Here is a 121,627-nt window from a genome sequence, read left to right as displayed (position 1 = left end):
CTCTCTATCTCTCCCTTTTTTTTTTTTACATTTTTTTTTTTATCAAAGTGAATCATTTTTTTTTTTTTTAAGTATTTATTGTTTAGTTATTGGCAGACACAACATCTTCATTTGTATGTGGTGCTGAGGATCGAACCCGGGCCGCACACATGCCAGTTGAGCGCGCTACCGCTTGAGCCACATCCCCAGCCCTCTCTCTCTCTCTTAAAAAAATTATAAGAATTAAAAAAATACCCTTCCACTATTATTTTCTAGGCTCTTATTAGGTATTCTTTTCTCTTCGATTCTCCTTTAGATTATTCGTTAATCTTGGAATGATAGATTGTCTTTGGAAACTCAGACAGGCAAATACTCTGGCACTGATCAATCTAGCAAAGTTTCCAGATGAAAAGTGGAAAAGTGAGAATGCCTTAGCCTGTATTCTAGAAAGAAAAATTCAGAAGCCTCTCATGCAATTTTGAACAAGCCTCTTGTTCCAAATTTGGGCAGAAATTGACAGGTGGATAACCCAGATATGTCAAACATGTGTTAGCAAATCATATAGAAAAGATTATGATAGAGATGTGAAGAGAATACTCTTATTTATGTAACTATTGATTTATCCTCCATCTATCTCCTTTTTATTATGGGGAATTTCAAGCATATACAAAGGTAAAGCCAACACAGAATTAGATTACTGTCCCATGTAACCATCATCTAAATCAGCATTTTTTAGTTTATGGCCATTTTAATTTCATCTGTAATGTTCCCATCCCAATTTATCACCTTCCATCAGGTGTCTATGAAGCTAATCCAAGACATATTATTTCTATTATAATTACAATCAATCTCTGTACTTGTGCGTTGCAAAAACTGCATCCGTACTGAACATGTACAGACTTTTTTCTTGTCATTATTTCCTAAATAGCATAGTATAACAATTATTTTCATAGCGTTGACATTATTTTGGGTATTATAAGTCCTTTAGAGATAACTTAAAGTATATTGAAAGATGTGCATGGTTTACATGAAATCCAGTGCCCTGCTTTTTTTTTTTTTTGGAAGTACTGGAGATTGAACCCAGGGTCTTGTGCATGCAAGGCAAGCACTCTACCAATGGAACTATATCCCTAGCCTTCCAGTGCCCTTTTATAAAAGGAAGTTGAACATCCTCAGATTTTTGTCTTTTGGGAGTCCTGTGACCAATTTTTCCTGTGGATATTACAGGATTAAGGTACTTCAGTATCTCTAAAATATAAGAACTCATTTTAAAATAAAAGTGCAATTACAGAACTACTAGCAAACCTCAAAAATTGCCAATCTTTCCATAATAATTACCAAATATCTATCCAGTATTTAAATATCCCCAATGGTCTAATTTTAATAAACTATTTATTTGATTGATCCAATATGTAAATAAAGTCCTTTCATTATCTTTGATTGATGTGTCTTTTGACTCTCTAGAATCTGTAGATCTTTCTTCCATGTTTTTTTTTTTTTTTTACTGTGAATTGAACTCAGGGCCTCACACATGCTAAGCATGCATTCTACCACCCAACTTCTCCCCAACTTCTGTGTTTTTAATTATCATTACAATTAAATTGTTAAATAAGTCAGGTGGTTTGTGCTGTAGAATTTTCCTGCAACTTGGATTTTGTTGGTTACCTAGTGTTGGTCGATATGCACCTCTGTCCCCTGTATTTCCTGTGTCTTGGCAGTTAGAAAGTAGAGGCTTGAGTGTATTCAGTTTTTGCTTTTTCCCCAAGAATACTGCAGAGGTGATGTTGTGGACTCCTGTCAGAGGCTCACATGACTGGCTGCTGCCCTTTTTGTGATATTAAGGTTGATCAGTGAATCTGAACTCAAGCTTGATTCCTTTGTTGTAAAACTGCCCGTCAGCTTTGCTCTTTATGTTCCGGTTAGCCATGAGTGATGGTAGCTTGTGCCCATTATTCTAAAAGAAGTTGCAAGGCAGTGATAATCTCATTCTTTCACCCCTTCTTCTTTTGTAACTTGGAATATTTACATAAAGAAAAGCTTTTACTTCTCAAGTTTTTGTTTCTTGGAAATGCAATGCTACAGCTTGGATGTGACACCCCCCAAGGGTTCATGTGTCGGAGGCTTGGGCCTCAGTGAGGTGTTGTGAGAGGTGGTGGGACCTAGTGGGAAGAAGTGGGGCCTAATGGGAAGTCATTAGATTATTGGGGGTTCTGCCCTTGGAAGGGATTAAGATAGGTTTCATGAGACCCTGATTAGTTCTTATAAGAGTGGTTGATCCCTGACTTCCTGTCTGGCTTCCTGTCTTATCATGTGATGTCACCTTCTGCACATATTCTTGCCATGGTGCCATCGGCCATGAGGTCTTCACCAGAGCCAAGCTAATGCTGATGTCATGCCCTTGAATCTCCAGAACTGTGAGCTAAATAAACCTCTTTTCTTTATAAAGTACTCACCCTCAGGTATTTCATTATAGTCAAAGAAAGTGGACTAATACATATATTTTGTGCTGAAAAATGTGTGACTCCTTTTATTGGTCTGTTTTCAGATAATTTGGTAGTTCTCCTAAATCTTCCAAAGGACACATACATGTGCACACAGAAATGTACCCATACCACACTCATGTAAGTATCATAATGAACTAATAGCATTTAATAAAGCTGGTGTATTTAAATTTATTCACAGCTTCCTTGGTTTCTAGTGTGACAACATTTTCCAGACTAATTTTATATTTTCTACCTCAGACCTGGAATTATCTATTTATCCAAGGGCTTCTTGTTCTTTGTAGTCTGAAATAGTCTCAAGAGACTAAAATCCAGGCTGTAAGAGTGTTCATTACTCATTGTTTCTAGAGGTTTACAATGGACTGTGTGCTAGGAAGCAAAATTTTTGTTAGAGAATGTACATGATATTTTCAGTTCAACTATATGTTTACAAAGTGAAACTTTTTTTGATTTTATTTGGGGCTATCAATTCCAATTTTATTTCGTGATATAGGGGCACTTAATCACTGTGTCATATCCCCAGCTATTTTATATATACATATATGTATATATAAAATTTAGAGACAGGGTCTTGCTAAGTTGCTTAGGGCCTCACTAAGTTGCTGAGGCTGGCTTTGAGCTCACAATCCTCCTGCCTCAGCCTCCCAAACTGCTGGGATTACAGGCACATGGCACTGTGCCTGCCTTCAATTTTATTTCTAACAATATGATAACTGAAAAACAGTTTGATATTCATTTTCTTGGCTTTGCTTTTATTTTACTTATTTATTATTACCTTTAGGGCATTTATCTCCCTGGCTACATAGTCAAATTACCAAAATCTAAAGTAATTTGAGATAATTAGTCTCTAGCGATGAAGCCATCAAGCTGATATTCAATTAGCATTACCTGGTACCTTTAGCCTTTTATTTCCTCCATTTGTTTTTAGTTTGTTCCATAATTATTTAATACTGGACTGGTTTTAAAGTCAAAGCTATAATATGAGGCACATTCAGAGGAATTTAGTTTTTTTGGTTGTAGGGATTGCCTTGTGCATGCTAGAAGTTTAGTTTTCATTCTTGTTTCTTTTACATGAGAGGATTTGATAAGGTTTAAATTACCCTCTCTATTAGTTTTCTAGGACTGCCCTGTGAAATACCACAGTCTGAGTGGCTTAAACAATAGAAATTTGTTTTCTTGCATCCTGTAGGCGGAAGCCCAAGATCAAGGTGTCTAGGGTCGGTTTATCCTGATGCCTGTACCCTGCACACATGACCATCTTCTCCCTGGGTCAGCATGTGGTCTTTCCTCTGTGTGTGCCTGTGTCCTGATCTCCTCTTTTTATAAGGAGACCAGTTATGTTGAACCAGAACCCACCCTAATGTCCTCGTTTTTAATTTAATCACTTATTTAAAGACCCCATTCCAGTATAGTCACATTCTGAGGTATTGGGGGTTAGGACTTCATCATATATGTTTTGGGGGGCATAATTCACAATTCTGATTAAAATAACCAAGCCAACATATACACGTTCATATTTCCTTTCACATAAATGGTATTAAAATATTATCTGCAGTTCTCTTGACTTTACCTAAACAAACTATCATGGGGATTGCTCCATGGCATTCAATAGGCGCATTCCTATTTGAAACACAATGTTTTGACTGTCAGTTGAACTCAGAATTTTCTGACACTGAAGGAAATGTATTGATTTGTTTCAACTTTATGACTTCAAAACTGGGAGGGGAGATTTTGGAACCATAAAAATGGACAACCATGTGTGGTTGAGACCTTGAGGTCTTCATGTATGCCGTCCTCTGACTCCTGACCCTTCTTGTTTTACAACCTATTTTGTCACAGAAGATAGAAGCTTCATTTAATTTGCAAATGTATCATGGAGACTGGGCCTCAGCCAGGTTGAATTTCTATATTCTGCAAATGTAACTATTATTTCTACCTTAGTACTTGTTCCCAACATACCAATTACAGTGATAAATTGTGGCTTCCATAAAAAAGTGGGATGTTTTTAAACTTGATCAAGGAAGAATTGACTAATTTTTACCAGCTGAAAGGAGACCAGCCTGAATGATTTCAACCCATATGTTACTTTTCAAGTTTATGCCTTGTTATGGTTATTAGGTGTTCCCCAAAAGCTCATGTGTGAGAAAATACAAGAAGGTTTAGAGGAGAAATGATTGGGTTATGAGAACCTTAACCCAATCAGTGACTTGATCCCTTGATTGGATTAATTGATGGTGACTGAAGGTATGTGAGGTGTGGCCAGAGGAGGTGAGCATTGAGGCATGCCTTTGGGGTGTATATTTTGCATTGGGCAATTGGAATCTCTCTCTCTCTCTCTCTCTCTCTCTCTCTCTCTCTCTCTCTCTCTCTCCTTCCTGATCATCATGTGAGCCACTGAGCCACTTCCCTCCACCACACTCTTCCACCATTAAGTTCTGTCTCACCTCAAGCCCCAAGGAATGGAGCCTGCTGTCTAGGGACTGAGACCTCTGAAACTATGAGCCTCCCAAATAAACTTTTTCTCTTCTAAAATTGTTCTGATTGGGTCTTTTGGTCACAACAGTGAAAAAGCTGACTAAAGCATGCCTCTATCTAAAACTGGGGTCAAGTGGTACTGCCAGGAAAGATATCACCCTCAGGTCTCCTTAAATGAGACAAGAATAGCTTTTTCTATCATTCTTTGAACAAGGATGCTTCTGTAATGCTTAAGATTATGCAAAAGTTAAAGATTTGTCGAAGTACAGTCAACTCTTCACACACAGGTTCTGCATCTGTAGATTCAACCAACTGTGGATCAAAATATTGGAGAAAAAATGTGTACAAAACATATACAGATTTTTTGGTGATTATTTCTTAAATAATAACAACTATTTATGTAGAATTTACATTATATGAGGCAATATAAGTCATCTAGAGATGAAGTTCATGGGAGGATGTGAGTAAGTTATAGACGAATACAGCTCCATTTTATATATGGGACTTGAGCATCCTCAAATTTTTTGCATATTTGTTATATTCAAGTCCATCCAATGCTTTCTAGATTTCTGGTCCAACAATGTACTCCAGGTTCATTTTACATTTCTTGCTTCAGATCTGTCTGTAATTATCTATTTATTCAAGGAACCCTTGTGCTTAATAGTCAGAAATAGTCTTGAGGATAAAATCCAGGCTCTGGGGCGTTCATTACTCCTAGGTTGATTATTGTTGCTAGGGCTTTATAGTGTGGACAGTGCTAGGAAGGAAATTTTTTCTTAAAGAAAGTACATGATATTTCCAATTCAACTTTTGGTCCATGGGGGTCTTAGAACAAAGACATTTTCAGGCATCCTCCTGAGAGCGGTTCTGAACTAGGCAGGCTGTCTGTCTGGTTCTTCATACTAATCTGTAGATAACCCTTGTTCTTCTGGCATGCTCCCAAGATCTTTTGTACATTTTGTAAAGCACAATATAAGTTTCTCAAGCTCTATGGTTTTTATGTTTGGAGTATTGTGGCATTAGTATTCTTTCCTCCACCACACACCAGGTACACCTCAGAGGGTAATCTTCTCTCTTAAGTTAAAATATTTGTTTAGTGTGGGGATTTTTGTTCTCAACTTTCTGGAAACTATGTTTCAAAGCTACTTCAGTCATCCAAATTCAGGTGTGGTGACAACCTCTCAGCATTGATGTGGCCAGAACTTGGCTTATGGCCAAACAAGACCTGCTCTTCTGCGTTTCTTTGTCTTGCTTTCCGGAGGGAAGTGAAGCTAAATGTTATATTCACTGTTCCTGAAGAGGTACAGCAGCCACACATCCTGTATTTAGGGAATAAACCTATTTCGAATTTTCTATGCAAACCAACGAGAGGCTTGGGAGTTCTGTACATTTCAACATTTTGTCTACATATCTCCCAGGATCCTGAAAGCAGAATGCCACAGAGACATCTTTTATAAGCTTTCATGTTCTACCTGATGATTTTAAAACTATGGTCACTGAATCTTACTGTAGGAAATGACTTGTCTTTATCCGAGTTCCACTGATGCAGAATCCGAAAGATGGGCTTTATGAAGGTTGCTTATTTGGGAAATGTCACCAGGGAGCAGGAGTGAGGAGCAGGGAGAGGGAGACAGGGAAGGAGGCTCCTAGAGATTTTGTCAGTTAGAGGGGACTGTAGCCAAGAGTTGTCCTAAAGAACCCTAAGAAATATATTTGGGAACTGCCTGCTTTTTCACAGAAGGGTGGGACATTTATCCTTGACTGTCTCTCATCAGTCAAGCACGGCCATGTGGGTGTTAAGCCCCATGTGTTAGTCACCTTTTCCTTGCTGTGACCAAAATACATGACAAAACCAACTTAGGTTAGGAAAAGTTTATTTGGAGCTCATATTTTCAGAGGTTCAATCCACCTCCATTGCTTTAAGCCCAAAGTGAGGCAGCACAGAAGGGTGGCCATGCAGAATAACTGCTCACCTCATGGTGGCCAGGAAGCAGAGAGAGAGGAAAAAAGAGAGGGACAAAATATATAATCTACCTACCTCCTCCAACCATGCCCTACCTGCCTACAGTCACCACCCAGTTAGTCCACTGAAACTGGATGGACTGATTAGGTTCCAGCTCTCAGAGGCTGATCACTGCATTAACACAGGATATTTTGGGGGACACTTCATATCCAAATCATAACACCCCTGGACTTCCAGATCACTGCTGTGTAAGTGCTCACAGGTCCTGGGAGACACGTAAGAAGCTTGGGGCAGGGTGCTGTTTGGCCACATCTTCACAAAACTGGTCACAGCAGAGGCTGAAATGAGAGATGGGCTAAGGTGATAAGGAGGTGAGGAAGACTAGACCAAGGAAGGCTAAGGCTAGAATAGGTGGGCTAATGATAGAACAGAGAGAGCTAAGGGAGTTTCAGTGGTGCCCATAGGAGGGGTCAGTTATTTGGTAGGAGAGGGGAATACAAATGTCAGCATATGTAAGCTTCATTACTGTTTTTTAAATTTTAGCAGATTTTAGTTCATACTGAGGCTGAGTAAAGAAGAGCATCTGTGTATACAGTGCTGCCTCCAAGTGTCCCATTTACATGGGCACATTTCCAGTGTGGATCTGGCTCTGACACTGGGAAGAAGCACTGGAGTCCCTGGTGGGTGGACAGGTAAACAGTAACAGTTCTGAGGGGCTGCATGCTTTACCCTGAGAACAAAGTCAATTCCACTGAATTGTAGGACCTTTTCAATATTCTCCTTATCATTTTAATGACCATGCAAGGATTATCAGAATTGTATGGTTGGGACTTGTACATTTTAAACTGTTTTCAGTTGATTGTGCCCAAGTACTTAATGATCAAAGCTATGTCAACATGCAAAACCAAAAACAAAAAGCATGGAGGGCATTCTTATCCACATAGAAGTCCATTTTTACTTTGCATCGGAAAACCAGCTGTTCTTCTCTAGAACTGAGAGGATATGAGTGGAGTGCTGAGAGCTATATCCTGTTTTCTCTAACATCTGACTGAGGGGCTAAGTTGGCCCAGGCAGAAAACAAACACAACACTCATTGAGAGAAATCACCTTTTATTGAGCAGTTACTGTGTGCAATTCAGCATGTTAAATTCTTCACATATTTTAACACAGTCAATCCTCATAAATAATCTGTGAGGACAATATTATCCCTCAGTTTACAAAGGAGGAGAGAAAGCTTAAAGTTTGTTTAGGGTGGTTCAGTGAGTGAGTGGCAAGACAGCATTTGGAGTAGGTCTGCCTGGTGCCAAGTGGGGGTTCTGTCTTTTTCCATCAGGGTGATCTTGTCAAGTTGCTTACTCTCCTGGAAGCTACTCCCTCACTGAGAAAATAGAATTATAACAAGGATTAGGTTAAATATGATAGTATTCTTGAAACATTCACCTTAGGACCATTGCTCAACAAATGATGAAGATTTTAGATCAAGAGAGTAATTTGTGAGAGCCATATATTGTCAGGCACTGAAATCCTTCACAAGTCTTTATATACTTTCCTGCAGAGAGTTTCAGTGACTCAGTGAGGGGTGACATGCTCATAGCAAGGGCCTCATGCAAGGTTGGTCCACTTCCATGATGTTTCTAACTTGAGCTTGATGATGCTCAGGGTGGACCAAATATGAGCGTAGATATTTCATACCAGCAAAAGGTGTGTGTATGTGTGTGTGGGAACAGGGAATAGAAGAATGGAGTAAGGACCATCTCTGGTTAATTCCTCCAACCAGAGCTCATTCTTCTATCGTGCATCATTCTTGCTTCTAATATTTTCAGACTTGAGGACTGACCAGAGATGAGCTTCTTCACCAGACATGTGAGGACCCCCTGCTCCCCAGAAGCTCTGTCCTGACACCAGGCCATTCTGCAAAGTTCCTGTCTTCTGGTGGAATCTGGTCTTATGCTCTTGGCTCCTGAAGAAGAACCCCTGTCTAGAATGTGTGAAGAGACGGGTAATTAGTGATCATCCTGTACCTTTTCCCAGACCAATAAACACACCAAATTGAGTTTCTGAGAAGCAGTGACTTCAGCAGAATCTCCTAAAAGATGTCCAGGCTTTTGCCTCTAGAGTTAGCTAGCACAGAAGGAAAGATATTCTGGAAATAGGCACTTGAATACCTATTACATTCTCTCAGCTGACATTGGCTAATTATTGCCTTCTAGGGTATCATGACCAAATTGGGGAGAGCAAATCTGGATGAAATGGCTTGAGAATGTTGTGAAAGCATCTTAGGAACAAGTAGAAAGGAATATTGTAGTAACCAGGGGCTGAGGCTCTACCAGGAAAGGACACATTCATTCAGAATCCCTTGGCAAAAGCATCCTGGCTAGGTGAGTTTTGAAAAATTTTTGGAGTTTCCCTTCTAAGCCAGTAGATTGAGTACTGACTCCATGCCACACCCAATGCTGTAGTGCTCAGGATTGCAAAACTCACCCTCCAGAAGGAAATCATAGACCTGATTTTAGAAAGGAAGAGGCAGGCTGGTGCATTTCTCCACCACATTCCATCACAGCCCTGGTTGCCTGTTTGCAATCAACTTTTAGTACTTACTATGGGTCGGCACTAAGGCAGTTAACATGCATCATCTTATTTATTCCTGATAACAACCTATGCTGGCATGGATGCGAGAGCTGAGGGAGGTAGGCAACCTGCTCAAAGTCAAGGGGATGGGTATCTTGGCCCAGGGTTGTTGGACCACCAAGTCCCTGCCCTTTACACTGGAATCTTTCCCTGCCTGGTAAAAAATGACAAACCCATCTAGGATATGGGGAAAGTCCACTGGGTGCCAAACACCACGTGGGGTCCTTGGTGACTGTTTTCCCATTCTGTCATTTAAGAGCCCTATAGAATAATCCTGTTACTGGCTTGGCTCTTAATGGGTTAAAAGATGTTCAGTCAATACAAAGCTGAAAGTAAATATAGTTCCTTTTTGGTGCAAAATGTTCCTCTTTATAAGCTGCAAGATCAGCAATGGAACTTGGATTTATTTTTTATTTTATTTTTGGTACTGAGAATTGAACATAGGGGTGCTTAACCACTAAGCCACATCCCCAGCCCTTTTTATTTTGAGACAGGGTCTCCTCAGTTTGCTTAGGGCCTTGCTAAGTTGCTGAGGCTGGCTTTGAATTTCTGATCCTCCTGCCTCAGACTCCAGAGTTGCTGGGATTACAGGCGTATACCACCGCACTGAGCAGGAGTTGGAATCTTGCATGAATGTCCAAAGGGCTTGATGAGGATACAGTGTTCAGTTTGAGGCACAGAATGAAGAGACAGCGTGTAGATGTGCATATGCATGTATGTGTGCATGTGTAATTGTGTACTTGTGTGCATGTGTAACACCTATACACATGCACACACTTTCATATGTGTGTAGGTATGTACAATGTGTATGTGCATGCACGTGTATTTGTGTGCACTTGTATACAAACACACGTAGCACTGGAAAGAATAGTAGGAGAATTAGAGGGAAGTCGATTTGAGTGCTTGAAAATGTGGATGAGGATATTATTGGGCCTTGCCACCTGCTTCTGAATATTTTTCTGTGATTGATCAGCTATTTATATGTGAGAAAATCACTAAATTTGTCTGGACATTAGTTTTATCAACTGTTACATAAAAGGAATTGGACTGGATTATCCCAAAGATCCCTTTCAGCTTGAAGAGTCTATGATTTCAGTGTGCATGCTTGTGATACCTCCCTGGAAGCAGCTTACATGGCTGCAAGCTGGACATTCTGATATATTCTCTCCTAGATGAGCTCCTTCCCATCCTTACTCATGCTCTTGAATAACGCAGGGTAAATGTGTATTGTCCCAGCTATTCTTGTTATTTTATTCTAATCCTTTATTCATTCAAGATTTGTTTTGACCACTTTTCTATTTGAGAGCTGTACTTGGTTTTTTTCTCTTGCAATGTGGCCCTCAGAGACTGGTTGTATCGATAAACTTTTACAAGTAAACCTAGCTGCCTCAGTGATCTCTAGGGGAGGCTGAAGGCCCTGAAAATCTGGTACCTTCTTGCTGAAGTCAAAGTGATTACCTTGGGGAGGAAAGTTGGGGGTCCAGGATTCCTTAGTGACTTGGTCAATTAAGGCTTCCATCTCCTTGAAATATCTGAAAAAAAATCAATCAATCAATCAATCTGTCTATCTATTTATCTATATCTTGGTTCCAGGGATTGAACCCAGGTTTGCTCAGCCACTCTCTGAGCCTGTTTTATTTTTTACTTTGAGATTTTGAGAAACAGGGCCTCACTAAGTGGCTGAGGCTGGCTTTGGAACTTGCAATCCTCCTTCCTCAGCCTCCCAAGCCTCTGGGATTACAGGCATGCACCAAAAGCCCAGCTCCAGAAGTATTTTTAAGTTGAATATTTTGGGTCACCAAAACAATGTAGGTATTTTTGTCTTCCTTCCACTAACGAGGACTTTGGGTCTCAAGTGCCTTTTTTTTCCACTAATGAGGACTTTGGGGCTGTCAACACTGGAGTGGGCTGAGGACCATTTTCTAAGCCCAAATTTCCCGGACTGGTTGTGGGAGGCTAGTTAGTGGGAGTCAGTCCTTGCTGGCGTCCTGGTTCCAGACCCACCACTTTTGGTGGTGTGGAAATGCATTCTGCAGCCTCCTTTGGCCTCGTATCAGCAAATGGGAACATCAGGAGCTGTGCTGCTTTGAAGGATCTGGGGAAAGATCAAGGAGAAAATGCCTGAGGAAGCACTTTGTCAAGTGTAAAGGGCTTGATGGGGTGATTGAAAGGGGCCTCTCAGGCCGCACAGCTGGGTTTCAACTGCACTTTGGTCATTGTCCAGTTATGTGGCTTTGGGAACTGCTCAATCCTCCAAATCTGTTTCCTCCTTTGTTAAGTAGGTGGATCTCATTAAGTTGCCGGGAGGATAAGACGTGTGTCTACAGGGCTCTGCTAAGGGTAGGGCTCAAGATGGGGTAAGTCCATTTCCTCCGAGTCTGAAAAGCTTTGCAAGGGAACAGTATTACTGTAATCAACACAGGCTGAAGCCAAGGGAGGGGCTTGGTGGAGGGATGCCTGGGAACTGATAAGTAGGTATCAGCAAAGGCGGGGTCCTTTTCATCTTACTAGCAAAGAGGATGTTCTTTCTTATCTATCACTAGCAAGGAGTTCTTTTTTTTTTCTGGGTATTTACTTGGAATGAACCCTGGTATTATTTAATTTAAAATATAACTCTGCTATCCTGTATCATCAAAGTCAAAGACAGAGCTTCTGGGACCATGCAGAGCACAGAAGTAGCCACTGAGGCAAACAACGTGGATGCCCTTGAAGGCTCGAGGTACCTCTGTGCAGATAGGATGGAAGAAGACTGGACTAGATCATGCCCTGCTGTCTTGTTTGGCTCTGGCAGGGTCTTTTGAGGCAATTTTAGAGATACCTAAACTAAAGTTCTAGTTTGGTACTGAGGCAGATAAAACAATTCTGTACCTTTCTCCAATAAAAGCCCCTGAGGACTTTGGTGTGCATAATATCCAAGAACCCTGGTATGGAATGAGAATCATCTTCTAAGCCCTCAGGGACATACAAAGCACTGGGACTTCATAAACATTTTGTTATTTAATGTCCAAGCCGTCTTGTGACACTGTTGTTATCATCTCTATTTTGCAAATGAGGAAACCAAGACTGAGAGATTGAAAAACAACTTGAATATGGCCTTATAGAAGGATGTTGGTGCCTGGTGGGACCCAAGTTGGGGCCCCTAACCCCATGTCCCCTTCTTGGTTGGCACATGCTTACTCTCTGAAAAAATGGCTCAGGCAAAAGATTAGTCTTTACTTTGAAAAAGGGAGTTTTAAGTTTGGGAGTCAAGAGATTTTTTTTTTTTTTTTTTTTTTTTGGTGCTGGGGATTGAACCCAGGACCTTGTGCTTACAAGATAAGCACTCTCCCAACTGAGCTATATCTTACTGCAGCCTGTAGAGAAATTTTGAGACCTATAAACTGTACTGTTTGAAAAATCTTCAGTTTCCTGGAGATGATAGCAGAAGTAGGGAGGAAGGTCAGAGTTCTGAAAGAGGAGAAAAAATCCTCAGAAAGAAACTGCTTTTCCCTATATAAACTTACCGAAGGGGAAATCACTGCTGTAGGAATCAAGTTGCCCCTTTGCTGTTATTTCTTCACTTTCTCCCATTGCAGTATATTCCATTATACAAACCTCTTGTGTCTGTGGTTAGGTTACTAGCAAAATATAACATCAGTGACCAACCTTTTTTGTGTGTGTGTCAAGAAGGTACTGGGGATTGAACTCAGGAGCACTCAACCACTGAGCCACATCCCCAGCCCTATTTTGTATTTTATTTAGAGACAGAGTCTCACTGAGTTGCTTAGTGTCTTGTTTCTGCTGAGGCTGGCTTTGAACTTGTTATCATCCTACAACCTCCTGAGCTGCTGGGATTACAGATGTGCGCCACTCCTCCTGGCTTGACTAACCTTCTTGTTCACATCTGTACTTCTAGGGACTACATCAGGGTTGAGAGCATAATAGTCATTACATCATTACACTAATCATAAGTATAAAGTGAAAACAAATTGGGTATAAGTATATTCTATGGAGGAAAAAGTTGGTTGCAAAAATAGCAAAGTGAATATCCTTAATATACAAAGAGTTATTGCTGATTAACAAGAGAAAGATGAACATGCCAATTGAAAAAAAAATGGGCAAATGACAAAGACACATAAAACTAATGTGAAAACATATGGGAAAGAAACATAGATCTGGCATACTATGTGTGGAAATAATTGGAAGTATAATGTTTTATTATATAACTTGAGCTTTTGGAGGCAGAGCTATCTGGACTGATTTCTGGGTTCCCTAGATACTAGCTCAATAACCTTCAGCAAATTAACCTCAGCCTTTATTTTTATCTGTAAAACAGAGATATCCATTTTACTGCCTTGTGAGGTTTTTATGCCGATTAAAATGCTTAGCCCAGGGACCTGGCACATAGAAAGTTTTCTACACAAATTAGTTATTGTCACTGCTAATAGTAAATGTGCATTGATAACGATTATTATAAGAATTTGACATTAAAGTCAAAGAAATGCAATGAAAACAACAGGGAAATACTTGCCACCTAAAGTTGAACAAACAGACAAAACCCACTGTTGGTTGGATGTGGAGAAACAGGCTCTCTTGTACATTGGTAGGGTGGTAGGAATCGGCACACCATTTCTGTAGGTCAATTTGTCAAAATGCATTAACATTAAAGATGCAGCCGGTTTTCGATTCAGTCATTCTTCTCTTAGAAATTTATTCCAAGAAGATAACTGAACGAACACAGGTTGATAAATACATATGGGCAATCTATCCTGGCAGTATTTATAGAAGCAAAAGTTCGGAAGCAACTTAAATGTCCTCCGTCCAGCTATTAATAACAGTGTTCTAGACCTTTATTCACTATCATGGATAAAGATCCATGGCCTTCAGCAACTGAATCTCTTTAAGCCTTTGTTTCTAACCTGTAAAATAGGGATACTAAACAAAAGTTTTGTTGGATATTGATGGATAACCAAAGTGAGATAACATCTCAACTATGTCTTTATTTATAAAGTGCATTCAAGGTTTAGTTCAGGAAAACAAACATGTTTGGAAAGATGTGTTTTAAAATGATGGTATTGTTGTCTTCTTGGGAACTAATTTTGATTTTCATGTGAGTATCTATTATCTTTTTAATAAAAACAATGGAAAGGAATGACTTTTTTTTTTTTTGGTCCTTTAACAGCACACCCTACACAGAGATCCACATGTTGATTTTGCTCATGTAAACTTGACTTGAGGTTGTGTTCCAAGAACCCATCATTAGGCCTTTCTTCCTTTTCTTTTTTTCCTTGTTTGCTACTCAGAAGTGTTTCTTCATTCCTGAGTCTATGACTCATGCAAGAAGACATTAGAACCGATGTTTTGCAATACCTTTCCATGAAATAAAAAAGCACATCAATGTTCACTCCAGTAAGAGGCGTGTACTTAAAGTCCCCTTGCTTCATCAATAATGATGAGGTTGCAGGGATTCTCAAGGCTCTGCTGGGGTGGGTGGGGTAAACCAGAAAGAACTGGTCAGCTCTAGACATTCAGGTGCTATCAAATACTAGCTTTAGGGCCAATGACTCTTCAAAACAAAACAAACTTGAAACTTCCTTTGCTTGTTTTGCTTAGAATCTTAGCAGTAGGAGGATTCTTGTTGCATTACTTGGACAACCTCTTCTGGCTGGATGCCTGGGGGAACTGGCAGGTTGACACTTGGAATGACATGAGGGGTCTATTATACTTTCTGTGCTCCCAGTACCTCCTGAACAACCCCATTATCTATCACATCCCTTCCTGGTTTGAATTTCCCACTGTAAATAAAAATTTCAAAATAGTTTCCATCCACATTTGTCCTTTGATGCATGCAACATTTAGCAAATATGGCTCCATTCGAATCACATTACAATCCTTCAGGTAGGTAGAGCAAGATTCATGATCTTCATTTTACAAATGAGGGAAAAGGGTCAACAGTATGATGGGATTTGGCTGGTGTATTAGCTTTTCATCTGTATAACAAAACACCTGATACAACTAACTTATTGAGAGAAAAGGTTTATTTTGGTCCATAGTTTCAGCGGGTCGGTGATCCGTTGACCCTGTTGTTTTGGGCCTGCAGTGAGGCAGCACATGAGGTAGTGAGCATGTAGTGGAGCAAACAGAGTGCATGGAGAATCAAAACCACTCATTTTATTGCTGGAAAGTAAAAAAGAGCAAGCGACTAGTATCCCACAATCCCCTTCAAGGGCATACCCCAGTGACTTCTCACGAGGCCCTGTCTCTTAAGGGTTCTACCACCTTCCTGTGGCTCTATGAGCTAGGGACCAAGCCTTTCCTACACGAGCTTTTGGAGGACATTCAAGATCCAGCTGGGGACACACAGCACATCTAGGATCTGAATTCAGGTCCTCAGTCTCCTGGTTTTGGTTTCGTTTTCCCTGTGACTTTAGAACTCTTCAGAAGGCCATTGGCAACATATCTGAACTCCTACATGGCCCTAGATTGATCTTCCCAAGTTGTTTTCTAATGAAGACACACCATTTTAAATTTCAGTCTCTCAGGGTCTCTCTTCTGTGTCTCTCAGTCCCCGTCCGCCCACCGCTCTCTCTCACATACATTTACCCAGAGAGAGACTGAAATAAGAATTTCCAGAAGTCATTATGCACAATAACTCAGATCTGCTCCAATCATATCTATTGCACTCTATTCTGTTCTCTTTCAAAAAGAAAGGGAATTTAAAAAAAGGAAAAGAAATCTGCTTATGACTCAGTAAGTTGATTTCAAGATACTGGGGAGGGATTGCTGCCCGCTGCATGGGGCATCCGCATTTTGATTCCTCTGAGTACCTTTGGAAAGATAGGATAGCTGGCCCAATGTGGAGAAAGAAATAGTAGAGGTGACTGAGATGTTCTGTAAGTAATCTCTGCAGAAAGAAGAGGGTGGTTGGAACAGAGGGGTACAGATGAGGATGACCAGATGTGGATAACACATTTCAAGGCTCTGGGCCAAAAGACCCATTTCACTTTATGTTTTCCTGTCTTTCTTTTGCATTGAGGATTCACCACCAATGTGGGAACAAAAGACGGTGTTGGAAAGCCCAGAGTCTGACTTTTACCTCCTCCATGTTTTCTCATAAATCTTACCTAAGTTTTCCTGTCTGTCTTTGGAGAGGACTTCCAGAGGGAAGGCAGCTTCTCCATCTCACTGCCTGGGCAAGGGGCATTGCATCTGCTGCAACCCACAGTCAAGGATCCACCCTTCAGGCTGTGCTGTGGTTCCAAGTAACTAGCCTTAGGGCTCCCTGGGGGTGGAGGAGGCTTCAGTCAGGATCCAAGAGGGGCTGCCTCCCTGGGGAGATACCACCTGGATCTCAGCAGGGGAGGTCTGGAGCAGGGTTCTTGAACCTTTATAGCTCACAGATCACTTTGGAACCTGATAATCTCTTGAAACACTCTTTTTTTTTCTCATTTAATAAAAAGTACAAATGCATAATATAATAAGAAAAATGCATATATATTTTTTTTTTTTTGGTTTTGACAGATGCTAAAGTGAATGGCTTCAGTGCAGCTTGGTGCTGACCCAGAGGATCCTAAAACTTGAAACCCAAAGAAGGTGGCACTAGACAATGAATTCACTTGGAAAAATCCTCCTCAAATCACTTTTATCTAAATTACCTAATGTATCTCACTATCTGTTTGCTTTGGCTTCCCGGAATTGGTCCTCTTCCTTTCCTTTCTCTTTCCCAGACACTTTGCAAGTTCCCCCTCTTATCTCATGCTGTTTATAATTAATGCTGTCTGACACTTGATTATGTGAAGGAAGGACTCAAACTGTGTAAAGTACCTGCTGCCAGTCACCCTGCAGGAAGGGCCACTGGCTGACTATGAAGCTCCATTCATGGTCCAAGGGCTGCGTCTTTCTGCCTTCTAGACCCAAGGACTCTGAATTTTTACCAACCTTTGGCTACACCTACCATGTGTTCTAGATCAGTGTCCAGATCTGTAAAATGAGGATGATAACACCTTCCCATTAATTTACTGTGAGGAGTAAATAGAATCATTTATGTAAAGTATCTAGCACAATGTCCAGCCCTAAGTATCGAATAAACATTAACCATTATTGTCATCATCAGGATTGGGTTTGTTATCAACTTTATTTTGAAACTTTTTCATAAGTATATTATTTAGTCTACATTCAGTGTCAGGACGTGTTCCTTGATTTAAATTCCTAGGGAATATGGCTATTGATGAATTTTTTTTTCACTACCTACATATACAGTTCAAATGGTAGAGTTAGACTCAGAATCATCCAATATTACTAGAGCAGGCTGTCCCATGTTGGGCATTAGTGCAGTCTCACTTTGTGCTTAGAGCAGCCCCTTGAGAGAAGCATTATTAATGCCATTTCTGCTGTGCAATGTTTAGAAAGTGAATGACTTGACCAGGACTATTGACTAATTAACTGGTGAAGTTGAAATTTGTCTCTACATCTTTATTTCAGGTCTAGTTCCTTTTCTACTGAACCACGGAACTGCCTCGACTTCAACTTCTAGAAAAAGTACAATTTAATATATTTGGTGCTAGGGATTGAACCCAGGGAAGATGTACTACTTAGCTGAATCCCCAGAATTTTTTTTTTTTTAAAGACACGGTCTCGCCAAGTTGCTGAGACTGACCTCAAATTTGTGATCCTCTTGCCTCAGCCTCCTGAGTCATGGGGATTACAGGCATGCACCACTGAGGCCAGCACTAGAAAAAGTACAATTTAATACATATAAACCTAACAGTTTAGACAAGTCTTAGTGGGCACTCACAGGAGATCTGGGCTGTTTCTGCACATACTGTTCACTTACAACCAGACTGTCTGTAGTAATAAAGAGAAAAGGTCCTTTGATATACATGGCATGGTTATACAGACAATTATTATTATTATATTTAAATTTACACTAAACATATTTATAACATCTGGTTCTAACTCTTGGCTTAGTACCCAGTAAAAATTCATATTTTAAGCAGCAATTATGTGTTTTTTATAAGGTTACAAGGAAATCCACCTGGCTATTGTCCGAGAGCAGGGTCACTTTGTAGTTTCTTTCAGTGTCTTCTGAGACCTTAGGCCATTTTGGAGCACAAAGTATATTCTCATTACCAAGGGCATTTGCAAAAATCATCAATTCTCAGTTTATACAAAGTAGTAGCTACAGGAAACAAGAGCACAGCGTGGTCCAGGAGGGCCAACTTCAGGACAGATTAAGTCACAGTTCAAAGGGCAAAGTAGTGCTCCACCCACCACTGATCTTCTTCCCAGAAGACCACTTTTCTTTTGGTCTGCTCTGGGGACAATCAACAGGGAGGAAACAACAACAAACCTAATAAATGTAATCAATGCATTAAATGAAAGAAGATTCTAGATCACTACTACGGACTCCTCATTGAAGGCAACATATTTGAGATGCAAAGATGTCTATTGCTTTGATGGGCAGATAGAAGTCATGTCGGGTAATGGCTTATGGACTGTCTATAGGCCAGAAGACCAGTGAAATTTTGACTAGTATTTAATGATGCAGAACAAGTCATAAATGGGCTATGAGAAAATAACACAATTGATTGGGGGTATTGGATAGTTTGCTTATTCAGCAGTAAATGAACTGTTTTCTATTCTGGTCGTTATCTCTCCCAAGACATAGCAGAGTATGGTATGGAGAAGAACATAAATATCAATGTCCCCCAATGCACGGGCAGCCTTTTCTGCTGTTCAGCATGAATCTCTCAGCAGGTGACAACTGTTTAATTAGAGAAAATAGGAGAAACAGAAATAACTCCCCCACATCATTTTTTGCCTGTATTAGGTAGGAATAAGATTAGTTATTCCTACTAGAAAAAAACAAATTAACAATGGGTCAAACACAAAATGTGTGAGGGAAGGGGGTTAGTCCAGGCTGGGCATGATTGTTTCACTAAAGTCCTCAAAGACTCGGCTTTCTGTTTTGCCTTTGCCAATACTTCATAATCCATACTGGATGCATAAACCCCAGCCATCACATCTAGTCCAGTCAACAGAAAGGAGGAAGGGACAAGGCAGGAGGCTTTCTCTTCTTTGTATGCAGCATTGCCTGACTCCCGTTGCCCATGGTCATATCTAGGCAAATGGAAGATGGAGTCTTTATTCTGGTCAGCAGGGGAGCAATTATGGAGAAATAGGGAGGAATTGATATCAGGAAACCAACCTTAGTTTTTGCCCCCATTCCTGGGATTTGATTATCCCAGCTAGAAATGGGGCTTGGAGGGTGGATGCCCAGTGAAGCCCTGATAGGGTAGATTTTAGTGACTTGGACTCTGTTCCACAGAGTCAAAAAACTGTGCATGACAATAATAAGGTCAATAAGCTGGACACCTGCCCTTTAGAGCCTTCTGCTGGCCACATAGTGTCCAAGGGGGTGATCATGGCAGCACCTGTCATTGATGTGTTCTGTCACTTGCTCAACTCTGGGCGCTTACCACGGAAGGTTCCAGATGTGTCACAGTCCTCCTTGGCTCACTGCCTCCCATCCTTCCCTACCACAACCCTTCCTCATGGTACTGCCCTTGAGAATTATAGGCATGTTTGTCCTTGATAAATAAAAGCACAAGAGACAACAGGGTGTGGAATGGAAAGAATAATCATGAGGTGCCTTGGCAAAAATCAGTGATTTCCTGAGGAACCAGTGGGCAGTGGCTAGGGTGTCAGAGAGGTAAGAGAGTTCCATAGTCAGGAATTTGGAAAGAATTCATCTTGATCTGAAGTTTAAATTCTCATCAAGCTCAAGATAATTCTCTTGGAGGACCTACAGTTTGGAAGTGACTAAATTCTAGGATGAGAAAAAAAAAATGTATAGAGGAATTCATGGCTCCCAGCCCTCTCCTGAGATCACATAGCCTGCCACCTCCAATGGGAACTTCAAGCCTGGCAGGTCCAGACTTAGCCCATCATCTCCCATATTAACTTCTCCTGCCCTTTGTCTTAATGAAGGCATCTCCACCCATTCAACCAATCAGCCAGAGAACTGGGAGTTATCTTAGCCTCATCTCTCCCTCTGTCATTCCCATCCAAGCCAACAGTCCTTTAATGTGTACTTAAAAAACCCAACCCATTCTCTACTTGTCCACGACAATGGTCTCAATTCAGACCTTCATTATTTCCCTAGGAATTATTTCATCTCCTTGGAGTACTGACCTCCTCCTCGGCCACTTGCCACTTCACCACCACAGCTATCTTCCTGAATCACAAGCCACTGACCTGGCCACCTGTCCATGGCTCCCCATCATTTCCAGGAACGATCTAACTCTGCTGTTCTCTTTCCATGTTCTGTGACCTCTCCTCTCCCTGCTTGTCCCCAACTCATCTGCTGCTTTGGACAAATCGAATGCTTCCAGCTTTGTAGAAGGTTCCTGTCCTGGGTGACTCATCCAAGTCCTTGTTCAAACCATTTTCCACTGGGAGACCCTCCCTGGGTTCAGCAGAGCTAGGTGTGGGTTCCTGTATCATCTCCTATCACCATACAGAGTCCCTCCTTGACCAAACCCTATCCAGGGGCCTCTGAGCCTTTCTCCATTTGGCCTCAGTCTTGATCTGTGAAGACTTGAACAACAACAACAACAACAACAACAACAACAATTCATGTGGTTTCTACATGCTACAAGCTCAAGGTCATACTGCTAGGATGACCTCACCACCACCACTACCACCTTAAAGTGCCTGTGTGGGAAAACTCAAGATTTCCAAAAGAATCTACTATTTACTCCAGCCAACATAAAGATAGGGCCCCTCTCCTCTGGCCTCGGTGGGAGGGTAGGATCCCTACTTCTGTGAGTGCCAGTCAGCAAATTCAGGTGGCTATCATGTGAACCAACCTCTGCTTCTGTCATTTTTGTACTTCTCTTACTCTCCTGAGCCTCCACTCACTCTTTCCTCCTCCTTTATTCTTTTTCTAAAACATCTAGTCATTACCAGACCCACCCAAGGTGAATTCAGTCTAGGCTGGACACTTTTCTATTGTAATAGTATAATAGTGATTAAAATCTGTCCTTATCACTCTCCAGCCAGTGTCTGGCTCTGTTTATCTTTGACATGCTTTGGGCCAACTGTCTTATAGTTTTTGTCATTGTTTGCCTATGATGTCACTTCTCTGTGGATTCATCCATTCCACTGATTTTTTGAATGAATTTCCTTCTTTGTGTTAGCTGCAAAAGGTGTGAAATAGATATATTTTCTGTCTTAGTTCAGACTGCTACAACACAGTATCATGGACTAGGTGGTTTGTAAATAGCAGAACCTTATTTCTCAAAGCTCTGAGGCTGGAACTCTTGACATCAGGCTTCCAGTATGGCTTTGGTCTGGTGAGGGCCTGCATCTTGTTTGCAGGCTGCTGTCTTGTATCTTCACATGGTGAAAGAGGGCAAGAGAGCTCCCTGGGGTACCTTTTGTGATGGCATTAATTCCATTCATGAATGCTCCACACTCATGACTTAATTACCCCCAATGATCTCACCTCCTATTACCATAACAACAGGGGAACATAATTTCATCATATGGACTCTCAGGGGCCAGGGACTTTCATAGCACCCTCCCTGGGAAGCTGGTTCTGGTCTGAATTCCATGTCTCTCTTCTACACTCCTAAAGGACTTGGGCTCACAGTTTATATTTATTACATTATATCCCCAGACATTCATCTGTCCTCCTTACCATACACTGATCTCTTTAAGGACAAACTGGAGCACCTCCCGACCCCATGTCTCAACCAAATAAATAAATGGACACAAGGTGTTACGGTTGTTCTATTCAAAATAACTTAGCAAGATACCTGGAGAGCAATTCTCTTTGCATTTTTATGACCTGTAATGCAGTCATTTGGGAACATTCTTAAAGGCACAACCCATTATTTAGTTGCTGGGAGGTCTAAGGGGTGAGGGTTCCTACAGAAGAGCTATATTTAGCACGTCTGTCCCTGTGTTGTTGAAGGGTCATGTTTCCCTGTGGTAATGAAAGTGCACAGAGCAGTAGCTGTCTTATGTTGAGAGCAGCCATGTAATGATTAAAATGAATAACCTTCATGCTTCTGGACACTGTGCTAAACCAGTTCTGTCAAGATCCAGCCAGTGAGTTCTGGTGGTTATATTTAGAGTTAAGCTGGAGGGATAGGGAAGGGGGAGAGGGAAATTTCTCTGAATTAATTGTTGAAGATGACTTCTGGGTGAGCTTAAACGGGGGCCATATTTTGCTTAGAAGGTCTCATGTTAAAGGGTCCATTTCTCACCTAGTCATTGGGAGATTCAAATAGCGACAGCAAGAGGAGGCCTAGCTGTGTGGAGGATGTGAGGCTTGGTGGACATGCTGTCCTCCTAATGGGCTGGCCAGGCAAGCTGATTCTGAGTCAGGGCAGTGAGGTTTTTTTTTTTGTTGTTTTTTTTTTTTGGGTAGTGATCTAATATGATTACTTACATCATTCTATAAAGCACAAAACAGGGTTCAATGTGCAGTCATGGGGAGCAGGAAGTGGGGGGTCCTAACTGTGGGGAGAAAGGGACTTGTGAATTGTATTTTGAAGCATTTTAAGGAACTTTTCTTGACCTATGGTGGAGGAGGCAGTCCTGAAAAGAAGGATTGGGGTAAATATTCTAGTCTAGAGTAGGAATATTCTAGGAGGTGATATTGTAGGACTGACTCAGGCAATCAGTCATGGTGATTCAGAGCTTGGGTTTTACACTAAAAGGAAGGGAGCAGGAGGATGTTTGATGGCTCAATGCAAATTTTATAATTTCAATTTTAAAATTAAATTGTGGAAAGAACAATGAAAACTCCTGTTTCTCTCTGTCATTTTGTGATGTCCTGCTCCCTCACTGGTAGCTCAGGGACGGGAGGCAGGAAATGTCCTCCAGGCACAGCTGCATAAAGAAGTCATTGGCTTCTGATATTCAAGGTTCCTTCAAGTTCCAAAATTCTGTGAGTCACCCATTTACTGCTGGTCAGCCCGATAATGTGGCACAAGTTAGGTATTTGGTGCTTAAACAACTTAGCTATTTTGAAAACAGTTTTCATAAGCAGAGAGAACACAAACCACTTTTTAAAACATGAATACTGGCAAATGCTCTCAGAAAAATTTTGGTGATAGAATCAACCATGTGTGTAACTACACATTAACTCTGTTAAAAGGACTATGAACACAATTGTCATGCCTTCCAAAGTCGAATGACAGGAGACTAGTGTAAGGAGTGGAGACCTGGAGAGGCCTGTGATGGATGCTCCTCACTTAGGACTCCAGTGACTTTCAGAAGAAAATTGCCTTAGAAATGTCAACAAAATATTTCTAAGAGCAATTTTTTTTAAAATGAAAAGAATCATTTTTTTTATTAATACAGATGCTCCTCAATCTATGATGGAGTCATGTTCCAATGAATCCATTGTAAGATGAAACTATCATGAGTCAAAAATGCATTTATTACACCTAACCTACCGAACATCCTAGCTCTGCAACACAACACATTGTACACACAGCATTGGTTGTTTCTCCTTGTGGTGGGTGGATGGGGACTGTCTGGGAGCTGAAACTTGGTCTCCTTGCTGCTGCCCAGCCTGAAGAGAAGTTGTACTATGTATCAATAGCCTGTGAAAAGATTCAAATTCAAAATTCAAAGTAAGGTTTCTACTGTATGCATGTCAGTTTCACAAGTCTTGGTAAAGCCAAAAAAAAAAAAAAATCCTAAATTAGTCCATTGTTAAGTTGGAGACTATACACATTCAATTCAATGGGAACTCTGACATAGTGTCAATGTCTATACCCCTCCTCCAGGATTGTGATTCTGTTGATTTAGGAGAAAGCTCAGACATCTCAGTGTTGAGAACCACTGGAGTACATCATCAGGGCACCACCTCCCTCACCCCAGGTTACAGAGGGTCAGTTGCTGAATGAGTCCCAACAATGTTCCCACTGTTGCAGAGTAGCTGTAGAGCTACTCTGAATCCTATTCTCTGAATCCTTCTATGTATTAGGACTTCAACTTGAAAGAATTTCTCAGAGAGAATCCCCTTTGCCCCTACCTTGCTATGGTCATGCCGTTCGTCCCCAGGAAGGAATGCTCAGGAACTTTTGTTCTGCTGAGCCATTACAACCTTCCTTGAGGAGTGGTAGATATGAGAAGGGGCCATCTAAGAAAAGCCTGTAATATCTTCTTGCACTGTCCCAAAAAGCAAAAGGCAAGACAGAGCCCATTTTTTTTTTTTTTTTTTGGTGATGGTACTGGGGATTGAAGTCAGGCCAAGGGTCCTTTAGCATCAAGCAACACTCTCAACCCTTTTAATTTTTTATTTTGAGGCAGGGTATCATTAGCTATTGTTGCTGAAGCTGGCCTGGAACTTGCGATTCTCCTGCCTCAGTCTCCTGAGTAACTTGGATTATTGGTGTGCAGCACCATGGCCAACTTGGAATGCATTTTGTTCCATGAACTTGTTTTCTTTCTTGGTGTTTGTTCCTTGAAGGATGACCTTGGGGAATGTGGGAGAGAGAGGTAATAGTCTCCAATGACAAGTCTAGGTTTTGGACATTTTTGTAGGAAATGGAGAAATGGCTAATGTTTTTGAAGTTAGTCCAGGGAACTTTAAAGGTGGTGGGGAGACCGTTGGAAGTGGTGGAGGTGACCCAAGTGAGTGGTGAGGGGAAAAGAGGAGATGATGCATACAGAAGGAATCTAGGAGGTAATGGGTATTGTGCTTTGTGGTCTGTCTGCTGCTGTGAGGAGCAGGCAAAGATTTATACTGGCTTGGGCCATTGGGTCGGTGGGGATACTTTGAATCAAGAGAGGAAACTTCCAAATGCAAAATCATTTTGTAGAAAGAATATCCAGCCACATTTGTATAGAAATATTACATTTAATTGGAAGATATTTTATCACCATAGGTTGAGACAACATAGGCAGCATGAGGAGGCCTTCTATCTTTGCTCTGCTCAGATGGTGTGGGAGGGCTCCTCTTGTCTGTCTCAGAGGAAGGGTCTGCCCTGAAGGCTCATACTCTGAGCCTGGGCAACAAGACCAACATTCAGGTCCACCCCACACCTTCTTCAGACCCCAGTCTCTAATTGCATGCAATCTGTGATCTCTCCAGCTGCTCCCATATCTCAGTCAAAGGGGCCTGAATTAATTACCTTGCTAGGACAGATCATCTTCATTTTGCCAACTTGTAGGGTGTTTTGAGCACATAGCTTGTTCCCAGAGACAGAAGAAGGTAAGGAAGAGTGAGAAAGAATTTCTATGATGGATAAGCTCAAGTCTAATTGAAAGACAGGCACACAAGGAATGACTCAGTTATCAATATAGTGCATGAGACAACTTTATCTTGGAGGGCCAGAATTGCAGTGACTGGCTTCACTTGGGGGCACTCAGACTGTTCAGAGTGGTGACAGCCGAACTCGGGTAAGTGGATATCTTCTTCTTCTTCTTTTTTTAATGGCACATTATGATCATACACAATAGTGTGATTCATTGGCATCTATTTGTACATGCACACGGAAAATTTAGGACTATTTCATTCCCAGTTACCTTTCTTATTTCTCCCCTCTTATCTCCTCTGATCCCCCTTCACTACATGACTGGTCTATTTTCATGAGGTCCTGTCTCTTGCCTTTTTTCTCTATAGCCTCTACATATGAGAGAAAATATCCAACACTTCACTCTCTGAGTCTGGCTTATCTCACTTAGTGTGATGTTCTCTAGTTCCATCCATTTTCCTGCAAATGACATAATTTTGTTCTTCTTTATGGCTGAGTAAAACTCCACTGTGTATATTTACCAGATGGACACTTAGGTTGGTTCCATAATTTGGCTATTGTGAACCGTGCTGCTATAAAAATGGATATACACACATCACTTCAGCACGCCGACTTAAGAATTAGATGTATTCCAAATGAGGATGAAGGAGGGCATCTGGCAGACAACTACCTGCAAAACTTGGTGGTAACTTTGAGTAGTTGCATACAGGGAGTAGTGTAGAGTTCTGTGGCTAGAGCCCAAGGTGTTTCCAGGAAGGTGGTGGGGGATGTTGGTGAGATAGGTGAAGTAGGTTGGGCTGATAGGGAGGAACTGGCGGGTCTTGCTAAAGCGCTGGGGCCTTTTCCAGTGCTCATGGGGAATATTGTTGGCTTTAAACCCAGAAGCAATAGGGGGCTATTTGTAGGTTTGAGGTTAGACAATTTACTCCATCATCTGGTGGCAGTTAAAGATCATAAGCTGAGAGCCTCTGCTTTGGCTGCATGCTCTGTCTGCTTGATTTACCATCTGTAAAATGGGGGAAGAGTAACTATACTATGCCTATAACCTACTTGAAGAACTGTAAGTGCTATCTAAAAATGATCATTGTTCATAGTAAAGGAATTACAACAGCAAATTGCCTAATTGCAAGCATGGCTGGATCCTTGCCCCTTCAATTAGCTGACTGCAGGTGCAATTAGTTTGTAAGAACAATTTTGTACCCAGGTGCAAATTTTCTGAATGTGCAGAACAGAGTAGAAAAAACGAGGCCAAACTGAGTTTCTTGAAAGTCTGTATTAAATATTTGATAATGCCCAGCCTGAGGGAATGTTATTTTCCTTCCTGTTATCTATATATAACTTGTTTAATACATAGTCTATTTATTTCATAGTTTCAGAGGCACCTCACTGTTGGAAAATTCTCAAACTCCAAAGCATGTTAGCAGAGAAGGCGGGAGTCAGTGCTGCCTGTGAGAGGAGATCTTTAGTGTTCGGTTTGCATCTTGAAATAACTAGTTGAAGGAGAGATCTTTATTCGTGTTTTCATTGTATCTATTTATGGGGGTACAGTGTGATATTTGCTACACTGTATAAAAGTCTACAATTTGTGCTTGTGTAAGTAATGATCAAATCAGGGTAGTTAACAATTTTATTTCTTAAACTTTTTTTTAAAAGTTTTGCTTAACACACAATAATCTTCGTATACAGAAATAATGTGATATTTCAATACATGCACACAATGTATATTGGTCAAATCAATATAATTGGTGTTTTCATCTCCTTATCATTACTTTGAGTTTGGAAACTTCTGGCTTCTCTCTTCTATTTCTTCATAAAATATATAACAGGTTATGGTGAACTATAGTACCACCATTGTGCTGTAGAACACTAGGAACTTGTTACTTCTATCTAACTACATTTCAATACTTGTTATCCAACTTTCCTCTACCTCCCATCTCCCCAATCCTTCCAAGCCTCTAGTAATCACTATTTTACATATAGATCAACTTTTATTTTTAGCATGCATGTGTGAGAGAGAACATGTTGTGTCTTTCTTTATCTGACTTTATTTCACTTAACAGTGTCCTTCCATTCCATCCATTTTTGTTGCCAGTGATAGGATATTATTCTTTTTTATGACTAAATAATATTCTATTCTGTATTTATACCACTTTTGCCTTACTCATTTGTCCATTGATGGGAATCCAAGTTGGTTCAGTATCTTGAGTAGTGCAGCCAACAAACATGGGTGTGCAGATATCTCTTTGATATGCTGATATCACTTTAAAGAGTAGATCTTCAAGATGGCTAGGGGCAGGATCTGAAGCCAGGGCAAGTGTCAGATATCTGGACATGCAGGCCCTATAGAAATGAAGTGGCCAAATATACCATCCCTCCACAAGGAATATTGTATTGGTGATGGGAGGTAGCAGAGGCAGTGATCTGCTGGTAAGTAATTACCAGTGATCTTCTGGCAAGTAATTACCAGTCGGCTTTCAGAACGTGGTTCCAGTATGCATGTTGCTGTTTTTGCTTACCATTAGCAAGTAAGATGAAAGTCAAATAATGAAGACATGATATGAGTCACTTGTTTGCTGAATGAGACAGTAGTTTTTAAATTCTGGAGAAATATTTCCTCAATTAGTTTAGCTTATTCCCAATATAAATCTGTAGATAAGACACATTTTTTTAAAGTTTAATCTGCCAATTTATTAATGGTTGAACAGTCTAATCTATTGACATTTTTTCTAGTATGTTCTAAGTATAGACAATTGATCAAATAACTAATCAAGCCCTGATTTATAGCATATGCCAATTCCACGGGGGGTAAATACTCCCACACATGGGTGATTTCAAATTACTAATTGTTTCACAAGCAGTTTACAGGTTTTTTAAGAAAAATTTGGCTCTCAGAGGACCCCTGGTGCTGGTATAACGTAAACAAAACTTTTTGGAAACTATTGTGGAGTACATCCTGTTGGTTTTCGTGATTTGAAAGAATCATGGAGATTCAGAACAAAAGAGAAGTATGGTGGGTAGCAGAGGGGAAGAAAATATCTGCATACATGATGGTGTTTGGAGGGTCCACCATTCCTTTCTGTAAGGGAGAACTGAAAATATGTGAAAATAGGAAAGAGGAAAATCCAGAATGGCAAAGACCTCAGGGGTAGCAAGATGCGGAGAGCTTCAGCCACTCCAGTATTTTGGTTTTGGATAAAATACTAGCTACAGTTCTTCTAGGGCTTTGGTCCCATGGTTTTCAGTATGTCCAAAGGATGCTAATTCTCCTAATACCCTACTATTAGGTACTGGCATCACCTATACTTTGAAGATGAGAATAGTGAGGGGCAGAAGATCTATTATTTGAGCTGAAATTATACGGTCAAATGAAGTGAGAGGTGAGAAGCTGTTATCTTAACTTATTTTAGGAACTTGTTGTTAATAAGAACAAAACACAAACCTGCTCAGTAATCCAAGCACTACAGAAGATTTAGTGAGGATGAAAAACATTTAATTTGGGGGATCTCCCATGATACATGCTGGTGTGCTGGGTAGGAACTTGATAGGCTTGGGCAGGTTATTGCAGCCATCTAAGAATGAAGCGATGAGGGTCTGGACCAGAACAGTCGGCTTCAGCTCCTTTTTCCCAGTGGGGCAAGGTGAATCCTCCTAGGACTCTCCACGTTTTTTCCTACTTCATGTTTAAATTCATGCCAGTTTTCTAAACCCTTTATACTCAGGCTTACCATCATGCCGCTGGAGACCCCCACTCAAACTGCTCATCTCACTCTCCCATGAGCATTCCCGGCTCATTCCCTCATGGTGCATGGTAACGGCTGATATCAAAGAGAGCCATGCATGGCCTCATGGTTAGGGCTTCACATGCATCGTTCCGTGTAAACCTTGCACAAACGATTTGAGGTTGTTACTATCATTTTCCTGTTTTTTAGAGAAAATGGAAGCAGAGGTCATCAAAGGAACTTAACAAAGCTCACAGTTAATAAAGGGAAGCAGCAAGTGCTTTAAGGTGGAGCTGGATGCTCAAAATTTAGACTCACAACTTGCTGTAGTTTGGATGTGGGGGGTTCCCTGAAGGATTATGTGATAAAAGCTTGCCCCATGGTGTGTGGCAATGTTGGGGACCTCCAAGTGTGGGAGGCACTACCTTTGAAGTAGATTAGTGCTGGTCGTGTGTGGCAGTTGGCTCAGCTTGAAGTACGTGTTGTGAAACTCGATACCCTGGTGTTTTTTCCTTGTCTTCTTCTCTTTGACCTCAACTAGCATATTCCAAATTACATGGAATACACACCTTAGTTTCTTTATAGTCTATTCATTGAAGTGTGGAATCTGTTTACTCAATGGTGAGGTCAATAGTGATGTGGGGAAGACACAGGTGCCCAGCTGCTGGCTCTCACAGGAGAGGGGATGGTTATAGCTGCTCTAAAGTGAGAAGGGAAAGGTTCAGGGAGTCTATTGTGGAGCCTGTGAGGCCCAACCTTTCTCTTATTGTCATGCAATCTCCTATCTCTTATCCATAGATGTGGGTAGAGGTCATTGTCCCTCTTTCTACACTTCCTATTCATGGCAAAGGACTGGAAGGAAGAGCAAAATCTTCTTGGATCTGGCCCTACACTGAGATTACTTTGCAATGTGCTTCTGTAACACTGGTAAAGGGACTTGCAGGTGATGCTCCTCTTTAAGGAGCTGGGAAATTCTGATTTCTTCTGGTTAGTTTTGTCCTACCTAGGTCCTTGGTTGTCCATTAACTACCAAAACTACCACTAACTGTATAGAGGAAGCCATGGTGGATGACAGATAGCTATACCTGTATTTTTTTACTTGCATGAGACCAACTTAACTAGGAAATTCCTGTCCCCCTTCTGTTTCTTTGAAAAATATATTGTGTTCATCCACCTCCTGCCCATGGGGACACACACACACACACACACACACACACATGGAGAAAGGAAGAAGAGCTGCTCAATTTTTTAAAAACTTAATGCCATTTAATTAATTAACTTCACTCACCTAACTTACTTCTTTAAGGAAGAAGAGCAGCCTTGGGAGCTAGCAGAGCTCTAAGGTATTGAAGCCATCCTATTATATCTCTGTCCATTTGAGATTTAGACTGTGGGCTCATGTAGCTCATCAAATTCTAGAATGGGGTCACTAAGTCTGCACTGGCCCCATGCATAGGTCCATGTCCCGCATCAGAGTTGCCAGCAGAACATTCCTAGCTCGTGTCCACCTGGTTAATGGCACCAGGGGTAATGCCAACATGAAATAATAAGTGGCTGGAAAAATCAGGTCAACATTTAAGAAGACATACAACTCATCCTTCACATTAAAACAAATTTTGCTCTTAAGATATGCATAAATGAATTACATCCCATAAATGTGAAATTAATTTGTGCTTGATTCAACATTTTAAGCTTTCTGGATTCAAGAATGAAGGTGCACAGGGTAGGGAGGGCACACAGCTTTAGGTTTAAGTGACAACTCAGCTAGGTGGGCAGGTCCTGTCTGTAGGGCTGAGGGGCAAGTCTGGACTTGGAGCGAAAGAGGGGTGTCATAGTCAGTGACAACATCTGTCCTAGTTTCTGGGAATGTATTCCTAGGATTGTGAAGCTAAGTGTGTACATTTGAATGGTTGTATAAACTGTATGAGCTTGTGAGCATGTGTGTATATTTGTGAGTGTATATGAGTATGTGTGTGACTGTGCCAGTCTGTGCGAATATATTTGTATACTAGGTAAATGATGATGCCATCTCCCAAAGCTTTCTTGGGTCTCCCAGTGGAACTATACTTAGTGAAGTTCAGTTTTTCCCATCTTGCATACAAATAAACCTATATCGCAAGTTGAAAATACTCTAAAGTGCATTTAATGCACCTAACCTATGGACTTACCTTAAATGTACTCAGAAAACTTACATTCACCTACAGTTGGGCAAAATCATCTAACACAAAGTTTATTTTGTAATAAAGTATTGAATATCTCATGTAATTTCCTGGTTACTATTCTGAAAGTGCAAATCAGAATGGTAAACAAACAAACAAATGAAACAATCCAGAATGGTTGTATGGGTATGCTTTCACATCACCAAAATGTCAAAAAAAAAAAAAAATCACTAGTTGAACTCTTATAAGTCAGGGACCAGGTGTATATGGAAAAGAAATTGAGTAATTCTACCTTAGGTATGAAAGCAACATTAATTTTTCTCCCTACACCTTGTAAGCAAAGAACAGTTCCTATATTTTGTATATGTTCTGAGAAGAGAACACAGGTCTTTCTGGGGAGCCTCTTTCCCTGCAGGACAGGACTGGGGACAGCCATCTTTTTCTGTGAAAATGAGGTGGGGACCACCAAGGTCAAGCTAGCAGAGGGAGCTAGATGGTTGAATTCTCTGCTCTACCTATGGAGTCTGACTGCCTTTTTTCTTGTGTAAAGGTGACCTCAGCTGAGAGACTTCAGCATGTGCCTCTAGTGCTCATATAGCTCATTTTTATCCCTGTGTAATTAAAAAAAAAACAACCAAAAACAAACAAACAAACAAACAAAAATCAACCAGAAAACAACAATGTCCAGGATAGACTTGGGGAAATCCTGTTTGATATTTCCTCCTGAATGACTTCAAAACAAATCTGCTCTTACCTTTTAAAAGTTCCTTTTAGCTAAACTTGTTTTGGAACTCTTTATTGCTTAGTCTATTTACAACGGTAGTTTTTATAGAGGCCTTATTTTCAAAGAAATGCATGCTGCTTATTTACCTAATGGGCCAGACAATGACTAAGGAGCAAATTACATAAAGATTATTACATGGGCTTAGCATGTGTTCAGGTCTTATGACTCACAGGGCAACTTGTTTGTGTTGCATTTATGGGTAGAAGTGTTTAAAAAAAAACACTTTGTAGAGTAATAATCGTGAAAGAATGCCAGTCATGGAAAACATCTGCCAATATGTGATGGTTTTACAGCTGGAGATGATGCTGAAAGCAACGTGAAAGTCAGAAGGTATGCAGAGAAATGCCAAGGGGCTGTCCACAACAGAACCACCTCAACATGGCCCTCAGCCCCTTAAGAGAACTAATTCCAGGTGTAAACAGAAACCACCACTTTAGAAAACTCTCATCTTCTCACAGAGCACCAGCAATTCCAGGTCAGGTGAGGACTGGCAATGTTTATAATGGTTGTTCTTGGTTGGGAGGCTTGGATGGGAGGGAACCATGCTTTGTGATGCAGAGGGAAGAATGTATGTGTCCCTGACTTCTATGGGGGAATTGAAAAAACAACTCTAGTTATTTTTTAATCCTAGTAAAATACATCATAAATTTACCATTTAGTCATTTTCAGTGTACCGTCTGGTGGCACCAAGCAGTTCACGTGGCTGTGTGGCAATTACCACAATCCATCTCCAGAACATTTTCATTTTGCAAAACTGAAACTCTTAACCCATTAAATACTAATTCCCCATTTACCCTTCCCAGGCTCTGAGCACCGTCTCCCTGTTTTTTGTATCTATGAATTTGACTTCTTCAGCTACTGCATAAAAGTAGAATCATGTGCTATTTGTATTTTTGTCTCTGGCTTCTGTCTCTTAGCATAATATCCACCAAGTTCGTCCATATTATAGTGTGTGTTAGAATTTCCTTCCTTTTTATTATATAGATAGACCATGTTTTCTTTGTATCCATTGATGGAAAGTTGGACTGTCGGGAGAGCATTTTTATTTTTTATTTTTTCTCAAAGATTTAATGCAGTTCTTGGGCTAAGAGTCTCGGGTGTGGCAGCATGCATTTTCCCCCAAATCCTTGTTGCTGAGCCTCAGCTTTTTGGACAGTTCTACCTTCAGACTAACATTCACGGTTTATCTTGATTTCTTTCAATTCCTGACTCTTTCAGAATTGTAAGATGATTTGCATTGCAAATGTTTTCTGGTAATGCTGATTTCAGCATAAGGTTAGTGGTTTCTGATGGAAAGAAGCTCTTTCCACTTCATCTTTGATGTGTGAGGCTAGTGTTATGTTCTTCAGCTGTGCTCTGTGGTGAGGAAGATTCAAGGTCATAACCCCAGGGACCATTGCCTTATGGGACCAGTGCCCCACTCTCCTTCATCCATTCGGGGTCACTTTCCTCTGCAAGGATCACATTTACGAAGATTTCTGTGCAAAGAGAATGATTTCATCTGGATTTTTCTTTTGTGATTATATAAGTTCTATTCACTTTATTTCCTCCTAGTAAAAAATTTAAATACTGTTTTAACTCGGGCTGATGATTGGGAGCTGGATTCAGTCAAACCAGTAACTGCTAAATAGTTAGGATTTTAAATGTCCCCCAAAGACTTATGTGTTAAAAGCTTGGTCCTCAGCTTGGTGCTATTGAAAGGTGATGGAATATTTAAGAGGTGGAGTCTAGAGGGAGGTCTTTGGTCATTGGAACTGTGCCCATGAAGGGGACTCTGAGACTCCCATGGTTTCTTTTCTCTCTTTCACTTCTCAGCTGCCATGAGGTGAAGAGCTTGCTCTACCACGTGCTCCCACCATCATTTACTGACTCACCACAGGCCTCAAGGCAACAGGACCCACTGACTATGGATTGAAACCTCCAAAACTGCATGCCAGATAAACCTTTCATTTTTTTAAGTGGATTATCTCAGGTAGTTGTTACTGTAATGAAAAGCTGAGGAACACAATGTCTATAACAGAAAATTCTTATTGACTGGAAAATACATTGTATATTTGCATTGTTCTATTCTTCCTAGTCATTTTTTTTACTTATACAATAAGAGTGACATAGCATTTGCATTTTTGAAGTAAATTGGTGGATGATAAAAGGCGGTCATCTTCGTCTTTTATGAATGGAAAAATTGATGTGAGTTTCTTGTAAAATTGGCAGTTACTGCAATGGAGGCCCCATTGGATTCTACCTCATTTCAGTTCCTTTGTTGCAGATTCCCCACCACAGAAAGGGGCTGTAAATGCACCTGCTTCTCTAGAACAGCACATGCCATGTAGCTTTTAGAGAAGGATGGGCACATACTACAAGTTTTGGAAATGTTGATTTCCACAAAGTTAAATAAGCATGTTTCTTTCCTGAAGCAGGACTCCTCATGAATCTCATATTTTTTACTTTCTCTTTATGATTTTCAGTAGGTTCTGACCATGTGCCGGACTTCAGTGAGTTCCTGCCTTCATGGGGATTAAAATCTGGTGGGGCTTATAAGGTTTTAATTTCAAATAGGGTGATAAAATAGGCAAGAGCCCAGAACTTGCTTAATGATGAGACCCTCTTGGGAGAACAGTTCCCAACACACATTTTTTGAGGTGCACTTTGGAAAACACTGTTGTGCAGTGAGGAAGACTAACTCTCCCTCCCATCCTGACCCTCAAATTCTTTCATTTTCCATTTCAACAAAATAGATAGAATGCAGAGCACTTGAAGGACTAGCCTGGGGCCACCTGTTTGGAAATAAAAGGTAGGACTGGCACACAAGTCTCTTTGGGTCCAGTCTCATAGTTTTTCTATCTTCCTTGCCTCTCTCCTTAAAAAGATCTATGTCTTCCATCAGAGAAATGAGAGTTCTAGTTTTGACCTTTCTGATAAATTGAGCTTAGCACTCCTCAGTCCCTTAACTTCTGAGAATTTGAGTCTTTGAACAGTTAAGACGAGTTAACATCTGAGTTTACCCTAGATTGTTAGGACAGATCAAGTGCTTTGAAAAGTACACAGTATGTATAGTGTTGTCTGCATTCCAGGTATCAATTATTACTTGCTGGAATAGAGTAGAATTGACTGTATTCCATTCCACTGGCTTCAATTTACTGACCTTGTGTTTTGTCTTCTCAAGAGCAACCATGTTCATGCATGTCCCAGAGCTGCTAAATGGGACCGTGTTTCTTTAAGAATCCCCTACAGCAGAACCTTCCCTAATAGCTGTCTCTGAAAATGACCTCAGTCCTCATAACTACTTGTTAAAGGATTTTTTTTTTAAGGGCAGCAACACCTGGAGGCTCGTTTATCACTGTCTCTTCCTCCTGGCGATGATCCCACATACATGCTGAAGAATGATGGCAAAAATAATATTTATGCAATAAACCACTGAAAAAATGTGAAAGGACCCCCTTTGTGTGGAAGGTGGAGATTAAAGGGCTATTTGTAATGATTTTAAATGGCATTCTGATCAGGAAGATTTGTGGCTTTGTAAACACAGAGGGCTCGTACATCACTATTAGGGAGGATAAGTACTTTCCTTTGGAAACCAGACTCATGAGTGGCACATTAGTTGGTCTAAGGTGGGATCACAGGCTTCATAAATGTTTTTCTTTGGTTGGGTTGGAAGGCTCTCCTGGATTGAAATTAACAGATTGGAATTCTGTTACTATGTGGGGGTCATTTTGCAACACAAGTTCATAAAGCTGACCCAGAGACACCCAAGAGTGAACGCTTCCTGTTGGCATTGTGGAAACTGAGAGAGGCAGGAGCAGGTTTGCAGGGAGACAGGAGGTAAGCCAGTCAAACAAAGCCAGGATTCTGAGGAACAGAGTGGGCAAGTTACCTGATGCCCAGTTTCCTTTGGAACTGAGGAGCAGCCCTGGAGTGCTCCCTTTGGTCCTCTGTCTTCCATGGACCCCTGAAGGAAAGGGCTGGTTTGCTTCAGGGCAACACACCCGGCTGAGCTCTGGGGAAGTTGGAGCATTGAGACCAACATTGTATTTAGGGACAGCCTCCACCTTTAAATCAACTAAATGCTCTTCAGACTTTTATGTGGCAGAGTTGACAGGCAGGGCAGGATCCTGTCAGTCAATATTTGCTAGAAGCTGGGTAGTAGTGGCACATGCTCACATCATGGTTCCCAGGCACGAATCACATTAAAGCAAATTCCTTGTTTCTTTGTACAAGGCCACTAGACTGGTAGGTCAAGAAAATGTTGTGACCATGGTGTGTTCAACGAGACACTTGGCACAATCTCCTGTGATGATATCCTTGTGTACAAAATGAAGGCATGTGGGCTAGAGGTTAGTAGGATGGCAGTTACCTAAGAGGTTCAGTGGAGACACCGGACAAAGCAGGTCTAAGCAATGACTGGCAGAAACTTGGTGCTCAACTGCTTGAGCTGAGCCATGAGACATAGCTCTGTCCTGCTCAAAGATAAAGCATACTTTGGAAGGACAGTCAGGATCAAGATCCAAAAAGCCCTTCACTGTACAAGTTAGAAGGAAAGGCTAAGAGTGAATCTCACCAAAGTGTATATCCACAAGAAGTTAATTAAAAAAAATAACTATGGGTAAATGTTAGAAAGATCAGTAGAATGAATGAAGAAGGGCATGGGGAGAGGGAAGGAGAAGGAGAGGTACTAGGGACTGAATTAGAACAAGATATATTCCATGCTGGTATAATTATGTCAGAATGGATTCCTGTTACGTAAAACTAAAAAGAACCAATACAAAATTTAAAGAAAGGCAAAGATAGAGTGACATTTCACTTTTTATTTAATTTAAAATTTTACTGGTTTGTGTGCTTGTGTGTTAGAGATTGAACCCAGGGCCTCATGTACACTAAGCACATAAGCACATGCCCTACCACTGAGCTACACCCCAGCCTTTATCACACAAGCATGTGTGTGTGTGTGTGTGTGTGTGTGCACATGTGTATATATTTATCTCTGAGCATTACACATGCATGTATATATGTGTACACACACATGCACAGATGGTGACGTTGGGGTTTAAACCCAGGGCCTTAAGTATGCTAGGCAGCTCTCAACCACTGAGTTCTTACAGCCAGTCCCTTATTGTATATTTTTAGAGTGTAAAAACATGGTGCTTTGACGTAAAGTTAATCAAGTGATTACTATAATTAAGTACATTGACATATCTAGTAAACCATCCTTCCTTCCTCCCTTCTCTCTCCTTATCTTCTTTCTTGTTTTGTGGCAAGAGTACCTAAAATCTAATCTTTTGGCAAATTTACAGTACACAATACAGTATTATTACTTACAATCCTCACGTTGTGTAAGAATGGCATTTTAAGAACTTAAATATAAATCTCTTCATTTGTGTTCAAATAATTAACTTCACTAGTAACAAGGGTGCCATGTGGCTTAGCAGCAGCAACTACAGCAGAACTTGGGGTTTATGGTGGGAGGTGACCCTCATGTGTATTCCATCCATTCACATCATGGAGGGTATCTCCTATAACCCTGAGCTTCCTTTCTCCTCTCTGGGTTAGTCTAACCACTTTTGATATGGTAGCCACCTTTACTCACTGTTTTCCTTTCTGTGACTTTGGTTACCTAAGGTCAACCAAAATCTGAAAATAGCAAATGGAAAATTCCAAAATTTGGAGAGAGATGACATTAACATAATTTTATTGCACTATATTTTTATAATTGTTCTATTTTATTATTAGTTATTATTGCTGATCTCTTACTGTGCCTAATTTATAAATTAAACTTTAGGTCTATAAATAGAGAATGAATCATAATGTGTATAGAGTTTGATACTATCTAAGGTTTCAGGCATCGACTGTGGGCCTTGGGACATAGCCCTTGAGGATAAGGGATAGTACTGCATTAGGCATTTGGCTTGGGGTACTGCATTTAAGAGGACCAGGACAGAATATACCCAAAGCATAGGGATCAGATTGCAAAGCTGACTGACCCTGAGCCTTGAAGAGGAAGACAGAGAAACTAGAGGAAACTCAGCTACTTCCAACTCTGAAGGTGTGGCATGTGGAGGCACAGAAAGTTTGTGTTGTAAGGCTCAGATATCAAAAGCAGGACTGGGGTAGAAACTAAGCATTCAGAGATGTCCAAAAAGGCAAACAAGCTGTCCTGGAAGCTATGAGATCTGATCCCCAGAAATTTAGACACAGCAAGTCAGATCCATGCTGGTGTATATGCAACAGGCCTTCAAACACTGCAGAACTGGCTGGACTGGGGAATTCCTCAGAACCCTGGGATTCTGCAGACCATGACAAGGAGCCAGGAAACCAAGGATCTAACCCTAGCTTTGCCACAAATTAGCTATGACTTAAGCAAAACATTTCAATTCCTTGCATCTGATTTTTCTCCTCTACTGACATGGGGAGTTGGATAGGATTCCCTCCAAGGTTTCATCAATTCATTGATTCTGCTACCTTTATTACCCTATGCCAGGATGTTCACAAAGTGCTGATATCCTTCTTTCATAGAAACCAAGAAAAGAATCTAGGAAATTGATATGTTCACTGTTGAGGCAGAAGTGAACCTTTGTTCTTGCTATTTTCTCTAAACCTTAGTCAGATTGCTCTTGTTCTGTATTTTGAGATCAATTGTATTACATCAGTAGAACTCAATTCTCAATTGAGTCAGAAATGGAAGTTCAGAAAAAAGTAATCAATTTTAATATCTGAGTGATTTAAAATCCAGTGGGGTCCAAAGAATAAACATAAAATGGAACGAAGAAGATCCCATGAGGATGGGCAAACGGGAAGCAGTCTGGATGTATTTTTCTGTTTGTGCACATGCACACATCCCTCCTGGGTGGGGGATGTTCCTGCGGTAGTTATTATGCATGCCCAGAGTAACATTTAGGTGGTGTGCATCTATGAAAGAGGTTGGTTGGGTTCAACCCTGAGCTGGTGTTGGTTTATTTGATGAAGGTGTGATTTGTGTTAGGCTGAAACCACAGCACTGCACTGATTCTGCCATATATTTATTGCCAATCTGCTTCCTTCTAAGAATGCCAGCTACAAGCAAGTTAGAAGTGAAATAAATAAGCATGAAAGGTGTTTTATATCCTATTTTCCAGGCCACCAAAACAACTCAGCACCAACTCGGACAGGTGGTAGAACAGGAAGGTCCTCTTTGAATAAATACAAAAACATTACAAAAGCTGATGAAAGTGGTAACAAAACTGGAATTTTCTTAATCTGGAAGAAGTAAAATGTACTATTTTTTTTTTTTTTGATTGCTGACCTTAGCACCAAATATGATAAAGAATGTCTTAAAAGAGACCCTTCTGGGTAAGGGAAGAGAAGGCTATCCAGCCATCTAGGTTTGCATTCTTTCCCTGCTCATATGCCCTCCCTCCTGGTACAGAATACTCCATGAAAGCCATCTTTCAAAGCCTGTCATTCCAACAGAAGAGCTAATCTGAGAGGATACCAGCTTTCAGCAGCTCCCTGGATGCTATTGAGGGGATTCGTAAAGAAAGCCAGCAGCTTCTACTCAGCATGAAAAGCAGACGCTAAGGGATTCGCATATGGTGTCTCAACTGTTAGTGTTTTTTGTATTCCACGATTCCTGCTTAGAAAGGAAAAAAATAACTCACTCCCCTTCTCCTGAGGCATCTGTGATTGGCAACTCTTCTTAGGACCTGGAAGTGGGGGCTTTATGGGAAGATGGACGTGCATCTGATAAGCAGAGGCTGTGACTCTTTTATTGTTTCCTGCAGCCTGTGATAATGTCTTCATAGCTGAATTCATTTGCGGAGGTCTTTGTCTTGTCCAATGTACCAGTCGTTAATTCAGGCTTGGCTTGATCAGAGTTCTTTTGGATGTTTCTAAACAGAATGTGCCCAATGGCTAGGAATCTTCAGCAACAATCAAAATCCAGAATGGCAGGAATGGGCATTCCTAAACATCAGATTTCCTACTGCATCCCACATGAATATATTCAACTGATCATAGCAGGGCTGGCCCTTTCCTGAACATTTATTCACAAGTAGGAATAGCACAATACATTGAAAGGTCCACATAGTAAATCTTGTCATTGATGTACATAATTTGGCCCATCTCATGGGTCTTACAGGGGTAGACTGTAAATGAATCAATAGATATGATAGGGGCACACTAAGATCACATTACCTTCCCTATATCATCTTTATTCATAAAACTTGCCATACTGAGTATGTCTAAACGAGATAATGTGTGTCTGTCTGCTTTGTAAATGATGATGCACCATGCCATATCAGCTGGTATTGTTATCCTTAGAGAGGAAAATTAACCTTGGGGAGAAGGTGCAACAGACCTTTGAGAATGATTAGTTCTTTGCCCAGATGTAGCATTGGCTCTCTGGTTACAGAGAGCAAGACTATCCTGGCCTTTGGAATGTAATCCATGAGATTTTGTTACTGTAAAGAGAGCAGGTATCTCAAAAGAAAGAAGACCCAAGTGTAGTTGTAGAGGCTGAAAGTAGTGGGAGAGATGCAGCTCTGGGAAAGCAAAAGGGATCTCCAACTATGGACAGGTTCTTGGGAGAAGGGAATTCATCTGCCTCTCAAGGTTTAGCTCATTTTTCTGAACAAATATCTATTATGTACCTACCAGATTTTTAGTCTCACAATGGAAAGTTAAAAGTAATTCCACTGCCTTTCTTCTGACTTTGACTCAGCAGGCCGTCCACCACATAGCAGTTTAGTTCCCACTCTGGTCCCCAGCGCTGTGAAGGTAGTCCCTGGGCATGAGAGCCCCTCTGAGTGTCAGGGGACCCCAGATAAAGGACCCACATGTGTACAGCAGTTTTCCTGAATTCTTCCAAGTGTTCTCCTGTACCTTAACTTTATATGGCCACTAAAATGATTGATTGATAAGTGTGTGAGCTGGCTAAGGCTACCATAACAAGGTACACAGATAACAGTCAAAGACAGGAATTAGACCAGAAATCTTGGGTCAACACTCCAGCATATAGGTGCAGCCACTGACTTCTCATGAAGACCCCTAAAACTCAAGGAATAAAACCAAGAATCAATAAGATGGATGTCATCAAATTAAAAAAAGCTTCTGCTCAGCAAAAGGTTTTTGACTGGGGGTGTAGGTCAGTGGTAGAAAGTGTACTCAGCATGCTCTTGGCCCCAGTACCAAAAGAAGAAAAGAAAACACCAAGAAAAGAAAAGAAAAATACTACTTTAATCTTGGTACTCTAATACAGCATTGCAGTACTTTTAAAGAAAAGCAAAACAACACACACCTCATCAACTTCAAACATTGTTTTGACAATCACTGAAAAGAGAATCTATGCCTCCCAAAATAAAATTTCATGACCAGATTACTCAAGAAGCCAGATTTTCCAGTTTATGCACAGGATTTTCCACAGAAATCAAACTCTACCTCTGTGCACTAAATAAACAGCAAATGATAAAGAATATACAACGAGTTCCTCTTTCCTTGTTGGGCGACCAAGCAACACAGAAGTAATCATTTTTGTTTATAAAGAAAATAAAAGAAAGTGACGTTTCACAGACAGGGAAAGATGTTGCCACCAAACAGAAGGTCTCTCTGATTCTAACACGATCCCACATTTCAGCTTCAGATCCAACTGGCCTTGACATTGGGGGTTGGGTTTCTCCGAGCCTCTGTTTGTCAAGCCATCCCATTGTCAAGGCCAGAGAACCTGACTCCGCATGTAAACCCTTCAGCAAACCACAAGTTTCTGTGGGGCCACACCCAGAGACCAGCTAGATTTGGCAGCCCAACAGGGAGTGTGGAGCCCCAGCAATGCCATAACATAAAGCACTGTATAATTAAGCAATTACTATGATCTCAAATGAAGGGTGTTTTGTTATTGTTTTGACCTTCCTTACCTATGTGTCGGCTGGAAAGCTGGTCATGGGTGTCCCAAAGCTGAAATCTACATAAACAATCGACTCCTACCCTTAGCTCACCTGCCTCATAAAGAGCCAGGCCCTGAGCAAACATTCTGTTGGCCAGTCTGGGTCATGAGATCAAGCTTTGGCTTTTCCAGTGACATCACAAGGTAGTGACCAGGCCTGTCATTAGAGGGGTGCAAAGGCTTGTCCTGGATGGAAGGACCAGAATCATGGAAGGTTTCTAAAGACCCTGTGTCTGAGAGTCAGAGCAGGAGGGCCCTTTCTTTCCTCTGTGACTCCCTGTTCTGCTATTTTATGCAAAAATCTCATGATCCATAAGATGTCACCTCCAGTTCAACTGACACCTCCAGTTCCTATTGTCTTGGATTCTGTTCCATGTAGAGAGGCAGAGCAATGGGGAATGGGGGTGGGCGGGTGGTGCAGACTCTAGAGTGGATCCCTGGATTCACATCTTAGCTCTACCACTCAGTTTCTGTGGGATCTGTTCAGGTTTTTTTAACCTCTCTGAACCTCAGTTTCCTGGCAGGTAAAAAGGAGTTGATAATAGTGCTTACCATCACTACAGGAGTGAGTGAAACAACAATATGTAAAGGGTTGAACACTGTTAAATAGGGACCATTATGTGTGCAGAGCCCCCTCCTGAGAACACTGGCTTCCAATTCTACCACGTAACTGGTTTAGGCTCTAAGTAGAACAGAATTTACTAGACAGACCGATTTGAATCATGAAGTTCTGGCTGCATATCATAGAAGGCCAGGTTTGTGTGGCCTGGGGGAATTGAATGCTTGGTGAAGTTTGTTTAAATTCAGAGGGGAACACTGGCATCTAAAGTTCCACAATTTCCTCTCTGTAAGGGCATTTGAACACTGACAGACTGAACCCTTAGATATTCTGTGAGAGTCTGCTCAGTTCTATGAGTACAGCTGTTTCTCAGTATCCATGGGAGGCCAGTTCCAGGATCCTCTTGGGCACCAAAATTCACAGATGCTCATGTCCCTTCACTAAAATGGTATAATATTTGTATATAACTTATGTGCATCCTCCTGAATACTTTCAATCATCTCTAGATTACTTATAATACCTGCTAATGTAAATGATACATAAATGGTCGCTTTGCTGTATTATTTAGGGAACACTAGCAAGAAAAAAATCTGTACATGTTCAGGACAGACACAATATTTTCTTTTGAATATTTTCAATCTGTGGTTTGTTGAATCCTTGGATGTGGAACTGACTGATGCAAAGGAATGACTCTATTTATTCTTACTGTCGTTGCTTGCTAACTTGGAAAGGCAACAGAGCACCAATGTTTAGGGTAGGGCTTTGGGTTTTTGCATTTGAATCCAGCTTTGCCAAATGTTTGCAGTGCGGTCTTCAGTGAGCCAATTTACCTCTCCATCGGCCTTGGTTAGAAGGACCTCACTCCTGGAGTTGAGAGGATTCCTTAAGGTTGTAGGTTAAATGCTTAGAACAATGTGGACATACTAATGTGCAATTATTCCCCAGGGTGACAATTATTCCTCAGGGTGACAATTATTCCCCAGGGTGAGTTAGATCCTGGAGGTGTGATCTAGGTACAGGCCCCTCCCACCATGCCTCATTAATCCCTTTGGATCCATACAGGACTTATGAATCCTAGTGCTGGTTTCTAACTGAACACATCCCAACTTGTGACATGTGGAAGGGGCAGAGTTTGCATCTTGAGTGACAAGTTCTGCCTCTTGCATTGGGAGATCTGAGCAGTTATTATTCATGCAATACAGAGAAGGATCCAGATTCCCAGGAGCTCAAAGCTCATACCATTTAGACAGCCCTTCTTAAGGAAAAAAAAAATAGAATTTTCAGTGCCAAAAGGCAATTGCCCTTTCTCAGGTGAGGGGACTGACTGGCAGCAGGCCACCTAGCAATGCTGGCTTTGAGATTGGAACCCTGGTGAGCCAGGCAGCCAGATCTGGCCTCTAAGCTATTTTCTCTCATTTAAACAGACATCAGTTTTTGTGGGTGTTTCCAGCACCAGGTTCCCCCTGACCCATCTAATTTTATTTCTTGATCTAACCTAATAACAGTCACCCTCTGCTAACAAGTGGTCTCCAATTGACTATGTCTGTGCTTAACAGTTAAACTTTTACAGCAATGTAAAAGCAACATGCATTAAGTGGATTTTGCATTTAAAGTTTTAAATTCCGATCTTTTCCCCTAGCTGGGACATGGGGTCAGAGCCTCTCCCTCAATGTTGGGCAGCAGTGGTGAGCCCCATCTCCTAGCAGCTGCATGATCACAAGGGGGGGAATGACTGATGATCTACAGTGAACCATCACTCAGGGGTGATGTTTGGTAGGTGAAGTGTATTAAATGCATTTTCACCTTTTAAATGTTTCATCAGGATGTGGCTCCATCCTCAGTTGGGAGCACCTGTGTAGGGCTCCCCTGGTCCTGGTGGTCCCCATCTCCACTCCAGTGTGGTGTGTTTTTGCAGGGCTTGCCTCTTGCCTGGAAAATGGAGAGGAGGAGGACCCACCCTCTAGCCCCATCCCATCACTTTTCAACCCCAAAATCCCATCTTCTTCTATAACCTAGGGATCATGTTAAGCCCTGTTCATCTCACAAGTACTTTTATGAGAGCCAAGAGAAAACATCTGGAAGCTCTTAGAAAACTGTAAGATGCTGTGTAATATAAGTAAGCCTTGTCATTAGGCCCTAGTCCTGCTCACTCCTGATCATTCCACTCTCTATTGAGGTTTTCTGTCCTATAGAAATCGGAATCACCACGACTCTATCACCGGTTAGCATTTCAAGGTTCCCTCATTGTTTTGTAAGATTTTATTTCTCTTCTATTATTTCTCTGCAAAGGGAATCAGACATTTTGCTTCCTCTGGATTGGTACTCTTCAAAGTCTTTGTATTCGTTATTTAAATTTTTTTATTCACAAACTTAGATTTCTGATAACTTGAGTTTTATAGGTTACCTCAAATAAATTTATCTCTATGAAAACTTGGCATTATGCTCATTTTAAAATTATGTTTGACTTTTACATGGAAAGAAATGTGTTTCAATTCAAACTCAGCACATCTTGTGTATCCTCATGTATTTCTACTCTGTGAAAGATGGGTTGTGATGTTTCTAAGACTGAGTTTGAGCAGGTGTGAGTTGGTCTGTTCTTGGTGAGCATGCTTGCCAGGGTTACTGGGCAGTCCCTAGGGTATAGATGCCCAGCTTGGGGTCCAGAATGACTGTTTCTGTTTCAGACCCTGGAAGATGTGCTGAGGAAAGGAGAAAGAAGAAACTAACCGCTGTGTGGAGTTTGAAGTTACATGATGTAGTTATTAGGAAAACATGGCCCGGGAGAAGTTTTCTCTCAGTGTGTCATAAAAATCTTAAACACACAGCAAAATTGAATCGATGTCACAGTGAAGATTCCCAATTCATCACAGACTAAATCAGGCAAACTTACTCTACTCGCCAGACAACATAACTGTCATCTATCTCTTCCTCTATTCATCTACAACCCATCTTAGTTTTTAATGCATTAAGAATATTCTTTTTCAAAATACTTCATCCTGAAGAGAGTTTGGTATCATTGACAGCATTTCCAGTTTTTCAATGTTGTACTTTTGAGATATAACTTACATGAAATGAAATGAAAGCCTTAATTGTACCATTCACTGGATTTTTACAAAAGTATATATATATATATATGTCAAACCTAATCAAGATATCGAACATCACAGTCATCCTAAATACCCCTCCATAGTCATCAAGCTCTGCTTCCATCATACTCAAATTAACTTTTTTTTTTTTTTGTTGTGGAATTTCTGTGTTTATAATCATGCTGTCAGTTCTCTTGTTTAGATCTTTTTTCTCTTAGCAAAATTCTTTTAACATTTATGTGGATTATTGAGCAAACAGTAGTTTATTTCTTTTTATTTCAAAGTGGCTTTCCACTGGATTCATAAGCCACAGTTTTTTTTTTTTTAATTCTTTCTCGTATAGATGACACCTGAGTTGTTCTTGTTTTGGCTATTATAAATCATTGTAAGCATTCATGTACAGATATTTATAAAAATATGCTGTCATTTTTCGTGGGCAAAATACAACTAAACATACAACTCACTTGGGAGATCTGAGCAGTTACTATTCATGCAGTACAGCGAAAGATACAACAGATTCCCAGGAGCTCAAAGCTCATACCATTTAGACAGCCCTTCTTAAGGAAAAAAAAATATGAATTTTCAGTGCCAAAAGGCAATTGCCCTTTCTCAGGTGAGGGGACTGACTGGCAGCAGGCCACCTAGCAATGCTGGCTTTGAGATTGGAACCCTGGTGAGCCAGGCAGCCAGATCTGGCCTCTAGCTGTTTTCTAAACTAAACATACAACTCACTCTTTGACCCAGAATTGCTGGGTCAAAGAGTGAGTTGTATGTTTAGTTTTTAAACAACTGTATGATTTCCAAAGTGGTCGTACCATTTTATATCCCCAGCTAACACACATGAGAGAGATGGTTGCTTCAAATCCTCACCACATTCATTGCTATCCTATTTCTTAACTTTAGTTCTTCTGATTGGTACATCGTTAGTATCTTGCTGTAGTATTAATTAGAATTTCTTTAATGACTTGTGACGTTGACATTTTTTCCATTGTGTATTTCTGTTTTAATGAAGATTTGAAATACCTTGCTTGTTTTTACTTTTTTATTGCATTTTAGGAGGTCCTTGTGTAATCTGAATATGAGTTCTTTATCAGATGTATGTTTTGCAAATGTTTACTTCAAATCTGTCTTGCCTTTTCATTTTCTGAGTGATATCTTTTGATGAGAGAAATTTTAAATGTTGGTGAAGTCTAGAATTTTAAAAAAATGATTTTTATTGAAAAAAAATCTTTGCTTGCTCAAAGTCATAAAGGTACTCTTATGCTCTCCTTTAAGAGCTTCATAGTTTCAATTTTACATTTTGGTCTAGGATCCATCTCAAGTTAATTTTCGTGGATGGTGTAAGAAATAGGTTCTGGTGTCCCCCCACCCCAAAGACAGCCAGCTACTACAACACAATTTGTTAAAAAGATTGTTCTTTCTCCATTGGGTTCTTTAGCTCCTGTAGAGAAAAAAAAATTAAAAATATATTATAAATTCTTATGCCAATACCATGTTCTCCTGGTTACTGTTTATCTTGAAGTCAGATAATATAAAGCCTTCAATTTTGTTCCTTTTTGAGATTGGTTTCATTATTCTAGATCATTTGAATTTCTATAGAAAATTTAGATTAACCCTGTTAATTTCTATAGAAAACCTGATGGGATTATTGTATTGTATCAAAACTCAGTTTGGGGAGAACTGGCATCTTAAAAACATTGTGACTTCAAATCCATAGTATCTATTTCTTTATGTATTTAATTTTTTCTCAGTAATATTTTATAGTTTTCACAGGAGAGAGCTTACACCATTTTTGTTGAATTATTTCTTAATATTATATGTCTTTTGGTGTTTTTGTAAAATAAATTTAAAATAACTACTTTTTTCAATTACTTGTTGCAGTATTAAAATTACATTTGACTTTTTATATTAATTTTGTTTCTTAAGACCTTGATGAATCCTCATATAAGCTTTAGTGGTTGTACACACTTTATTAGATTTTCTACGTAAGTCATGACATCATTTATAAGCAGAGACCATTTTGTTTATTCTTTTCTGATCTTTTGCCTTTTATTTCTTCCCCTCACCTTACTGCTAGGATTTCTAGTACAACTTTTAATAGAATTGTGAGGATAGAATTCTTTGCGTTATTCTCCATTTTAGGGGGGAAACAAAGCATTAAATATTTCACTTTGGATTTTGCTTATATTCCCTTTATCAGTTTGAGGAAGTTCCCTTTATTCCTAGTTTGCTAACAGGTTGTTGGTTCTTTTAAAAATCATAATGTGTTTTGTTTTCTACATACATTTAAATGGTCACATGCTTTTAGTGGCTTTAGTTTCAACTTGTTTGACTTTCTAGCCTTTGAAATGTTTCTAAAAGTTTTTATCTTCATTGGATCCTGAGGATTCAAGTATGAATTAAGAAGAAACTGAGATTTCAGGAAATTTCCAAGTACTGTTCAAGCCAACTGAAAAAAAGACAGATTGCAGAAAGTTTTTCAAAATGCAGTTATTCAGTACTGATTTGCTAACATTTGAGCTGGGTTGGTTTGTCTATTTATTTCAGAAAAGTTCAATGCCACATTTCTTCACATCCAGTTGTCCTTCTTCTTGTAGATCCATGGGTAGACCTTCCACTTTCCAAATAGTATAATGATTAAGATTTTCATTATGTAATAGAATGAAGTCCAGAGTAAAACATGACCAACTTATTTTAAAACAGTGTTAACAACTCAAATTGTAGATCATCTCTCCAAAATTACATTCGTTAGGGTAGAACTACATATCTAGTTTTTGTCTTCATTTCCTATACTCATCATGCTTCTAATCTTATTACTATTAGTATTTAGTATTACTAAGCATCACTATTAGTAATTAGTATTATTAGTATTTAGAACACTGTGTTTCACCACAGCATCACCCAGTTATGAGATTTTATAGTTTAACTCTGAAATAAGGTTTTATTTTATGAATCATCTTAAATAAACAAACAAATCATTTTGTTGACCAGGAATGTTTCATCTCATGATGATGGCAAGGAATTTGGGGATTAACTAAATGATGGATGCAGAACATAATAGGTCATGGCAGATCTGAGACATGATTTTTTAAATCTTTTATGAATGTACTTATATAGTGTATGTTGCATAAATACTGAGTAGCCATTATCTTGGGATATTTATGAAATCTCCCAGTTGTTTAAAAGCATGCTAGTTAATATATGTGTAAATAATCCACCTATTTTTGCTCTTTGATTGATTCTTTTTTTTTAAATTTTTTATTGTTGGTTATTCAAAACATTACATAGTTCTTGATATATCATATTTCACCCTTTGATTCAAGTGGGTTATGAGCTCCCATTTTTACCCCAAATACAGATTGCAGAATCACATCAGTTACACATCCATTGATTTACATATTGCCATACTAGTGTCTGTTGTGTTCTGCTGCCTTTCCTATCCTCTACTNGATGCATGGTATTATCTCTACTCCTTTATATTGTCTAAGAGTTGCCCTGTGACATAATATATGATCTATTTTTGAGAAGGATCCATGTGCTGCTGAGAAAAAAGTGTAACTGCTTGATGTTGGGTAGTATATTCTATATATGTCAATTAAGTCTAGGTTATTAATTGTGTTATTGAGTTCTATAGTTTCCTTATTCAACTTTTGTTTGGAAGATCTGTCCATTGGTGAGAGAGGTGTGTTGAAGTCTCCCATGATTATTGTATGGTGGTCTATTAGACTCTTGAACTTGAGAAGAGTTTGTTTGATGAACATAGCTGCACCATTGTTAGGGCATATATATTTATGATTGTTATGTCTTGTTGGTGTATGGTTTGATTGATTCATTTTGAATAACAGTATTATAAATGCCTCAGAAGAGCCTCTTTAACACACAATGCAGCAAGCACTTATTCATTTCTTACCATATAATAAGCACCCTGCTGGGCAGATTTTCCACAGGTCTTCAATTTTAGTTCTCCTTCTGTCCCATAGGATGACTCCAATGATACCTTTTCTGCTTAGAAAGAGAAAATACTTTCATTTGCATTTATCCTTTCTTCATAAAGATATGAAAGTAAAGAAGGTTTCTTTTCCTCTATGTAGAATACACTGATATACAATGGAATTTGATGTGAGATGAGTATGTCCTGGGCATCAGACTTAGTCTTTTGGCTGAAGGATAAAGGATAAAGGACATCATGACAGTATGGATCCTCTGTGTGGACAACTTTGGGGCAGGACTCCAGAATGCATCATATTTATCAGGTTGAAATAATTTCCAAGAGATTTCTAAATGAATGTGTGTGCCCATGTATTGTGTGATTGTGTGTGTTCATCAGGAAATGTATCAATTGCTTACTGCTGAGTAATAAATTACCCCAGATGTATCAACTTATTATAACAAATACTTTCATCACAGTTTTGATGAGCTAAGAATCCATGAACACTTAGTTTGGTGGTTCTAGCTCAGGTTCTTTTATTAGACTCCAGTCAAGCTGTCAGTCATAAGTGGACTGTCTTCACAGAAGACTCAACTGAACTGGAGTTCACTTCATGTGGCTGCTGCAGGCCTTGGTTCCTGGGTGGTTGTTGGCTGACAGCTCAGTTCCTCACCACATGGATACCATCAAAGGTTGCCTGAGTATCCTCAGGACAGCAGCCTGTTTCTTCCCCAGAGTGAGTGATTCAAGGCAGAAAGAGAGACCCAGGCAGACATGAGGCCTTTTACTCTCATACAAATGAACTCTGGTACAGTGTGGGAGAGGGCTAGACAAGGGTATGTCTGGTAGGTGGAGGTCCTGGGTGAGCATCTTGGAGGCTGCTACCACAGGAAAGTTTCTGCAAAGTAATTGGGGGTTTTGGCCATTTTACCCAATATAGAAATATATGTGCCTCTATTTCATTAGCTTTATTTTTGTTTACTTGTTTTCCCTTTTGAGACAGTCTCTATCTTGCCAAGACTGGTCTTTAACTTTTGGGTCCAAGTCATCTTCCCACTTCGGACTCTTGAGGAGTACCCTACCATGCCCAGCTTATTTTTTAAAATTTTAACTCATAATATTTTTGTCTTTTTAAAAATTTATTTTTTAAAATTAACAAATAAAAATTTTATATGTTTATGAAGAAGATGGTTTAAAATATACATGCATTATGGAATAGCTACACTGAACAAATTAACATTATGATGATAACATTTAAAATCTCCCATTTATTTTCAAGTTCATTATCTTTAAATAGCAATTTTTTTTATAAGACATGGTTGCTATAACAATGTTAAAACTTAAGTAGGTAGTTTTAGATAGAATAATAAGTTTTTTTTTTTTTTAAACCCACCTGCTTCCATGTAAGTCCTATGCTGAGAAGATAAACATTTATAGACTATAGAACAATCTTACACAATGTGTCTTCACAGCAGTTCTGGGAATAGCATGGCAACAGTTGTTACTTCTAATCATTAAAAAAAAAAAAAGAAAAGTTTAAAAAGAACCAGTGGCCCATCTGAGTTTTGTGTAAGGGTGTGGGAGGAAACTCACATTCACCATGTGTCACTGTATATATAAATGCTTACAATGACCATGTGAGGCTGGTACACTGGGGTTACCCACATTTCTCGGTGAGTACTGAAGCTGAGTAACTTGCCCAGGGTCATAAAGTTAGTGTGAGCAGAGCTAAGAATGCAGCTTGAGACTTCACACCCCAAAGCCCATTAACAGAGCCGAATCACCTGCCCGCCACCCCCACACAGACCCTGACCCACAGGTTGGAGCACTCGATTCTTCAGGCAATAACCCAGCTTGTGTGATTTACTATTAGATCTTTATAATATGACGAGGTTATGTTTTGTAGCCTGGAGTAGTGTTTCATGTTTGATGCTGAATAAAAGTCAATAATGAACTCCCTGGCACTATGTTAAAACCAGGACGATCTGTCCCCACTGAGTTCTCATGGCTGTGTTTGGTGCCAATACAGTTGCTCTTGGGTCTTTTGGCTATTGGAGTTTTTGTAGTGAAGGAACTGACTCTTGAGTTGGAAGCTGGAGAACAGGGTTATACCAGTGCATCTTCCATCCCACATGCATCTCAAAGATTCCTGAGACCCTTGCCATGTCACTGACAGCCCTCATCCCCCATTCCCATCTCCACTCCCACCTCATTTCCCCCTGTGGCTCCCCCACTGCCTACCATATTGGTCATTTCACTTTCTGAGGTTTCAATTACCTCTGATCTAAAAGGTCCAAAAATATTAAATAGAACATTCTAGAAATGATGTAAATTTTTGACTTATTGTTAGAAAGTCAATAGTAGCCAAATGCTGCATTACAGTGCCAGGTTTATTCACCTCACTACTTCTCATCATGGGAGCACTACATCATCTTCCATCATTACAAGAAGGGTGACAAAGATATGGAGAGAGAGAGAGAGAGAGAGAGAGAGAGAGAGAGAGAGAGGATATTCATATAACTTTATTACAGAACATTGTTATAATTAACCATTTTATTATTAGTTATTATTGTTAATCTCTTATTGCACCCAATTTATAAATGAAACTTTATAGTAAACATATATGTTTGGGAAACAACCAGTACATATAGAGGTTTGGTTTTCTCTGAGGTCCAGGCATCCTTGGGGATCTGGGCCTGTGTCCCCTGTGGATAGGGGAGGACTGCTGTATACTGAAGTGAAAGACGTTGTGAATCAACGGTCATTGCAGCTGTGGGGTGAACAAGACAGTGGCAGACCCTGTATCAGCACCCCTGCTGGACATTGGGGATTTCCTCAGAAGCCTCTTTCATTTTCTTTCCCCCAGTCTGCCTCCAGATTTATTCTTTAGTTAGTGGAATTGTAATTCTGTGGACACTTAAAAATGTATATCATGAGATGACAAAGGAGTCTTTTATTCTGACTAGACTTTTTCTGTTGCATAATTCCTAATTTGAATTTCCTTAATAAACATATATTACCTACCATTAAACTTCTATTATCTGTTTTATGTATTCTTTTAAGTGTGCCCTTGTGTCCTATTCATTATATACATTGCCATTCTCCAGAACAGCTCCATGTATCAACGATGACAACAGAACTAGGGAGAGAAGGAGGGAGAGGGACTCTCTGAAGAGGTGGATGAGCTAACCTGGTTGTGCTGTGCTGATGTTACCTCAAAATTTTAAGTTGTGGGCAGATAAGCAACTCAGGCTAATTATCGAAGAAAAATGATGTATTCAAAAGTGCAAGTTAACACACAGATGTGGTGAGGGCTGGAGAGGTAGCCTTATAGATGGCACAGCTGGGAACCATCTGTAAAATGATATTGCAGATTTTGAACAAAGTCACAAAACCACATAACCGTGCCTGTGGCCCTGACATCACCAAGGCTGGCTGCCCCTGTGGCAGCCACTAGAATGCCACCTCTGCAGACCAGAGGGAACTGTTGTCAAGGGGATGCCAGGCTTCATCTTCTCCTCTGCTTCGTCAACCCTTGAGTCAGAGTCAGCTGCTCAGTCTTGAACTTCCCTGCCTCCAGAACTGTGAGCTACATAAACTTCTTTTCTTTATACATTATTCCAGGCTCAGTTATTTTGTTATGACAATGGAAAATGGATTAAGACAAAGGTCTAGGCTATTCCTGCTTTTGTTCACATTGTTTTTTCTGCCTAGATTCTTGTCTTCCCATCTGCTGGACCCAATATTTCCCATAGCTCATCTGCTGGACCCAATCTTTCTCATAGCTCAGCACCTTTTCTGAGCTAAGAAAGGCTAATCTTCCCTTGTGTCAAGATGAAAACAACCCTCATTGCTTTGGACATACTTGTAGTTCCTTAAGAGCAGCAACATATCCCATTCACTTCTCTAAAACATCAGTACTTGCCTGAAGGAAACCCTGAACACATGGGAGTCTAGATAAAGCTTTTCCATGTCAACTTTGATGTTCTTCAGTGATGGCTCAGAGGAGGTGACAATCTAAGACATAAATTTTAGGGAAAATAGGAGTTAGCTAGACTAAGAGTCAAGTACATGCACTTTCCTCAGTTTATCTGCTTTCCCTTAATATACACTCATTGACTCTACTAAAAAGCTTCTGAAATAGATGAACTCAGGCAAACATTTGTGAATAAACACATCAAATGCAGAAAGCACTTTGAAAGCAAACATTTGTGTGTGTGTGTGTATGTGTGTGTGTGTATGTCCAGAGCAGTTTTTTTTTTTTTTTAACAAGCAAATGTCTATCAAATTAATAGAAACATCAGCCTTAGAGTATTGTGGAGTCAAATTGCTTCATGAGATTTTTAAGAAGAATTAGCAATGCATATGAATAGGACCAGGTACTGTAATTATTCTTGCAACAGTCTCTCAATGGGTAATTAGAGGATTAACCATACAATTTGATCAAATGTTCAGGCCATTTACATACTGTACTTAACAGGCCTAGGAATAGATCCATTTGTCTTGATATAACAGTCATCCTTAAAAGAATCACTCAGCTAAGCGATTTACCACCATTAATTAAACTGAAAGCACTACCACTTTGGAATAACACGGCAAAACATAATGATTTTTCTGTCTCCAACATCAGAGCATTTCAGCCCTCCTTAGCATTTCACAATCGTATGTTATTAGTCCTGTGTGGATGGGAGCTCCAGATCAAAGACCTTGCATATATACACAAGTTTTATGTACCATCTAGATAAGTCTTATGTAAGAAAAATGGTATGACTAAAGGTTAATTGTAGAACTGCAAGGAATAATACTGTGGATACTTAAGTCAGTGAGTGATGAATAGATAGATGTTCTCATCTTAAGGACAAGCTTCCTGCTTCTTAATAAATGAATCACTTGCATTAAGGTAATAGCTTTCTTTATATGTGAATTCAGATTTTCCTAATCAAGATTCCAGCTTGGAGCTCAGCATCTGCTATTTCCTTTACACGAAATGTTTGCTTTGAACATCTTTACAGTGACTATATATTTGTATATTCTTTCCCCTGAGGGACTTTATTTAAAACAGTTGTTACCTCTTACATTTTAGTATAAAGTTATGGAAGCTGCAGTTATTTATGTGGCTTGTTCACATCTGTGGCCTCTTCCTCATTTGGAAGATGTGCCATGCAGGGATTTAGGGGTGTGGCATGGACTCTATGTGGCTATTTCTGGCATTGTTTATAGTATCTTTATTTTATGGATGATGTTGGGATCACATCCACTCATAAAACATAGGTTACATATGACATGTGATGGAGTGAGAGGTGGTACCAGAAGGCCCCCAGAGATTTTACTCTGTTTCTGCTAACATATCCCCGTGGAGCATGCACTAGAGAAGATCACCCTCTCTCAGAGATCCCTACCCTCACCCTCTCTCACAGATCCCTGCTCTCACTGGACTCCACTGTGGTTTTGATTTCTTCTCAGTGGGTTGATTAGCACAGCTTTTGGAGCAGTACCATCCAATTTTATCATTACAAATGCAAACTCTTCCCTTTAAAAAGGAGGAGGAACCTCACACAGCTACCTGCACCTCTGTCTCAGGGTCTGTGTCTTGACATATTTGTGGTTGTGTGTGCTTGGCACCTAGCAAAACACCCCAGTACGGCTCCCTAGGCACATCTGAAGAAGTTGAAATTCAGTGTTTCCAAAAAAATTTAAATTCAGCAAATACTTATTAGTTATCTGATTAAATATAACTCAGTAGATTCCATTGTCTTATTTATATTATTTATTTATTTGGTTTTTTAATGTATTTTTTTGAATTGACACATAATACCTACTTATTACCTCTATATTTATTATGCCTATTTATGGAATATAGTGTGATAACGCTATATACATAGAGAATGTGTAACAATCAAATTATAGATCCCTGCCCTCACCCTCTCTCATTTCTATTTCCTTATACATTTATAATTGTTTTTGTTTAGAGCTTATGACTATCTCTCTTCTAGTTCTTCATAAAGTACATATTGGGAATTGTAAGCTATAACCATCCTACTAGGCAGTGGGACACTAGAACTTACTCTTCCTGTCTAACTGTATTTTGGTACCTGTTATCAAACTCCCCTCCAACTCCCTTCCTCTTTCCTTCCCAATCTCTAGTAGTTATTCTAGTTTCTTCTTTGATTCAACCTTTTTTAGTTTCCACAGACAAGTAAGAACATGCAGTATTTGTCTTTCTGTGCCTGGCTTATTTCACTTAACATAATGTCCTCCAAGTCATTCCGTGTGCTGAAAAATACAGGCTTTTGTTCTTTTTTAAGGTCAAATAATATCTCATTGCATATACACACACACCTCAGTTTCTTTATCCTCTCATCCTTCAGTGGGTACCTTGGTTAATTTCATATCTTGCTTATTGTGAACAGAGATGTAATATACACAGGGTGCAGATAGCTCTTCAACTTGCTGATTTCATTGCCTTTGGATTTATACCTAGTAGTGAGATTGCTGGATTGTATTGTAGCTTTATTTTTGTTTTTCTCTTTTTCCTGTCAGGAGAGGGCTTTTCTTCCTTGACCCTCCAGGATGGTTGTGCCTCTCTTGTGTGGCCCTGGAAGCCTCTGGTTCTTTATCTTCAATGCCACCTGGTTCTGCCTTCTTCCTAATGACTTGGCTTGATTCCCTGTCTGGATGGAGAACTCATAGGCAAGATGTGTCATTCCTCCTCATAGTCCCTGGGGCATATCCCTTCCAAAACACAGGGGTCATCATGCCATGAGGAATGAATGAAGGGTAGGTCAAGATGGAGCGTGTGAGGATAGCATCCAACTTATTAGGGTAAAAAGCATATGGTGAAGAGTAAATTTGGGGACAGAATATTTAGAGAATGGAGCCATTGAAGGAAATGTGCATGTGAGTGTGTAAGGAGAGGGTTTAGCACAGGGGTAAAGTGTGCAATGGGTCTCACCGAAGAAAAAAGAAGACTCAGATTCCAGTTAGAGTTAGCATCCTGTGTCCTTAGAGATTTGTACCCTCAGGAGGGCAACCAGCCCAGAAGAAGGTGAAGTGAAACCAGAGGAATGCCTTGGGGTGACTCTTCCCAGACTGTATCCCAGCTGAGATCATAGGTGTGGACCCCTGTGCTGAGCTGACTTGTTCATCCTTACAACTTTGATCAACATCTCCTGTTCTGATGGGAGGGGCAGAGGGATGATGAAAGGGGTAGAGCTGAATAAAAAGGGATTTTCCTACAGCTTCTGAGAAGCATGAGGATGGGCGGGGTCTTGCTTGGGGCAGATGGCACGATGCTCACAGGGGATAAGGAGAGCCGGTTGCTCAGCTCTGTGCTCTCTGTAGGGGAGGGCTATCGTCACACCCAACAGAGAGAACCATGTGATTAAGAGGTAACCAAAGCCTAGTTCAGTAAGGAGTAAGAGAGCCCCAAGTGGCTTTGAGTGAGTGTGTAACAGGAGTCCTGACACATGGCTTGCATTGTGGTGCTGAAAGAGGCAAACATGATCCCAGAGCCATTGTCAGGCCTTGGAACAAAGATTGAGAATCAGGAGTACTTAAAAGAAACAGGCAAAGGTCCCCGCTGTTGGAGAAACACCAGGCAGGTGAGGTTCCCATGTCCTCTACAGACACCTCTGGGTCTTTTGCTGCATGCGCACCAGCTGAGCTGGAATCCTGAGCTTGCAGGGTGTGGAGTGTTCATCATTCTTACACCCTCATCAGGACATCTCTACTGGGAGTCTCTTTCCCAGTCTTATCCTGGCTGTGCATTGCTTCTACAATCAGACCTTTTAATTAAAACATTTAAGACCCAGAGCTCAGACAAGACCTAATTTTACATACTGCTTTCTATGTGAAGAAACAACCCACCCATATATGTAATTGCTGCCTTTTATTTTATCTTTATTATCAACTCTTTGGTCATAAGGAAGTTTAGTATGCCCCTTTCTGAATTTAAAATATCCTTTAGAGTTTTATAAGATCACAGGGAGATGTCCATTTACAACAGTACTCTTTTATCTTTGAGAGATGATTTCCAGTATTCCAAGGGGATACCTGAAACTGTGACTAGGACCACACCCTATAGAAACTCTGTGATTTTTCCTATATATGCATACAAATGGCGAAGTTTAATTCATACATTAGGCACAGTAAGAGATTTTTCCAACTGCAGTTGGTCACAGGTAACTGAAGCTGTGGAAAGCAAAACTGCAGATAACAGGGACTATTGTATCTATAGTCTCCTCATTTGCATTGTCAATCATCATCTTTCCTAAAAGAAAGGCTAATGTCAAGCTCCCTGGAGAAGCCTACCCTGACTTTTATTGCAATAAAATCCAATAACCCAGAACCATCGAGGCCCTCCGTAGACTGCTGGGTGAGCTCAACCTGCTCTTGTCCTTTCATTTATAAAACAGAAGAAACTCTTGGGAACACCAAAAGGCAGAGACTCTGGCTTATGGAAACTATGTGTTCCAGAGATGTGGACAGCTTTGTAACTAGTGTTGAGTTGCAAGGTCTGCTGTGTACTAGGAACCAAACGATAGTGCTTTGAGAAATCTCTCTGAAATCAACAGTAAGCAGATCCTTAAGATTTCCTAGCTGGGTCTTGGATACAGCTTTATAAATGGAATCCATTCTCACCCAGGGGGTCCAGGCTCTCCTTATCAATGAATATAAGTTCCAGTGGGTATTATTTGCTGTTTCAGGGTTTAGTCAGGTGCTATGCATTCCCTTTCCTTCAGCATCTTTTGGATCTCTGGAGCGACTCTGGCTTTGGTGTTAAGTGCTTCCCTTGGACTTGGCGGGTGTGTGCCCTGCTGGTTCTGCAGTCCTGCTGGCTCAGTGTGTTCCAAGATGGGACAGTATTGCCAAATATCCCACCTTAGTTTGGTTTCGTGAATGCTTCATTTTTAATTGAGCAGTAAAAGGAAGTGATCACTTTAGTTCTCTTCTGCATCTAGCCCTTTGTAACTTTGAGTTTTTAGATGTAGAGACTACTGTACATCTGCTTGTAAGAGGTGATGAATTACTCAAATTAATTTACGTCCACGTCTTCCCAGTGTTTGTGGGGTGTTTGCTATAGAAAAAAAATACTCTTTGAGTAACTGCTACTCTTCAAGACATCAAGGAAACCTTTATCTGCAATAGAAATCAGCCAATCATGGTCCTCTGGCCAAATCCAGTGTGATTCCTGTTTTTATAAATAAAGTTTTATTAGAACATGGCCAGACTCACTCATTTAGACATAGCTTGTGGCTACATTTTCACTAAAAGGGCCAAACTAAATAATTAGGATAGCAATGGCCAAATCTGCAAAATCAAAAATATTTGCTCTCTGTTCAAGAATTATTTGTTTTCTGTTTCTTTACAGTATTGTATCAATCCCTAATGTGGAACATCATTTATTCAATAATACCAAGGCTCTGAATATGCCAGATTCTCTGCTAGGTGTTGGGATATAAAGAGCCAGATACCAGGCTCTGACTTGGAAAAATTCATAGCTTGGTGGGTTCACATGAAATAATCAGAAGCTATTATATTAAAAGCAAATGCAAGAACACTAATAGTGGAATTGTATTATTCATGAGGATGGTCCATTTTTAAAAACACACAAATAATGACAACACTATGCAATTGCTTTTTTTGCATCTGCAAAAAATGTGGCTATATGTTCAGTGACATTTCCTGTGTTTGTTTTTTTTTTCTGGGCTAGATTGCTATTTTCCTTAGAGCAATGACAATGTTACTTAGTGGAATCAAAATATTTAAAGATTATTCATGTCATGTCCCTCTACACAGCTGTTTTTTTACAGATGAGAGGAAGCTGAATTCTACAGAGTTCTAAGCTCCCAGTGATCTGGCTGTTTGCTTTCTTGCCAGATCACTGTCTCTCACTGTGTCTCATCCTCTATGGTCTGCTCTTGTTCAACTGCTTGTAGTTTCTTGCAGGTTGTGGTGTTCTTGTGTTTTAATGCACATAATTTTTCTGCCTGGATGGCACATCTCACCCACCAAATTCCTACTTTCTTTATGAGGTCCTATTCAAGCATCATCTCCTCTGAGTCTTTTCCTAGGGAGAGATGGTGTAGATTTTCTTTCGTGTGATGACCATAATTTATATATATTACTCCATTGGTAAGTTTATTATACTCTGTTGTAAATATTTGTCTATGCCAGTGGTTCTTTATGAGGAGGGGACAGAAGCAACAATTTTGTTCTCCAGAAAATATTTGGCAATATCTAGAGACGTTTTTCTTGTTATTGTCACAACTTGGAGATGGGGGCAATATGCACTATACTCTATGGGTAAAGGTCAGGGATGCTGTAAAACGCCTTGCCATACACAGAATGGCCCCACAAGGTAGGACAACCTTGCTCCAAATGCCAATAATCCTGGGAGCGAGAAAGCCAGTCTACATAAATGCCTTTCCTATTAGATTGAGTGCCTCATCAGCAAGGATCCAGTCTGATTCATCCTTGAACGTTTAGGGCCTGACACATAGTAGGCACTTAAACCTTGTTGGACGAATGTCTCCCATTTATTTTGTCTCCTATCTGAAATCCATAGTGCAAAAATAGATTCATAGCATGTGCCAATATTCACTTGTTGATATATTATCCAATCAAAAAAATGAGTGATAGAAAAATGATTGAAATGATAAAAAATGATTAAAATGATAAAAGTAATTAATTTGGTGACAAACTTCCCTCAGGGAGTCTATTGCTGTCTGATTAAGTGAACTTCCTTTAGTTTAATCACAGTTTTGTATCAAAAATTCCTCTTTCTGCTTCCTATGTTTGTAGAGAAAATGTTTTCTTCTTTTCAACTCCCAGCTTTCAGAAAAGAAAAGAGAGTAAGCAAGGACAGAGATGCTCAGGCTGCTAAGAAAAGGGAAACAGCCCATCCCCTGCCCCCCAGGCCCTGTGAGGGAACAGAGAGGACAAGCATCATCACAGATTCATCTGGAAAGTATGCCCCTTGAAACTTCAGTGGGAGACAGTGCAGAAAGCTCTGCTCAGAGTCTTGCAATTGTCACCTCTAGGGCTCTGCTTTCCTTGACAAAGGCAGGGAATTCTAGGCTGGAAATGTTTAGAAAACCATTAGCCAGCTGTAATCTCAGAGGGCTGGAAAGCAAACTATGTAAAGGCCACAGATCATCTCGGGCATTGCTTCAGCTTAGGATTTCACCTCCCACACACCTCTTTGAAGAGTGGTTTTTTTAACAATGCACGAGACCTCTTTGCCTTCACAGCTTTGTTTTCTATGGCCCAACCTCAGAAAAAGTTGGATTCCAATGACCATCCAATTACCCGGCAGATAAAGGTGCGAGACAGGGAAAGGATGAAACTGCTGAATACCTATGTTCACTTGATAATGGTCTTTGCAGGTTTTGACCTTCAGTGTCAGAAGTTCGAGTTCAAATGACATCCTGAGGCTGAAATAAACTCTGGGCATTCAAGAAAGGGCAAAGTATGGATCCTACATCAATGGAGGTCACCCACCCATAAAAGTACCTTGATTGTCTGTAGCACTTTGGGAAAGCAGGTCTTTCTGGACAACTCTCAAGGAGGAGAAGTATCACCTACATGAATTATTGATGGGATTTCAACTCTTAGCTTGGATTGCTGGCATCCGGTGTGTGAAAGGATCACGCCAGCTCATCAATGGTTAACTATGGTGAAATGAACCTTCCCCAAAGGAGGCTATTTGTTCTACATGTTGCCATGCTGGTGACTTCAAGGAAATGGTGTCGGATCATGTTTGTATGTGTGTGGCTTCTCCTTTCTTAGACACACAGATTACAGGGTGATTACATTGTTATTTGGAAATCGGTGATTCTGGCTGGAACTAGTGTGCTGACAGAGGGAGGGTCGGATTACACAGTGATGATATTCTAAGTGGTGTAATCATCCGGCGCTCTGCCAGCCTGTGGGCCCAGGTGCGTGCTCTTTGCAAAGATCTGTGTGTTTGTCCTCTTGTGAATTCACACAAGTCTCCTGAATGTGATAGTCATACCACCCCAGATGGAGTCTGCAGAGTAGCTTTTGGGAGGAGAGTGTGTCTGGTTTTCATAGAGATGTGTATATTAATTTCTGTGGCTTCAATTTTGCATCCTAAAAATTTTGGCTGTAGGTATTGGATTGATAGGTGAGGTCTATAGTAAGCCAGCTCTCTCAATGTTTAGCTGGTAGACAAATAGTGATTTTTCCCTTGTTCAGGTCATGGATGAATCAGGAATAATCCTGGATGATAGGACAACTTGATGTATGTTCCTAGAAAAAGCTGGTCAGGTTAGCTGCTTTATAGGGTGAAAGTGGAACTGCATCAGAGCTATTAGGATAGGTGTGAGATTCCCAACTGGGTGATTTTGCCTCCAGGGGACCCTTGGCAATGTTTAGAGATAGTTTTGGTGGTCACAATCAGGATGGTGGGGCTAGGAACATTAGTGGGTACACAGGCCTGGGATGCTGCTAACATCCTACAGTGCACAGAACAGACCTTACGACATAGAATTATTTGGTCCCAAATGCTAATAGTGCCCAGGTGGAGAAACCCTGAGATACGTGGACATGAAACACTGCCCCCTGCTTTGCTTTAAAACCACTGGTTCCATTACATTTCTGTTTTCTTCCAAATCCCTAGTGTTTTACACTAGATCGGAAACCAGAGTTCAGTGTCGACCTTGCGCCTTCTGGCTGCTTCTTCACCACCTCTCTCCTTTGTCACGAAAAGTCCCATCTCCTTTGAATTATATACCCGCATTGCTACCCTTCTTGGAATTTCTTTGGACAGTCTTTTAGTGAACTCCCAATTCCTATCAATGAGTTCCATGACTGGCTGATTCTTTTCTTCACCTCTACTCTGGCATCACACCTGGAAGTTACAAATTCGCCTGGTTCTCGAACACTCTGGCCTTTCCACATGTGAATAGTTGGACTCCCATGGGCCCTTCCACCCTCTTGAACTCACTCCTTTGTTGGCATGGTAATTCCTTAGGCTGGGAAACCCCGATAACTTTACCCTGTCCCTCTCTGGTCCCTTCCACCTGCCCTGGCAGCCTGTTCACTCTGTTGCTCTCCCCAGTCACCTTCCCTCCTGCCTCTTGGACACTGACATCCAGGTCCCAACTCCCACCCACCTGGCTTAGCAGAGCATCCCTCTCAGCCCTTCTTTGCGTACATCCTCAGCACTATACCCCCAATTCTGCTTAACCCCAAGCTTGCCTTACACTACTCCTGGAAGACAACAACTTTGCTTCAGTGATGCCAAATCTCTCAAATAAGCACTTGATTTCCTGTTTCTGAGATGTCTGCTTCATGGTTTCTCTCTCCTCTAAATCATAAGGTCCCTCCTCATCCTCATTCCCAGCGGTGATCTGGTTCCTTACTTGACTGAGAAAATAGAAATAATCAAAATACAGCTAGCTCGTTGCCTGCTTCTGCATGTAGATACTGCACTTTCCTTCTGATTATGATGGGTGAACCATCTCTTCTACTCTCAGGAGGAATCCCTTACTGTGTGCTCGCTCCCATCTACCCTCACTCACAAGGAGTTCATACCCTTGATCAAGCCATCCTTCTTCATTATCAGTTTTTCCTCCTGCTATGGATCTTCACAAACCCCCTACAAACGTCCTGGACTCTCTCCCACTTAGCAAAATTCCTCCCTTGACCCAGAACTTACAGGGTCTACTGCCTTATGTCTTTTCTTTTTCACAGTAAAACTCTTTAAAAACAGTTCTCTTGTACCATTTCTAATTTTGCTCTTTTGTAGTCATCGGTGAATCCTGTATTGAATAATCAAATGGTTGATTCCCAATCCTAAGCATAAGCTCTCACTCAATAGCAGCTGATAAAATGGACATGGATCACTCTCCTTCTTCCTTGGCTTCTAGATCATGTGAATTTAGTTTGTTGTTGTTTGTTTATATTTTTGTTTGCTGCATGAGTAGCCTCCTGACAGTCTCATTGACTGATTCCCCTTCTTTTTCCTCTTCAAGTGCTCAAGGACGCAGGCTTAAGTTCTCTTCTCGGCCCTAACTTCCTCTTCTCCAAAGCCTCACTTGTAACTCCAAACCCTATGGACTAAATGCCTTTCTCCCATGAGTCCTAGACTTGGGTACCAAATTTTCTACATGATCTATCTACTTAGGCATTACTGGAGGCACATCAAATCTAAATGACCATCTTAGAACTCTCGACTCCTACCACTTGTTCCCCAGCCTCTGCTCCCTGATCCTCCTTCATCTTAAGGATTAGTACCAGTTGCTCCTAAAATATGACTTATCTTGGTATTTTAAAAATTTCCTCATCCTCTATGTCCAGTGTTTACTCAGTCCTATTTTGAAAACATCTCTGAAATTCAGCCTTCCTCTTCTTTACTCTTCTCTCTTCTTCAAGGAGGGACCAACAAGACTTCTGAACTACTGCAATAGTCCACTCACTTACCTTGATACTTCCATTCTGTTACCACCACACCCATTCTGAATTTCCTACCTCACAGTGTGTCCTTTTAACATGTGCATTCAAATCAGGTCACTCTCTGGACCATGACTTCTTACCATGGCCCACAATCCTGTTTGCCGTAGTCCTGTCTGGTGCTCCCGTCCCCTGAATCTTCAGGAAGTTTATTTATCTGGTTACATAGTTGACCCTCACTATTCCCTTTGCCCAGGAGCCTCTTTCTCTGAGTCTTTCTATGTGATTCTTTGTAGAATCCAGGACTTTTTTTATGTTTCACCTTCTCAGGCTTTGCAGACCACTGCATCTAAGAGTGTTCTCCATTGCTTCCTCTCTCCTGTTTCATTTCTGCATAGAATTGATAATCACCTGCCATTAAACTGTACATATGTTTGTTTGCTTGTTGATCTGTCTTCTTCTCCAGAATAGCAGGTCCATGCAGCAGGGATTTCACCCCTTTTATCCATAACATCTTTCTGGTGTCAGGGATATAAACAGGCAAAGAAAGGGAGCTTGTTTGATACCCACAGGGTCTAGAATTTCTGTCTTGTCCCTTTAATTGCACAAAGAGGAAAACTGAGGCAAGGACTTTGATTATGATTATCCAGAGGTTGACACTCTCATCTTTTGGTGTCAGCATTAAAAGCAGGTGGGAGTAGGTGACTTTCATAAATTCCTCTTTCCTCTAAAATCCTTAGAAGGAGAGTGACTGGGAGTCTGGTAAATTGGCCTGAAATTTTATAGATCTTGATACTATTGTTATTTGGGTACTGGTCCTTGGTATTATTTAGGGTCATATTAGATCATTACTAAAATCTCTTTGGCTAAAAATATCTCTATTCTTTACCAATTGACATTTTTTTTTGTATTTTTAATTTTTATTTAATTGATTTTATTTTTTTAAATACATGACAGTGGAATGCATTACAATTCTTATTACACATATAGAGCACAACCAGTTGACATTTGTTCCTAGTAGAATGCAAATACCTTAGGACAGATAAAATTTAAAACTTCACTGGACAATTGAGTCATGGTGAGATTTTTAATGTTAGATTCTTTTCAAAGAAAGATTTGACAAGAAAACAACCCAGCAATGACCCAGCTAGTGTTCCAAGTGGGAGAAGGAAATGTTGTGAAGGCATTCACAGGAGGGAGGAGCCAATAAGAGGATAGAACACGCAGGCAAGTTTCAGAAGTTTCAAAGTCTTGCCCTTGACTGGATGCAGATGTTTTGCTGTTTCTTGGTCAGGGTAGGCAGAGAAGAAAAGTTGTGAAGTGTGTTTAGTAGGAAGTGTGCCAGGTTAAGTGCACCAGTCATGGGTGTGGGGATTCCCTACCATATCTGCATTGGATTATTTATGTCATTAAATCTTCCTTGGTGGAGACCTTGCTCCCTTTGACCTTCTGATGTTTCAAATAAGAGTTGGGTAGGAGTTTGCTTTAGGATTATCTATAAGGAAAAGCTTAACCCAGCAAACTATTAGTGAAAACAAATCCCAAGTGGATACTTTCAACTACTTGAATGAGTGAACTATTCTAGAGAATGAAGTCTAGACTGAAGTCTCTAGACTGAATAACACATCACAAATAGTGTCCGGGGAATTCAAGACCCACTGGACTCTTATTGAAATTTCAGGGAAATAGAGTCCTGTGCTAAAATGGACTCTTAATATAGAATTACTCCATAGATGTCTCAAAGAAGAGCACACAGAATGTGTGTTCTGACTATGGAGACCTTGTTTTCTTCCAAACATCACTAGTTTCCCTGTGACACAATAGGGGAGATGCTGCTTTGGAAGTAACCATTTGCATCATGTCTATTTATGATGTGATCAGATCAGTTATTAAAATGTCTTCACTGCATTAGTCTATTACTAAAGAGCTATCTGGAATGTCCCCTAATGGACCGTGTGTTAAGACCTTGGTCTTCAGCATGGACTTCTTGCGAATTGGCAGAAGAACATTTAAGATGTGGGGCCTCAACGGTAGCTCTTTCAGTCACTGAGGACCTGCCCTTGAAGGGGATTGTGGGACCCCTAACCCCCTCCTCTTCCTTTCTTTTCCTTCCCAGCCATGAGATGAGCAGTATTCCTACCATGGATGCTAGCTCCCCAGAGACCCAAAAACTGGGTGTGGGGTTGGGGGGCAACAACTGTAGACTGAGACCTCTAAAACTGTGAACCGAAATAAACCTTTTCTCTCATCAGTTGAGCACCTCACAATCATTGTTGGTATTTGCTGTTACAGCAGCAGAAAGCTAACACAGAAGGAAAGCACTGACAGAATTGGTGTAGTTCATTGCTTTTTCTGAAAACTAGAAAGCAGTTTTATCATTAAATGTAAATGATATCTGAGAACGCCCCTCCCTCTTTCCTCTCCAATAATGCCTTTTCTTTAACAAATGATTGGTCTACATTAAGACAGATTGATCAAATCAATTGATGAGGAGAGTTAGATAGGAAAATCATACTCTTTTCTATGTTAATAAATATCAGAAGTTTAAAAAGTTAAATTCAGTGTTATTCACATATTTTGTGTCTTTCCTTCTCCTTCCTTTGCTTTGTAAAGACCAGCCATTCAGCACCATTTTCTGCATTACAGATTCTTACTGAACACCCAGCATCAGCATAATCACAGGACAGAAGGCAAGCTTAGAGCACTCTTTAGTGATCACATTAACAAAAGTTATTTCAGATAGAGCACTAATCTCTAGGATATACAAAAAACTCAAAAAACTTAACACCAAAGAAACAACCAACCCAATCAGTAAATGGACCAAGGAACTGAACAGATACTTCTCAGAAGATGATATACAATCAATCAACAAATATAAGAAAAAATGTTCTCAATATCTCTAGCAATTAGAGAAATGCAAATCAAAATTACTTTTAAGATTTCATCTCACTCCAGTCAGAATGGCAGCTATTAAAATAATAGCTAAGTGTTGGCAAGAATGTGCGGAAAAGATACATTCATACATTGCTGATGGGACTGCAAATTGGTGAAGCCAATCTGGAAAGCAGTAAGGAGATTCCTTGGAAAACTTGGAATGAAACCACCATTTGACCTAGCTATCCCACTCTTCCGTTTATACCCAAAGGACTTAAAAACAGCATACTACAGTGACACAGCCACATCAATGTTTATAGCAGCACAATTCACAATAAATTGTGGAACCAACCTACAAGCCCTTCAGTAGGTGAATGGATGGTATATATATCATAACTGTGATATATATATATATATATATATATATATATATATATATTCAATGGAATATTACTTACCATTAAAAGAGAATAAAATCATGGCATTTGCAGGTAAATGGATGGAGTTGGAGAATATTATGCTAAGTGAAGTAAGCCAATCTCCCAAATCCAAAGGCCGAATGTTTTCTTTGATATGTGGATGCTGATCCATAGTGAATATGGCGGGGCATGGGAGGAATGGAGGAACATTAGATAAGGCAAAGGGTAGGGAGAGAAAAGGAGGGGTCATAGGGGTAGGAAAGATGGTGGATTGAGATGGACATCATTATCCTAAGTACATGTATGAAGACACAAATGGTATAACTCTACTTTGTGAACAACCAGAGACATGAAAAATTGTGCTCTATATGTGTACTATGAATTGAAATGCATTCTGTTGTCATGCATAACAAATTTGAGTAAGTAAATAAATTGAAAAAGTTATTTCATAATTTTTCTAAATGTTAAGATGATAATTTGAATATGGTGAACACCATTTATCTTTTCATTACTTGACTGAAGAGGAGGTCATTCTATTTGTTTGAAGCCACTGTTCTTTGATATCCAAACTCCAAAGAGGATAAATGTGGGTGAAAGGAAATAAAAATGCCTGGCTTTATGGGGGTTCTTCAGTGGTGATGTCCTCTGTTACACTGATTATATTCAAAAATCTGATGTTTTTGGTGTCCTGTTGGTGCTCCTTCAAAGTTTGTTGGGTAACTGATTCTAGTAAGGCCATTTTGCAAGGAACCTATGTTCTTCGATGGCTCACCCACAGTGAAGTGGAAAACTACTAGATCTCCTTAAGGGAAAGGTGTGACATAAGGCTGTCCCTCCCTTTGCCCTGAGACCTTCTTCCTGAGGTCCTCCCTGAGTTCCTAGATGTCTGAAGACTCCCTTCTTACAATTCTTTCTTGAGATTGCAGCCAAATCTAATCCCATCACACTGTATTCCCACTGTGCTTTGCAGACTAGACATTGGGAAGGAAATTGACAGTGTGCTGCTTCTCTCACCTCTAACCTGGCCTCCACCAGAAAGCTCTTTCCTTCATCTCGTTTAAAGGCAGCTGAATGAGGACAGGAGATCATTCTTACTCTGGTGAAGTGATGAGAAAAATCAAGAGTTTTGAAAATTACTACTTGCTTCCAGAAAAATCATTTGAGACAAGCAACTATAAAACAAGATTAATACTTAATAGTATTATTACTTATGAAATCTATGCAACCTGTACTAAGCTAATATGTTTTACTCTTACTTTTAAAATCTAAACATAGATTGCCAAGTTTGTGGCAAACTTTTGTATAAGCTTCTCTCGGGAATGAAAAGAAAATTACATTGAAGGTGAAGATAATTATAACTTTTATCTGTTTAATACCATTCTATGAAGAGAGCTATTGATTTTTGCACATTTACCTCACCAAAATCTTTGATTAATGTTAAAGTCTTTCCCATCTCAAAGTGTCTAGAATTTTATATGTATTGCATTGCATCAATGGAGTTGTTCTTTCTAAAATCAGAGTTAAATGAATGTTTAAGGTAATTCATTTCACTGATCTTGGTCTCATATGGCTGATCTTGTATATATTGGGGGTAGAGATTGAAATAAATGACCACCATAGTTTGCTCTCAAGTATGGATTCTGACTTCTGTAGATGCTTCTTTCCACAAGAGACTGCTTTGAAAATTTAATCATTCTTTACTTGTGTCATGTGTGTTCATGTTTCAGTCATACATCATACCATGAGGTTTAAGACAGGATACATATTTATAAACAAAATAAATTTAACATTTAATCCTTTTTGGACCAAGGTGGGTATAAATAAATAGATAGATTCACAGTTTTATTTCAAGCATACAGAATGAATTGGGATGATGATTATGCTTGACCTAGATTTCTGGATTTGGTTAAGAATGTGGAAAATACTTTTGCCATTACAGTGGTTGGATTTTTGGTTTCCTGACTGCAAAGCAAGTTTTACAAAGGATGTTTATGTAATTGAACTCAGAGCCAAGCCTTTCCAAAGTAGCAAACAAGTTCCTCTGCTATTCTTATCACCAATAGTCATTATTACTCCAAATCACATCACTTTTGTTTTATATAGATTATCGGCCACTGGAACCATTTCAGGTCAGTGTTGCCATTTTCCTCCTTGGCATCAGAACAAATTTGCTAAGCTAATATTCTTGCTTTTAAAACATAAGCATTGATTGTCAAGTTCATGCCAAACATCTTGCGTAAGTTTCTCCTGGAAGCCATGAAATCTAATCTGAATAGGAAAGTGGAACAGTCTCTACAGGTGTTGGTGCAGTGCCCACGGAGCTCCCTTTCTTTGGTGCCACCCGGTTATCTTCATAGCACTTTTTCTTTTTTTTTTTTTTTTCAAATGGAGAAAGACCCAATAGGTTCTGGTTGTTTCAGACAGATTAGGAAAGAAATTTATGTATTGCTCCTTCTTAGCTAGTGGACATTGGTAAAGTAAAAATTACCTTGTAATTTTAACATTTCCAATGGTTATAACTACTTTTTATATTTCCATTCTATTCATAAAGGAAGACTAATATTCTTGAAATCACTTTCTTTATCAACTACTCCCCAGGCCTTATCTTTTTTTTTTTTAAAGAACGTATTTAAGTACCTCTCATTTTAGGGAATTTTTTTTTCTTTTCTTTAATGCTAACCAGTCCGTCCATGCCTAGATATCTTCCATACTTGCTTCCCTATTTGTTAACTATTGACATAAAGTGTCTTCAGTTTTTTCTAAATCTAGTTCTTAATTCTCTTTTGTTGAACATCTACAGGCAGTTTGACATTTTTAACACCCTGGTGATAATTTGTCTGGATTTCCTGGTAGGGCTTGCTTTGATCACCATAACCTGTTCTTTAAACTCTCTCATTCCTGAGCCTGGGTGACATTTGTGGTCCTTCCTCTTCTGTCTCCTTTGTGCCTCACTTTCTCCTGGATTTTTTCTGGAGGTGCATCCCACAACCCAGTGACCCGTCAGTGTTTCGACTCAATCACTCTAGCAAATAATTCTTGTTTTATGAATCAAGTAACAAATTCCTAAACACTCGTCTCTAGATGTGTTCGGTTTCTAGGTCTGTATTGGTCCATTTTCTGTTACTAATGGAATATCTGAAGCTGAAAGTCCCGAGATCAGGCAGCTCTCTTTATTGATTTGGCTTCTGATGAGGGCTTCCTTAGCTGTGTCACATTATGGCAGATGACATCGCATGGGAGCATGTGTGACAAAGAGAAAAAACATGGCAACACAGGAGCCAGACAGGGAGAGGGGCTGCTCTCTTATAGCAATCGTCAGGAGACCTAATGAGGTCTCACGGACTATGCTAATTCCTTAATGACCCAATGACCCCACCTCTTAAGGGTTCCACCACTTCCCACCTCACCACACAGGGGACTAAGTACCCAACACATGGTCCCTTGGGGACACAATCAAACTGTTTCCAAACCAGAGCAAATCCCACATTTTTGAGTGCTTTACAAGTATCTTCTTGGCTGTATTATGGCTGCCTCAAACTCAACATGTCCAAAGATCCAATGATATTATTGATTTCTAATTCTTTTGTTTTTCTAATTTAATCATTTTAGAGTCTTGAATGAATCTTTCATATTTTTAAAAATTTCTCCATGGGGCTGGGGATGTGGCTCAAGCGGTAGCGTGCTCGCCTGGCATGCGTGTGGCCCGGGTTCGATCCTCAGCACTACATAAAAACAAAGATGTTGTGTCCACGGAAAACTAATAAATAAATAAATAAATATTTAAAAAAAAATTTCTCCATTACATCTGGGATGATGACCATAACTTGCGGTTGCTGTGAGATTCCATATAAGTCCTCAGTGTTACTGACAGGGACCTCCTAAGTATAATTGATAACGCTTACCTTCTTAGAAAGGCTGATAGGTTTGAATGATAGCCCAGAAGCCACATGATAGCCCACCAAGACTGAAAGAATAACCACAGTACTCTGAATCAGCCCTTTGACTTAAAAGTACCTTCTAGGGCACATTCTTGTTCACTTGTGCATCTATCTTTCCATCCATCCATCCATCCATGGATCCTCCTTTCTACAGTTCTATGAATGGACCCACCTGTCTCGGTCTCTCTCAGAGCTTCTCAATCTCAGCATTATTGTCATTTTAGATTTGATAACCCCTTACTTGGGGGATTGTTCTGTGCATTGCAGGAAGTTGAGCAGAATCCCTGACCTCTACCCACTAGATGCCAGTAGCACCCCCATCCTTAGTTGTGGTAATCAAAGTAAGTTCAGATTTTGCCTGATATCTCCTGGGGAGTTAATCTTCCCCCTACCTTGAAAACTACTGCTCTATCCTATGCCAAACATTTCTCCAGAAATGTATCCTGTTTTGAACCTTGCTCCACAAATTCCATGAGTGTTGAAAATATATATCTTTTCATTCAAAAATGTTACTAATGTCTTCCAAAATGAACACAGGAAATATATGTAGTAATATTCAGCATTTAGTTGTTACTTGTGGTTTTTTTTTTTTTTTTTTGTAAAGAAGACTATTAGAGAAATTATTTGGATAAGGACATGTCTGTGATTTCTGGTTAAAAGATTTCACATAATAAGGTATTATGTGACATCAAAGAATTTTGCCCAGTGGAGACTGAAAGACATTTTAATGTATAAATGTCTCAATTTCAAAGTCCAGGACCACTTTTTCATGTGTTCTGAGAAGCACATTTCAAAAGTTCTCTAATATTTAACTTTGCCATTTTAAAACCTGTCTCACAGTATAAGTGCTAAGTGAAGTACCCTTCCATATAAGATGCAATGTTGCTCTCTGTGATGTTAACATATAAGTAAAAGAAAGATGTGCCCTGCTCAAGAATAGTGAAGTTGGGAGTCTGTCATGTCATAAACACACACACACACACACACAAATTAGATAAAATCAGAGTGAATCTCAGCTCTGCCACTTTCTAGTTCTTTATTCAAGTACCAACATTTCTATGTTTGCAGGGAATGGTTAAAGCTACATTACAAACCATCCAGCACAAGGAACACTTGTACATCATAAATCATGTCAATAAAATTAATTATTTTTCTCTGTTACTGTATCATGCAAACATAGCTGGGCAGATTTTCACTGCATATGATGGGTAGATTTGGAATGCCTGACTTAAAATCCAGGTGAGCCCAACATCCTGTGACTTAAAGTCATGATCCCATAGAAGGTGGCAGATGTGACCTCAGATGCCTGCTCTCATGGGCAGACTGATTCTTGGGCCTGCCTGTAGACCTGGGTTCTAATGGCAGGATTCACAATTGGCCCCTGTGTCTGAGTCCACCTTCAGACACTTCCTAGGAGCCAAATTATTTTAGGAGTAGGATCTTACTCTTGGTAGTTGCCCTTGCAGGTTAGGAGCTCTGGGTCTGAAGCCCACCCCATAACCTGCCAATGGGACAGGTGGTTGCCTGCTTGAGGCAGCGTGTGTCTCTCCCTGGCCCCCTGACCCCAAACCCCTGCAATAGGCTTGCTCTAAATCTTGGCTCTAAATCTTTCCCACCCAGCCTAGCAAAACTACACAAAAGCCTTGTTTAAAAAACCTACTTATAGGAGAACATTATGTGGAGCAGATGTTTGTCATTGTTCACTAAAAGAAGTTCTAGCCCCTTGAGTTACTGGAGAGGATGGTCGGTATGAGAGGAGAGTGTGGTCTCAGAAGCTGAACCTTCCAGATGACTGGAGCAGAGTAAATCAAGAACAGTTATTGATCAGAAAGCCAGGAGGCTTGAGTTTCAACCTGTGGGGTCTGGGGCTACAGAATGGAATAAGACTGGGTCCCTGCTGAGAGAGTACTGAGCAAGTAGAAGCAGGCTGGTGAGAGGGGGGTAGCTCTTAAACAACCAGGGCCAATGACGGTTCAGGGTCAAAGGCCGGCAAATGTTTAGATAAGTGGGACAGTTAATTAGTGACAAGATTGTGCAACTTATACCTAGGAAGAATTTTTTGAATTCTTGCTCTTAACTGGTACTGTAAAACAAAAAATAAGTTGCTATAAATATCATTGTTTGGATTAAGAAATTATACTTTCTGTGGACACATCATGGAAGACTATGTGTTTGACACACTCTCTCTCTCTTTTTTTTTTTTTTTTGCAGAGAGGGGTGTGTCTTTGTTCTATTAATCTCAGGGGGAAACATCTCATCCCATGAACCAAAGTTACTTTAAACAGCACCTTCTTTCTTCTGTCACTAATTAATTGAAATGCAATTGAAACATAATACCTAGATAGTTGCTTTGCATTTTAGAAGAATTGCAGAAACATTTAAAAATGTTTAACAACTAACAATAATAAAACTATGAACATTAGTTGATTCCAAACTATGTGCCAGATCCTATTTGCATTCTCTCATCTAAATCTCTTAATCAGCCCCTTGAGACCAACAATGTTGTTATCTCTATTTTAATAGAAAGGCTGAGGCTCAGATCAGTTAAGCCACTTGCACAGGATCACACAGCCAGCAACATCTGGTAACCTGCCCCCTCAGCGCAAGCTCTTTACTCCTGTGCTTCATAGAATCGTAGGATGAACAGCTTAAATACTCTAGGTTATTTTTTTTTTCTTTTCTAGTTTCGCTTCTATTTTAAGGGGGAAGATATGAGTGGATTTGAGATATTTGTTTTAAATTGTTGAGCTTATTCAGCCAAGGACAGTTGGTGCTCTGATTGCCCTGGTGAAACAGCTGTGTACAGACTGGTGCTGAAGCAAAGTGATTTCGAGGTCAACTGTCTCAGTGACATGTGCATAGGTGTCACCTGGGCATAAAGAACTATAGCTTACAGATGTAGTTTACTGTTACTCATTTCCCTAAATAATGTGCTGATGTAATTTTTTTCATTGCTCTTGGCCAGTCCCAGGCCCAGAACGAGGCAGGAGGGGTGCACAATAGGGGGCACACTCCCTGGCCCCCGCTGAGACCACTGCTTCCTTCCATTTAACCCACCTGGATGCAGGAGAGCTAGGGACTCACCAGGAGGAGGAAAAGCAAGGCGTGTTTGTCTGACTCAAGGTCAACACAGCAGATATGTTCGGTCCTCATTTGATGAGGGTCTCACCTGCTGGTGGTGTGGATTCTAAAAGCCTGCTGCCCTGGTGTCCTCCCTTTACGGCTCCCCCTCCACCCCCAGGACCACTCTCCAGCCCTCTGGTCTACATCTCTCTGTGCACTGGACTGCTGACTTGGGTTTGGTTAATGAGGAGCTGCGGCTGGTGATGGCACTGAGGAAGCCAAGGAGGCTGGGGCGTGACCCTTGCTCTCTCTCGGACAGATCTGAGTGGGCCGTACCCCTCAGCAGCTAATCTCAGCTCTGGTTGGAGGGCCTGTCTCAGAACCCTGCGTCTCAGGCCTAAAGATGCTGTCTTCCCTTGTCCCTAAGCCCAGGGGTATCAGAGCCTTGCTCTGTGCCCACAGGTCAGCTCCACCCCGTGCTGCAGAACCGCACAGTCCTCCTTTGGAAGAGACCTGTGTCAAACTCGCAGATCCCAAAGATGCAGTGGGGACAGTCACCCCTGGAGCCGTGCAGTTGCCCGCTGCATGAGTTCTTCAAGAGGCCTCGGGTCTTAGAGCCCTGGGTTCCATCCTCAGCACTGAAAACAAAATCAAAACCAAAAAGGCATACCAATTAATACCAATTCAATTCTCTCTTGAGCGTTTGCTTTCTTGTTGTTGTAGTTGTCCCAAAATAGACATCAAAATAGCTTTCTAATTGCACAAATACAAATTATCACTATAGAATTTTTAAACATTACAGAAAATCATATGCAAATTAAAATCATCTGGATTTTAGTATCCTGTGCTAACAAGGTATGTCAGTCACCATCTTTCTTGCATCTATTTATGCACTTAGTATTCACCCTTTTAAAAATTCTGCCCTCACCTCTCTTTCTCCCATTCTTTGTCTTCACCCCATGTTGTCTTTACATCATTGTCTTCTTGTTCACATAGCTATAGAGGATTATTTGAGAAGCTACCCAAACCCATATAGGAATATATACATTATTTATTTTGCAAAAAATTAGAATCTTATTACATAGACTTTTGCTGCATCTGACCTTTCTCTTTATAGACATCCCTTGAGTCATTTGATATAGATCTAACAGATTCTTTACAGCATTGTATTGTGAAACACATTAAACAGAAAATTAGAAAAAAAAATTAGATAAAACACCTTTCTACTTACTATCTGGGATGTGACTGTCTTGGAGGTAGAACCCAAGTCTAAACACGAAATTAATTCATGTTTCATATCATCTTAAACTCTAAAGGTAATTTTACACAATATTTTAAACATTTTGCACAATATTCCAAATATTGTGTAAAATTTCATGCATGAAATAAAGTTTCATAGCATGGAATTTTCCACTGTGGTATCAAGCTGGATACTCAAAAAGTTTTGGATTTTGGAGCCTGTCAGATTTTTTGATTTTTCAGATTACAGATGCTCAGCCTGTGATTGTTTTCCTTCTATTCATCCCTCTAACCCTCTATTCTCTCTTGTTTATTTATTTATTTTTTGGATGCATTTCTTGGAAAGTTAAATACATAGTATACTTAACCTAAATAGTTTGCACATGTGTCATTAACTAATGTTCAATGTTTAGTTTTCTTCTGAGGTAAATGTTACATACTATCTGAGCTTTGTTACTCTTCATTTGATGAGTTTTGATGAAGGTGTGCCCTTCCCTGTTGAGATACAGAGGACAAATGGTGCTTCTCCCACCCCACCCAGTTATTCCTTCCCAATGCCCCACCAATCCTGACAGGCAATCTCTACTGATTTTTTTTCCCACTGTGGATTAGTTTTGCTGCATTAAGAATTTCACAAGTATGTATGTGTTTGTGTGTCTTTTCACACAGCACAATGTTTTAAAAAATCCATCCAGATTATTGCAATATTAGGAACTTGCTCCTCGCTTTGTTGAGCAGTGTTCCATTTTATGAATATGCCACCCTTGTTTAATTCATATTCTTGTTGATGGACACCTGGGCTCTTTCCAGATTTGAGCTATTAAGTTGAAAGTAGCTGTGCAACTCATTCTTTTTAGTGACTCTGTAATATTTCATTTACAGATATTTATACATACGTTTACAAAAATTTATTCAAACATCTCCTCCCTTTGGCCCTTCTCCTTGTCTTTCTTCTTACTTTTGTGAACATTGCTAAATTGGCTAAAAAAAGTTTTTAATCCACTGATGCTTTTGAAATTGAGCGAATTTTTATGCATGTGCTAGTTTTCTGTGAATCACACCCCATTTCCTTTTCCCATTTTACTTTGGGGTGATATGACTTTACATTAACAATTTATGAAAGTTCTCTGTACATTATGAGTGGTTGCCTTATATTTATGTATCATTTGTCTTGTGATTTTATTCATATAGTCTGCCCTCCGTATCCATGGATTCTGCGTTCTTGGATTTAACCAGCATCAGATCAAAAATATTTCCACCTAAACCTGCATCTGTACTGAACATGTGCAGACTTTTTCCTTATGATTATTCCCTAAACAATATAGCATAACAACTATTTACATAGCATTTACATTGTACTAAGTATTATTATAATCTAAAGATGACTTAAAGTACATAGGAAGATGTCCCAAGGTTATAAACAAATACTTTAGCATCTTATATAAGGGATTCAAATATCCTGGATTTGCATATCTGCAGGGGTCCTGTACCAATCCCTCCCTGAGAGAAGACAGCGCTGTATCTTTGGCTTCCATATTTTTTTTCTGTAGAAAATTTGGTATATTTGTAACATATTATAGGTAAGATAGACAGAAAAAAATTGTCTGTACTATATCTTTTGAGCTACCTTCTTTCTTGTTCTCTCTTTTATTTGCTGAAAGACTTATCAGTCCACAAGAAATGTGTATATTCTTCTGCAACTTACTCTAAAATATTGCTATTAACTTATTTTTTTTTTTGCATTTAAACCTTTGTTTGGTGTTTGTTTCATAGGAAAAATGAGGGCACTCTATATTTCTTTTCTTCCGGATGGATAACCATTTCTGCCAGCATCATTTGTTTAATAAATCAACCTCTACCACCAAAGTGAAATACCAACTGTGCCATTATTAAACTCCCATATAAACTGAGATCTGTCTCTGATTTCTGTTTTATTTCACTAATCTACTTGTCTCTTAAATTCCAATTCTATTTTATTTTAGTTACAGTGTTATAGTGATTTTCTAATATGTCTGGTAGCAGGTAAGGCAAGTCCATACCCATCCACCTCATACCCCCCCGCACTTAAAAATTTTTTTTCCTTTGCTACCTTTGGACATTTATTTTTTTTCCATATTAACTTTAAACATAAATTTATTTAACCCACATTCATCCTAAATCCAACTGCATTATTTTATTTATTTATTTATTTATTTTTGAGTACTGGGGATTGAACTCAGGGGCACTCAACCACACAAAATATTCTATTTTGTTTTTTTAATTTAGAAATGGGTCTCACTGAGTTGCTTAATGCCTCACCATCGCTTACAATCTTCCTGCCTTGGCCTCTCAAGCTGTTGGGGTACAGGCATGTGCCACCATGCTCAGCCAATTGTATTATTTATTAATTTTTTTTAGAATTGACATTTTATAATATTCAGTCTTTAAACTTAAGAACACAATGCCTTTTTCCATTTCTTTAGGCTTTGTTTTATGTCTTCTAATAAAATTTTATAGTTTTCTTCACATTGTCTGGATAACATCTCTTATTTTCTTCAGTGTTAGGGGTTGAACTCAGGGCCTCACCCATGCAAGGCAAGCTCTACAACTGAGCTACATCATCACCCATGAACAGCATTTTAAAAGTTTTTTTATGGGTGCATTACAGTTTTGCGTAATAGTGGAATTCATTGTGACATTTTGTACATGCACATAATATAATTTGATCCATTTCATTTCCCACTCTCTCTCCTTTTCCTCCCCTACTTCCCCCAACCCTTCCTCTGTCTACTGGTGTCCCTTCTATTATTATTATTATTATTTAAATTAGTGCACTATTTGTATGTAAAAGTGTGCTTTTATACATAAAAATGGGACTCATCATGGTATATTCCTACATGGACATAGCATAATTGGGTCTATTTTGTTCCCCAGTACCTCCCCTACCTGACCCCTTCCCCCTCCTTCTCAATCTCCTCTCTATTTTCATGAGATCCTTTTAATTTTTTTTAAATCTCTCTTTAGCTTCCACATATGAGAGAAAACATTTGACCCTTGACTTTCCAAGTCTGTCTTATTTCACTTAGCATAATTGAACAATATTTCTTATTTCCTGCTTTGCAGACTTAGACCTTAATAAAAATTAAAGATTTCTACAATATCCACTTTTATCTGTTTAATACCAATATATATGAAGAAAGCTATTGATTTTTGCACATTTACCTCACCAAAATCTTTGATTAATTTTAAAGGCTTCCCCATCTCAAAGTGTCTAGAATTTTATATGTATTGAATTTCATCACCAGCAGAGAAAAAATATCATTACTATTCCAATGTCTATATGGACTATGCTCTTATTTCACTTCACAGATGACCAAATCTATCGTGAGTAGTATTTTTTATTAGTTTTTTAAATTTATATATGACAGTGGAATGCATGACAATTCTTATTACACATATAGAGCACAATTTTTCATATCTCTGGTTGCATACAAAGTATATTCACACTAATTCGTGAATTCATGAATGATAATTGATGATAGTAGGCATCACTCTTGTTTCTGATTTTGGTGGAAATCACCTTAGCATTTCTTCATTAATAATGATATTAGTTGTTAGCTTTTGGTACAGATTTTCTATTATATTTTAAATATTCAATTTTATTTCTACTTAACTGAGGTTTTGGTAGGAACAGTTGTTCCCCCCTTTTTTATTGTGGCACTGGGGATTAGAACCCAGGTCCTTGTGCATACAAGGCAAGTACTCTACCAACTGAGCTATATCCCCAGCCCTAGTTGGCTCATTTTTAAAAAAATGTTTTTGCAGATGTAGATGGGCAACATGCCTTTATTTATTTTTATGTGGTGCTAAGGATTGAACCCAGTGCCTCACACATGCTAAGCAAGCGCTTTGCCTCTGAGCTACACCCCCATCCCCAGGTGTTCCATTTTTACCTTAGTTCTTTCAGTTCTAACTGATGTGCTTGTACAATTCTTCTTCGAGTGGATATAATGAGCTGTGTTGATACATCACTTCCTCATGGTGAACACTGAGTTATTTTTGGTTTGAACATGACTTGTTAATTCTCTGAATTCTTCTGAGACAATATGGATTTTATTTGTGAATCTTTTATTCAGAAATTTAACAAAGATTTTATTTATAAGTGATGTTCGCCTATAGCTTTTTTGGGGGGATACTGCACTGATTTTATCAACTTTGTTATTAAGAATATACTAGTTTTAGAGAATGAGTTAGAGAAATGTCCATATTTTTATATGTTACCAAGCAAATGTATATTGCATTAAAATTAATTTTGAAGAATTATTAGATAGGGCGCATCTTTGAAGCCAGTTAGCTCTGGGACCTTTCTTGATGGTAGGTATTTGAAGTCTCTTCTGTGCTAGTGATACACTCAATCTTTTTCTTCATTTTGGGGAAATTTTGGCCTTTTATATTTGCTAGAAATCACTAATTTTTTTTTATGGGTTCCAACTCTATTGCCATAGAGTTACAAACACTATTTACTTACTCTTAATAATCCCTCCCATATCTACAGGTTTTTATTTCCTATATGTATATATTTTTTGATACTGGGAACTGAACCCAGGAGCACTTAACCACTGAGCTACATCCCCAGCCCATTTTCTGTATTTAATTTAGAGACAGGATCTAGCTGAGTTGCTGAGACTGGCTTTGAACTTGAGATCCTCCTGCCTCAGCCCTCCCTAGCTGCTGGGATTACAGGCCTGTGTCACCCTGCCTGGCTTACTTCCTATATGTTTTTACTTTCTCTTTTGTTCTGAGTCAGGTCCACGAGGGATTATCTGTTTTAATGATCTTTCCAAATAATAAATTTTAGAATTATCTATTTTTCTACTATTTTTTCTTTCCTATCTGTATTAATGTAGCTTATAACATTATTGGTCCTCCCTCTTGCCCTTTAGTTTTATTTTCTTAGATATTTTTTTCCTCCCCCAGATGTCTTAAGATTAGGCAGTTGGGATTGTTTTGGCTATCTCTGTTTTGGCATAAAATATTATTTGTTGGCTTCCTATGTACATTTAATTTTAAATTTTATGTTTGAATTTACTTAAAGAATTATTTAGAGAGATATAATTTAGTTTCTAAACAATTAAATTGTTTTCACTGCCTTTTTAATTATATTTTTCTAATTTTATTGGATGGTGATTATAAAATAGCCTATCTTACTTTTGTTTCCCATTAGGTCAGTCTGATTCCGACAGAACTATAATAACCAATTCTGTAATTTTTGGTTTTTGGTGAATATGTTTGTAACTATATAACTACTTCTTGCCTAACTTTAAATTCCATCTTTTTTTTTTTGATATTGTGACTTCTGCTTTCATCTTTTTGCCTTCTCTTGCTCCCTCTCCCCCTTCACTCTGTCCACATCTGAAGGCAAGCCCTGTGCATAACCATGCAGTGTGGTAGCCACATAGCATACAGCTATCGTAAATTCCTCCCAGGACAATAAGAAGAATAATCATTTGGTGAGGGAAAGAAACAGAGGAGGAAAGAATGAACAAACAGATCAGTCAGTAAATTTATGAAAAGTTGAAAAATCATGAGTGGAATCATTAGGCTGGAGGTCCTTTCTATATTGATTGAAGTAAAAGTGAAATAAATTCCATTTCAATAATAGTCAGTCTCCATGAAAGATTCCACAAGAAAAAAAAAAGACCAATTCAAGAGAGGCTCCAGTTTCTGGTTTGAAATCGTGTGGTTTAGTTTTACCAAACTGAATAATGAGGTGTGCTGGTAAATGTTTAACAAGCAGCTCTTGCGGCGGGGGGTGGGGGTGGGTGGGGGTGGGGTGGGGGAGAAGGTAAAAGACCCTGATTGTCACTTTTGCCCATTTCTATGATATAAATCCTGGCTGGCTTCAAGTTCTGATGTGATGTCATTGCACATGGAGTTAGGAACACAGCTGTACATCTCATGGAAACTCAGATTTTTAATTCCCTGGGGCAAGTCCAGGGAGAACCAGACTCCTGTTGGCATCAGAGCCAGACCCTGCTAGATTAGTGGCATTGGACTTGACAGTAACATGAACCACTCGATGGACAAGTTTCACAGACACATTCCTGTGGTTCTCTGGTTGTTTTTAGTGATTTAGTCACTGCCCTAAGTTTCTAAATTACAGGGTTATGTTTTTATTTTTAAAAACAATGTGGTCTTGAAGTAGGTAGTACCTTTAGTGTACATTATCTGTATTGTTGACTATTTCTTCTTTACAAGTCTTTTGTAGTTTCAGACTGCATATCATGACACTTCAAAGAATTTAAATCTTAATGCTGGAAGAGGCAGTAAAGGGAATTTAAATGTCCTTTTTACTGCAAATGGTTAAGGCAAGCACTAAAGGACAAGGAAATTACTTAAGGACCCACAGCTGGTTAGTATCAGGGCTGAGGCTTAGAACATACACATTGGAAATCTCAGTTTGGTTCTTGTTCAGTATATTTACCGAATTTTAATAGGGCTTAATTTATATGGCATTTCATATGGTTAAAATGAGATGATCAAAGTATGATTTCATGTATCACAGGCTTTATTACCACTCGAGGAATTTTTGTTTTGTTTTGTTTGTTTTTATTTCCCTTTTCACAATGCTTAAAGGGGAGGAAAATAATGAGAACAAATATCCAGAAGAAAGATACTCACTAAGTTGGCCAATTTCTACAAAGTGAGCAACTCCCAATGATATGTAGAGAGAGGGCAGTTATTAAGGTCCAGTTACTCAATTAAGTTGGAGGCGTGCCTCTGGGGAGGTAAAGTCTAATAGAAGTTTGGGGTGTACCTTTCTATCAGAGTTACTTGGAAGAGATGATTTGACCAATACAGTAGAGATTCCTGGGGACCAACAAAATCCTTTAACATCCCCAAGAGGTGCTGGTGTTGGCAAGTGAGTCTTTGGAGAGCAGCTGGGGGTTGTCAGAGAGTGGCCTCGTCTCCGCCCCAGCTCTCAAACTGTCTGTCAAGATCTTGGGTATATATGTGCCTAGGAGTGCAGTAGTTGAAGCCAATAACTCAAATATGGGGTCTGATGAGGCATGACATCACAGTTTCATGGGAGGGGAGAACACGCCACATTTTTATCAGAGCAAAACATGCCACTTGTGTCAGTCCGCTTTCCATCACTGTTACAAATATCGGATATAATCAATCTAGAAAGGGGAAAAACTTATTTTGGCTCAGGGTTTCAGAGGTTTTGTCCATGATAAGTTGGCCCTGTTGCTTTGGGGCCTTTGGTGAGGCAGCACATCCTGGTGGGGAGCATGTGGTAGGTCCCACAATTGCCCCATCTCCTAGAACTTCCCCAATTTCCTAATAGTGCCAAGCTGGGGAAAGCCTTCCACACATAGGCCTTTGGGGGACATTTAAGATCCAAACTGTAGCACCACTCATATACCAAACTAGGTAAGTGTTTGGAGTCACTTCAAAGCTATATAACATGTGACTACAGAGCTCATTAGGCTATTATTTCACATTGGGAAAAACTCTTGTCACCTAAATAGGAAAATATTAAAGTCTAGAAAATTGACTTTACATGTCTTTCTGTGAAGTCTGAATTACACAGTGAAGAAAATAGCATCTGGATGAAATTATTCCAAGAAAAAAGTAATGAACATTTATTAAACACTTACTGAGTGGGCACCATACCAAGCATTCTGGATAACTTCTCTCATTGATCCTCACTGCTGCACAAAAATCTCATTTCAACAGAAGAGTAAACTGAGGCATGAGTGAATAACTTGCCTGAGGTTGGCCAGATAGCCATTGGTTGAGGGAGCCAGAGTTTGACCACATATAGTCCTTCTGACCACACTATGTGCAGCTGTTGATGATGGGAGCTCCAATATCATGTTATTAGGATACAGATGCTCCTCCACTTTCTATGGGGTTATGTCCTGATAAATTCATCTTAAGTTGAAAATATTCTAAGTCTTAATACACATAACCTACCGCACCTAACCTAGCAGCATAGCCCACTGTTGAGTGCTGGTTGTTTTCAAGATCACAGGGCTGGCAGGGATCTGTGGCTTGCTACCATTGCCCAGAATCAAGAGAGAGGATTTGACTGCATATTTCTAGCCCAAGATCCAAAATTAAAATTCCAAGTATGGTTTCTACTTCTGTCACCTTTTGTATAATCATCATTGTAAAGTTGAACCATCGTAAGTTGAAGCATTATAAATCAGGGACAATTTACATGAAAGAAAGCCCAAGAAATAAAATGTATGAAGTGGAGAAGTCATGTTATCTAGAGAGTGATCTTCAATGCCTGTTTCTGATCTCAAAATCCCTTGGTAAAAGGTCAGGGATGGGGCCTGAGAACCTAGATCCGTGTATTCATGAAGCTGTCCCCTGATATCCAGAGTGACATAGAAGCAGGAAGATGCAGGAAGTATAGTCTTATGTGCAGTTTGCTTTATTCAAACCCCTTCTACAGAAAAGCCTTTTTATCAGTTTAAAGAACTGTGTTTATCAATGCATGGATTGGACAAATGCTACTTTTAATGTGTGGCTAAGTGTGTTTCTCCTATTCTCACATCAAACAGAATGTCATTTTCCCCTGAGACAGTTGCTTCTTTTCAGACATAGGAAGTTCAAGAAGTTAGGAAACTAAGAGTTTGTAAGTTTGACATATCATCAGAGTCACATACTTTTTTAACATAGTATATTGTTATAATTGTTCTTTTTATTATTAATTATTGTTATTAATCTCTGAGTCTAATTTATACATTAAACTTTATCATAGATATGTATAGGAAAAAAACAATATATACAGGATTCAGTACTACTCATGGTTGCAGGCATCCACTGGGGACCTTGGAACATATCCCCCATGGAGAAGGGGTTGGGAAGGCTGCTGGATTTCCAGACATTTCCAGATGGGTCTGAGGGAATATGAGACACAGGTCAGGGCTAAAGAGTGGTGGGGTTGGGGAAGATAATTAGCAGTTAGTCATAGGGACAGGGGATGGGGCCATGAGGTGGCAATAGAGGAGTCTGCCAGGAAGATACTGAGGGTCCAGAGGAAACGAAATTCCTTCAGTATTGCATCTGGCCTCACCAATGGCCAACCATAGGGTTTAGGTGTCTTTTGGAGACTCTGGCAAGGAAGACAGTGAGTGATTAAGAAGAACCATATGAATACAGTAGTGGTCGAATGGGCTGAGTGTTCATACTCTTCTGGCCTTTATGCTTGTGTGTAGTCTATGATTAAGCAAATTTTAATAGTATATTTAGTAAATAAAAGTGCAGGGCTCCCAGTTAAATTTGAATTTCTGATTAAGTAAAGATTATAAAATGTTTAATATAAATATGTCAATTGAAACATTTAGGACATACTTATACTAAAAATTATTCATGGTTTAATCTGAAATTCCAACTTTTAAAATTTGTTCTAATTAGTTATACATGACAATAGAACATATTTTCACACATCATACATAAATGGAATATAACTTCTCATTCTTCTGGTTGTACATGGTATAGAGTTACACAGGTTGTGTAGTCACACATGTACATTGGGTAATAATGTCCAATTCATTCCGCTATTTTTCCTACCCCCTTACCCCATCCCCTCCCTTCACTCCCCTCTGTCTAATCCACCCTACCTCTATTTCTCCCTAGCCACCCCACCCCCTTATTGTGAATTAGGATCCACACATCAGAGAAAACATTTGGCCATTGGTTCTTTGGGATTGGCTTATTTTGATTAGCATGATATTCTCCAGCTCCATCCATATACCTGAAAATGCCATAATTTCATTGTTCTTTAAGGCTGAGTAATATTTCATTGTGTGTGTATATGTATGTGTGTGTGTATATATACATATATCTCACATTTTCTTTATCCATTCATCTGTTGAAAGGCACCAAGGCTATTAGAATTGAGTTGCTCTAAACATTGATGTGTAGTATGCTGATTTCAAGACCAAAGAAAGACACATCAAGGAAAGAAAACTTCAGACCATATCCCTGATGAACATAGTTGAAAATATTCTCAATTAAATTCTAGCAAATTGTATACAAAAACATGTTTAAAAGATAGTGCACTATGATCAAGTGGGCTTCATCCCAGGGAGGTAAATTTGATTCAACATATGGAAATCAATAAACATAATTCATCACATCAATGTACTTAAAGAGAAGAATCATATGATCAGTTCAATAGATGCAGGAAAAGCGTTCGACAAAATATAGTCCCCCTTCTTATTTAAAGTGGTAGGAAAACTAGGGATAGCAGGAACATACTTCAATATTGTAAAAGCTGCGTATGCCAAACCCAAGGTCAACATCATTCTAAATGGAGGAAAATTGAAAACATTCCCTTCAAGAACTGGAACAAGTCAAGAATGCCCTCTTTCAGCACTTATAGTCAATATCATCTTTGAAACTCTGGCCAGAGCAATTAGAGAAAAGAAATTAAAGGGATATGAATAGGAAAAGAAGAACTCAAACTATCACTATTGCCAATGACATGATTCTATATTTAGAAGAGCCAAAAATTTTCACCCAAAACTTCTAGAACTAATAAATGAATTCAGCAAAGTAGTAGGATATAAAATTAACAGCCATAAATCAAATGCATTCCTATACATCAATGATGAATCCACTGAAAGAGAAATTAGGAAAACTATTCCCTTCACAATAGACTCAAAAATAAAATATTTGGGAATCAACTTAACAAAAGATCTCTTTAATGAAAACTACAGAAAATTAAAAAAAGAAACCGAAGAAGACCTTAGAATATGGAAAGATCTCTCACGCTCTTGGATAGGCAGAACTAATATTGTCAAAATGGCCATATTACCAAAAGTGTTATACAGATTTAATGCAATTCCTGTTGAAATTCCAATTTAACTGGGTATTCTGTATTTTATCTGGAAAACCTAGATGTGTGTGAGGAAAAAAAAAAATTCTGACCCGTGAGTGAGGCCAAGAACACTTTGGACAAGTTAATCTCTGAAGCCTATTTTCCTGTGAAATGATCTCAGTCAGACCCATGTCACAGGGCCTGGGTCAAATTTGAGTTTCTGATTAAATAAATAAAGATTAAAAAATGTTTAGTATAAATATGCCCATTGAAACATTTAGGGCATAGTTATACTAAAAATTATTCATGGTTTAATCTGAAATTCCAATTTTTGAAATTTGTTTTAATTAATTGTACATGACAATAGAATGTATTTTCACACATCGTACATAAATGGAGTATAGCTTCTCATTCTCCTGGTTGTACACGGTATAGAATTACACAGGTTGTGTACACAGATGAAATAGCACACGTCAAAGCAATGATTGTAGTGTCGAGTACATAGATGACACTCAGAAGGGCCACTCTAGTCGATATTGCACACTAGGGTGCAGATCAGGTGAGAGCCCTGGGTGGATTTCGGTTCTCCCCCGCCCCAGGATGCTTGTCCACATAGGCATACTGCACCCAGGGCTGGCTGCTGCTGCTCCTGCTCCTGCTCCTGATATCCCAAAGGATGAAACAGACACAAGACTGTCTTGCTGCCATGGTTTGAATATGTCCCCCCAAAGTTCATGTGTTGGAAATTTAATACCCCAATTCATCTGTATTTGGAGGTGACCTCTGGGTGGGAATTAGCATTAGATGAGATCATAAGGGTGGGACTGCATGATTGTATTAGTGTCTTTACAAGAGGAGGAAGAGAGGCCTGAGTTTGCAACTTGGTCTCTCCCTCCACATGATGCCTGCACCATGTTATGAAACAAGGAGTTCCTCGCCAGATGCTGAGCAGATGCTAGTGCAATAATCGTAGATTTCCCATCTTCCATAACCATGGGCCAAGTGAACTTTTATTCCTTTATTAATTACCCAGTTTGTGGTGTTGTGTGACAGCAAAAGAAAATAGACTGAGATACTTCCTTCTCTTCTCTTTCTTCTTGGACTTCTTGTCTCTCTCCTTTTCTTTTTTCCAAAGTGTTGGTGGCTCAGGTATTATTCAGGGCTGAGATAGAACAGATTACATTAGACATGGCCCTTGTCTTCATGCTCTAACATCCTAACAGAGGGCAGCGGTGGCAGAGGGTAAACAAAGGAGCACTTAATTGCTAGATGGTCCTTTTTATCTTGAAAATTTACAATTGACCATACGATTGTGTGACTGATGGGGACCTAGCCTAATGGAGGTGAATCTGTAAACTAATTTGAGAATTGAAGGAAAAGTGTCAGCTTGAGAAGCTTGGGGACAGGGAAGAGTACCAGGGAGCAGGAACAACATGTGCAAAGTGCTGATGTGGGGAGGCTAGGACATTGTTGGAGAACAGAGGGGAGGCCTGGGATAGACAGGCCCAGCTCGGTGTGCTCGAGGCAGCCCATTGACTTTGCTGAGGATTTAGGATCTAATCTGTGGCAAGGAGAAATCCTTGGAGGGATTTTAATCAGGTCACAAGGACAAGCACTTTATACTTGTTTCTGCTTTTCACTCTCTAAGTCTAGATCTAAAGTTTCAGGTTGCTAACTACAGGTTGGTGACCAGAGAAACTACCTTTGCTGTTAGGTCATAAACAAAGTTATTTTGGATTTGACATTATCATTACTTCTCCCTAAGAGGTGGTGCCTAATTGTTTGAATTTAGAAGTCAGACTCATGGGGTTAAGTCCACTTTTCATTCAAATGAGTGAGTAAAATAAGCCTTCCTCATACTACTGATGGGAGGAAAAGACAATAAGTGTGCAGGCCCTATCAACTGTTCCCAAGACCTTTCTTTCTGCTTATGGAACATCTTATCTCTTCCACTCACATTTTTTTTCATCCAAAATACCAAACTCTTTCCGGGTTTGTGCCAGGCTTTCTACTTCTGCTCTGAAAGGCACATCACAGAGTCCTCTATTTCTTTAAGATCAATATTTTTTGTGCCTTGCATTAGATTCTTCTTTAGAGGAAATGCATTCTGTGATCACCTTGATGGAAGTGAAGTTTGGCAATGTTTTTAATTGATGCTTGATAGGAGCCAGTGGTTAAGAAATAAGCCCTGCAGTGTCAGGAACTGTCCACGTCAAATGGGTACCCAGGGCCAAAGGACTGCAGGATCTTAGCAAGGGGAAACCACAGAGAAAGCATTAAAAGCAGAAAATGCAAGGGCTAGGGATATAGTTTTAGGGGTAGGGCGTGTGCTTAGCCTGTGTGAGGCCTTGGTTTGACTTCAGCATCACAAACAAAACAAACTCCAAATGCAAAAGCAGAAACTGCAGAGTAAGTAAAAGTTTCGCGTTTGTTTGGGAGGAAGGACAAGACTCAAGTTTGGCTGGTGGAAACCTGGGTAGATAATCTGGAAGGCAGCTTGGTGCTATGTACAGAGAGGATTTTGAATGTCAGATAAGAAGTGTATATTTCTATCATCTGAGTGGAGAACCATTGATGTCATGTGACACAGAAAGCACCAGCTAAGGATCATTGCTCAGGTCTAGTGGTGAAGACGGTTGCTTTGAGGAGGGAAGAGGGTAAGGCACCTGCAGCACTGACGTCCAGGTGAGAGAGGTAAGAGAACCTCACCTGGGAGACTGCTGGGATGGAAAGCTGGGGGAAATACATTGACATTAATGGTCTTTACATCTTAACCAAGCCAACAATTAAGAGATATCCCAGAAGATACATTTAGAATGAGCTGCTAATCACTGGGGAGATTTCAGCAAGCATGACATCAAAAGAGCCATAGATGAAGGTTCAAGGGCTTCAAAGGGTTGCAACACGGCTTTGAATTGTAGCAGATTGTTATTTAGAGTATTATACTATTAAGAGATGACCAGCTGTTCTCTCCTCCTTCAATATGTAATTGGAAAAAAAATTGTTTTCTCTTTATTCTTGAATATCTTGTTTAGGAACATCCTTCTTTGCCCATTGAATGCTGTAGTTTAGATTGGGATCTCAAATCCAAATAGGAGGGAAAGCTTTTCAGGCTGCCAGTTTTCATATGGAATTTGGGGTGTGGGTTGGATTGGAGGAGACTTTTTTTTTTTTCTGATTCACAAGGGAAAACTGAGTCTGCTACCTCTCTGGGTCTCTAGGGCAGCATTTGTCCAGAGAAGGGGAAGATTTCCAAGAGCAGTGTGGGTTGGAAATGCCAGGGACAGCCGTGCCTCTAGTAGGGGCAGTATGCTGGCCTCAGCTGAGAGAGGCTCTGGTGGAAACTTGAAGAAATGGCCCTGTAAGGGCCGGGTGTTCTCCCTTCTTTCACCTTCTTCTTAGTCACCCAGCAGCATGTCCCTGAGGAGGGGCTGGCGGGGGCAGTTGCAGATCTGGCTTTGCTCTTGGTACTTCTGCTCGTCTCCGTGCATCCTGTGAGCTTCCCATTCTCATTCTGGGTGACTCCAGGCAGCACAGCACAGCAGTCCCGCACACAGGCACTGGTCACAGCTGGGCATGCACCTTTCTCTTCTGCTCGCTTGCTGATACAACCTTGAACAAATTACCTAGCTTCTTTGAGCTTCAGGGATTTTTTTGTTGTTGCTTTTTGGCGGTGACAGGGATCAAACTCAGGGTCTTGCATTTGCTGAACAAGTGCTTTACTACTGTGCTACATCCCCAGCCCTGAGCTCCAGGTTTTTAATCCCCTGCTATGGTTTGAGTGTGTTCTCACAAGGTTCATGTGCTGGAATCTTAAATGAAGCAATGGGAAGTGAGACTTAGTGGGAGGGGAGGCATGTGGCTCATGGGGAAAGAGCCCTCACGAATGGATTCTTGTGGGAATCTATTAGCTACTGTGGAAATTTGGCCCCTTTTCCCTTTTTGCAAGTGTTAACTTCCCTTCTGCTTTCTGCTGTGAATTGATGTAGCAGAAGACCCTCTCTAGAAGCTAAACAAGTGCCAATGCCTTATTCTTAGACTCTCCAGTCTCCAGATCCATAACCCAAGATAAACTCCTTTCCTTTAGAAATTACCTTGTCTCAGGAATTCTGTTACAGGAACAGAAAAGGGACACACAAAGATACCTCCCTTTGCAAAGATTACACAAGAAACACACACAAGTTACATACCATTGTGCATATTCTCAATGGATTGTGGCTTTTATTATTAGGAGGACTCTCTTTTTAGGGAACTTCATGGTTCAAGTGGAGCAAATGGAACACTCAAAATCTCTTTGAGTTATGAGAGTAGTTCAGTCCTCACTTCTGGGCCCCTTTTGTCTCCTTCAAATACTACAGTGTGGCAGTTAACAGTGGACTGGATCTAGGGACATGAGGATAAGAAAACATGAGAGCAAGAATGAGATTCCAGGCAAAAGGGATATTGGTGAAGTTTGGACAGCAGATCTAAGCCCATAGGGAACAAGGCCTCCTGTAGTAGTTGGTGGGGAGCATGACCCAACACCAATACTGTATTCTGTGAGCTTGCTCAGCCACTGCATACCCAGTCACTGTGCCTAGAGAATGGATCAAAGTCAGAGGGAAGTGACACAGTATACAAAAGCACAGAGCTTATTGATTTGAGCCTGAGGCAAGAGGTATTGATCATAAAACAACCGAAACTAGTTCAAGAGCTGAACTTTCTCCAAGTTTGTATGTTGTGCAGTTTCAAATACTTGGTGGCAAACTCCCCAAAAAGGAAGTAGGAATGAATGACTCGATGCACAAGGCAGCTGAGGGGAAGAAGGACTTGGTGATTTGAAGGCAAAGAGGGCTCTGAATCTACAACCTGTTCCACAAGAGGAAAGTTGAAGAAAACCTGTTCCCTTCGATTCCTCGGGGTTGCCCATGACCACTGATGTTTTTGTAACTCCCACCCGCTCCTTCTTGCTGAGAGGGAGAAGTGAACAGGTTGGACCAACCTGCCATTGTGCCACGTACCCCAGGATCTTCAAAGGTGGAGGTCTTCAAAGAGGGTAGACAGTAGAAAAAGGACTGAGGTGGAGACGTTCCTTTGACATGGAATTGGGGAGAAAAGGGATTTAGGATTGTTCATTTTTGAAATAGCTGCAGTACTGTTCATAAGCAACCCAGCTATTGTATTTTTCGGGTCAATGACATGGAGGTACATTCATGAAGAAGGGGTGTGTTTACATCACCACAGTCCACGAAAGTCAGAATATTTTTCTAAATCAAAATGTACCTGATGTTGACCCTCACTTAAGTAGAAGAGCCAGAAATTCAATCTTCATCTTTCCTGTGGCTCCCATAGCCCTCTCCCTTCCCCCTACATAGTCAGGTGAGGTCCCTGGACCTGCCTTCTGAATGCTTGTTGGTGTCAGCCACATTGGGGCTTGCGCCTCTCCTTTGCCACTTTCTAGCTGATCCTGGGGAGTCTTTGGTCTTTAGTACACATGGCCCCATGTCTATGTGGTCATTTGAAGGCGGCTGGTTCTGACCTCTCTGGCCAAGTATATGCTCATGGTCTGTACTGGGAGACCCTGTCCAGGATGCAGCTCTCCCTTGGTCATTTTTATAGCCCTCTTTCCCGAGCTTCTTCCTCTCCATGGGGCTCTGCAGAGGAGTGTATCCCAAGTACTAGGACCTGAGTGAATCTCAACCAACTCGCCCAGTCTTACTTCTTATTCTCAAGCATTTGTCTCTTTGCTCTCCCTTTTAAAAGAGTGTCTCACTTTATCTCCCCTTCCAAGGTCTCCATGTGAGGGTAGAACTGGGCAAAAGCAGTCAACATTCATAAGCTTGTTTTCGTACCAACCCATTTACCAAACCTGTCTTTCAGCTCACCCCTAGGGAGCAGCACAGAAGGCAGGCCCCATGAGCCAAGAGTAAGGAAACCACTTCCCTCCTCCCTTTTCACTCCACTTGAATTGCCCAGATGTTACAGTTGCCACAGTGTTATCTTTAATGTGGAAGAAAAAAGGAATAAGACCCCATACCCTCTTGTAACATGATTTTACAATTTGATAACTATTGGAGGAACCTGAGTGTGAGCTGCGCCTGGTCCCATCTACAACGAGAGAATGGAAACAGTAGAGGGAAAAAGGGTTGCCTTGAAAAGTTGCCCTGTGGACCTGAGTGCCTCTCAGGACTCTGCTTCGTGGCTCCGGGCCCAAGTTACACACCATCCCAAAGCAGGGGTATGAAGTGAATGCCACAACTGGTGAGTGTGTTTTCTAATAGTTAGAATTATTACTTTTATTCTCTGAATGCTTTAAAAACCCTTTGAATTGTTGCTTCATTTAACAAAACGGGGAGGGCCATCAAATTCTGGCAAATCTTTTAGGAAATTCTAAGTATATCCATTGATGGTTCACATAGAAGGTGGATTTCAGAAAAGAGATGGGTGTTGGTGAGTTAGTTTGAAACCATGAAGGGATATTACCCCTACTTTCAAGCTAACACGTTAGCCAACTAGAATAGATAGATAGATAGATAGATAGATAGATAGATAGAAATTGATTTACACACACATACATGTCAGTCCTGATATCTGACCTTTAGAGATTCATAGCATGTATAAACAGATAACTCTGGATAAAGGAATAGGTCTTTTATTCATAGAGTAACTTTTTGGATTCTCCATACCCCAATCCAATATGTCTATCCACCCAGGGTTTGAGATTATTAAACCCAGGGCTTATACAAGAGTTGCTGACATATCTGCTTCTTTTCTTCTTTGGATCAATTCTAGGCAGGTGGATGAGACCTTTTCTTGAAAAGGTGAAAATCTTCTGGGACACCAGAGAGGTAAAGATTTCCAGGTTTATAACCCTCAGAATGTTAAGAGATATCTCTTGAGATGTCTCTACTCATCTCCAGAAATCTGTGTCTATAAATTCCAAGGCTTGTTTGCCATTTAATCATCCTTGAACTCAGGCTGCCAGTAAGTTTCCAACTAGGCAGAAAGATGCAAATATTCATGTAGCATATCCCTCAACAGGAAGTGGGAGATTTGTCCCAATCATTAGACATAGCATGGAATAAAGCTCAGGATCATGAATAGGAGGCACAGTTAGAAAAAAGGTTGATCTAGATGAAGCATATAAAAAAATATCCTTGGGTTGGATAGGAGATCATGTAAGTCCAAATAATCAGAAGTAAACATGCTGGAAACTCAAACAGATTCTGTGAGCTGAGAGAGCTTTCTAGATCAAATGCATGATCTGTTTGATGGGTCCCCATCCCTACCAAGGAAATGATAATGAATATGGAGAATATAGCATATGCTCTTAGGAACTCCTATAGAAGGATATAGTGTGGTAGCTGAGAGTATGGGATAAACTACCAGCTAACTGAAATTAAGGATTAAGGATGCACACTTAGTTCCATGTTAACACTCACTGAGTGCTTTCCATGGGTCAGGAAGTGTTCTGGGTACCTTATATTGATTAACTGAATGTAATTCTCTACACAACCTTATAAGGTAGGTACTATGATTATTCCCATTTTACAGATTAGGAAATTAAATCACAGGAAAGTTAAGGAACTTGGCAAAAATCATAAACTTAAGTAAGTAGCAGAGTTATGACTTGGACCCAGGTAATCTGAGTCCTGGCTTTTAACCACTACCCTCTGCTCTTGTGTAGTCAGACATCCTAATTAACTTTTTCAAACACTAGCAGGGCTGTGCAAGTAGCGTGTGGATGTTTTAGAGATCATAGATCCTATTAAATCCCTTATATTAAATTTCATATATTTCCTCAAAAGTCCCCAATCCTCATCCAATAAAACCTTGGTAATTATGTGGGATAGGTGACCTTTCTTTCTGGGTTTGGACATGAAAACCCTTTCTGTGCTTGACTTAGGTCCTCTTCAGGGAGGCCCTGTATTAGCAAGGAACTTGCTTGGGAGGAGAAAGGGAGATTCAGGAGCAGTCCCTACCAGGGCCTCCCTATTACAATTCCTCATTCAGTTCTCCCAGGTATGAAAACACAATGCAGCTGTTAATGAATGCAAGGCCACTGCCTGGGGCCCACAGGAACAACCAGGGCCCTTAGCTAACCCATCACCCGCACCTCTTCAGCTCTGCACTCCCCACAAAGGGGTCTCAACACATGAGGCATATCTTCAGCTTTAGTGGCTTCCCCTAACCCTCTGGAGAAAGACTTTGGGATTGTATGTTGGTTTTACTCTTCTTAATCCTAAGAACAGTCAGTGGAAGAAGCAAGCAAGATATCTAAAGAATGCTCATTTATTGAAGTTGGTGTAATTGCCTCTATTAAACTTAATTATCATAATTGTTGCTTGACTGTCCTAATTGTTGTTCCTGTTGCTTTTATAGGGTTCACCAAAGGCATTGTGAACTTTGTGTTGTTATTCACATGGTGTTTGGTTCTGCTTATGTTTTCAATCTCTTACTTTCTGCTCCTTAGGGATTACATAGTCTCCAACTCTTCCAGGGTGGGACAAGAAATGTGGCTGCTGCCAGCCTATGATTGCATGAGGCAATCAAACAAATAGACACAGTAAATCATGTAAGTGCAAAATACTCCCTGGAAACATCCTTGTTTCTTTTAGCTAACATTTATTGGGACTGTGTGTCAGGTGCTTTATATACAGCCTGATTTAATCTTCCCATACTCTATGTAGTATGCATGATGGTGTTGCAGATGAGAAGACAGGCACAGAAAAACAAAGAGACTGAGGTCACAGAGTTTGGAAGTGACAGCCCTGGGATATAAACCCAAGTGTATTTTAAGCCTAGAGATATTCTGTTAATTTATTTACTACAGTAATTAAGGTGCTAAGCTTTTGTTCTTTGATTTTAGGTATATGAATCAGGAAAGGAAATAGTCTGTTTCTCAGATGTCCCTAAGTATCTCCCTCATATTTCCTGATATTTTTACCAATAGTAACCCCTACCCCTTTTTAAATTGTCATTAATCTAGCTAGACATTTTTTCCATAATATTTTTCTTTACCATGTGTTTCTTTTTCTTATTTTTATTTATAACACAATATTGATGCAAGTAAAACTAAAAAAAATTTTGGTTGGGTATCTCCAACAAGCTCAATTCATTTTACTTAACATGCTTTTCGAACAAGGGCCCAGGTGAAATGCCCATAGATAACTGGGGATGATAACATGTGGATGTGTTGCCCAAGTCATTTATCCAATTATTTCATTTCCATCTGGCAGATTTTGGGGCCCTAAGGAATAGTATCTTGGAAGACATGAGTTTGAGCATGATAAGGAGTCACGTAGTCCAGGTATGTTCGGATAGTGCTCCTTAATAGGTGCTATTGAGAAGGAGAGACGTTGGCTCAAAAATGGGAAAAGAAGAATTTGATCATGTCCCAGATGGCATTTGTTACCCTTTATTTCTACAAAGCCTTCTCCCACTTTCCTTATTTATTGATTTGTACACCATCTCCTCTGTTTCCTTAGCTGGATAATTGGGATGGAACTTTGACCCTTTGGATCAATTGAACAAGTTGTCCTAGTGGATCAAATTCTACAATTATAATCAATCTGTGGGCCAGATTCGAATTTTATTTTTTTAGTAGTTGTATTTATCGACAAAATTTTCTTGGAGCCTGTTCCAATGGCTAGATGTTTATTTCAAGCTACTCTGCAGCCTGTTTTTGTCAATGCTGCAAATCTACCAGTCCCTGACTTCTCGCGACATAACTTTTGATCTGTGGCTTAGGTTATAATTGCTTAATTGACATGCTCAATCCAACCATTTCTTCCTGTTCTCCACATTTCCCACTTTCCTCTAGTCTATTGTCCACAGATTTCAGAATCAGCTTTCTTTCTGTTTTCAATGTTTTTTGTTGGTGTATTACAGTTGTACATAGTGGTGGCATTTATTGTTACATATTTGTACATGCACACAATATAGCAATATAATCTGGCCCATATCTTTTCCCAGTATTTCCCCTATCCCTTCCCTCTTACCTCCTCCTGAACCCTTTCCCCTGCTCTATTGATCTGCCTTTGACTTTCATGAGATTCCTCTCCATCTTTCTTTTTCTTTTTTCCTGTCTATGACCCTTCACTTTCTGCATTTGGCTTATTTCACTTAACACAATATTCTGTAGCTTCATCCATTTTCCTGCAAATGACATGATTTCATTTTTCTTTATGACGGAACACAGCTTCTTTCAATATATATACTGCATTATCTTTATCTATTTGTTCATTGATGAACACCTGGGCTGGTTCCATAGTTTGGTTCCATAGTCTGAATTGTGCTGCTATAAACATGGATATGCATATGGTGCTACAGTATGATAATTTTAATTCTTTAGGATAAATACCAAAGTGTGGTATAACTGGGTGGTTCTTTCCTAGTCTTTTGAGGAAACTCCATACTGATTTCCATAATGATTGTAACTAATTAAAAGTTCCATCAACAATGTAAAAGTGTTCCTTTTTCTTCACATTTTTTTACACAATTTATTAATGTTTGTACAGAATCAGCTTTCTAGAGTACAATTTGATTTTTCTTGCTTAAAATTTTTCAGAGACTTCAAAGATCTGGTAGGTGAATTCCAAACTCCTTATCATGTCAAGGAGGAACCTGCCTGATCTGATTCCTGCAACTGGTTTTCATTTTCTCTTATTTTCCCCTTCCGGAAGCCTGTGCCCTGGTCATGCCCAATGACTGCCAGTTTCCAAAATGGTTCATTCTCTTTTATACCTCTTTTCCTTTTCTTATGTGTTCCTTCTAACTAGATTCTCTTTCCCACATCCCACTCCATCTATTTGCATGTATCTGTTGATATTTTAATCACAACTAGTCATCACTTCATGTGTAAAATCTTTCTTTTTCAAACAGCTAAGAAAGATTACCTCTCCTGTTTGTCCCATTTTTCCTGTGTGTATTTATTTGCTCATCACCATCATAATCATCATCATCTTCATATCAGCCCTTATTACTGAGCACTCTCCTGTCATTGATTTACCAAATATTTAATATTTCCAATGTGACAAAAGCTGTCACAGGTTACAGGGCTGAGACAACCACCTATGGTTTCTGCCTTCCTGGAACCTTGAGTATGAGAGAGACTAACTTCCAGCAAACCAAGGACTATGAAATCACAAACTAAAATATATGGCATAAAATGAAAGAATGGGAATCCAGAAGAAAATGGGAGTCATAAAGAAAAAAAAAGTGGGAAAAAAATCTGGGAAAATATCTACTGAAGAAGAGACATTCCATCTAGAACTTACTTGTGAATTTCTTAAAAAAAAACTTTTAGCATCATCAATTCTTTTTATTGTTTTGTTTTCTATTTCATTGATTTCCATTCTGATCTTTATTACTTCCTTTATTTTGCTTTTTTAAAGTTTCATTTTCTCTTCTTATGGAGAAAACTGAGATTTTGTGTGTTTGTAGACTACTAGGGAACAAACATAGGGTCTTCTGGAAGTTAGGCAAGCACTGTGCTGCTGAGCTATACACCTAGCCCACTTTATTTATGTATTTATTTATTTAAATTTGAGACAGGGTCTAACTAAGTTGCCCAGGCTGGCCTAAATTTGGCAATCATTTCAGCTTCCTGGGATTATTATTATTATGTGCCACAAAACCTAGTGGAAGCTGAGATCTTTGATTTGAGATTTTTTTTTCTGTCTTATGTAAACCTTCTAATGCTCTAAATATTTCTTTAAATACTACTCTAGCCACACACCACAGTTTCTGAACTCTCTCTCTTTCTCTGTCTCATAATATTAGAGGTTGAACTGAGCTATTTTTTATTTTGACACAGAGTCTTGCTAAGTTGCATAGAGCCTTACTAAGTTGTTGAGGCTGGCTGCAAACTTGCCATTCTCCTGCCTCAGCCTCCCAAGTAGCTGGATTACAGGCCTGTACATCCTCTCCCAGTTCTGAACTGTGTTTTCATTTTCACTCACTTCAAAATACTTTCCAATTACCTTTTCTACTTTGATTCATGAGTTATTTAAAAGTATGCTATTTATTTTCCAAATAACCCAATCAATAAATGGGCCAAGGACCTGAACAGACACTTTTCAGAAGAGGATGTACAACCCATCAAGCAATATATGAAAAAATGTTCATCATCTCTAGAAATTAGAGAAATGCAAATCAAAACTCCTCTAATATTTCATCTCACTCCTGTCAGAATGGCAGCTATTATGAAGAAAAACAACAGTAAGTGTTGGCAAGGATGTGGGGGAAAAGGCACACTCATACATTGCTGGTGGGACTGTAAATTGGTACAGCCAATATGGAAAGAGGTATGAAGATTGCTTGGAAAACTGGGAGTGGAACCACCATTTGACCCAGTTATCCCTCTCGTTAGTCTATACCCAAAGGACTTAAAAACAGTATACTACAGGGACACAGCCACATCAATGTTTATTGGGCACAATTCACAATAGCTAAACTGTGGAACCAACCTAGATGCCCTTCAGTAGATGAATGGATAAAAAAATGTGGCATATATACACAATGGAATGTTACTCAGCAATAAAAGAGAATAAAATCATGGCATTTTCAGGTAAATGGATGGAGCTGGAGAAGATAATGCTAAGTGAAGTTAGCCAATCCCCAAAAAACAAATGCTGAATGTTTTCTCTGATATAAGGATACTGATTTATAGTGGGATAGGGAGGGGGAGCATGGGAGGAATAGATGAACACTAGATAGGGCAGAGGGGTGGGAGGGGAATGGAGGGGGTATGGGGTTAGAACTGATGGTGGAATGTGATGGACATCATTGTCCAAAGTACATATATGAAGACACGCATTGGTGTGAATATACTTTATATACAACCAGAGTTATGAAAAAAGTGTGCTCTATATGTTTAATATGAATTGTAATGCATTACACTGTCATTTATTTAAAAAAATCAATAAAAATAAAGTAATTAGTATTTCTACCACCCAGAAATAAACAGCGTATTCATTTTGGTTTCATATATGCATAAATATATACATTTATATGTGCACATATCTTTCTATACATTATAAAATATTTGTAATTTTAACAACTGAAATAAAATATAGAAAATATTTTTAACTCACTGTTTTTTTTCATTGAACAAGTTTTGTGAACATATCCCCATGCCTCTAAATATATTTCCACAATTTTATTTTCAATGCAAGATAGAATTCCATTGCATAGATGAAACAAACATTCTTTTGCTGAAACTTGTTTCTGATATTGCTATCATGATGAATATGCTTGAGAAACTTTACTTTTTATATATCTGATTATTTCCTTAAAGTTCCAGTAGTAGAATTATTAGGTCAAATATATAAATATTGCTTTATATCATTTTGGTATGTTTTACTCATTTTGACAGATCACCCTCCAGGGAGATTATACCAATTTATACTTTTGGAACAAGGTATGAGAATTCTCCCACACTCCATATGCTATTGTTTTAAAATATTATTGTTTTAATGTGCCTGATTCAATAGCTGATAAGTAGGTGCTATTTCATGTTTGCCATTTGTGTTCTTCTGGTTTCAATTGCCTTTCCAAGTTTTTTATCCTAATTCTGTTGTGTCATTTAATGATAATAATTTATTACACTAATGATCATATTATTATATATTATTTATTATGATGATAAATAGTAATGTAAAAATACTCATGGAAATAATGACAGCCAACATTTAGTAGACCTTTCCTTTGCTAATTATTTCATGTATTAGCTCTTTAAATCCTCATAATCCTTTAAAGTACATTCAATTATCCTCATTAAAATAAGGCAAATTTATAAAAGTAAATGACCCACCTAAAGTCACATAATCTGTAATAAGCAATCTGATTTGTTAAAAGCCTTTTATTGAGAATTTTAACTACTTGCCTATTATAGTTTTTAAATTATTTCTAGTTTATTGCTAATCTTTTAATTTGGATAATCTTTTAAGTTCTCTCTTTTTATAAAGAGAAATTCAAACTTTTGTAAAATTTTACATATTGGTCTTTCCTTTATTATAACTTCTTTTGTAGTTATGTTTAGGAACACCATCTCTTAACAGTGTGATTGGATGAGTATCCACCTATATTGCTTTCCAGTTTTTTTGTTGATAATTTTCAGCATGTCACTCTGTAATTCATTTGAAATTTATTTTGGTATATGATGTGAATTATATATGGAACCTGTTTTAGTCAGCTTTTTCTCCACTGTGACCAAAAGACCTGTCAATAAAAATTTTAGAGAAAAAAGTTTATTTGTAGGTTTCAGAAGTCTCAGTTCACAGATGGTTGGCTTCACTGCTCTGTGCTTAAGGTGAGCAGAACATCATGGTGGAAGGGTGTGACAGAGGAAAGCAGCTCAGGACATGGAGCCAGGAAGACGAGAGCTCTCCTCACCCTAGACAGAATGTAAGCCCCAAAGGCACACCCCCAATGACCTACCTCCTCCAGCTACCTACCTGCCTATGGTTACCACCTGGCTAATCACATCAGTGGATTAATGGATTAATTAGGTTAAAGCCTTCATAATACAATCATTTAATCTCTAAACTTTCTTGCATTGTCTTACACGTGAGCTTTTGAGGGATACCTTCTATATAAACCATAACAGAGGCCTTTTTTAAATAACCTATTTTCCTTCTAATTTCAAGATCTTACTCCAATATCATTCTGTCTTTGATTTTCTACCTTTATAGGAGTTGTTTGTATCTGAGGGGCATAACTTCTCTTTCTTTTTTAGTCTGAATGTGGTTGGCTATTTTTAAGGTCAAATCATGAATCAAGTCTCATTCCTGAGTAGATTTCTTCCAAGGCTCTGGCTCATCCTCTTGTACCTTCCTGTCCTAGGAGCAGACATCTATTTGGCTGGCCAACCAGAATACTCTGAGAAGGAGTTATGAGAAGTTGTATGATCTCTCATTCCCTGAAGATAGAACTGAGGAGCTGTCCACTGAAGGATCTTGTTTGACCCCCTCACTGGTATATGGCTCCTGGACCATCTTTGGGCATTGGTAAGCAATACTGGGGACTTCAAAGACATCAACAGTATATGGAGGCAGGCTGTGTCTTATATTTTTGGTAGGTTTTCTCTACATCTCAACCTGGGCTTCTTCACCAGTAATGGTTCTGGTTAATCCAACTGAGAGTTCACCTAGCCTAGCATTTGAAAGGAGGATTAGCAACTTCCACGCCAGCACAGATGACCTTAGATATCTCCAGAAATGCCCGGAACAACTTTATGTCAGAGTTAAAAGGAACTTAGGGATGATCCACTCCAACCCCATCAGTTTACAGATGAGGTAAGTAGTACCTCCTCAGGGTTCTGGTATTCCTAGCAGCCCCAAGGTCAGTTATTGAGGAAACCAGTGCTAGCATTTATACATCTTCTCCTTAGGTCCAGAGTCTTGTCCATGGGACTTGTACCTGACCTAGGATTGTCACTACTGATGACAAAAACCTGTGGAAGAAACTTCTCTTATGACTCCTCACGTATTTCCCTCTGATGAAGCACAAATTTAGTCTAATCTTCACTGAATCTTGATCAACTTACTTTTACCTAAGCCCCTAGTCCAGCCAGATGGGAAACTACCTCATCAGGGCTGGATGAAAGAAAATATATAGCTGTAAGTTGATGATATTGTTTCATGGATAATAAAAAAGCTGGAGGCTTCCTACTAGGATAAGTTAAGGAATGTGGAAAAAATGTTGGGCTCCACCAACTAAAAAAGTTACCAGATTTCTTAGCATTTGTTGATACAAACATGAAATCTTGTCTTTTTTTTCCTTCCTTCAAACTAGCTGCTCATATTCTCCTTCTTTACAGCATTCCCATTTATTTCTACTAAAAGTAGGATGGCAGAATAGACTTTTGGTTCAATAAATGGGATAAGGAACCAAACAGATACTTCTTTGAAGAAGATATACAATCGATCAAGAAATACATGAAAAAAATATTCAACTTCTCTAGTAATTAGAGAAATGCAAATCAAAACCAATCCAAGATTTCATCCCACTCCAGTCAGAATGGCAATTATTAAGAATACAAGCAACAATAAGTGTTGGTGAGGATGTGTAGAAAAGGTACACTCATACATTGCCCGTGGCACTGCAAATTGGTACAGTCAATATGGAATGCAGTATGGAGATTCCTTAAAAACTTAGATGACCTCAGATATCTCCAGAAATGCCCGGAACAATATTTGACCCAGATATATCTCTCTTCTCAGTCTATACCCAAAGAACTTAAAAACAGCATACTATAATGGCACAGCCACATTAATGTTCATAGCAGCTCAATTCATAGATAAACTGTGAAAGCAACCTAGATGCCCGCCAACAGATGAATGGATAAAAAAATTGTGGTATATGTATATACCATGGAATATTACTCAGTATTAAAAGAGAATAAAATTATGGCATTTGTAGGTTAATGGATGGAGTTGGAGAATATCATGCTAAGCAAAGTAAGGCAATCCCCCAAAAACAAAGGCTGAATATTCTCTCTGATAAGTGGATGCATATTCAGAATGCAGGAGGGTGGGGGGGGAGAATGGAGGAACTTTGATTTGGCAAAGGGGAGGAAGGGAAGGAGGGTATGGGGGAGGGAAGAGGTGGAATGAGATGAACATCATTATCCTAGGCACAGGTATGACTGTTCATATGGTGCGACTCTACATTGTGTACGACCACAGAAAAGAAAAGTTGTGTCCCATTTGTGTACAATAAATCAAAATGCATTCTGTTATCATGTATAACTAATGAGAATAAATACAAAAAGAAGAGACCATTGGTTTTCATCTAAATTCCTAGCTATGGAATATAATTAGGAAAAGTAGCATATACATTTAATTTTTCTACAGTTTTTTATGGAATATCTACTATGAGCTTAGAACCCTGTTCTAGGTGGTTAGCAGATCAGTCAATGAACAAAATAAAGAACTCTCCCTTCATGGAATATATATTCCAGTGAAAGGAACCAAGCAATGAACAACAGCCAAATTAAATTAGTGCATATTATAGTACAGCTGTCCTTTGGTATTCACTGAAAATTGGTTCTAGAACATCTCTCTGGATATCAAAATTCAAGAATGCCCAAGTCCCTTACATAAGATGACATAGTCTTTGCATAGAACCTATGAACACCCTACCTGTACTAGTTAGCTTTCTATTACTATAATTAAATGTCTGAGATAATCAACTTATAAAAATGAAAGTTTATTTTGAGATCACAGTTTTGAATATTCCCATCCATGGTCTATTAATCCTGTTGCATTTGAGCCTATGGCAAGGCTGAACATTATGGTAGAAGTGCACAGTGGAGGAAGATGTTCACCCCATAGCAGCCTCAGAGCAAAGAGAGGAAAGGGCTGAAGTCTCAGTATCCCCTTCAAGGACAAGCCCCCAGTGACCCACCCTCCTTCCCCTAGGCCCCACCTCCTAAAGGTTTCAGCACTTCCTAATAGCACCATAGCCTTACTACATGGGCCTTTGGTGATGCTTTATCCAAGCCATAGCACTCCCACTTACTTTAAATCATCTCTAGATGACTTATATCACCTAATGCAATGTAAACGCCATGTGAGTAGTTGTTGCACTGTATTGTGTATGAAATAATGTCAAGAAAAAAGTCTACACATGTTCAGAAAAGAGGCAATTTTTTTTAACTGAGCTATCTCCCCAGCCCAAGAGGCAATTTTTTTGAAACTATTTTTGGTTGAATCCAGAATGTGGAACCTGTGGATTCTGAGGGAATATCCATTTGAATGTTACATTTAATGGTTAGTAGTGTTGTGAGAAAGTAAAAAGCAAAGCAGGAGGATGGAAATTGTGGAGAACTGATCTTTGAACAAAGATTTGAAGGAGGTGGAAGAGTTAGTTGTGCTCATGCAGAGAACAGCATGATTCACAGAGGGGAGGCATTGTTTGTGAATGAGTTGGACTTTTATACTCTGTGTTCTTCTTTTAGAACTTGCATAGAGTAAATGCTACCTAAATGCCTTTTTGTACACACACACACACACACACACACACACCTTTTGCTAAAGGAAAAGAAGAACAATATGTAGAGATTAACAATGATTTCATATATAAACACAGTATTTGTAATAGACATGGGGAGAGTTACACAGACACAGGTACACATGTGAATGGAAGATGGAAAAACAAAACCCTTGGTCTCCCTCTATCTTAGCCAGGTGGAGGATTTCCTATAGTCATGGGTTAACATTTGTTCTTTCAGAATTTACATCCAAAGAAATAAATCTTGGGAAGAAGTTGATAAAGTAACATGAGGAGATTGCTTCCACGTCAGGAATGTGGACCCCAACAGGGAGGCTGGCAGGATTGTGCAGTGGAAGGCTCAGACAGGCTCTGGGCAGACGTGGGTCCTGCTTGTCCATGACAGTCCTCACACCTGCTGTAGGACCAGGGGTATCCTGGGGAAACAACCCCAGGCTGCAGCTCTTGAGGTGCACCTGCTAGTTCTACTTGCCCTGGGCCCTGGGGAAGAAGCTTCACCTGATTGTTCTCTGCCATCCTGAAGGGCCTGCCCTGCTCCACACACTCTCAGCTAATCAGGTAAACTGAGGAGAATTCAGAGTCATGATTTCCTTGTCTTGGATTTTTTGATGTTGATATTGAAACATTTCCACACCTTAACTGTGATATCCTGTGGCACAAAATTGATAACACCTATGTAGATGGACACTTCTCATCTGTAACTAGTCACTGTTCTGATACTTGGTTCTCATGGATTCCTCCAAGCATTACAAAGAAAAAGACCAATGAACCAATGAACAAAATAGGTGCTATCCAGGCTTTTCCTAGTTCCACCAATGTGTATCAGAGTTCTAGGATGAAAGAAAGCTAAGGCTGCAAGAGGGCTAAAGCTGAGGCCCCAAAGACCCACCACAAAGTAAAATGCAATGCAATCTCATATTCCATATTCAATTTTCTTGCAAATGAGATATAATCATATAAGTCATCAATATTTTAATAGTAAACTCACTGGATTTGCTCTTCAGCAGAAAAATTTTTAACTCTATCTTCTTCTAAATCTTCTAGTGAAACTATTACTCAGAAATAATGTTCTAAGTTTACATAGATTTAAATATCCTGATATCCCTCTGCGTATCTCTAGGCAGGGATAAACCCCATTCTAACTGGAGAAGCATGGATATCTGAATCTTTTAAAGACCAAGTTCTGAGTACCAAAGTAAAGGGCAGTGTATGTGAGAGGGCTTATTCAACTGGATGGGTTGTCCCAGCTCTGCATAGAGTAGCTTTGGGTCCCAGGGATATAGCTTTCTATTCAGTCTTGAGGTCTGATGCACATTGTTCAAGATAGGCAGGCAGACACCCTGGATAGCATTTACCTTGCTTCTGTCTCCAGCTTTCAGTAAGCAAAAGAAGAGTAAACAAAAAATTGATCCCATTGAAGATCAACTAAATCCAACCATTTGTCTTCTCCATAACCCAGCCTTCATGTACAACATTTATTTGTTAATTAGAAATTTTACAAAATTCTTTTAATTTAAATGCCCAGGTATTTGAAGACCATTAAGTCCCTGTCAGTGTATGTTTTTCTCTTATCTTCAAGGTTGATGTTTATCAGTTTTTCCCTACCACGAGTGAGGCTAACAAGCCTGTCCTTTTTTCTCCCTGCATCAGTTACTAGGTACTTGAATATTGCCTTGTGGATATAGATGCACCAGGTGTTTTTCTAGCTGTCATTCCAGGGAGGAACAGAGGGATCCAGAGTACCATCAGTAGCAGATAAGGTGCCACTTTCTGGCCATTTTCCACAGTATTCAGACTTATACCTGAGCTCAAGGTACTCAGTTTTTCCCCACATGCCGGGACAGGCTTGTGTCTGAAGACAAGACTCAGGAGTGAAAGGAAGAGGCTTGTTTTTACACGCGGTCAATTCAGTGCAATCTCTTTCCAAAATAGGAAAGGTCCCTTCATTTGGGACAGGCTTCATCTTTGGCCAGCCTTTGTCCCATGCCTCGGGAATGAACCTCTTTCACATGATATTACAGCCTGATCCTCCAACCTTGGACCTCCCCTTTCTCTGAAATAAAGATGTCTTTACTCCTTCCTTTTGATGTTTTATCTGGAGCCTTTACGAAAGTCTAGCTTATAATTTTTTAAAATCAAGATGCCTGTATATGAAAAGGTGGTGACAACTGAGCTCCAGGCTCCTCTGGTTTATTACATACTCCAGGACAGGTTTAGGTTGGATTTCCATCAGGCTGTAACATGAAGTTGGAATCTGTGACAATCTCATTATTCACAGCAACAGAGACTCATTGATATAAGGAGACACTCCAGTTCCCAGCACAGTTAGTGTCTTTAACTCAATACTCTTGGATTGAAGTTTCTCACCACTGGATTGGAACTTTATATTTCACGAAGCTGTTTTCTTACCTTGCAAGAGATCATCTTTCTCTTTGGCAACCACTAGTATTTTGATTCACTTGGGCAAATAATTTAGCATATTTACAGTTCCACCTGGTAGGGGATTTGCTAATACTTAGGCAAACTTTAGTTTGATCTAACTAAAGGGTGTCCATAAAAGCCAGCTTCACCTGCCCTCAGAGGGTGCCTGACATTTTAATTTTCATAGTCACTGACTGAAGATATAGCCCAAGGAAGGAGAGAACACTTTTACACAACTCTTTTCTTAGCTCCCATTGTGCAGTAGACAGCATGGTTCTACAGGATAGAGATTTGGGTCAAGTAGCTATTATCAAGGAAAGGATGGTTCAGTCTCAGCCTGAGACTTTCAGTGGAAGAATCAGACACAGCACAGTGGAGAGAGGTTAAAGTTGACCATGGAGCAAATGGGGAGAGTTGGGGGGGGGGGCGGTGGCTGATAGGTCCAAAAAGTTAAAGGTCATCACTTTAAGTACTCAAACTTTACAGTGTGAGTTGTTTATTATGGTCATAAACTACATACCTCCTTGCTCCTAGTTTACTATGGCTGTGCTTTTGGGAGAAAACACTGGCCCATCATATATCACAAATGCCCTGAATAATCTGTTTGTGCTTGGGATCTCAAGATAATTGTTACTAGTTCCCATTTCACTTTCAAAATTGCTTGTCTGGATGATAAATGGTATGGTCACTCCAGATGATGAAGGTAGATATTGATGATTACTTTGTATGCATTATAGAGATACCTCAAGCTTTGAGGTGTTCGTTTTCCAAATGCATGGCTATTTTTGAATACTTTGGGATAATACTTTTCTCTGCCTTCTTGAAAATGCAGAAAGTGGTTTTCACTGTTTCAACACCTTTTTTCTTTTCTAATTTTTTCATCTCTGGCATTTCTGGGCCTATTTATATCGATCTATTCCCCACTCATTATGGATTATATTTTTCTGCTACTTTGCATATCTAGTAATTTTTGAGCAGATGACTGACTACACATTGTAATTTGTATCTGTTGCCTGCTGAGAATCTTTGTATTCCTTTAAACAGTCTTAGGCTTTGTTCTGGAGCACAAAACAGTTGGTATTTTTGAAGATGGCTTTCAACCTTGCTTCAGGTGGTACCAAGCCAGCCTTTAGTTGAGGGATATTTTCCCCTTTCTCAGGTAAACTCAGTGCCCTAGGTATTTCCACTCGGGCTCTGGGAACTTCAACTATTCCTTGCCACATGGAATCCAAGAAATTTCTTCTTCATGCTCATTTCTAGTGCTTCCCCCTCCCACCTCGAGCAGTTTCTTCCCTTCCATGCACTGACTGGTACTCAACCAGAACAGAGGGCTTCCTACCCTTCTTCTCTGGACCTCTGGAGTCTCCCTCTGTGTAAATCTCTCTGTCGCTTTCTCTTCTCTGTGAGTTACAGAGAATCATACACAGAAATCCACTACTCTCCTGGGCAACCATAGCCACTTTGACATCCCTGAATTCTCAATGATGTGTGCTTGACTCGGGGAGACTGCCAGGCTTTGTGGAAGTTTCCTCTTCTTGTTCTGTTACTTAAATGAAGTCTCTCTCTATTCTGTCAGCCAGGACCTTCCTAGGGATCACCCTGTTTCTTGCCTCCCTCTCAGGAATGCCTGTCCTGAGCTGCCTGTGGTTAGTGTCTGAAAATCATTGTTCCATTTTTTATTGTTATTATTTAAGGCAGAAGGGAGGGTAAATATGATCCCGGTTACTCCACGGTGGCCGGAAGTGCAAGGCCTGGGTTTTGTGCTGTTTTCACTTCCATATCTTTGGTACGGATGTATTCTCATTTCCAATTTCAATGTGAGTGTGTCTTTCTCTCTGCTTTGGTGTTGTCGGTGGCCCACACTCTTGCTGCTACTGCTTGGAGCCCTCCCTTTCCCCATCTTCTGTTTTTCTCTTCCCTTGCTCAGTTCTTGTCTAGTTTTTCTCTTCTCTTCCTGGCTTTTACACCAGAAGGCTGGTCTTCCACAGACATTACCATTTATGGGATCAGACCATTGCATTCTTTTAGGAGTAAACCAACTCCTCTGGCAGTCCATAAACTTACATCTTCAAATGTCCAAACATTTTGCCTGAATCTGTTGCATCCTTCCACTGATGCATCTTTACCAGCTAAGAGGTGTGGTTGGTCTATCCGCCTGTCCATCTATCCATCCAGACATCCATTAGTTCATCCATCCATCCATCCGTCCACCCAGCTACCTACCTATCCATTCATCTATCTGTGCCTCATCTACCTATGTTTCATGATTATTATTTTTATTATGATTTCTTCCGTGATTGAAGGGGTTCTGTGCTGAAGAAGATTCTATAAGGCTAGTGTCACTATATGGTTTTGTCAAGGACGGTCTTCAGAGCCCAGTGAAGATATGTCCATCTCTTACAAGGCTTTATGACAGACACTATTTGATTTGGGGTACTGTGAATTAATTTGAGCTTCAGCTGATGATTCTATGGTTCATTTAGGCAATTATATACTTCAGTTTTGACTTTGTTTATGTCCTGGAGGTAACTCTACCCATTATGTCTCCTAGTTTCCTGTTGAAGTCTGGGATTCTGGAAATGCAATAGACCATCTTTGTCTCCTAATTGCTAAAATCTGTCTTCAAGTCACTTCTTCCCGTTATACAGAGTTCCTCTTTGCTTCTCTTTCATTTTTCAAAATTAATTTGTTTCACAAACTTTTATTAACCAGCTATTATAGACTATTTTGGATGATATAAATGCAAATATGAATGTAATACATCTTTGTTCTTTAGGCATCTATGTGCCTAATTTGAGAAGATGATCATAATACAACGTGGTAAGTATCATGACTGAAGTAAGCACAGGCTACTACGAGAGGACAGAATTTGGATGCTAAGTCTAAGTTTCCGCAAAGAGATTCTACTGAGATAGGAGTATGGAGGAGTTAGCAGGCAAAAAAAAAAAAATGGTATAGAAAGATTATTTTAAAGGCAGGCTTTAGAAAAGTCAGAGATGAGAGTATAGACCATTTGAATTTTGGTTTGATTAGATTGTAGAAGGACAGGTAATAACAACAAGGGTAAAGAATGGACAGGCAGGATGGTGAACAGATCAGGAAGGATGTTATGTGGTACCTGAAGATTTTGAGAATTGGTACAGAATATCTTGAGAAAAAGTAAAAACTTTCTGTCAATGAGGTGATAGGAACAGATTAGATTTCATAAAGATCATGCTAAGTGCCATATAGAGAGTGGGTATAGAACAAGACTAGAGAGGGAATGACTATGGGATTGGTTTGAGAGAGAGAGAGAAAGAGGGAAAGAAAGAGATGCAAAATCAAGAAGTATGCAAAGTGGAATTGACAGATCTTGGTTGTAAATGGAGAAAGAGAGAGGAATTCAAATAGACCCTGGGTCTTAGCACTAATGGCTGTTGAGAATACCTGAGCTCTTCACTGGAGTAGGTAAAAGCAAAGAAAGAACATATCTGGACTACAAAATGATGAGGTCTATTTTGGACATTGTATTTGAGCTATTTACAGTCTGTCACTGGAGTTGTCTGGAAGCTGATTGGACATCTGGTTTTGCAGCTCAGTACAGATACTTAGGAGTAAATAACTCTAGCTTTCAGTTGGTAGGTCACGGGTGACAATAGAGATTCTGAGATGGAGGCAGATCACTCCAAGGAGACAAGATTGCACTTGTAACATGTACTTAAATATTTTCCATATCTGTGCCCCATTTGTTCCTAATCCGAAAGAGTTGTGAAAACATGACCTGTGACATTGTCTGTCATTTTATCTGATATCTAGGAGAAAAATGAACAACTAAACTGTTTTCACATTTATACTTGCAACTTGCACATCCACATTTTTCTACTAGCTAAGGAGAAAGAGGGTGTACGAATTTCTACACAATGTGACATGAGGCTGTGCAACCATACACATGCAAACTCTGCTTCTCTAGTGGAAACAAGGAAAGCGAGTTACACACTTAACCCTTGATGACTTTTTGTAATGTTATTTTTAACCTCATGACAGTGACATTTTTTTATATAGAATGCCCTGTGATTTCCCAACATAGTATCTCCTTGAGTTTTGTGACCTATATTTTTATGTTGGCCAGAATTTCTGTACTGGGCAAGCTTAATCCTATATATTGTTTTGTTTTTCTTTTCTTTTCTCTCCTCCCCCTCCTCCTCTTCCTCCTTTTTCTTTTTTCTTTTTGTTTTTTTAGTAGTCTATCCCTGTAAAGGTGGAACTTTGCCCCAATTTCTCAGAGCAGAGTCAGAATATGACCTCTGAAGTCAAGACAGATCTAATATCGAGTCCAGTTCTGTGACTAGCCAGCTCTGTGATAACACAGAAACTCCATAACCATTTTGAGTCTGAGTTTCAGTGTCTAAAAATTGGGGATGAAAGAAGTGGTCATTAAATCATTGCAAGAATTAAATCTGAAAATACCCATGAAGTGCTTACCACAGTACTGAAACATCCAGAAGCACTCCATTGGTGCTGTTTACACTGTTATTGTGACTTATTGTCTTCTCTAGGGATCAGTCCAGTTCAGTTCAGCCAGCACTTAGTGAGAACCTGGTACTTAGCACAGCCCCAGCATGGCATTCTTTGTTGAGTGAGGGTACAAAGATGGAGAACATCCTAGTTAACATCCTTGAATATTTTACACTAAGGTTCCATCACCATTATTTCTTATTTTACATTTGCCTGTGCTGTCCACCTCCTTTTACCATTTTTTGGGCTTGGGGAGACTTCTGGTCTGAAGACTTTGGGTGCTTTCTCACTCCAGGTTGCCATCTGGGACTCTTTGTTCAGGTCTTGGCCAGAAAAAATACCAAAACAGAAAACAACACACGCTAACTTAGGAAAATAACATTTGGCAGGAACTTGGCAACAATAACCCCTTTGTTGCCAGAATTTTTGATCACAGTGTGGGTGGCTCAGATGGCACTTCATTAAATGCATTTTCCTATAAATTCTCAGCAGTGTGCTTATTTTTACTGATAGCTAATAACCACCCTATCTCTAAGGCAACCAATTTCACAGCTCGAAGAATAGGGAAATCAGCATGCACAAATGACATGTTGCTTTTATTAGTATCCAGCCATATTCCTCATCATTCTGGGAGTGACAATGGACTTCTCTATCATTATTTCCCACTTAATGCTTTATCACTCAGTACTTTCTCCTGGGTGAAATGCCTGTATAAGAAAAACAATACCCATTATTTTCAGTGCCAACTATGAGTCATGCTGTCTACTAAGCACTTCATATTCATGATCTCATTTAATCTTCACAGTTCTTTCAGGTAGGTACTATATTCTCATTTAAAAATGTGAGAAGGACTGGGGGAGTAGTTCAGTGGTAGAATAGATGACTGGCATGTGGGAGGCCCTGGTTTCAATCTTCAGCTCCACAAAATGAAAAGAAGAAGGAGAAGGAGGAGAAGAAGACAGCTCAAAGAGGTTAAGTGCCTTGCTTGCTTAGGATGAACCTGAAGAGTAATCAGAAAGACCCATCCATTGCCAAAGTCCATGGTCTAACCTTTACATCATGCAGACTTTACTAAGGCAAAGTGACTTACTATGTTTTCAGATGAAGTGTCAATATACTTCTCTTAAGTCAATGCATAAAAAATGATGTATGCATTCATTCAACTTCACACTTTACCCTTAATCATCTTCTGCCTAGCACAGGAATAGTAGGGATATAATGCAGAGAGAGGGGCAAGGTATTTCTCTCTCTTCCTCAGCTTCTACCTGATGATAAGTAAAATAGTTAAATAGTCTCATTTTTTAATTAGCAAAGAAGTTTACTTATTGTAGAGATATTGTTTATTTGGCATAGCATTTTATGTATTTGAGACAAACATAAAAGCTGGCTAAAAAGTTGTGAATTGTAAAAAGCAAAAAAAAAAATGAGATGCAATAGTTAATTACTCTTCAGATAATTTATCTCATATGTTGTCTGTTTCATATGTTGTCATATGCAGGTTGATACCTAGTGGAAAGTGGTATACATATTAACTGAAAAATGTGTTATAAAAATATTTGTCCATACATTTACAACTTTGCTGTATTTTATATTAGAGCTGATTAAAATGCTTTATTTGGCCTTTATTTTACAAGATATTTGTCTAGGTCTGGAAGTTGGAAACTTCCTTTCAGCTCCTTTAAAGATGTCCTTCCATTATCTTGATTCCATTGTTTCTTCTGAAAGGTCAGTTTTCTGCATAATCATGGCTCTTTTGAATATGATGGATCCCTTCCTCACCACCTCTAGCCTTCACCCCTGGATGTTTTTAAGATTTTTTTAAAATTTATTTTTAGTATGTTGAGCCTGTGATATTTTAGCATGATGTAACTAATGTGTTTCCCTTCTATTTTATACTTCTTAATTTTGTAAAATTTCTTTTAAAATGTATTAATGCTTTTAGCATTTGGGGAAAATTCTTGACCAGTCCTCTTCAAACATCACTTCTGTGCCTCTCTCTCTCTCTCTGTCTCCCTCTCTCCCTCTCCCTACACTTTTGGAACTCCAAATACATCACCCTGTGTGTACTTACTTCTCTATATTTTCTTCCAAATTCTTGGCTTTTCCCATTGTGATACCCTGGTGTCCTGGACTCCAAGTTTTGTCTCCCATTACTTGTCTGTGACACCTGGTGATAACTCTGAGCCTCCACTTTCTGCTTGTGCTGAACTATTTCCTAGAAACTGACAAATGCTTCAAGGAGAAAAGCAAAAGACAATGTTGGACTCACCTGCCTTTCTCTATTTCTCTCTCCCTCCCATCCTTCCTCCCCCCACCCTTCTTTCTTTCTCTTCAGTTTTATTTTACTCTGGAATCCTTGACCTTCTAGTATTGGCTGACTTGTTTTGCATACTATCTCATAAATTTATAAATAAATACTATCTTATTAATACTATTAATACTATCTCATTAATTTAATTGTTGGGGCTATTGGAAATATTTAAAGAAGAGTAGAAAGAGATTTTTTTCTGGTAAAATGCTCTCTTATTATTCTTCCTCATTTTTTATAAGTTAGCTCCATGTGGAAATTAAGAAATGAATTCTTAATTAAAAATCTTACTTTAACCACCAGCCGCTGTAATCATTCCTGCACTATGTCATCTTGCCCATGTTTACCATCTTTCCACCATCAAAGAAAGCTGAAAAGAGGAGTGAGCAGATGCTAACTCAGTGTGAAACTGTAGTCAGAGTGCAGCATGTATTGGATTTGCAATATCCTTACAGCCCTGGCTCTGCACAGCATTTGGAAGTGATTTCAAGATGTTTTTTAAGAGGAAAGAGAAAACTGTTTGTCCACAGAGGTAACTCTTACCCACCCAGATCACCTGTGTCCATTTCAAAACTCACCACAGAGAGTACACATGTGCCTGTTAATTTGACCACCGCTAAGCACATAAATAGGTGAGCCGTTAATATACATATCTTGGTCATCTTAGTAAGCCAAAATTGAGTCAACATTTTTCTAGGTTAACCTAATCTAAAAATAACACTTTCATCTCTTATTAATAGGCTAGTTGTTATCTAATGTTTTGCTGTGGGTTCAGGACTCCAGAATAAATCATGCTTTGATTATAGGGTGGGTCAAGTTGTGCTTACTCATTCAGGATAGGGCTGGGCACAGAGTTCTGATCTGACCCAGGTCTTAGCTAAAATAGGACTCTTCAAATTGTAGGTCCTGTTTCTATCATGCAGAAGGTTTAGAATTCTTATATATGAAATGGTGGACACACAGTGTGTCTATAGCAGGGGAGAGAACAAATCATCTGAAAAAATTTTTTTCTGCTTTTCTAGTCCCATGAAGATATTTTTCACTATTAATATAAGTCATGAACTGGAAGGAAAGTCAAGGTACCTTGGAGATTAATTCCTGGGCAGGAGTACACCATAGAACTCCAAGTTCACTGGGCTTCCGTTCATTTAAATTTCTGTCCAAAAGCAGGGTCCTCATTTTCTTCCCACTTTGACAAGATCTCATGGATGTTTGGGAGGGGGAGGTCCAAGAGACACACCAAGAGTATCTAAGTTTCTGACATTTTATTTTGACATTTTACAGGTAAGAAAAAGAGCAGAAAGCAGCCTCTACAATGGCCCAGCTTGGCCTCAGGAAAGCCGAGATGCTGAAAAGGATATGGGATCTCTAGGAATCCAATCGTCTTACTATCTACTCTGCAAGGGCAGTAATTTCTTATACCAAAGCTCAAACCTGATGGTCAAGAGTTCCTCTATGTCTATACTTATTAGTCTCCAGGTACTACTGACATACATCTCCCTATTTATAAACCAGTTTTACACACATGTTCATTGGCCACCTTCCTATGAGCCCATGATTGCTCTAGGTAGCTGGGATTCACAAGCATCCATAACAGACTGGTCTTCTTTCTCTATCATGCTTCTGCTTGCTGGTATTCTATGTCATCTGGGATTCTATCCACTATGTTCTTTGTGCTTCTCAATGAGCTGTGTCTTTTAAAAGTAGCTTGAGGATGCCAACTCAAAGGATATGGTAGTTCCTGCTAGTCTGTCATCTATATTAAGAAATCTTGTAAAACAGAGCTCTTATTCATGGATTCCTTCTGAATTCTTGGGCCAGACACTAATCTTTGGTCCACTCTGTTGTAGCCAGGACAGCAAGGCTGTCAAATATAATCACATTGGATTATAACAGCTAAGGAGACTCTAACTGAGAGTATCTGCAGGTGGCAGGTCACTGTTGCTCTTCATAAGGGGTCTGTTTGCATTATATATAGCTTGTCCAGTGTAATCAGTACTGCCAACCCAGGCAAAATGGAGTTGAGCGTGTTTTGTGAGATAGAATTGGTCTGTCTATTTATCTGAACTGAGCAAATGAATTAGCTATCCAACTCTGCTTTAGGTTCCCTTCTGACAACTCCTCAGAATGATCTGAGGCCCCTGGGAATTGGCCAGACAACTCTGGCATGGTGACAACTCTGTCAACCTACAGGCAATGTTGCTATAGAAGAGAACATTGAGAGCCAGCCAGACCCTAGCCATGGTATACAATGCCAGCATGGTCTTCTCATGGCAGTTCCTTAACGCTTACTGAATACTCCCAAGTAGTCTGGAAGAGAGATGTGGTTGTGGGACAAGCAGTGTGAAACACCTTTGATGGGAACATACTGTACAGGTCAAATGGATTCCGTCAGCAGGTTGATCAACTGTGGCACTGTGGAGACTTTGTATTAGGTAATTCTTTTTTTGTGGTAGGCTGTCCTGGATATTGTAGGATGTTTAGCAGCATCCCTGGCCACTTCCCACTAGACACCAGTAACACCCCCCAATTCCAGCTGTAACAATCAGAATGTCTGCAGTTAGGGCAGTTGAAGGCTATCGTGTTAGAGGGAAGCAATTTGTGGATGAGAAGCAAGAATCCTTATTACTTAAAATTTCACATTAATGAAATGCAACACTAGACTATTTCAAATTAACTCCTATGTCATCAACCAACAATTAACAAGCATTAAGAATAATAGCCAGAAAGAATGATCACAAAGTTCCCTCTCAGATGCAAAGATGAAATTACCTACCAGTGTTAAGTGTACCATAATGATCAATGTCAAGACAATCACATGAGTCCTGAATAAGTATTGTCTCTTCAGGTAGAATATATGACTAATATACTACTCTTTGGGGCATGTTTTCCTATTTTTGATTCCCTGTTAACTGTTTTATTTTAATTAACTTGCTCTCATTCTGCTAAATCTTGTGTGTTTGCAAATTAGCTGTGTGTATCTGGAGAATTATTGGCAGCCTGCTTGAAGATACTGACTTAATATTATCTATCATATTAGAAAGTAGGGCAGGCCTCAAATATCTGGTAAACATAAATGAATTCATACTGTTTTATTGACCAGAGTGGGACAAAATTAGGGAACAAAATCTACTACCAGAAGTCTATCCAGCTTAATTAACTAAGTAAGCTGCCTGTGACCAAGTGTGCAGAAATGCCTTTGCTATGTAAGACAGGAAGATCTGAGTCAGAAGCAAACCTAGGGAAAACAGATTCTGGCTTCCTAGTGGGGGCAGGGCAGAGGCCCTTGGGAGGTGGACTTAGTAGTGAACCCACATCCTTGGAGAAGGCATAGAAGCAGTCACAGCTGCCCTTGACCTGGGGAGTTTTCTTGAGCTGTGGCTGGGAGTGGGCAGATGAAACTTGGAACTGTGGCTCCTATAACCAAGCTCCCCTCAAAGAAAGCTGGTGGAGAGACCAGGCTCTATTTTCCCTGGCCCAAATAACCCTGCCAAAAGAAGAACAAGATCACTCTTGTAATCTTGTAGCTAGACTCAACTAGGCCTAAAATTTATTTTACTCATTTTTTCATCCCCAGAGCATAGTATGGTGCCTGACTTGGGGGAGGTCCTTGGTGCCTTCTACCCATGCACGAAGCCTTTGCTTTCCTACCTAACTCTGCTGTCCTCACTACTACAATAACAGGACTGAATATTTTTTCACATCAGAGTGTAATTTATCAATATTGGTATTTCCCTCCATTTCACTAAAAGTCAATAGTAAAGAAGCCATGAAGTGGCCAAGGTAGACCTGGGGATTTACCAGCAGAGACGATGATGAGCAATAGGCTGAGGAGAGTGACTATGAAGAGCCAGAAGGTTGAGGTGAGAGTCATGACTTTGTGCAGTTTCCAGTGCAATACACAGCGATTGGCCAGCGAACCCAGCACAGGAGCCCAGCACAGGATGAGATATCGGAGGCTCGGTCTTGCCATCGCTGTGCATGTTTTATTATTGCCTCTACTACCTTCTGAGGATAACAGCTTCAGGTAGGCTCTCTGATAAGTACTTCTGAACCCCTCTATCTTCTAGGCACTTTGGGGTTTCCTGTTCTTTCCTAAGTCTGGAAACTTGTGCAGATTGCTTTTGTATGATCTTGAATGATGGCCTGTCTTTGGCGGATCTGTGTTTCTGGCCCTGAGCTCCAAGTGGTGACTGTTTCATACAGTGTTTTGTTTTGTTTGATGAATGAAGACTTGGACTGTTGTTCTTTACTGTCACTGCCTCAAAGACTTTAATCAAAGGCTATTTGGAAATAATGCCAGCTAATTAGTGTTTGTGATGCAACAAGGGTGACTCTCCCTCAGTGCCTTAAACCTTTCCCCTGAAACACAAACATGCCACACTTGAGCTTTAATTGTCAAAGAAGATGAAAAGTATAGCAAATCACTTGCTGGGCAAAGGCCTCCTGTTGATATAGGCAACAGGAACCCACAGGCTTGTGCAACATGGACTTGTAGCTGCAGATCCATGATTCCCAAAGCACACCACAGCATTGAAAGTGAGTGAGTGATGCTTCTGATCTCCAGCAAGCCCATAAACAAGAGCACTAAAACCTTGGCTGAGTTGCACTGGGTCTCCGTTGTCTTCAAGAAAAGCACCTACTGCAACCAGACTCTATCAAGTTCCTTTCTTGAGTGGGAGCATTCAAGAAAAAGATGAAATGCAATGCAAAGTCCTGTTTGGTTTTCTTACATTTTAAAATTTGTTCTTGGTGTTATCAAGGGCTCTTCTTTCACCCAGGCCATGGCACTTATTTTGCACCTGCTGTGTGCCATAGACTGTAGAGACAAAGGGGTGAGTCCTACTGAGAAGGGGCATGCAGTTCAGAATTGGAAACACATAGGAGATGATGACAAAATAGCACTAAAAGTGCTTTGACAGGTGACACTACAAGTAACACTGAGAGGGGTGGGAAGAGGGACCAAGGAGGGCTTTATCCCAGTGACTTCAAGGAGGGAGAGGAGGTCTGAAGGCATTGGAAAACATTCCAATTTAGATGACTTAAATTGTTGGATTGTACTCATATCGAAATAACTGGGCTAATCCACAGGGGATATTCCAAGATATTCTAAGGATGGCTGAAACCACAGATGGTACCAAACCCTGTGCATACTGTATGTACTGTGTTTTCTCCTTTACTTGCATAGCTGTGATAGTTTAATTTATAAATTCTGCACAGCAAGAGATTCACAAAATAACTAATAATTAAATAGAACACTCATAACAGTATTTTGTAGTAAAAGTTATTGAAGATTTATAAATTGTTTATTTCTGGAATTTTTCACTTAATACTTTTGGATCACAATTTATTGCAGGTAACTGAAATCCCAGAAAGTGGAAAAAGGGGAACTGGATGAAGGCCAGCCATATTAATTTGCTAAACACTAGATGCACTCAGGCGGCAGTGAGCCTGCCTTATCCACTTCTGTGCTTGGATAGCAATGTTATCTGTTTTATCTTCAGAATGCGTCTTTTTTTTCTTATCTTTTTTTTGATGATGAGACTATCCAATGTTAATGTTAATTTATTTCAACACTAGCCTTTATCTAGTTTGGTACATAAGCATCTTGTTAACTCTCAGCATTTATGCAATATGAACCGATTGATTTGAAGTCTTGTGTTTGGCATCTGTAGTAGTTTACACAGAAGTTGAACTGATTCACCCTGAACCATCAGCAGAAGAAAGGATTTGGAAAGTAAATTAATATTAAAGAAAATTATGGGGATTTTTTAAAACTTTTGGAAGAGAACTAATCGTTATAAAACCTCTTTAACAGACAAGTAACTTTGCCTTCAAAAGAATAAGAATTTTACTTAATGCATTTTCCTCAAGAGTCAAAAAGATTAGAAATAAATATCAAAATCTATTTCTTTTATTGGATTTTTTTCCATGTACTCAAATTGAGCTCCTTAAAACAATTCTATAATAAAGATGTTTTAGTAAATCATATAAGTAGTTGTAATTTGGGCTCATTTTAATCTTTTTATTGTGATATTGTGTTACTATAAAGATCATTCAAATAAAGTCTTGGACCCTCTAAAAATGTGAATGCCTTTGAGGATCTGATGCAAGGTATGGATATAGTCTCAGAAAGTATGTGTACCCACAGAGCTTAGCATACTATTTAAAGGGATCCAGTTCCTCAGGAGCCCAGTGTGATATTAGAGTAAGTTTTGGGGTCTAATGGGAGAGTTTAAGTGCTCACTTCAGGTGGAGCCATTTCTCATCCCATGGAATTGGAAGAATTCTTCCACACATGGTTCAGATGAGAAGCTGGAGCTGGGTCATGAAAATTCCAACCCAGTCACTTTATAAACCATAAAAAATAAAAATAATCCAATTATTGATCACAAGAGAAGTTTTGATATGTCAACTATTTAGTTATGTATGGAACATATTGGGATATACATATGGGATATATCTCTATGGGATCTGTATAGAACATATAATTATATAATTTTTTCCAAAGTATTTTAGGTTTTCCCAGTGGTCTCATAATTAGTATGGCTTAAAAGTTATATTTTTTTTTTCAAATTATGTGGAATATATCTGTAGTCCATATCTCTATCACATTTTAAAAATAACAACTTGAACGTGAGCTAATCAACTTTATAGGCACATTACCCCTCATCTCTGAATGGCTTTGTTTGTACTGAGGACCTTGGTTTGCACTTGGAGCCTTGACTTTTGTATGAGCCCCCCCCTTTAATGAGGAAGTTCAAGTATGTGTGGGTAGAGACAGAAGGAATGCCAAAGTATGACCAATTTCTTGGTGAGAGCTTTTTTCTTCTGGGAGCTCTCTGTTATTTGGTTATTGGGTTCAGACTTCAATAAATAGTAGATGCCTTCCATTAGAAAGCAGTAAAGACTTGGGTGGGGCTGTGAATGCAGAAGAAAAGAAATGAAAACAGAACAGGGTTTGCACATCCTGTCTTTCCATAGTGCAGGAGACAGGCTCTAGGCAAAAACAGATGGCTCCTTGGATGTTGGTGCTGGAAAACTCTATAGTGACATGAGCTCATCATCTAGAGGCCCTGAAGCACCTTATATCTCCTGGTCACCGTGCAAACTACCATTGCACACTGGGCATAATGTGGAAGATTCCAGAATGGGGCTTCCTTATCTTCAGGCAACTGTTTCCACCCTTCTCTTATCTAAATCTCTGACAGAAGTATCAAATGACAAGTGAATTTTCAGGCAGAAAGGAGATGTGAGGCCGGGGCATTGCATTGCTCCTAAAAAGGACTTTGGGACTGTCTTCCATTCCCTTTGGAATAAGAGGCTTCTGTCAAAAATGAAGAAAATGTCATTGCTAATGGCATGATCAGTGTAGAGGTGGCTGCTGAGACCATGAACTTACAGCCCAACCCTTCCTACACCATGTGTGGGATAACTGCCTGGCATAGGTGGTAGTGTCCAGTCTTGAGAATCTAGCCCTTTGGGCAGCTGTGTCCTTGCTTCTCAGGCTTTTGGTATCTCCATCATTGAACACAGAGAAAGTAGGGGACTTAGGGTCCTCCTTGGTTGCCTGCCCTTCCTACTTCCAAATGGATTCCAATCACTTGTAATAGAAACACAGATGGAGTAAGAACAGACCTTGCTAACATGAATTAAGAGTCAAGAGCCAAATAACAGGGGGGGGGGG

The 121,627-nt window shown here is 39.7% G+C and overlaps 1 long non-coding RNA gene across 4 annotated transcripts; it reads left to right on the top strand.

Annotated features, from left to right (window-relative positions):
- Nucleotides 1-4,967: 4,967 nt before the first annotated feature.
- Nucleotides 4,968-102,635, top strand: LOC125615947. Of its 4 annotated transcripts, XR_007346550.1 has the most exons (8): nucleotides 4,968-8,917; nucleotides 32,761-32,947; nucleotides 95,173-95,274; nucleotides 95,939-96,009; nucleotides 100,078-100,122; nucleotides 101,014-101,108; nucleotides 101,547-101,678; nucleotides 101,782-102,635. It is a non-coding gene; the product is annotated as an uncharacterized LOC125615947 (long non-coding RNA). The 4 variants fall into 4 exon arrangements; XR_007346552.1 differs by lacking the exon at nucleotides 101,782-102,635 and having other exon boundaries at nucleotides 32,761-32,942; nucleotides 101,547-101,756; XR_007346549.1 differs by lacking the exon at nucleotides 101,782-102,635 and having other exon boundaries at nucleotides 101,547-101,756.
- Nucleotides 102,636-121,627: the final 18,992 nt, after the last annotated feature.

This window comes from Marmota marmota, unplaced genomic scaffold (assembly GCF_001458135.2).
Source record: "Marmota marmota marmota unplaced genomic scaffold, marMar, whole genome shotgun sequence".
Taxonomy (NCBI): domain Eukaryota; kingdom Metazoa; phylum Chordata; class Mammalia; order Rodentia; family Sciuridae; genus Marmota; species Marmota marmota.
This window is presented reverse-complemented; position numbering and strand designations above follow the sequence as displayed.